Source organism: Zonotrichia leucophrys, chromosome 1A, assembly GCF_028769735.1.
Source record: "Zonotrichia leucophrys gambelii isolate GWCS_2022_RI chromosome 1A, RI_Zleu_2.0, whole genome shotgun sequence".
NCBI lineage: Eukaryota > Metazoa > Chordata > Aves > Passeriformes > Passerellidae > Zonotrichia > Zonotrichia leucophrys.
Window position 1 is genome coordinate 43,500,930 of NC_088170.1, and position 142,823 is coordinate 43,643,752.

General features: G+C 38.0%; 3 protein-coding genes and 1 long non-coding RNA gene across 8 annotated transcripts; 2 read left to right on the plus strand and 2 right to left on the minus strand.

The window, feature by feature from the left end:
* Window positions 1–2,542: 2,542 nt before the first annotated feature.
* On the minus strand, window positions 2,543–63,999 carry PPHLN1 (periphilin 1). 3 transcript variants are annotated; one of them, XM_064702580.1, is made up of 10 exons: window positions 63,899–63,999; window positions 59,223–59,270; window positions 58,047–58,138; window positions 54,376–54,555; window positions 53,886–53,941; window positions 38,092–38,342; window positions 34,564–34,643; window positions 31,454–31,576; window positions 28,824–28,964; window positions 2,543–3,121 (listed from the first exon to the last, which is right to left on the minus strand). In XM_064702580.1, coding segments are annotated over exons 2-10 (1,134 nt in total). In that variant the 5' UTR covers window positions 59,224–59,270; window positions 63,899–63,999; the 3' UTR covers window positions 2,543–2,911. The 3 variants fall into 3 exon arrangements, with proteins under 3 accessions (XP_064558650.1, XP_064558652.1, XP_064558651.1); XM_064702582.1 differs by having other exon boundaries at window positions 54,385–54,555; window positions 63,899–63,971; XM_064702581.1 differs by lacking the exon at window positions 2,543–3,121 and adding an exon at window positions 28,470–28,706 and having other exon boundaries at window positions 63,899–63,971.
* Window positions 64,000–64,048: 49 nt separating this feature from the next.
* ZCRB1 (zinc finger CCHC-type and RNA binding motif containing 1) lies at window positions 64,049–74,543 on the plus strand. Of its 3 annotated transcripts, XM_064702583.1 has the most exons (9): window positions 64,049–64,228; window positions 65,202–65,282; window positions 68,823–68,910; window positions 69,066–69,094; window positions 71,204–71,315; window positions 71,398–71,505; window positions 72,247–72,356; window positions 72,462–72,537; window positions 73,886–74,543. In XM_064702583.1, exons 3-9 carry the CDS (start codon window positions 68,827–68,829, stop codon window positions 74,015–74,017), a joined length of 651 nt encoding a protein of 216 aa, XP_064558653.1. In that variant the 5' UTR covers window positions 64,049–64,228; window positions 65,202–65,282; window positions 68,823–68,826; the 3' UTR covers window positions 74,018–74,543. The 3 variants fall into 3 exon arrangements, with proteins under 3 accessions (XP_064558653.1, XP_064558654.1, XP_064558656.1); XM_064702584.1 differs by lacking the exon at window positions 65,202–65,282 and having other exon boundaries at window positions 64,050–64,228; XM_064702586.1 differs by lacking the exons at window positions 64,049–64,228; window positions 65,202–65,282 and adding an exon at window positions 64,263–64,737.
* LOC135442614 (uncharacterized) lies at window positions 72,441–76,681 on the minus strand. The gene is made up of 4 exons (XR_010438691.1): window positions 76,462–76,681; window positions 75,940–76,128; window positions 75,111–75,170; window positions 72,441–72,863 (listed from the first exon to the last, which is right to left on the minus strand). It is a non-coding gene; the product is annotated as an uncharacterized LOC135442614 (long non-coding RNA).
* Window positions 76,682–106,192: 29,511 nt separating this feature from the next.
* YAF2 (YY1 associated factor 2) lies at window positions 106,193–130,166 on the plus strand. Its single transcript, XM_064702587.1, has 4 exons — window positions 106,193–106,507; window positions 106,644–106,769; window positions 125,853–126,005; window positions 128,510–130,166. The coding sequence occupies exons 1-4, from the start codon at window positions 106,482–106,484 to the stop codon at window positions 128,745–128,747; spliced, it is 543 nt and encodes a 180-aa protein (XP_064558657.1). The 5' UTR covers window positions 106,193–106,481; the 3' UTR covers window positions 128,748–130,166.
* Window positions 130,167–142,823: the final 12,657 nt, after the last annotated feature.

Below are 142,823 nucleotides of genomic sequence, written 5' to 3' on the forward strand. Positions count from 1 at the left end.
GTGATCAAGGTGCTGAAAGGAGGACCCTGGATGAGACTAAGGGGTGACCTCAGTGCATTCTACAGGTTCCTCAAGGTGGGCAGCAGAGGGGCAAGCAATGAATTCTCTCTGGTGCCCAGTGACAGGACTCAAGGAAATGGAATGAATCTGCATCAGGGGAAGTTCAGATTGGACATGAGAGGATGGTTAGTCACTGGAACAGGCTTCCTAGGAAAGTGGTACAGCCCCATGCCTCCCAGAGTTCAAGGAGCATCTGGACAATGCTCCTAGTGGTTCAGTGAGGAGCAGGGAGTTGGACTCAACCAACACTACAGGCCCCTTCCAACTTGAGATACTCTATGATTCTGTAAGTGTAAACTTCAGCCTTACTTTACAGAGAAGCACTTGAAAACTTGGATACTTTTATAACAATAAACATAATCAGGCTTCTAACAAAGGAAACACCTAACAAACTGTACAGTAGCAATGGCAACTTTTAATAAAAAATATATTACACACAATTTTATTATTTTTCCATTAGCATTTTTAACCCAAAGTAGAAACTCAGATGTAACATCCTGAAGGCTCTCAGTCCTGTAGTGAAGTAGTGAAGTGCTGTAGTTATGCTTCTGCATCAGAGAAGACTTTGATCTCAGTAAACCAGTTTGTTGCCAGAAGGAGTAGATCAGGTGTCACTACCATGTCACAACAGCTTGCCTCTCTTCTCCTCTCTCCCTCCCCAAATCAGCATCCTGTAGGATCCATGAGCTGATTCCCACTCAACTGTGCAGCCCACACAATCCCAGTTGCAGGTCATCTCCTTGCAGCAATGTGAACTCTTAGAAAACAAGAAAAGCCAACTGCAAAACCTCCCCTTACCAACATGAGAACTAACCAGGCATCTCAGGAATCTGATGCAATACATATTTAATACACCATAGCAAGATTTGCATGTGTAAGATACTGTGATACATACAGTACCTTGTACATGCCAAATCATTGCTACTTTGTGTTTCTGCACACCATTCTAATGAAATCTGGAAATGGTGAGTTTGGTTATTAGTCCTTTTACAGTGTTTCACATGCTCTAAATGCATCCTAAATATTTTTCACTGGGAACCTCTTGGCTTTCCTCAACCACTGTTCCCAAACTGCAAGTTGTTCTATCAGGTCAAGAGTGCTGCAGGACGCTAACCAGAATCCCCTAGGTTTGAAGTGACCGTGAAATTGAGGACTTAAGGATAAACTCTGTGTTCCACCCAACTGAAAGCAACCTGGTCTCTAAGGCTGCAATGTAAGATGTAACCAGAAGTATGTATTCTATCACCATCTGTTGAAACCAGGTGGAGCAGTGCTCTTTATCTCTTCCATGACCCATCCCTCATAACTCTGCGGGGGGATATCCTGTTAATGAGCCAGCTGTTAAAACCAGGTGGGGCAGTTTTCTTTATCTCTTCCAGGACCCATCCTCAGCCCAGGGAGATCTCTTCTGTTAATGGGTCATTGAGTCTCAGTGCCCGACTGAAAATTACACCACCCCAGCGATGGGATGCTCCGCCCAGGGGGAGGAGCCAAGCATTCCTACCTAGATAAAAATCCGAGATTTGGAATACCAGAGGAGCCTTTTTCCACTGGATTCCCAGAGGAAGACCAGGCCCATCTACACCACAACTGGAAAACTACACCCTTCTACAGGGCCATGGCTTTAACAGAACCACTCTTGTCACTCCAGGAGGACTGCAGCCACCATTTAATCAGACTGTTACCAACACACTGACCAACAGGGTGTAAGGTTGTATTCTGACTCTGTCGTTGTTTTGTATCTCTGCATTTTTATTTTAATTTTCCTAGTAAAGAACTGTTATTCCTATTCCCATATCTTTGCCTGAAAGTCCCTTAATTTCAAAATTATAATAATTCAGAGGAGAGGGGTTTACATTTTCCATTTCAAGAGAGGCTCCTGCCTTCTTAGCAGACACCTGTCTTTTCAAACCAAGACACCTGGGTTTACTGAAGAGATGGTCCTGCTCACTTTCCTTGTCCATCCTTGACACCCCAAATCCTGCTCCTTCTTAAAGCTGGAAATAAAGATTACACACAGCCTCCTTATTGTTAAAACTGATGGATGAAAAGGCTTGAGAAGTTGTAAGTGGGGAGAGCAACAGAGTAGGAAAAGTGACCTTTCCCTGCTCAGTGCCTGCCCATAGCTACATTCTGTACAGTGTAGTTAAAAACAGAGCAAACAGTAACAAAAAATGGAATCCATCCTACATAATACTGCTTACTAGTAGTGAGTCATGATATGGAAAACATCAAAATTTAAAAGGCATTTTGTAGAACCTGCAATTAGAACAAAAATACAGCACTTTTTACAACAAGTAGTTAATTATTCTGGCAGTCAGACGAGAGATAAATCCTAGTGTAATTTTACAGAATTCAGCTGATTTTTTAAATTAAACCAGGCTAAATAATTTAAATCATAATTGTGACCAATTTTGCGAGTTTTCCCTTCCTATAGCATGTATGATAACAAGACATATTTGTGCATAACTTGAGGAATGAGAGCAGCTTCATGTAATTTTAATAAAAAATACAATGCTTCAATTACACTTGTAAGCATCAAAACGTAAGTGTACAGACATCAGACTGATCATTTTTTCCAAGGTAACTGGAAAGGTTTCAAAAACAGTTCATTGCTTTACAGCATTTTTGAAAAGAACATCCTTTCAAAGGAATATATGTCAACAAGAACAGGTAGGATGAATACAATTGTGGAGACCACAGCGGACAAGGGAACAGCCACCTGGGCTACTGGAAAGGAGCACAGGCCTTGCGTTCAAACCTCAAACAAAAGTTCCTCTTTCCCCACAAAAAGCAGATTTATGGACTATGGCAGACACAATGAAGAGGATCTAAAAGCATATTTTTGTCCTTAGTATGAGCCCTCTTTGAAGGGCTCAGACACATCTTGGTTGGCAGCATCGTACTGAGCAATGAAATGTTTGAGTTCTTCAATGCATCGCTCACCTATCTCATGCAAATTCTGCCTCAGGGCAAACTGAATGGACTTCTCTAAAGATGGATCTTTATCAATTAGCATCTTCACTACCATGCCAAAGGTTTCACAGTCTTGTCTGTAGACCTAGAAACAACACATTTTAGAAAATTATTAAATGCAAAAGTCTTTACATTAGCACATTATTTACATCAACCCTTATTGAGTTAGATCCAAACGTAACAAAGGATATTGGATTTAACCTGAATTTTAGCTGTAAAACTTACTGACCATTTCCTCTCTTCTGACTTGTGCTAATAAAAATGTAACTAGCTCAGCACTATCTGGATACCAAAAATAACTTTTATAAGGTGAAATATCATAATAGAGAAATTAAGTACTCCTTGCAGCAATATTTAATAAATAACAGTAAAGCAAAGTACAAATGCTAAACCAGATTTCCTTTTAATTTCAATATATTTAAAATTAAACTGTGAAATGTCTAGCAATCTCAATCTCCATACAAAGCACCAATAATTTAGTTTGTAATCCTTCCTAATACTTCAGATATAAGTTGTGTTTAAATAATTTCACCAAATTTTGTTTATTGGATATCTGTTTCTTATAGAACTTCTTGACAAAGAAGACTTTAATTAGTTTGGATGCTTTTAATCACTAAGGATTAAAGAAGTCCTGGCAGTGGTTTACCTGAATCCATCTCCCACAAAGAATGGAGAGTTTGCAAGCTAGTCATGCACCACATTTGAGATGAACTAACTTTTCATTATCTCTGCAATTGTTTGCAGCAACAAACACAAGCATATGCATAATTAAAATATAATAAACGTATGCATAATAAACATATGCATAAATTGCATACTCTTATGCAATTTCCAAAGCAAATCAGCAACGTTTCAATTTTTTTTCCAAATTCCAGCTAAGTTTATTCATCTGAACACCCAGCAAAAAAGGAACTTTTCAAAGTCTTCCAACTGCCAGATGCAACTCATTTTCAAACCTCTTAGGCCAATTTCCATTTACAAAATACATTAGCTTTTTGACTGAAGATAAGTAAGTTTTCTATCTCCATACATCTTTTCTTGAGGAAAAAAAGCTTAAATGTTGATATTCTTCCAAGTATGATTATCTTTTGGTATTGTCTGCTTGTCTTAGAACTTGTTTTTCACAGAGATGTGCAACTCTTTCACACTCACCTGTATTGTGGACAGAAATGATCCAACTGTATGTAAGCAATTCCCCTTTACTAAAAACGAAATAAAAAACCATACAAAGCACACCCATCCCTCCCCCAGTGAAAACCCACCCTAAGAACCCATTAATAAGGACCAGTCTGAGGTCAGCTCAAGCATCTTCATGTCAGAAAAACAGCAAAAAGCCCCAACATTATGTACAAAACTAAACTATTATTAGAAACACAATGATTACCACAATACCTTTAATGAAGATAATTCTTAAATGCTTAATAGCATAGTCTAGGAAAACAATTTAGGAGCAGACCCACTTTTCAAACACTGGTTGGCAAATAAAAGAGAATCTTTTGGAAGGAACTAAACTTCAGCGGAGAGTAACAAGTCAAAAAGAAGAGTGTAGCCCAAATCAAACTTGAGACAAACATTTTTAAGTGTGGAAATGCACGTGGCATATTTCCAGAGAGGGGTTTGTTTCCTGCTTTATAGTTCTTTGGTAGTAAAACAACAGCACAAAACCCAGACTCTCAGAGCTTATGTTCCACAGCAAGTAAAACATGGTACTCTGTAAAAACTTCAAATGGAGGAAATCTGTGTTACTTTTTTCTCTCTTCCCAAAGGAAAAGTTCAGAAAGAGCTGCACAGGGAGGCACCCAAAGTGACAACTGAAGAAAATGCTCTACTTTTCATGGGTCTGCAAACTAAAGGCAAATAGTGCTACCTGCTACTTCACCCACACACCACACAGAACTAGCCCAGATGAAATTCTGTGACTCTTAGCATATAAATACTGGCTTGAGCTAAGCACATTTTTCTTCCAAATTTTCACAAAAGAAGACTTGGAAGAGAATCAAGAGAACCCTTATCATTGCTGAATCCAAAAAGTCACTTTGCTGTCACAACAATCTGGAAACTAAACACCTTCACCAAAGAAATGAACATTTTCAATATTTTGTGACAAAAGACTTTTAAAAAATAGAATTTACCTAAACTGGGGGAAGAGGGCGAAGGTGGAGCAGGAAGGCACTTTTAACAACAGAAAACAAAGGAAACAGCTCAGCTCCTCTAACAATAATTGAGCAATTTTCTCTCAACAAGCTTTCTGCCCCAGCTGCTAATTCTGATCCTGGTACAATCTGCCTCCATCACAATTGTGCTGATAAATCTATTTGTATAGCTGCAACGTAAATTGCATCACTGAGATGTTCCCTTTTAAAATTACTTCCCCCCCACCCCATTAATGTGATTCAGTGATTCAATTCTAAAACCAGATGCATCAGCACAACTGAAAGAACTGTGAGCCATGGTCTTAAAGTGAAAACTTCACAAAATAGTTTCCTTCTGAAGTCAAGGCACAGCTACCAACTTCCAGAGATTTGATACTTTGCTTTACAGAAGGAAATGGCAATTATCAACTACAAGAATATCAATACAGAATATGTTAATTAATTACAGCTTAACAGTACAATCAATTACTTGAAAAAAATTACTTTCAGTGCTTTGTCAAAGCACTGAAAGCTCTTGAAAGAAAAGGGAACAGTGGCATGACATTAATATCTATCTTTAGAGAGAATAAAAGGAGGCTATTTCTGACAAATGAGAATGTGATGCTTGAAGAAGAAAAAAAATTGCAGAAAGGATTCCAACCATGCAGAAAGAGCTCTCTGTTGGAGAAAAATACTGGAAGAACTTGTGACCCACAACATATGAAAATAACTCTATCTTTAAAATTCCAGCTGATATTGATTTTGAGCTCAGACCATAGAAAGCTCATCTGTAAACATCTGGAACTAAAACCTGAAAATGATTCCATGTGTGGAGAAAGAAGAAATAACATTTTTAAAATGAAAAACAAGAAAGGGAATGATACCAATGACATGATTACTCTGTCTGACATATAAATCGGATAATCCTGAAAACAGCTAGAGCCACAGGGCTCTCATTTACCGTGGCACTAGCACACATTCTGACCTAAGATACAGCACCAGCATAATGGAAAGAGCGTGTAAAACTTTACTAAGTGGATGAAGAAAAAGTAGAAACAGCTGTTCTACTTCCAAATATGTAAATACAATATTAAATACACACACTGTATATATCTATATATAAAGAGATATATGCGTGCTTGCTTCTCCTATGCACAGCAAGTATTTAAGCTGAATTCAAGTTCTTTGAAGTGTTTTCCAAAATCAGCACATCTGGCATCTGTGAGGTCACAGGATCACAAATATGCATACTTTTATATTATTCTCATGGAATTTTAGAATGTTACGTGATAAGGGCATAGAGGCTCTGGCTGAGATCAGCCCTTTGCTGTGACATTCTCTGTGTAAGCACCTGATGCAAATATAAAGTTGTGATGCACCTGCAATATGTTAGTGAACACACCTCATTCATTGAGAAAGTTAAACCAAAATTTACACTTAGAGCTGTTTAAATATAGCTAAAAGACATTTACTTCCAGACCTAGTTAGGAGCAATGGAGATGTCAGTTGCCCAGGTTGGAGGCCATCAAGCCCTACAACTCCCCAGGCAGAATGAAACTTTTGAGAACTCCCTCATCTACATCTATGCCAAGTTTTCACAGTGAGCTTCAAAGTGCCATCAACAGTGTCTTGGATTACAATGTATGACACTGACATGGAAAAATTATGGATAGCAAACACTCTCTTCTTCCAGCTCAGCTGAGGAATGAAACAGGAAGAAAGAGGGGCAGAAGCAGGCATATGGGGACTGCTCATGTCTTTGACTGCTATATCCCTCTTTCAATGATAATCTAAAAGTGGTCTTAGCTTAAACTGAAGGATAAATGGCTTTGCTGATGGGTGAAATTACACATGGCCAGGGACAACATGCCTACTACTCACTGACAGAGCCCATATAATTTTCTGACTAGGACAGCACTATGTTTTTCTTCAAAACTGATCCAGAGCCACACATACACTTTGTGCAAAAGAGCTGTTGGACAATATAAACAGTAATGACAACAATGCAAATTAGAACTTAGGATGTCCTCCTCTGCAAATAACTACAGGCTACAAGAATCATAAGAGCAATTTTGATCTCAAAATCTTGCATACCTGGCCAGCTTTATTTCAACAGCAAGATCAAACAATGGTATTCAAAGGGGATGAGGACAAGCCTTATTTCAACCCATGCACCCAGTTTCCTTAGCTTAGCTCTACAGTCTGTGCAAAGAAGTTTATTTAACTTCTCAAGGTTACTCAGAACAGCTAAAACCACAGTATCTATTCTAAACAGGCTTTTAGGAAAAGGGAAACAAGAGAGAAATTCTCTGATAATTGGAATGACTCTCTGGAAGACTGGTCCCACCAGGATACAAAAGTTAGCCTCTGCATCTTACATGTCCACAGCTTCTAGAAAGTAGAACTGAGTAGCAAATGCAAATTTCTCCTGATTTAGAAAGAACTCAAATGAATCTCCACTTCTCATTTCTGGGAGAACTGTTCTAAACTGTGCTTTATTTTATATGCAGGTATTAAAACACTTAGCTCTCCAAATACGGTTTTGAATTAATATGACACTATGGCACTGGTTTTGAGTGCTTTTGGATTCATGCACACAAGAAAACCTCTTCCACAGAATTCATCCAGAGACTTGCACATGCCAGGCTTGAGCAGCCATATGCAGGAGATGGGCAAACTCCAGTGCAGAAGGGGATATTTCTGCTCACAGAGACAAGCAGGACCAGCAAACATGATAAAGACCACATCCATTAGGTGGATATGATGATTTAGCAAGCAAAATTGATGCCCATGATTTAATCTGCAATTTCCAACATCTTGCTCTTTTTCCTCACAACCTTTCCTGGGGTTTTTTTTTTTGAGTATTTTTAGCATTCCATACATTTCAAGATAGATGTAACACTGTCGCCTCCACCAGAACTCCTTCAGAGCAGCACGACACAAGTCTAGACTCTGTGAGCAGCTCTGCACCATATGTACACAGCCCACCAGCAGTGCCTGTGAGTCAGTACTCATCTTCCAGATGCCTGCTCTAACTCCTCATCCAAAGGCCCAAGACCCCAAGGCTCTGTTACCACAGGGGAAGGAGGCTGTGGCTCAGAAACCACGTTAAATAGCCTGCAACCCTTAGATCCCAACTCACTTTGAGAAGACCCAACATGCCCAGCAATCACAATTTTGCATCTGTGATTCATGCAAGTACTCATTTCATGTATTATCTTCCAGAAGACAGAAGCTTTTCAGTTACTAAGGGCATATTTCCCACAACTATCAAATACTCCACGCAAGGAGGAAAGAAGCAACCTGCTCACTGGTAGTTGTTAGATTTCTCACTGAAAGGCAGAGCAACATGCAGAGCACAAGTACAGCACCAGTTTGAAAGCCATACCGTGCCCATTCCAGACACTCCATGAGCAAACTGCTGGAAATTTCCCTCACTTCAATGATGCCCCAGGGCCCCCCTACACCAGACAGAGATAACAGCTTTTGTTCCCTCACCTAAACTATGATAGCTGGTTTGGCATAGCCCTCTGGTGGTATAAACCAGGTTCTTATTTCCCCTCCTAAGCAGACCTAAAGTAAGTCTGACAAACCAGTCTTCTATTAACCCAGCCACACCTGTGCCAGGTTTTCCTAGCATGGGTGAGAACAGACTATTAGGTATAATTTTCCTTCTACTTCTAACTAAAAACAATACTGATTTTTTTTGTAATGTAGACCTAACTCTGATTGAAGATGCAGATTTGCATTTTAATTGTGCATGTAAGCTTAAGCAAATTGGGAAACTACTAAACATTGAATTGCCCCTATCACAGCTTTTTCTTTGTCAGTGGCATCTTTTAAAAGTAATTATCTCTTCCCAAATCCCTTCTTTTTCATTTATTTATGTGTTATCTTCAAATTTTTTTTCAACTATGTAAATTATATTTCATTAACTTACCCAAAATTTACTCTTCCAAACTACAATAAGTTAATCCACTACTTAAAGGGTACACAGACATTCTCATCACTGCAGTGGCAATGTAATTGTACTGTTATGTTTATGAGTACAAAATATAAGTTTATAGCTCCACAGTGCAAAGAATGCTCAGAAATGTCATTAAACCACTTGCAGACAATTTTCATGATCAAGACATTTAAAACTGATTTTCAACCATAATGAACTAATTTTTATGGTTACAAAAAACTAAATTAACATAGAACAAATTCAATGCTTGGTTATGATAGTATACATATATAGTTTACAGTGGCATACAATGTTTAACATATCAAGAAGTGTACTCTATTCCTTTCTTAAAAACACACTAACAATTTTGCCCTGTATCTATGAAATATTTTCTGCACCCATTAATCAATGTGTTTATAGACCAATTAGATACTCATTGAAATGCAAACTGAGGGAAACAAGTTATTTAATCTATTATGGAATAATGAACAATTTCATGTCAATTTGCTTCTTACTGAAGATATGCAAATTATTAAAGTTATTTGCACTTAAATGCAATTCTGCCTCCCTTTCCAATGAAACTTTCAAGTTCCCTTTTAGGCACTTCAATAGATTTAATCAACTTTCAGAAATAACCCGCAATTTTTGGCATCTAAATATCTGACTGAAAAGTCTCCTGCAAGTCCCTTGTGTGGAAGAGATGTTGATAGAGCCTTGACTTTAAAAGAGAAGGGGATTCAGATTTGAGCTCCCCTGTGCCCTCAAGGAGCAGTACTGGCAATACATGGGGGCAGCAGGTGAGCAGGGGAGGGTGCTGGGAGCCAGTTTCTGTTCAGAAGTTTACAGCGCTTCTCTTCTAGGTCACAGCATCACTCACCCCTTCCACTGAACTAATCTGATAGAGGACATGCAGTCTCAAATAGTGCCACAACACAAGGCTTTCTCTTCATTTAAAAGCAGAATTCTACTACGAAAAGTGCTCTGTAAAACTGAGGGTGGGTGTCTGTGTCAACAGTGACCAACTTTGCTGAGTTTACAAATATATTTTCAAAGCTGAAAATCTTCAAGAGTTGGCGTGGGTCCTGAGACACAATCCTGGTCTTGTACACACACTGGGCAGAATTATTGACCTGTGTGAATCCAGCTTTTGTATGACTGTTGAGGAGACCTAAAGAATAATGTAATTAAAAAGCAATAAAATGTGAAGTCCCTCAGCAAGCGCAGAGCCTGTTTACAGCTGTGGTTACCCAAGGACAGATCTGTAGAGCAAGGCTGTCATGATTCAGAACAATCATAGCAAAAGTTGGTGCTATTTAGAAAAGAGAGTCTTCATTTATGAAAGCTTACAAATTCCAAGTAGTTACTCATTGCTTTAAAAGTACTACACACAAGTTTTCAACAAGGAGTAAGAATTTATTTTAAATATATTGCTAGGAAATCCATGTGTTTTTTTAATACTATGGTGGAGGACTTGACACAAATGTTTAAATGAACAAGAACTGGTACACAACAGAAATGTACATGATTATACACTTCATTTAATGTTACATTTTGGCAAGAACAAGTGTATTATTACTTCTTCAAGAAATGTCTTGCTTAGTCAAGCAGAAGTAGCTCCCATGTGGGAGAGCAAGGACTATTATGTTACATGGTTTTACTGGAGATTATTCTTCACTAAACCAATCAGACCACATAATAACAGCATTTTAACACCAACTACAGGCCCTTGGAGACCAGTTTGTGTGTGGCCTCGATTTCATAGGCTTCTTTACAACAGATGTGTTGGATGAGGGTAGAGTTACTTCATATATTAACTTGTGTGTTCCTTAGGTAAAACAGCAGTACAAGTTTAAATTCTGCCTCTTCTTATAGAAAGTGTGTGCCTTGTGCAAGGAGATGATAAATATGAAATTTAAAAAAAACCCATTGCAATTACAATTGATCAGTTTCTAAATCTCACTGGAAGGACTGATGATCTCTTGAAGATGTGTCAATGCAGCTCATGTTTAAGAATACCCAGCTGTATGTTTAAGAATGTCATGGTACAAACAACTGTGCAGCCACGTTCAAAAGTTGTAAAAGGGTAATAACTATTTATATATCTAATAATTTCTCTTTGTTCTATAATACTACGCAAACACAGAAACTGTATTTTTGTAGGAGCATAAATGAAAACAAAATCCTAAAAACTCTCCTCTCCAACAGATGCTAGGAAACTTCCATTAGTTGAAATACACCAGTTTAGGATTAAACAGGAAATAATCAGCTTTATGCCAAAGGAAGGGCCTCACCCTACAACTTTTTATTTATAAAACAGTGAATTGATGGAAAGCCACTTCCTAAATCTGAGCCACAGTAAAGTTATTGCTCCATCCAAAACAGGAAGGGTGAAGTTTATCTGCAAAAGACTCTATGTTAATTGTCTTGTTAAAAATGCTTTAAATAATTTTCAGTAACGTCCACTGACCATAAAGGAAAGTGATATTCATTTAAGCTTCAGCAGAATGGGCTGTATATTAACAGCAATAATAAAATGACAAACCAATCTTTCTTGTCATAAAACCAGACAAATATTTTGTATGAAATGTACAGTATTTCAAAATCCACACAGATTGACTGTGTTGAAGTCAAGATGAAAAATTATGCATTTGATTCTACCCAAAACTGACTTGTGATGACTTAGTTTGTCCTCAAGAACAGTCATGCCGCTTTCAGTTTCAACAAATATCCTCAGCTACAAATATTCTCAGATTCAACAACATTCTGCATTAAGTGGGCTCATTTTTGTTAATGGGCAAGATAACATTTCACCCAGAGGTGTGGATTGCCTGTATTTTCTCCAATTGCACAATGAAAATAAGCAGTAATAAAAAACAAACAAACAAAAATAAAACCCAACAACAACTTCTTACCAATTAAGAGCAACTCTGAGCAGATTAGTAGCACAATTAACTGGCACAGCATTGCTAATACAAATTCAAAACTATTCAAAGCTGGTGGATCTGAGTTTAAGAACCAGTCCTTACAAGGAAAGATTTCCTCCCCATCACTATATAAAGAGCAACTTGAATTTTTTCTTTAATGGTTAAAAAAATACTAAAGCAAGTATGAAATTGCATGCCAAAGGGTGGCTTTTTTCATCACATATGCAGCATAAAGAAAATACTACACAAACCAAGTAAACTACTGTGTGTAATGGGCAGCTTCTCAGAAAAGAAAAGCAACAGCTGCAAGAAGAAAAACAATTACTTCGATTACCAACATTTTATGGCTTAGTTTATGTTAAACCTTACTGCTTCTGAAGGTTTTGAATTACTTCACACATTATATTAGCCTCACAAATCAGTTTTATTAGTGCCTCAATAATTAATCAAATTTTTTTCAAGTCCAAGTCACTGTCCTGCCTTTACCCTTGAAATAGTCACTCATCATTTAATTTAAGTACTCATTTCAAATCTAAAACAAAATAAACAAAATTATTTTTGAATACTTCTCTAACATTTTCTTAGCTTGTGGATAGATACATTTTTCCACATGCAGCTGTGTCAGCTGAAAATGCTATTGCCCCTTCCCAGCTGTCAGCATCCCTATGCCAGAGACCACCACCCCACTTGTTTGTGTGAGCCAGTAATATCCAGGACTACTCCTAAAATGAATTCTTAGGCAAAACCAGTCTGATTAGGTCACATGCTAGGACATCAGTTGGGCTGCAGGGAGGAATCACCTGTCCTGGGTGAGAAAGTGATGAGCAGCTATGGATGACATCTACAGAGGGCATTTATCCATAGCTTTACACTAGTGTGTCCACCTTGAGCTCATCTGGAAACACTCAAGGAACAGCCCCCTAACCCAGACAGACAAAGCATACAGGATCTGCATTTAAATGTTTGCCTATCTTAGTATGCAACTTCAGTCAAATACAAAATATATACAGAAACAGAACGTGAAGCTGGCACAATAGCTGGAGCAGGTCAGAGAACCTGTATGATGAAGCCTCATTTCTTATTGTAAATATGTTCATTACTTCTGTGTTTTAGCATTCAACACACAAACTCTCTCCTTCTAAATCTGTTCCCACAACTCAAGTTATTTTCATATCAATGTGGAAGCAGAAATCTGATCTAAAAACTGGTAAAAACAGAAAGCATGTCTCTCCCTAAAGAGAAAGCCACAAGGAGTAGAGATTGTTTTTTATGGTTAGTAAATCATATGTCTTAGGGCAGATATTACCAACTGTGGTTCCAAGGGAATGTGGTACAAGTTCTGCACTTACTGAGTGGATGTACCACTGACTGTATCCCATGGCACTTGGAATTAATTATTCAACAAATCTGGGTTACAGTCATAAGTAATACTGAAGAATCAGAGCAATTAGCTGGCTCAAAAGAGCTTGGATGGAAATCACTTGTCTTTTGGATTGGGAAAAACAAGCCCATTTTGTACTTAAAAACATCTTCTAAGAACACTGGCTCCCTATGGTCTCTTTTCAAGCTTTTCCTAATGAGACAGTTACGCAATGCTGCAGCATTTCAGCACAAGAACTGTTACCTATCAAACTTATTCAAGGAATGTCTTGTGCCCTATTCAATCCAGTGTCACTGAACATTTTCCAGAAGTTGTCTGATGGGGTGGGTGAATTGACAGAGGACAGACTGGGAGCAAACTTGGCAAGATATACGAACACACTTGTGACTTTTTGAAGTGCTTGCTTGTCTTCGGATTCTGGCATACACTGAAAAGCTTTGATTCTTTTTGAGTCTGGCTTCAATCTGTTCTTATAAAAAAAAAAGAAGAAACTGGGATCATCAAATACTGTTCTGTGCTGGGGTTTCTTTTTGAGAGCTTTAGCTTTTCCTCAGACAGCTTAGAGCAGCTTTCTGTGATGCCTGACACCTACAAATTTTGGTAGCAGCATGATGCAACAAATTCACCAAGTCAAAAAGTAACAGAGATGTTTCCAATACTCGGGAGGTAAAACTCAGAATCACAGAATCATTAAGGATGACCTTTAAGATTGAGCCTAGCTGTAAACATAACACTGCCAAGTGCACCACTAAAGTCTTGTTCACAAGTGCCACATCTACACATTTTTCAAATACCACTATGGATAGTGATTCCACCACTCTGCTGGGCACCCTGTTCCAATGTCTGACAACTGTTTTGGTGAATTCTTCCTAATATCAAACCCAAACCTCTCCTGGTGCATCCTGGGTCCATTCCTCTTGTCCTGTCACTTGCTACCTGTGAGAAGAGACTGATCCCCATTTGGCTACAATCTCCTTTCAGGCAGTTGTAGAGTGATAAATCCCCCTGAGCCTCCTTTTCTCCAGGACAAACGCTCCCAGCTCTCTCAGCTGCTCCTCATAAGAATTGACTTTCAGCCCCTTCACCAGCTGTGCTGCCCTTCTCTGGATATGCTCCATCTCCTCAATGTCCTTCTCATAGCGAGGGGCCCAGAACTGGACACAGGATTGGCCTCACCAGTGTCCAGTTCAGGAGGACAACACTGCCCTGCTCCTGCCAGACACACTAATGCTGACACAAGGATACAAGCAGTTGAGACTCAGTCTTCTTGGATTTACTTCATGAAATATCCTATTTACTCCAACTATAAACAGGGAGGCTGATTATGGTAACAGTATTTGTTTACTAGTAATAAAAGTAAAACATCATGTTTGATGTTTTACTTTGTGTACATTGATGTGTAAATTAGCACATCAATGAAAAAAATAGCTCAAACAAACTAGCAGCTGCCCTCAAACTCTGTCAGCTTCCTGCAGGTTACAGATTTGTTGAGAATCACCAGCAGCATTATCAATTATGGCCACTTCAGAGATACAGCAAATTCTGCCTTTGGCCAATACTCTAATGTGTAGAGCTTCACTTTTGTAAATCACACAGACAACTGAAGGTAGGGGGGACTTGTTTAATTAAACACTTAATCAAGTTTCAAGTTACAGCCACCATGTTATGATTTGAAGGGATCTCCTTCACAAACCTGTCAAAAACCTGCAAAGATACTTTTTGCCATTTTAACCTTACTTTTAGACAGACATAGGGTATAGTGTGAATAGTCTAAAATAACTCACTTTACAGTGACACCAAACAAAGTAATTTCAAGTCAAACAGCTAAAATTGTGGGAAAGAGTAAGGTAATAAGAAGGTAATACAAAAGAAGATCTAATCTAGATAATGAAATTGGAAACCACTGAACTACAAATAAAAATATTCACTGAATAAAATGTACTGTTACAACATAAACTTTTTATGCCTAATCTCTAAACAGAATATAGCTGCTGCTGATAAAGTCTACTGATGCCAGATTGATACAGTGTGTTTTGGATGAGAACAGCATGGAAAGAGAGCAGTGAAGTCCCTTTTGATAAGCAGAACTAAACAGTTTACAGCCTAAGATAAAGAAAGGTTACTGAAGGTCAAACACTTTAATGCAATAGCCAAAAAAAACAGTACCATACCATTTACCTTTTAACCTTACATCACACAAAATTACCACGTGTTCTCAAAAGATACAGAATACAGAGATTATTCATATCAACGTATCCTAAAAAATGAGGCATTGCTTCCTTCACATAGCCTTCCAGAACTTGCAAAACACAAACACCACCCCCAATAACACCAAAAACCCCCCACAAACAACTAAAAAAAACCCAACTAAACACAAACAAACAAATTAAAATGCCAAGATCAAAAAACCCTGAACAGCTCATGCTGACAAAGACTGAACTATACTGTCTGGCATCAGAATTAAATAAGGAAAAAAAATACTTAATTATTTAGAACAGAGCAAACCAAATTAAATAAAAAACAACAATGAAAATGAATTATACTCTCATTTAAATTAGAAAGTCCAGTGGGCTTGTTGTTCCCTCAAATCACACAAAGGTATAAACATTGCAAGCTTTCTATTTTTAAATCAGCTGGTACAGAATTTTGCTATTTCAAGGATAAGTGTACACAAATAATTATTTAATTTATTAATGTATTTAAGAGTACCATGGACTTTGTAAAATAATAACAGCAACTGTTCAAGGGGGAAAAAAAGTTGCCTTCTCTAGGGTAAGTCAACAGCTTACACTTCTGACCAAAAAAAACCACAACGAACACTTTGCATTTGTTGGCTGAGAAGCACCTAAACCTGATTTCAGAACTATTGCTTGGTTTTAACATAATCAATTTACTCTCTTTATATTATTTTAACTTAGTATTAATCTTTTTCACCCGTTTACCTCTTTTTTTTGTTCACCTTAGTTCATCAATGCTCAGCAAACTGCACTGTGGACAAAGCCAAATCACTTTTGCTGCTCTGAAGACCCTGCAGTTGGCCAATAAATACCTAAGAAAGGAAGCACTGCTATCTCTGACTACCTTCACTCATCCCACAATTTTATCTGAGTCCTCTCTATCCCCTTAGCAAGTATTTAGTCAAGCTCTAATATAACCCTACTACCCTAAAAAATCAAGAAATCATTGAAAACTATTTGAAGTCAATTGAATTATGTGAACATCTTTGTATCACCTCATGACAGCAATGCATTTACATTTCCTGCATTTCTACCAAACAGGAAAACATAAACAAAAGGTATGTTCTATAACTGCATGGAAACATTATCCAAAGAAAGGAAACACTGCCCACTGTATCTATTATGTACATATGCACACATGTTCTTTCAGAGCTTTAATGTAATATGGAATAGAGCAGCTTTAAGGAATACAGTAAAAACCACTTGCTTACTAATTACACATACCTGCTAATTGATACATAGTGAAATTAATTGCAAACATACCAATGGAAGTTTCTATCCTTACATGCATAAAACCTCACCTGACACCAGACACTGACTACTCATACTCAGCTAACACGCTAAATGTCCTTGCCTCTTTTAAAATCTTAGTTGATCCACAAGAGACAAAACCAAGCTCAGCACTCTATCCCCAACAGACCTCTGCATATCTCAATATAACTCCTCAGCAATATGCACATATGTTTTGTTAGGAATACTTAGAACAACCTTTACAGTAGATGAGAGACTTCTCTTTGGGATCACTGCTCTGGCTGCTTACTGTGACACGAGTAACACCTACACACATTAAAAAGCTTCAGAGCCAGCTCAATATAATGATACATGCTTTTCTGGGTAGCTGCTTAAAGTAAAAAGGAACACTCCTGAAGTACAGGGTTTTTTAGTAACTTATCTGGGTCATGAGACACCAGATAATTACTTGCTTATCTCTGTTTCTGATTTTAGCAAAAACATAATTGCAAGAAATCGCCTTCCATATCAACATAAGAAAAACTGTACAGTGAGCTACAGTGATGCCTAAGAGTAAATTTGACAAAAACTATAAAAATATTAAAAAAATTTGTCAGAGCATTTTTGAGTTATGGCTAGACCTGCAGTGGGGTAAGCAGATTAATAATTTAATAAAGAACTACTTTTTACATTAAGTTACATTACATTTACATCCTAGCTGATGACAAATACAGTAAACTGAACCAAACAGAATAACAGCAGTGAATGGCATGTTTACCAAATTTTTTAGTAAGCAATTCCAGGTACTTGATGCAGGAACGCTGCATTTCCTGCCTTACAATTGCAGCTTCCTGCAGACGCCTCGAGGGCATGCAGAGAGGAAGACACCAGGCTGGGAGCACCTGACTGCTCCCCACTTGTCTCTGGCACCAGAAATAGCAGCGGGTTCTCTTGCATGATGTAGCGTCTCCACCCTCCAGCCAGGGAGAAACTCCACTGCATTTGCCCATGGGCTTTAGAGCTCCTGTGGAATTAATTCCCATCTCCACCCATGTTCCCCATCTCATTCCTACCCCCACCCTCTTGGCTGCAGTTCCTGATCTTGGCAAAAATATCTCTTTTTTTCAACTGGGAGTCCAGTCCCACCCTTGTTCATTGCTTCCCACACTCAGTTACTAACCCTACCTCTCCTGTCACCATAAATCCTTTCATCTCTTCCAGATATCCTCCACCCTCCAATTCTGAGGTCACCTCATTCCTCAGCTAGAAATAGTCCCAAGAACTTAGGGGCCAGCTTGCTTCACAATAAATCAAAGTCTGGCTCCAACAGCCAGGTGAAAGGGGCTGTTCAGACGATGTTTAATGATGCACTAGTGCTTCCAAGTGAGTTAATTCTCAAAAATATGTAGAATCAATCCTGTCAATGTTAGAAGATGGTGATGTGTCTTAAAGGAAGATGACAGTTCTGGTCATGGCAGCTTTAAAAACGGAACAAAAACGTCTTCAAGTTTTATCTTCCCTATGATAAGAATAAACAGTTACTGTGCAAATACCATCAAAGACTACAGCTTTCTATAGATTTCTGCCTGATGATTAAATTACTGTGTCTAAAGCAGTACTTTCAGGATACTGAATGTTCAGAGACAGCAGTGGCTGAGCACACAGCACAGGGTGGCTACTCTCTTGTAGCAGCAGGCACGTTTAAGGAAGCACACTGTGCTTAAGAGAACTAGTTAACTAAGTGTCCACAAATTCTTTCTTTTTCTTGATCTGATTCATGATCAAGCCCCACAAAGACTACTGTGATAACAGTATAAAATATACAGGGAACAGTACAAAACAGAGATTAAATTCCTCAAACTATGGTTGCCCCCAAACTTTTTGTAACGTGCAGCTGAAGTCTGCAGTGCTACAGGTTGGTTTTGACTGCCGCACTTGCTTAAGGGGCTTCTTGATGCATAATGGGATGCAATCATAATATATCCTCCACTGGAACTCACACAGTTTCTGTTACAGCCTATTTTCATAATGCTTGTAACAAACAGCTAATCATCTTGGTTTATGCCTAAATTGAATTTAGTTGAAATCAGACAATAGAGTCGAAAGATACACAGCACAGATACTGAGATTGCATAAGATAGTTTCTCCAGGAAGCCAAGTGAAGAAGAAACATAATAAAATGGGCAAATTTCCAGCTGTAGATGATCACTGAAAAGCTTGTGTCAGCATATCCTAATCTATTTATGATTTTATGTTTAAAAATGCTTAAGTAGATTTTTTAAAATTAAATTTAGGTAGCATGTGACCAAAAAAGTTAATACATAACTTTTATTTACTATACAAAGGGGGTAAACTGCTTGTGAGGTGTGTAGCTGTGGTCAAGTAAGCACACAGTGCACAGGTAAGTAGAACATTTTATGCTGTAATGGGATCAAGTATTTAGGCTATCTGGAGTAAAGAGAAGGGGAAAGATTGCTAACAAACAAATTAAACCTTGAAGAAACATCAAACCCATGTATTACAGGTTATTAGTGTCATTCAGAGTGGTACTTGAAGTACAATAGTGCAGAAAATTAATGTATGAATGCTACTTCTCAAGAAGCATGAGACAGTAAAGGACCAGGAACAACACATGACCCACTCCATTTTGTCAGTATTCACTTTCTGTGTTTTTTTCAAGTGAGCCTGACTCTGTTAGCCTTTCCAAGTCAAAGTAGAAAGGTAAAACAGGCACACCATAAACCTGTCCTGTGGGGAATCCTGGCCCTTGCTTTTATGCCATATTTTGTGAAGCATGACACTGTGATACCCATACAAGTCTATGTCCAGACAACTACTGAAGACTCAAGTCACCATACCAATGCAAATAAGAGTCAAACAAAACAGGAAAGTGATCTTTTGTGGGTCAGCAATAAATGGTGATGTACATTAGTCATTTATACCCCAAGATAAAAATCTAATGTTTTCATAATCATAACTTAAAGAAGCAGCACATGCATAAGCAACTTAAGCAACTACAGATTTTTTCCCCACATAATTTAGGAAATTTAATTATAGAAAAGTTGCCAATTCTGATGCCTTTTAAAACTATAACATTATCCTGTATTTTAAACGTCAGAGAAAATGAATAGGCATAATTCACCCATCTTTAAAACATATTGAGTTTAACCTACTCAGTGGAACAACTGCCAAAAGAGAGAGGACATCAGGTTAGGTGAGACACTGAGGTACAGCGCATAAATTTAAGAACCAGGTGACAAACACAACTTGTCAGTAAAGTGTCTTTGGTCACAGATGATCCTATATTTATACATGAGTCGGTGTTGTATATAAATCAAATTACAAATGGGCCAAAGGATTAAACTACAAGCACCAGGAAAGCTGTCATCTATAAATCAAGTTTCTGTTGTATAAAGAACAGTCTGTAAAAGACACACAAAACCCCACAAAACTGTAGATTGACACTTCAGCAGATTTTCCCTACCTACAAGTTTTGTGTGTGACACTCTTCTGTTGCTGTCTACTTCAACCTCCTGAGGCCTGAAAGTACTTGTCAGTGTAGGAGGAACGGAAACCATCTTCCATGTCAAACATCAAGTCCTTCCTGTCACCAACCCTCCTGCCACTACCATTCATTTGCCACTTTCCATGGGTTTTTACATGTTTGTTCAGTTACCACTATCCCATCATCAGATATGGTTTTATGAAACTTTCCTTCACGACACCGTGCTCTGTGTGCCCTATATCTATCTTGTTTTAAGCACCACTTGGACTCCTGTATCCTAAGTCTTTCAGAAGATCAGTGCTCAGACTGTATCAGGAATACTGATAGAGCTAATACACAATCAGTGTTTGGGGGCAGAGATGCTAGACAGTAATTCTTTGAGCTTGGGCTATTTCTGGGGGAGTTTAAATTTCTGGATCTAATTACTAGGTATACAGGACCGATTCTGTTGTTATTCTGCTTCAATCCAGGAAGCAGCAGGTTTCCCTAGTTACAATGCTGAAAAGACAGTAGGTTGTAGAATAAAAAATTAATTCTCAGTGCATTGAGCCTACTCTGAGATAAAATTATCTTTAATCCTTAAAACAGTTCAAAAATAAAAAAACACCACTGTTAACCTACTTCTTAAATGCACAAATGCCCGTCTGTTAAAGCAAGAATAAGCTGGGAACAAATCTAGAGAGAAGGATCTATCCTCTGAATTAAATCCAAGGTATTAAAACCAACAACAAAAGCCCACCATCAAACAAAACCCCAAAACCCCCAAGAAACAAACCCAAACAAACAAACAAAAAGATCCAACCCACAAAAACAATAACCCTCACTCCCACAGGAACTATTGCCTTTATCAAGGCTCAGACGATTCATTTCTGGTTTTTATCCTTCATCATTCCCAGGAGATTTGCCAGTGTCAATTCTGCTTATCCTTCCAAGCATCTCAATTTTTGACAGTTCTTTCAGTAGGCAATTTCTCAAAATTAATTCCTAATTGTATATCAAGGCCCACACATTTTTAGTGAGTTTCTTCTCTTTCTAACACCTTTTCCAATCCTGTTGACACTCATCATCTCTTGAAACTAATCTTTCTTCTTTCCAGCCCACTCACTATTATGGTTTCCAAGTCTTTCATCCTGTTTTTGCTCTTCGGGTTTCTCACAACAGAACCAGAAATTTCAACTCAATCACTACCAACTTTTGATTGAAAAAATGCTATTTAATGAATAACTCCTCAGATTTTCACTTTATCTGACCAAGAAGTTGATCTTGTCTTTCAGATTTGAACAACTTTTTCCCACATTTCTTTTGGTTTCAACAAAGTCCAGCAATTTAATCAAGTACCTAATTACTGGCCCTCTCCCATTTAAGTCTTCCAGAGATCTGCCACCAAATTTTAACACCTGTAAACAATGCCCTTAAAGAATGTCTGTAAGCAAACAATCCTCTGAGATCTTGCAGTCTGCAGGCTGCTTGATCAGGTAAGGAAGTGCCTCTACACCAAAAACTCTGCATTTGTCAATGGGTTAAGTAGCCAGCACTTGGCAACTTCAAAATGATGTGATCAGCACAGGCCTAAAACTGCTTACATGAAAAAACATAAGGCAAACAAGATCTTCAATAAATGGTGGTGAAAGCTAAAGGTGAGTTACATTTAATTCAATCCCCTCTAAGAAATACCCCACTGTTACTGGATAAATGCATACATTTCTGGTATTAAATTCTCTTAAAAGTATTTCCCTATGAGCGCTGCCTATTAAATAGCACTCACTTTTTATCAGCTTTGCAATGAAAAAAGCTGCTGGCAAAAATCTGCAATGTGGTAATATAATTCCTTATTAAACCATACCTTCAGGTGCTGAGCAAAATGAGCTGCACTGCTTTTGCATATGCAGCAGTTTGTAATTATGAACACGGCAGTGCACACCAAATAACCCATTAATGTCCACAGAAAGGGAACAGAACACAGCTGAACAAATGGAAAGTGCAAGATTACAGCTTCTAAAGCATGATGGCCCAAACACAAGAAAAGGAAAGTAGCTAAAGCTTTTATGTCCTTTTACAAGTATCCTCCTTTAAATAAATGTATTCATAAGGAGAATAAAAGATACAATGAAGAAACTGACCAAAACCTTTTATATTCTCCTTCCTGTAGTTTAAAAAACATGAAAACACAAATTAGTAACAAATAGGTCATATTTGCAAAATTGAAAGACCCAGCACAAAAAAAACCCAACGATAAAATAGAAAACAAACAAAAAAAACCCCTCAGGCACGCATGAAATATAGAGATCAAATAAGCATTACAATGTGACTGACTTCATTATGTAATGGTAAAAAGGAAGTCTAGAATAAACACTGAAAGATAGAAAAATTAGCAGGTCAGAATTAATTTGAAATAAAAGGTGTCTAAGAATATGTAGAAAGAAATAAATCACTTTTATACATAAGGAGAGGGATACTGATACAAGAAAACTAATAAACCACAGAGGCAGATGATATAATTAAGTAAAAGAGTTATCATCATTTCTTCTGAGATGCTTAAGGCAAAATAACAAAACCTGACACACATGTTTTTCTGATTAGGAAAAAATAAATTAACACACTTAATTACAAGTTACATTAAAGTAAAATAAACATAAGCTCAGAGGAGGCATGCTATGTAGTACTGCACTACCAACCAAATTAGACTGATGATGATGAGTCCATCGCTAAGGCCTTGTCACTGTGTGTTAAGTACAGAGGTTTGAAGGACAACAGCAGAGCTCGGAAGAAGTGATCATCTACAGCTCCCCCATCTTTACCCTCCTCTGGCCTGCTCCAGTCAGAAACAAAGCATGTCTGACCTCATCCACAACCAGAAATAATCCTTTAATGTGTTTTTAGCTGCTGTTCCAGTTCCTTCAGCTTCACTCAACTCAAATACTTCTTAGCTTATATTTTAATTAGGGGATTTTTTCTAATCTAGATAATTTTGCCTGAAATGAGCAACAGCACAAGCAGATCAACAAGCTAATCAAAGGAAACAGTAACCAGTTTCCCTGGCTCAGCTGAAGTGAACTTCACAAAAGAAAAGATACCTCCAAGGCCAGCTCTGACATCCTCCTTCATCCCTTCCTGGATTCCCATTACTCCAATTTATTAATTTACTTATTTCACTAAAACTGCTAGAACTTAAGATACTTAATCTATCACAGCCAAGCTTTACAAAACTTTTCCAATGCATTTACCATGAGCCTATCCCTAGCCAAGATGCAGAAGCTACTTCATATTTACAACCTCTTTCATATTCATACTGTTAAAGAACAGTAAAATAGTTTTGCCTGAAGCAAAACAAAACTAGCAAAGGACACAGGAGGGGTTGGGGGCAGTGAGGAAGGCATACAGTAAACTCCCATACACTACACAAACTGTAGTTATTTTATTATGACAGAAATGCCTGTATAATTTTAGTCATGTTTTGCTGATATTAAAACCAAAAATTTTAACAAAGTCCTTTCAATGTAAAATATCACTTTGTGAGAGGTCAGTCTTCTCTCAGAGCAGCATCTCCAGAGAACAGAGGCCCATAACAAGTACACACAAAGACAACTCAGCTATTGCTCTATAGATATTACCAGAACAAGAGCTATGACAAAGAAGGGGAACAACAGAACAGCTCTTCTCAAACTCCACACACACTCTGTAACTGCTAAAACCTGCTTTTCTTACTTAATTGTAACTCTAGGTCAGAGATGTTAGTAATTTACCTAAAAAAGAAAAGGACTTAGACAGCAGATCTGGAAACAGAATTTGGACAGCTTGGACCTAGTTGACACCCCCATTCGTCTTTCTTTCTATGCACCATAGCTATGAAGTTTCAAACACAAGCTTTAGAAAGATCTCTGATTTTCAGCATCTTCCAGCAACGAAGCAGTCCCATTAGGGCAACAGCTCATTAATACTACTGAGGACTCTTAACAAGCAATATTAATTTAGAATGTCAACTAAAGAAGCAATTAAACTAAATGTTTAAACATTAAAAAATATTGTTCTGCTAAACACTTAAAAACCTTGATGAACTGAAAGCATAAAGTCAACCAGTGATCCCATTAAGAATAGAAAAGCATTCATGAATGTATTAATTCCTGTACTTAATTAATTCCTTAGATGCCAGAAATCTGTGGTACTAACCAAACTGAGAAATTCAGACGTTTGATTTTTTTGACAGAATCAAGGAGGGTACTTGGTAAAATTGTCATTTGGTAAAATTTGTCTTCAGGAAAGAATAGATTTTCAAAGGTAATACATGTGATACATGTCACTCGACTTGAATATGCAACATGTAAGAAAAGTGGACACATAATAACGGACTAATTAACACAGCGTTACAGACTTGATGTCTAGACAAGATAAGACATTTCAAGAATTGCTGTTACCTATGCTCATGAAGGAAGAACAAAGAGATAGCCTTTTGTGCAACACTGATGCTGAATAGCTCCAATTATGAATTTAACACCAGGGACACATTTGTCATCACTTCCGAAAAAAACCACCACACTTCAGCACATTACATGCTAAAAGCACAAGCTGATCCTTAACTATATAAAACCAGAAACTAAACAACTCCAAAATATTACCTTAATGCGTAATGCATGCCATTAAATGCAAAGATATTTTAAAAGTGCATGAAATGGTCACATTAGCAAACTATAGACGTTCACCGATCCTGACATGCAGATGCAAAATTCACTACAATGCTGTTTGCAAGTAACCAGACCAATCTTTTAAACATCTGTTTCATGGGGTTCTAGCTCACCATGCTCAGGCAAATGCTCAGACAACATTTAACACCTGATTTCAAAATTGTAAAAGCGAAGAAAAGAGGGAAAGCATGTTCAAAGAGCTAAGGAAACACCTAACTTCAAAAAAAAAAACCCAACCAAACAATCAAAAAACATCCCAACCCAGAAGGCTCATGATCTCAGTATTCTATTTAAAAATAAATTTAAAAAAAACCAACCAAAATTCTCCAAAGCTTTTAATTAAGGACGAAACATTAAAAAACACATCATGGGCTATATGAAAATATGAGATATACGTTAATGCTGCGCAATTTCCGCTCCATGCAGAAGAAAAAAGATTAAAAATAGTCTGCACCTGGATTGAAGGGAACCATTTCCCAAGTACCTGCCATGCAGAAGTGCCAGAAAAAACCCTATTCTCCCAATCCTGAAGTGTCAGAGCCAGGAGGTTCTGGGAAATCAACCCTTCCCTGAGAGCAGCAGAGCCCACTCCCAGCAGAGAGGTCCCAAAAGCAGGGGACCACACCAAGGAGCTGGGATTGTGCAGTTCAAGAACGCAGACAGAAAGCTGTCAGGAGAAGTAGTGAGCAGAAACTGTGTCCTTGGTGGGAAGAAACCATGTTCTGGAATGTGATGGCAGCTGAGTTCAAGACAAAGGGCTCAAGACACTGGAAGAGGCTGCCCAGGGAAACAGTGGAGCCTCCTTCATTGCAAATCTGCAGGGCTCACTTTGACAGAGCCCTGAATGCCCTGATGTAAGGCCCTGTTTTGAGGAGATGGGCTGGGGTAAGTCCTATGCAACCTAGGAGTTTCCATAAGAATGTCATTAGGCCTGCTGTTTCAAAGATGAGACAAAAAATGCCCAGGATCTGCAGTCCCAACTCCGAAATGCTTTCAAGCATCTGTGCATCTGAAATCATATCCCTCCTTTCCAAGTAATATTGGCACACTTCAAATGAAATATATTCTTCCAAGTTTTTCTAGTTTGGGAGTGACACAGATCATTCTTGGCTGTTTAAACAGTGTCTGGATTTTTCCAAGCCTTTATCCATGAGCAGAACTTCTGGTTTCCTCTCTTTGTGTCAGCTTCAGTTAATATTTGCAAAGCAATTGCAGACTCCTAGAAGATAGTCACTATATAGCAAACAGCAACCAGCCCTTGGTTTGACACATTTTGCCCTGTCATCATCAGCGCACAAAGAACTTCATTTTTCATCAAATGACATGATTTTACATGACTGTTTGCAGTAAGTCCCCCATCAAATAAATAATATACAACTATTTTCTTGATGAGCCAGGGTGATCACTTACAATCACACTTCATTTAAAATTCTGAAACTGGCAATTGTGTTATTGTAGCTGAGAGAAAAGGCAGCGGCAACTTTACAAAAGAGTGATATGAGTGATACACAAGATACTGCCATGGACTCATTTAAAACAGAACACCTGTATGAATATTTCATTCAATTGCTCAAGGGGTATTTTTGATTGCTTTTCTTAAGAGAAAAAACAGACTATATCACAAGCTGCCACCTCCCTCCTGCCCAGGGCATCAGACTGCCTGTTTCCCTGCTGCACAGCAGTGGATTTGCCCATTGCGACACCGTGCATGTTCTGTCAGCACAGTTTTACTGCCTCTGGGTTTTCCCAGAGGAAACAGAACCATCCTATGAAGTACATATTTGAAAAATTTTGTTCCTTTTCCGGGTTAGAGCTTTGGAGGCAAATGGATATGGAGAGGGCAAAGCAAAGAAGGCTTTATCAGGAGTCTGGAACAGCCAAGAAATACTTGGCAATCCAGTTGAGGATAAATATGAACCAAAAAGCAAACATCATTAGATCTGGTGCTCTGAAAGAAAAATTTAGGAGACAGAAGTGGAAGTAGTTCAATGGGTCAGACCTCACTTCCTCAGACATTAGCTGGACCCTCACCAATTCTTTAACATATACCCAGTGGCACATGCCCTGTCTGACTTCATTTCTTACTTATTTTAAATATCTTACTAGCTGTCCAGTGCATACTGAAAAACAACATCTTGAAAATCTTGCTTTGCAGAAGGATTACAGCTTCACCATTCTTGCAGCATAAGTCTTTGCAATCAGCATTTTATTTTAGTAATATTCCCACAAAATTGCATTCCAGAAATACTACATTAAACACTTGAATGAAATTTAACTGAAAAAAGTCCATTGAACCAAATATTTTTTCTGCTATTACGCTAGTCTTCAAGACAAACAATCAGAAATAAATTAAGAAAAAGCCTTCTTATAAATGTACAAGCTTACAGTTCACTTTACAGATTTAAATGTTAAGCTAAATTTACATTTAGATCCTGAGAACTCAAAGTAAACAGAATACTGGAATATACAAATTTCTACAGACTGATTCCACACATAGTATACAAATTTCTACAGATTCACAGTATTTTATTATGATGACTCATTACGATATTCGTGATTATGAAAATCATCAGCTCTATCCCAACAATTTTATAAAAATCCAGAAAATTTAACTGCAGATCCAAAGTTAATTTTAAGTATTTATGTGAAAAACATGTGGATCATTTTCCAGTCTTAATTTTTAATGATTAAGTAAATATCTTGTCTAATTCTTAACAAATTCACAGTCCTTGTTTATAAGAAAATAAGCATCTTGTTCAATTCAGTAAAATATTTCTAGCATCATTCTAGAATCTTATTTAAATTCTGCAGAAGCTGACAGCTTCAATATTCAAATCAACAGGAGAAACTGGTTGTGCAAAGTCCAAACCTAAGTTATTCCTCATGCTTTTCTGAACTAAGTTTCTAAAAGTTTCACTTTATAGAACATAATCTAGATTTCCCTAGAATTAAGTGCAAACTCTACCACACACAGTAGCATTAGATCATATGGAAAACAATATTTGGGTTTTATGACCAAATTTTCATCCGTTTTCACTATAACCTTGTCCTTAGGGCCTAGGGAAATTTAACCACACATTCACCAGCATGAGGCTAATTAATCACAACTGCCATTTTTTTAAAATCTTTTCCTAGCCTGTGGTTTTTTTTCAGTTTGTCATTTTTTAAAAGTCCTAAGTTTATACATCTGGTCCTGCCCTTTTAGGCCCTTTGTGACCCTGTGATCAGACACAGAGGGACAAACCAGCTGCATCATGACTCCCAAAGCTAGAGCACATTCTGGTAAAATTCCATCCCAGCCAGAACCCACACACATGGAAAGCTGTGCCCACCATGAACATGATTAGGCAAAGCCAATACTAAGAGAAGGAAAAAAAAAAAAACAAACCCCAAAAACAACAGAGCAGATAGCTGCTTTTCAAGTGTGAATAAAATGGAACAGTGTTGCAGCCCAGGAAATGGCCTCACAGGCAACTGAACAAAGGCCACGAGAATTAAGGGGCAGTCATTGTCTTAGCTCAGCTTGCAAAACAGCAGTTGTTGCATGTAAGTTGCAGAAAACTACCATTAATTTCCATGTGCAGATAAATGCCATGGTTCTTCAGAATTAAACTGTTGGTGATGATACCACACTGTCTTGAAAAATCAAATTATATTCATATTAGACTCCAAGGAGGAGGAAAAAATAAATCAAGGTAATTTTAGCAGAGCAAATCATTAGTGTATTAGTGACAAAATGCCAAGGAGACTCACCTGTTCAATCTCCTTTGTCTTAGTTGCAATTGCTTTTGAACGACCTAGAAGCTGGCTGTCCTCATATAATTCTGGGCTGTCTGTTAGATTTGCCTCTGTTTCCTCTGTTTGCTCAATGTATAATGGAGCTGAAGATCCAGCCTTAAGAAAAAAAAACAATAAATTCAGTTTTTAGAGAAAAATAAAAATCACAGTATGATGAAAAAACCCCAAAAGCCCAAACACAGTCATCAGATATATGAGTTTGGCTCATCAAGACTATTAGTGAAGTGTTATTGCTACAGTCTTAGCAGACACAGAAATACAGATTTTAAACACATAGAAAACATGACATGATAAAACCCCCTGTGACACAGCCTTAACTGTGTAGAGGCAATGATGTCAGATATCCTCTACCTGCCCATCCACTGAGAAGAAATTTGTGTATGTGGTATTTATAACACCAGAAAGCAAGAAAAAATCCACAAGGAAAATGTGACCAGTCTTCTGGGAAAGGATAAAAGTAGCAAAAGCATAGGTATCAAAAAAATTAAAATTTTGGAGAACTCTTGAAGCATTCAGGGCCACAGGTTATTATTATTGCAATAACTATAGTATAGCAAAAGAAAATATGTGATTTGAAGATTTCTCTCTCTAAAACAGAAATTAAGACAGTATTCCTACTCCAAAGAAAACACATGCCACCTCCAAGGAGTTTATTTAGAAAATATAGCGATTCTGTTTTACAGAATTATTTAAATCTGTGGATTTAAATTTATGGAACAAATTTCTATTTTTTTAAATATATTTGAAAATTGAAGATGATAACTAGTTTCTTTTATCCAAAAATAGAGGTAAAGAATCTTAAGACTTAGCTAACATGAAAGAGAAAAGCATTAGACAGAAAAAGGAAGTAAAAAGCTTAAGTAGTCCTGTAAACACATGGTCAAACCTTAGCAGCAACACAAACCATTAAGACTGAATCCCAAATCTTGCTATCCCAGTAAAGAACTAAATGCCTGAGAGTGAATGAAGGCCACTAAAAAGCTCAATGCAACACAAAGTTCAAGTATTAGGCTCTTGTAAGATAAACAGGAAAAAGTTCAGAATTCTTGCAATTCATTTGTGACCGCCTACTAATCAAGGTAAGAAATCCTTTCCTCTAACACTCAGAATGAGATGCCCGACCTCCTTCATTAGCATTTCTACAGCCCACTTTCTTAGTCAATAAATCATTTCAGACTGTACCACAAGCAACTGCAATTGCTTCACTTTGATTCCATATGTTTAATCTTTTTGCCACTGCAGTTCTCTCTGAGGTGTGGAGGATGCTTTAAACAACTCTTCTCCATGTGGCCAACTCTGTTCTTTCCTCCCTTCCATTACCTTCCCCTCAGCAAGAACCACAGTGATATTTCTCTCCTGAACCTCTCAGAAATGTTCATGCATCTGTTCTCCTTCATATGGTACTCATCTTTGGATCAGCTGTTGCTTTTTCTTGATTCTAACACTTCCTCCCCTTTTTTCTTTTTTTAATTGCTTTTTCCAGTTTATGTATCTAACTAGATCTTCCTGACCATTACTGAGGAGCTGCTTATGCATTCACCCATTACATCAATGGGCAGAACTTGAAAGTTCAGATAAATATGGATTGAGTTTATTTCTCTCATCTAGCCCTTATATTCTACAAGTGGAAATGAGATACTTCCCAAGATACATCCATTTTCTCTAAAATTATTTACAAACAAATAAAAAAAAAAATCAAGCCCATTAACTGGAAAGGTTAAGACATGACTTTGTGAAGCAGATACTGTTTTTCTTAAGAATGCCTCTAAAGTTGAAACAAAGTGAAAGTTAAAGAAAAAAATTATCACATAAGTTTAACAGAGTATTTACAATATTATTAACATAATATTTGCGTTGTTTTAAATAAAAAATACATTTTTCACTAACATATCAGAACCCAAAAAAGACATCCCATCCAAGAGCAGCATAACAAATGGCTGAGAAGGGCTATAATCCCACTTCAATATAGCCAGGAGTGGAGGACAAGAAGGGGTGAAAACAAAACGGAATAAACTGGTAAATAATTACCATTGATTAATAACGAAATAAGGATTCTGGGGGAAATAAAAAATATACCCACAGCAGTAACAAGGTAAGGTTTATTTTAAATATAATGGGAGACAGCTTCCTGAAAAAGAATACATGACGTGGTAAGCCGGCACAGCTTGAAATGGAACTCAACAAACCAGAGGTTCTCTCCTCAAGTCTTATGTCTTACATGTACACTCATGTTTTCACTCCAAGTCCTCTCCTCATTTTAAGGAGTTCAGTAGACATACAGACCTACACTACTACAAGAGCTCCTTGGAGAGCACTTAGGAGAGCTGAAACTGTATTGTGTCAGTTGTAGTTCAACATCATGGCAAATTATACTAACAAAATGTACTGTGGCTTTGTGTATTCTTTCAAAAGAAATAAATTGCAAGGTTTTAGTTTCCCTCTCACTCCCTTTCAACAAATATTTAATAGCATAGGCAGAAAAATTCAGGATTAAGTTACAAAATGTGCCTTTATGAAGAGTACAGAAAAACAAGAGCCTATTGTTGTAACACTTGGAAATAAGTGGATTAATAATCCTATCTTACATCATACTCTGTTATTTCAGGTAAATTGCTTTCCTCGGCCTTCTCTGCTGCCTTTTCAGCTGCCCACTTGCTTGCAGCTTCTGCAAGTTCCTTTTCTGATAGTCTGTTGCTCTTCTCCAAGGCCTGTACAAAAACATTATAGTCAAGCTTTAATATGAAATACACTTACACATGGCAAAAATCTTCAAAAATAAATAGTTATTCCAATCCCTAAAATATTTTAAAATAGGAAACAAGAAAGTTGAAATCATTTCATTTGCTGTCAAATTTCTTTAAAAAGAAAAGAAACAAGAGAGGAGGAAAAAAAGATAAATCAGTGAAAGTCAGTGGACTACTACAAAACCACTATATCTTCCAGATAAGGTTTATTAAATTCACAGGTTAGAGATAACAGAAAAATTTTCTGAGACCTGTTGGGTGCTTAATGAAATCAGATACAAGAGTGGAGTGAACTAGTAATTCAATGTGATTTTCAGGCATAAAAGGTTGCAAAAATTTTTAAATAAACTGTTAAATACTAGGTAGGGTATAAAACCTGAGCTAATTAAGGAGAAAAAATATTTTACACAAAGTTTAAGTGATCAGACCTGGTTCCATTAAAATCCACTATTTTCTATTTGTGGGAATGCTAATAATTTATAATAGAGTCAGTCACGGTTTTATGTTCTTTTAAATCTATCTTTTCAAATGGAAATTCTCACATTAATAACGTTTAAAAATTGATTTCTCTCCAAGAATACTATTTGGCTTTTACTATCAGAGCAGCAAACAGACAATGGCAAACATCAGTCTAGGAACAACGAGCTTTATAAATCTTGTTATCACTACGTGGCTATTTAGCTTAAATCAACTATATGTATAGAAGCACACAAAGAATCTGTATCACTCTAGCATTAAAAATTGCAACACTAAGATGGGTATCTGAAAAAGAGATACAAAAAATTCTACTACCTGAAAAAAACCATAACGATTTCTACCCCATGCCTGTTCCATCTTAGCAAACAGGTAGGCAAAAAAAAAAGCAACCAAAATCCCAAATGAAAGAAACCCCACCTCTTACCATTAGCTCATTCTAAGTTATATAAATGGCCAGTATCAAAACTCCTTTGTCTTCACATCTTTTGCTCTTACCTCAAACAAAATATTATCCAAATATCTCTGTATTGTAGTATGGCATAAATACACAACTCACAGAACCCTTGCAGGATTCTGTGTCATAAAGACACCACTTTTATTTGAATCCAGAAGAGAAGTGCAACACAATGTTCCAATAGGAAGCCCTGTTTTCTATAACTGCAAATTACTGAGTTACAGCTAGTGAAGTCAGAGGTGACAAAGTTGAATGTGCAGGGGTATGAAGAGGGCACTTGGAAGAAAGGAGTAACATAATAATAGAAAATCTCACATAATCTGCTATATTTCCACAAGTTATAAAAGAAATTAACTAATATCTATTGGAATACAGAAAAAAATCTGTTTCATTTAGTTTCACTAAATTTAATTCTGTAGGTTGAATGTTATAAATATGTATTAAATCCTGAGTGAATTTCACGGAATAAAGTAATGGTACTTGCACAGTTACACTTCAGCTGAAGAGACAGAACAGGAACATATTTCTCAGTTGAGAATAGCAGCAGCTATTTAGGCTGCAAACTTTCAAGAAACAACCAATCTAATAAATCTCAAAAAAACCCCTAAACTGCTCCCCCAGCCACCCCCAAAAAACCAGAAGTCTCTCTTTTTTTTGTATTTTTTATCTCATCAAGAACATAGAAAAGCAAAAGGCTGTCACTTTGCTCAGCAGCTGTTCCTGTCTCACACATCCACCTTCTGCTCTATGTTGTATACAGCCTCCAAGGCTTACAATCCATACAGCTAACAAATACAAAATATTTCATACCATAGTCAAACAGGTGGCTACGATAAGATAACATCAACAGGTATTGATTCACATGCATGAATAGGCAAAAAATAATTATAGATTAAAACAACCTTTTCAGATTTGCAAATAGATAGTACAGTGAAAAGAGGTATTGCTATGGGAACATATACCTTTGTAAGAATTTCAGAGCTAAATTATAACTTAGAGCACTGAGAATTATCTCCTTTAATCACTAATATATAGCATATAACTAATTTCCCAAGCCTTAATAAATTGTAGATGTTCATGTTTTGCCAAGACTACTTCTGTCACTACTTCTGAGTCAGTGAAGCACTTGGGTAACTTAACTGTTCAGTGCAATTCCAGCCAAAAGGCTGATTCCAAAAAGCTCCACTGACACAGGGCAGTTACATTATAAGCAGATTTGGGGGCTGAAGAGAAAGGTCAATGAACAGCCATGGAAGTATTTCCATTTCTGCAGCTGATGCATACCCAATTATGCTGCCTGGGAAATTACTTCCATCAAACAAAGTTTCATTTTGCATAGCCTGTATCAAGTGGATATCCACTGCCAGCACATACTTGCAAACTGATGGCAAAAAACCAATACGGCATAGGTCAGACCTGACTGAAGAAGAAAGCAGAACACTTACAGAGCTCAAGCTCACACTGCATATTAACTCAAGAGCAAGAGATTTTGCAATGCCTCCTTGCTCTCAAAGGTGTGTATTAAGTAAGGATTTGATACTAAGCTGCAGTATGCTGAGTCTAAAAACAAAATAAGTGAACTAATTATAAAGTATATCTTATGATCCAAATCAGTGTAACTTGTGCATAATCGCTTTTATCTTATTTTCCCTATTTACATCACTGAAAATACATCAGTTGCCTCTCCCCTCAAGGACAATGGCAATCAGCTGGCACAGCAGCTCTAAAAGAGATGTGTAAGAGATAAGCACTTAGAATGACACAGCACAACCAAAGCCTGGGGTTTTTTCCCACTGAATATATGGCAGGTGTGCCTGTGTCAAATGAGTGGTAACACTATCATACTCACAACAACCCAGAATTCTAAGAACAAGTCCTATTCCTATGGTAAGGAATAGGAAATAACATCATAAGGAATATGCACTTAAACAGGTGTATGCAGTATCTCCTTCCAACTGAGGAAAAAATCCAACAATGAACAATCTAAAACCAGTGTGAAGTACTCAAAAAGAAAATTCACCTTTGATGAAGGTACTGCTGTGGACCCTGAAGGTGATGCATCTCTTGATGTTTTCAGTGACTGAACTGTTCTCTCTTTACCTACAAGAAAGAAATTAATGACTGAGAAATTAAATATATATATATATATATATTCCAAATATGGTTACTGGCTTAGAAAAATTGCAGTGAAATTTTCTCACATCAGACATGAACTTTATCACCCTCAAAAACTACCTGAGAGGGGGCTGTAGCAAGATGGGAATTGAACTCCTCTCCCAGGCAACTACTGACAAGAGGACATGGGCTCAAGCTGTGCCAGGGAAGGCTCAGGCTGGACACCAGGGAGAATCTTTCCACTGCAAGAGTGGCTAAGCTTGGAACAGCTGTTCAGGCAGGTGGTGGAGACACTATCCCTGGAGGTGTTCAAGAAACAACAGAACATGGCATTTAGTGCCATGGTCTAGTTGATAGGGTGGTGTTAGGTCGAAGGTTGGACTCCATCTTTTCCAACCTTAATGATTCTATAGAATCTACATACTCCATCATCTGGTAAATACTAGTAACACTTTTTCTCTTCCCAAGGAGAGAAAAGATAGAGCTGTGTCATTTCACACATTAAAGAAAACCCACTGTCCTTTTTTCCATCATTAACTGAAAGGGTGTATCAGTATGATTCCACAAGATGATGTGATTTCACTTTCTAATATGCCTGCAATAATAGAAACAGTTGAAATATTAGACACCAGTTAATCACTCAAGGTAGCTGGGTAGTGCATGAACTAGTTTAACAGGCCACAGTATGCTGAAAAGACCTGCCATGGGAAACAGGAAACAGTTCTGTATTGTATCAACCACAGAGTAGATGCTCCTTGTGAGATCACTGTCTTTCTTATAGAAGTTAAAATTGGCAAAATATTAAATCAAATTCACAGTGCTAATCACAATCTGTGCAGAGTTTCACCACAGACCATTTACAGGCAGCCCACAGCAACAGAAATGGTAGCAGTGTAAACTACCAGTTTTCAAGCTGTGGTCCACAGATTACATCTAAGAGATCTGCAAAAGCATAAAAAAGCAAACATGCTGTCAGTAGGCCTAAATTAACCAGACTATTCACACTGACTTGGAAACAGCTGACTGATCACAAATAAGCCAAGGTAATATAAGCTTACTTTGGCTTCCATTAAATTTTTATAAATGCAATTAATAAAGAGATTAATTTAAAAAGCTATTGAAGAGTTATGAAAATTGGGATAGAAGATATTTTTGTAGAACTATAAATGTGATTGTTCATTATGGTTTTAAATATGGCTTTAATTTAATGAGTCAAAGCAACAAAGCACAGAATATCTCCTTAGTCACCACTAAGTTACACAAGTTTTGCTCCTGTGATACCTGCTTCTCAGGCCTATAGGTGAGCCACCTCCTGCTAAACTCACAGACTACTCTGATTCTGTCTCCCACGTGCCTCCTTTGTCAGACTTGATTCTTTAAAGATTATATCAGTTGAATGGATTTTATGTTTGCACCTGAACAGATGAAATTAACTGATACAAAAGGCAGAAAATTATTCAAAGTCAAGTAAAGTGAAAAAACACCATTTAATTAGAAGACAATAATAGGCCATTTTTTCAGAATGTGTGTGGCTATTTTGAGCCCCAAAGCCCTATCTATCTGTAAAACAAAATCCCATCCTCTCCATGCTCTCCCATCACAGATGAATGTCTGCCCTATCCATTAGCCTTTTCCCTCCCTTTACTAAGCTTCTTCATGTCCCCACGGTTTTCTTTGTTTAAATCCTGTATTTATCCTAATGTATGAAGGGCTGTGGAACATGGGATATTCCTTCTTCAGATGACATGATTTTAAATAGCAGTATAATATTTTAGAAAGATACCATATTGCAAATTCCACATGAAATAGAATATACTTTTACATGTTGTAAATCTATTTAAATGTACTAGTGACATATATGAGATGTCACACTTGATGTCCCTTTTAAATATTCAATACATGAGCTTACCTAAGGCAAATCACATTCAAAAATTATTCTAAAAGTATTATTTAAACAATTTATACCGTGCAAATAGATATTTTAATTCAGTCATCTAGAGGGCCATTGTAGTAGTTCTCCTTTCCAGGGAAAGGAAAAAAGAAATAGTCCAGTGTAAAACTCAGCTGGTCTCTTAAAACTTATGAAAAGGTGATTGGGAAAGGTATTTAACCATGCAAACAGGAGAAAAATGTCGAAAACTACAGACCTGGATGTAAGCTCCTCTCTTGATCGACACCTTTTCTGGTTTGTGAATGTATCTGCTTCTATATCACTACCTCCACTATTGTCTGAGCAATTCTAACCATACAGTATATACATATATGATCAAAGCTCAAAATTAAAAAAAAAAAAAGAAACATTCCAAAATTTTGAATGGTTTCCTCACAACACTGTTTTCCTGTCACTACTAATTATAAGCTGCACACCTACAAGACTTCTAGAAAAGTAGTTAACTATCTTATTCTTTTTCTTCCTCCCCTACACTTAGAGGAATTTATGTTCACTAAGTATTGCTACAAAATGTTGAAAGCACTGTAATGGCCAAATAGAAAGACCATCTCTACTCTGTGAGGAGTGAAATTATTCCTCAATATTTAAACAATGCTAACAAAACTACAAAGATTTTTTTGACAAGAAGCGCTACATAATGGTTCAGTGTCACTCTGGAAACACAATGTGTCTTCTCAGTGAGTGAAAAAGAAATCTAATTAATTTGTAAAAAGCTGCCAAAATGAACAGTAGGTTTGCACAGTTCACTCAAAGGCCTTTGCAGAATGGGAAAACAAATTGGATTAATTTACATAAGCTGTACAGAGTGGCTAAGATTGTAGTATACTAAAAAAAGCCCCCCCCCCAATAATTTAAATATGAAACCTCAAATATTTTCAAAACAGATGATTCATCAGACTTCTGGGAAACATTAAGAGCCAAGCTTTCAAAAAGTCAGAATAGACTCAACTGAGATGCTTCACATTTCTTCAAGGAGAGCAAGATCTGAAAGGTTTTGACATTGAAATGCAATAGCTAAAAAATAGTCAGTTTCAAAAGTCTAATAATTTAATAATTGGAGAGAATGAAGTAAGTAGAAGTATGTACTTTCACTTCTTTTTTTTAATCCCTGTTTTATTCTGGTTGCAGGAAGAAATGTCTTCACCTGCTGTAGATGAAGCAAAGTTTCTTGTCAGGAAATCCAATGAAGCACATGAAGAAATAACAAGAGCTGATGCTAAAAATAATATAAAATACTAGAAAAAGCTGTGCAGCTGAAACTCCTACAGCCAGTCTAGACCTGATACCAAAATAACACCTACAATCTCCCACATGAAATACATAAGGGAACAGAGAGTACAATGAAACAACCAGAGCAGACAGCACATAGTACAAAATGTCAGCCTTTCCCATTTTAAAAAGAGCATGTAAGGAAGAAAGGCTTATACAGTGAGTTGCAGTTTCACCTCACTAACAAGTTTCCCATCATTAATCCAGCATTACCTTGCTGAGAAGAGACATTTCTTTTATGTAAAGATGACATATTTCTGCTGTGCTGGTGGAAAGGATAGGCTTTGCTTCTTTCAGGAGAGTAGCTCCTGCTGCTGACACTGGAGCCGGATCTGCTGTGCGGAGAATCCCTTCGGCTCCCCGGCGATTCCCTGAAGAAAGGAGAGTCCCTCTTGTGAGGGGATCGATCTCTCCCATAATGAGAAGAATAGAAGCTTCTTCTTCTGAAGCCATCTCTGACGTCCCTGGGAAGACAACAGAAAATTACAAGTAACTTGCTTGCCTTTACAAAGTTTATGGAACAGTACAATGGCAATGGTTCATGCCTGCTAAATACAAATAGGTTAACTGTCAAACACATCCAAAATCCTCAGTGTTTTTATGAGTACTAGGCAATGGATGAAAAACAAGTAAAAAAAGAAAAAGGTAATTCTTTCATTGAGATGCTTCATTGCTAGAAGCTAATTCCTTTCTATTTCTTGACAATACAGCTAAAACATCAGAAAAAGACATTGAAGAAATGAGACTCACAATTTTGTTCGGATTCGGTACACTTACCCTGGAAACTAAGCCTTAATTTACAATAGATAAAAGTGCTTATGAAAATATTGTTTACATTATTTGGCATTTTTCATCTATGTTTTTCTCTTATTTTCAAGGGCCTATATTCCCCATTTGATTTCACACACCTTGCTACACAAAATATCGCTGACAGATTTCAGATATATCCAGCAGAGATAAAAAGAAATCTGCAGAATATCTATTCTCTCACCTATGAATCCATCCAAGGTGAACTCTCGAATGAAAATATGAGGACATATATCCCCTAAATATGTTTCTCACAACACACAATATTAATTTTGAACTTTAATGTAAAAAGTCACACACCCAACTGGTTCAAAACCATAATTTAATAAACACCAAAACTTTCAACTAAATTTAAAGATTGTTACTCCAGACCACAGCACAAATGTGTCAGTTATTTGTAAATTACATTAATGTACATGTATGTGTAAAGGCTAAAAAAACCCCTAGTATCATTTCAAACTTGTCCTAAAGAATCACAGAGCTAAAAGACATACAAGCCAACTGAATCTAGAATTGTCACTTTTGCCTTGGTCAGAAGATGCACTGGTAAGAGCAGCAAGTACTTCTCAGCTTCTCCATCAAAATCTCCAAGATTTCAGAGCATTTCTAGTAATTCAGAATCTATCTTATCTCCTATTTCACATCAGAGTCCAGGCTTGTAAACAGAGAAATGTCTCAAAGATCTGGTGGTCTCACTGAGCACAACATAGCTACAGCTAGTTTTGAGTTGGTGGAGAAGAAAAGATGTACAATTCCTACAGCAAGGCACAGGCCCATGTTTGTGACAGATGACAAAGGATTTCCATGTGCCAAAGGTGTCTTGGGCTATGGAAGCCTCAGAGGCAGCGCCACAAAACAAACCCCAGTGACACTGCTGTGCTTTACACAGTGCAGGTTTACTTTTTGCACGGAAAGCAAACTTCATTATATGTATGAACATTTTATGCAGCCACAGACATGAAGTGTAAATTCAGGCTTGAGGAACACTAGATTAACCCTGCACTGAGCTACCTTTTCTAGCTAAGTGGGGCATTATTTATTTATTTATTAAAGAACATATTGATCAAATATTTATCAGGAATGACCTAGGCACAGCCCACCTCTTCTTGCATTTCCTTCTTAATCGCTCACTTGAAATAATTATATCTATTTTTAAAGCACAAGCTTTCTGGCAGACCAGTACACCACTTATGTGTAAAACACACTTTTATGACCATGTTATTAAACCCTTGTATACAGAGCAGTTTATTATGGTAATGTTTACAGTGCCCCAGCTATTGCACATGTATAATAAATGCTCTAATATCCATGTAAGAATTTTCAAAAACTTAATTGAAACACACTTTTAAACAGGAAAATATTTGAAAGCCACATTCTACAATAATATTATGCACCCCAAAATAGAATCTCACTTTCAATTTTTGAATATTTATTTCACCACTGCATGTCAATTCTTAACTAGACCATATCTCATACAGAACATTCATGCCACTAACTATATTAAGTCTGTTTGGGACAGCATAGCAGCAGCATAGCATTTCTGATGTTTTCCATTAATATAACACACTGAACAGAACAAAGTAAGCATTGTTTTACAGTTATTTTTTTCCTTAAATACTTAAGCTAACATACACCTGCAATTTGGTAACGAAGGCCCCAATTCAGCAAAGCAGTTAAGCACATGCTTCAGATTCCAACACATACTCAAAGGGTTTATTGAGCAGGGACAATATTTAATAGAGATGCAAAATATACTTTAAAATAGATCTACTGCCCTTAACAACAAATACAGAATTAATCCCTTTTATATAGCATCCCTCAAGTCTTTGTATTTTGTGTTCATGATTCACACTTAATCCTAAAAGCACAGTTTTGTTCTCTCAGCAGTGTTGCAACAGGAAGCAACATCTTTGTTAACACAGATGAAACTTGACCATGAAGTTCTCACTAAAGCTGGCAGTCTGGAGGAGCTTCTGAAATGCTACAAGAACAGCCATATTGTGATATACCATTCCCCAAGGGCAGCTGGGGGAAGAGCTCCAGCCTGACAGCTACTTCAGTTCACCATCAGTTCCAGTTTTCTCAAGGACAAAACACAAGTACAGAACAGACAAAGGTATGACTTTCTGCACAGCAGAAAATCAAGGGAATACAACACTGAGGAGATTTTCAGTTGCCCACAGACCAGAAACTGAACAGTGGTATAGCTTAAGCTCTGTGAAACAAAGATTAACAAACCAGTGTGTCAGGTTTATCTCTTAAGAGTACTCAGAAGTAAAATTAAATCACTTCCTGAATGTGAAATGCCCAGGAATAGAGAGGTACTTGGGTACGTGAAGCACATCACATACAATAAAGGAAAAGGTTTTACTGTAAGAGCACTCTTAGAACATTCTCACTGAATTTGTGTTACTGGGCAACAGCCTACAATACTTCATGCTCACTATTCTCTGGGACTTCTATATCCCATTACATTCAACTTTTCAATTAGAACATTAATCTACATTGTGGTCCAGCTATAGTGACCATAACTCTCATTTTTGACACTGAGCTGAACACTGGCAACAAAACAGCATATTGTGTGGAACAGAAACAGGAGGGTCTTCCAGTAATTCACAGGTGAGTGCTGCCTATAACCTAGATTAAAAAGTCAGAGATGATTTTGTGATCCCTTCCATCCGAGAAAATTACTGCTATTGTCAAAGGGATTAAACACTCCATTTACAGGCTTGTGCTTAATTACTAACCTTGCCTAGAAATAACTCTCACACCTTTATATCTTTAACTTATAAATAAATTGAAGAAGCTATAAATAGCTTATGCAACACCAGACTTCAGTGCAAAGAGATAAAACAGTCAAGATCTGAACTGAATCCTTAACTGAAAATACTTTTTCTGCCTCATAACACAGATGCAAGGGGGAGGGAGAGAAAAAGTTAAACTAAAATTCCTTTTGCCTGCCTTTTCAGGACATTGCAAGAACTACCAACATGAATCAGATGATGCAGAAAATATTTAATAAAATATACAACTCCCCCAGCCTCTAAAAGAAGAGGCAAGAACACCTCCACTTATAGCATCTTCAAAGTAAACGTAGGCGGTGCAAGATTCCAGCCACCCCTCTCCCAGAACTAATTCCATTTCTTTCTAAAGTACACAGTACACGGTTGTGCAACAAACCAACAACTTACTCAGGCTCTGCTTTGAAGATGTGCTATAATCTCTTGTTATTGCCCAAAGATCCTTATGCAGATTCATCCTAAGCTAAAACAATACAGTGAATTACATCATCATAGATAGAAGGAATTGCACCTGGTTTCAATGGCTTTCATTTGAATATTTGAAATGACAATAAGATTCCTTATTGACAAGTGGTTTTCAACATTTCATGACTAAGCAGGTAACTAGAGCACTTGTGATATCTGCATTTTGCTTCAAATGAAATTAACATAATTAGGACCTGCCAGTGTAATCTTATGAACAGCTTTCTGCATGAAGGCAAAAGGAAACGGGCATTGTGAAACACTGTTTCAAGCAGAAAAGGATACCCAGAAATACCAAATGTACCAAAAAAAATGAAAATATATAGATGTTTCATGATTTTTATGCTGCATGCAATACTTCTGAAGTTATCATAAGCAAACAGCAAATCTTTGTCAACCTCAGTCAGTATGAAAGCTACGCAACTCCTCTCTCCCTGCCACCACCTCAGGATCTCATGACAGGTCAGAGGATAAAAAAATAAGACAATCTGAATATTATAGCAACATTAGAGAGAAGGGCTTCTTTGTCCTTTAGTTGAATAGTAAAGCTATGTACTTCAATGGCACTGGAAATCCTACTAGATTGCTCTTTCTTCTTAGTGCCCTCCTCCTTTTTACTGCCATTGATAATGTACTATTGGACCTGCTGCAACACCAGCCTACATAATAAAAGTATATTTAAGCTAAAACCTTCTATTATCTGACAGGGAGAAATGATGGTCAATCACAGATAAGGACAGAGAAGCAGAGAATCCAGAAAAACACAGATTTAAGTACCAAAGAAATATGAGCAAACAGCTTTAGGCAATTCAAGAATAAAAACAAAATGTGCTACTTAGACAAATTAAGATCAAATTAGACAAAATAACTGCATTCAAATGCATATGACCTTGGTTTTTCTTTTTTTTTTTTTTTTTTTTTTTACAAACAAGGGCTTAATAAGAACCCCCCCTATTTCCCTAAAATGGAAAACAAAACATAGATCTTGCATTCCAGAGGGAGTATTTGCTCAAAGTGATGGACCAAATTACAATTTGGAAACAGCTACAACATTTACAACTGCCCTGTGAGCAGCCTATCACCCCAGAAGAATAAAGAAATTCAGACAACTAGCTCAGGGACCTAGCTCATAAACCTCTCCCATTTTATGACTCTATGCAGTAGCAACTAAACTAATTCCTAAGCAAACTTAATTCAAAATGGAAACAACTGAAATCTTCTATCTCAATATAAGCTTAAAAACTGGAAAATTGCTAGGAAGTGTAATATGGTACTTTCCATACTTTTTTTTTCCTAATGCTCTAATAGATCAGAGAAACTGGTCAATGTTTTAGCTTCTAGACAAAGTTCTAATGGACAAAGATTTCTAAGTGGGTACTTGCACTTTTACTGTTGTCCTGCCTCAGGCAGAAACCAGCACACAGAAAAGAGTTTTAAAACATTTCCCTGAGGTACTAAAGCACACTGGTATCCCTCAGAAGTGTCTTTTCTTTGAGGGCTTTGAATCTATTTCACACTTAGTATGTGCAAGCAATTTAATGTAGACAAGCATTTGTCTTACATACACACTAAGCCCCAGAGAGAAATATTTTTGCACTTTATTTTAGGGACATAAGTGAATTTTATGTTCAGCAAGCTATTACTTTTTCCCCAAAAGCTATCTTTAAAATCCTTTCATAGAAGAGCCCAGAAACCATGAAATAGCTGCTGGAAGAGCACTTAAGCTTTTCATCAGTGTGCTGAGGAATGCCATTAGTTCACTGGCAAAAGAACACAACAAGTAGTTGTGTTCTTCAAGGACATGCTGATTGGATCAACTCTTGGGGTTGAGTTTCTAACACTATCAATAAAAAGCTGCAAAAGGAAGAGCAAGTTGTGGAACAGGTTTGTAAGCAGTAACACCTTATGTCAGTGATACTGATAGACAATACCCTTACTATATTTACTTTTTTCCTACTTTCAAATCCCTCTAATGTGATCTATAAATCAGAAAAATATTAAATTTTTCTCTAAATGGGAAAAATGCTTCACAGATTTCTTTGTTTTTATTCTTAAACAAAGCGAGATTTGAAGCAATTAGGTCAAATAGATTTCACTTGTTTATATGCCTCAACGTGTTGTTTGTAATAGTGGTATGGATTTCTGCACAACAAATTTCAGTAAAGTTAGCACACTACTGCCCCTGCTTCTGGATTTCTCAATATAAATGACATTATACATACATGAAGAAAAAACCCATTGCACATAATGGAATTTTTCTTCATGTGATCTCATTTCTTCCTGTCAGGTATAGAGTTTGTTCAAAATCAGAAAGTTAAGAGAGACATTTCCTCTTATAAATTATTCAGCCATGTGGCTTTATCTTTTTTATTTTCCAGTTTGCTTTTTCCCTTCACTTTCATTACAATTTACAGTCTCTATAATAAACATCAATATTTCTTGCCTCTTTTTGTAGGCCATTTCCTACATATTATAAATATCACTTGTTTGAACATCTTTAACATATAGGCAAGCTATGCTGCTTAGGTAAATTCTTTAATAAAAATCCTTTTGCAACTCTTGCATGCCTTCAGTTATTTCAGTGATTTAATATCAGTTAACTTTGGAGCTCTATGACAGCTCTACTGATTGAAACTGGTGCTGCTGCAATCCCAAACTCTGCAACCTTCCTTGGACCCCTATTTCCATTCTGTGCCTAAGCTGACATTGATATTTTCTCTCAGACAACAAACATACTTTTACTGTAGGAAAATCAGTCTCTTTATTGCATTTGTGACTTATCATTACTTACAATAAATAAAACAGGTTCCTTGACAGAATTCTAGAGCAGTTGAAGTTAGACTCAATAAGCCTCAAAGAAGTAATACTCCTTTTTTTATTCTAAAAATAAGAGACATAGATATCTAGCAACACTGTAATTAATGTAAATTCATTGATAAGTTTTAAAACAGAATGCTGTCTAACAGACACAAGTTTTAGTAAGTATTAATTAATAGTAGCTGAAAAAAGATTTTAAAGAAGGTAATTGCTTCACACTTCAGTCTCCTCTGTAATCTTTCACCTTACTTAGATAATCCTTGAACAAAATGTTCAAAAACTGCCTCTAACAAGATAAAAACTGTAGAATGCATACTGAGTTGAGTAACATGAATTAGTTTGCCCATCTACTCTACACTGATGAGATCCCACTTGGTACACTGCACTCAGTTCCAAAGTCCTGGAAAGACATGGATGGACAGCTGGACCAGGTACAAAGGACAGCAACAAAAATTATCAAGCGGGATGGAGCACATCTGTGAGGAAAGGTGTGAGAGTTGGTGGTGCTCAGCCTGGAGAAGAAAGGCTCCACCACAAAATGTTTATGATGAGCATGCTGAAGCACTGGAACAGGTTGCCCAGAGAGGAAATAACCCATCCCTGGAAAAACAGTCAGGGTCAGGCTGGATGGGGCTCTGAGCAACCTGACCTACTTGAAGATGTCCTGCTTCCTGCAGGGGGTTGGCTAGATGACCTTCGAAGGTACCTTCCAACCCAAAACATTCTATTATTCTGGAAGTCAATACATTGAAACATTTTGTTCATTTTACTTCCAAATTTCATAATCATGCTCTCAAGCATAATTTTCAAAAATAATTAGGCATGGTTTTCAAAAATAATTAGGCATACTAGGCTAGATAACTTATGACTTAATTTAAGACATGCAACTATTAAAAGTCAGACCTCAGAAGAAAAAGACATTCCCTCAACTGGCTGACCCAACCCTGCTATGTGTGATGACATCAATATTCAGTTTCACTTAGACAAAGGCATTTATTGTCAGCTCATAGACAAGTTCTACACAACTTCATTTACAAAGGAAAGAACCGATAAGGTTATGCAAATATATATCATGAACTAATGTCAAGACTAACACTGACAATAATTTGTTACCATGCAAAAATAGTATCATCTTTTACAAATAATACCAACATGATGAGATCATGGAATTGCTTTATTAATGAACTTTTCCTCAGATGTAGATCATAACACCCTAAACACAAGGAAATGACACATCAAAAATTTTCTCTTTGAAACAAAATGCTTAACAAAAGGATGCCTAAATTATCAAGAACATTAACCTTTTTCCTCTCCTGTATCCTAATATTCCCACCCTCTCTCAATGGGAATTGAATCTAAAATGTTTAGTATATTCAAAACATAACAAGTCCTTGGAATCTAACACATGATCAAGAATTTACCTTCCTAAGGGAAATTATGTCAAAGTCCTCTGTGACAATACACCTCAACATGAGAAAGCGACGACTACATTCATCAGTCCAATTCACTGGCTCTGAGATTATTTAGTTTGATGCCATCTTAACAGAAGCTGTCTGCACTCGAAGGGAGACTCCCTTCTCTTTCCCTTCCCCACTATCTCAGAAGCTAGCTGTTTTTCAGTGAAGTAGTTAGGAAACTTTTCCAGAATAATCAAGTGCTACCCATGGGAGTTTGCCTCATTATTTCCCAATGCAGCATGAAGCTGTTGGTTTTGATACCATCTATAGTGCTAGCTGTAAGACTGGACCAGGTGAGATGGCTTTTCAAAGATTTTCTTTAGGAAATATGTTAATCAAGACCTTACAGTGGAAAGGTACATAATCTTATCTTTAGGCACTTTATCCTATCATACATTGTAAACAGATGAGCTCCTTACAGTTTATTAGCATTATGTAAACAACATTTAATTAGAAGGAAATCATAATTTTCCCAAGGTGGGACTAAGTTTTAAACATGTAATCAATGTTAACACAAAATTGAACTGAGTTTGCACAGACTACTGAATTTTTCCTTAGAGGTGTATCATAACATGTCACCACCTCTAGTAAACAGGTGTCTCACACAATAGCCCCTGTTGAAAAAATATAATGACGACATCAATTTCACATGACAATTTAAAACCTTACAAAAACTACAGTGGGAAACAGTTGTACACACAAAAAGCCACAAACCCTTTAAGTGTAACACAGCTTTGGATCAAAAGCAAGTCAAATAAACATGACAGTAGTTGAGAATTGACATGATGAGAACTTCTGGAGTTTGTTTTTTTACCAAATTTGGTGTGTTTACTGTAATTTTGTCAAATACTTACAAGTCAATTTACTACCTGGCCATTCCTTATTCAACAACAAATTTTAAGAATATAAATATTATATTTCAATAATTTATAATGGTATTTTGCCAGCAAAAGCAACATTCACCTTCCAATTTAGCCACACAATTAGCTAAAACATATAAAAACATCCCAGTTGAAAACAAGAGCAATTTCTACCTCCTCCCCATATTTTTACATTATAGAATGGGGGACAAAAAAATTCTACAGTTGAAACCCTGCCTATTAATCTCTCCTTTCCCCCCATTCTCAAGTGACAAACATTTCAGAAGTGGAATGACAGCAGTCTTGCTTTGAATGAGGTTTCCAGAATAATTCTAGACATATGCACACAGGGCCCATATGAGCAGAGCAGATACTCAGTTTGACATAAAATTCCTAGTAAGAAAGCAGGCAGTGTTCACACAGCCTCCGAGTTCCAAGTTAAACAGAAGAAAGATTCATCACAACAATAAAACCAAACTTGTCCAAACTGAAACTTTTTAACTTTCAGTTGACCTGCACCAGTAAACATTTCTGAACTACTCTTGATTATACTCAGTCTTCAATAGAGGGCATTTTTTAAAATGCTATGTGGTATCTGCATGAGAAGATTTGAGTTCTTAAAACCCACTCAAAATAAAAACTTATAGACCTACAGAACCCAAAGTGCAAGCATACAATCAGATATATTTAACTCTGACTGAGTAATGACAGTCAAATTATGGAACGTAAATCTCAGTTTGCAAACAAATTGGTTGTCCCAAGCACAAAAGAGCTACAGCCAGCAGAGCAGAAAACAGCTCTTAAAGAAAATGTAGCAACTACTGAATCAGTAAGACTGCTGCATAAAACATGAACTGAATATGAAGTCATTAAATATTTAGTGTAAACCAGAATCAACTTTTAAGTTGTATATTACCTATTATCTTGTTCCAAATGGTTCTAATTTTCCCCCTCCACCCTCCAAAATATCATAAGCCAAGATAAACTAATTTAGCTAGCAGCATAACACAATAGGTTTTCTGAGCAAAAGATTTCAACAGACAAGTTCTTGCCTGGAGTTGCAGACAGGTATAACGAATCTACCACAATGATCTATTATAAGGAAACTGTAATTTTGTATATGAATAAACAAGCTACTCTACTCAGCCATGTGAATACCTGAGAGGTTCAATGTTCTGGCAGAGATTATATTTATTTATTAAAAGAAAAAGGCATGTGCTAATGAGTATGATTACAACTCTGCTTATCAATCTCTGTCAAAAGCAAGACCATTTTCTTTGGGTGACTGCCATATTTATGTCCCTCCACACATGTTTTTTAATAAAGAATGAGGTTCTTGTACGGCGTCCCTTAAGAGCTGTCAAATATTGCAACGAATCAGCAGACTTGTGTACATTTATAGCACCATCTCATAAATCCCTTTGGCTAAGTTTATCTTCTATAAGCAAGATACAGATCAGTTTACATTATAAGAAAGTTTAAATCCAAAGCTTAAATGCCTCCCCCAATATAATATACTGCTTTAAAATATTATACTATTTAAACATGTTCACTATTTCATTAATTAAAGAAAACACAGAGGGATGGGGAAAAAAACCCAAGAAATAACTGCCCCCTGTAACTCAAAGGTGACTGCATAGTGACAATATAATGATAACTGCTCAGCCTATGACACATCTGGACTCTCAAAATTAAATGCTGCTTTACTCAGAGAAGAGTCAGTGACCCTTAACTTCCATCTGGAGACTCTCTCATCAAAGGTCTTCATTTAAAATAACCATTCTTACCAAAGTAGAATTTTCTCCTCAATGTACGATCTTCAGACCACAACTCTGCAACCTCCTGTCACCATTGTGTGCACTGACAAGGGGTTAATCACTAAATGGAAGAGGAGTTCAAGCAGATATCAAAAAGCCAAGATTGCTGGGCTTCTACCCCCCACTTTGCAACCAATTTACTCCATGACCTGCAGTAAACCCATTCTCACTGTGAAGGTGCATGCATCTAGAAAACCCGAGATATATTATGCCTTATCCCCCTAAAGTGGTAATTGCAAGTTTAATGTTCAGAAAACCGTTTTTTTTTTTTTTCAAATAAAAGACAATAAGCCATTGATTTAGAACACTTCCAAAAAAAAATATAGAACTGACTGATGAATCTTAACTGTTCACAGACCACAAACTGCTTACAATTAAGTTTCTATATTTTGCTAGACAGTTTTCTCTCATTTGTAGCACCAAAATTACTTCAGTATTTCCATCTACTACAAAGTATTTCCTAAGCATTCCAGGAAATAAGCAGATCTGTTTTTGATGGACAAATGCACTAGAATTAAAAACTAGACTACTAAAATACTTCCTAATTTCACTTAGAAGATGGGAGAAAACTCTAACCTGAAATAAACAAAACAACACACATAGTAGCAACAAGTTTCCTCCATTAGCAAAGGAAAAATTATTCACATTTACAGCTGAAGAGGGGATATTAAAATGTCCTATGTAAGCCGCTCCTCAGGAGTCTATTTTTTACTTATTCCACAAATATGGCAACCCTTATTTTACAAAAATCTGGGCCTCAGATAATTCTAAGGATCAAATTTAATGCATGTGTAGCTGGGATTTACAAGTGCGTCATTTTGTAATTTCTCTTTGAAGATGAGTCTTACCCATCTTTACTTGCCAAGTTTCGTATATTTCACATCTTGTAAACTCAGTTTGGTTGGTAAAAAAAAAAAAAAAAAGAATGAAGTAATGCTCTGTGCACTCAAAAGGATTAAAATTTGGCATGACTAAAGTGAACAGGAGCTAACAATCTTCCATAGCATTTCACACTGAAAAGCATCTGACCTTATAAAAATGAACTTGTATGCAAAATCCATTGCCATGAGGCCCATAGGGAAGTACTGCAAAATAGAATCCTTCAACATATGACAGCACGGTTCCCTGCAACTTTTTAAAAAATCTGACATGCATGAGTGTTTTGCATAAATGAGCCCAATATATCACTGAAGACAAGCACTAACACAGCTCCAGAAATTATCAACATCAGTAGAAGATAAATGTACAAAGAAGTCACATCTTAATTGATCTCTACTGCTTTGAATTGCTAAGTCTCACAATTCTCACAGCATCAGCAACCAAAACATTAATGTGTACAAAAAGTTTCCTCCAAACTATGACATACAATTCTTTGTATGTGCCAACCACACTTGAATCAAAAGGCACTTGAAATCAAGCTAAAACAAAATTCACATCAGTCTCAGGAGTTCAGAATTCCTTAGGTGAGAACAGGAGAGAAAGAGCTGAGAACTCAGTTTGAAATCTATGCCCTGCACACCCTCTGAATTCCTTTACTTTTTACATATAAAATGTGTATCTTCACCATAAAAAAGTCATGGTCAGGATGACAGCTGTTCACTAAACATAGCATAAAACAGGGCTAACAACCCTCAGAAAGCATGTGGAAGGAACAGTAATGCTCCACTCAGCACTAGACACAATAATGTCTGCCATGTGAATGACAGCTGCTTGGAAACTGGAGCATAACCCTATAAGGAGGAAGGCAAGAAAAAAAAGACAGTATACCAAGTGCTAGAACCTCTGCAATCCTGTTGTCACTCATGGAGAACTGCTGCTGGTCATTAGACACATCACAGCTGAAGTCACAGCTCTACAAATGCTAAGTAAGCAAGCAGGTCCTACTTCTAAGAAAAAGACAAGAAGCTTACAAAAACCCCGACAAAATATCACTGAAAAAACAATAGGAAAAAAATAGAAAAAAATCCCTAACTGCTAGTTTCTTCAACAGCAAAGAGAATTACAGAATAACAGAACATAAGGAGTTGGAAGGGACCCACAAGGATCACTAAAGACCAACTCCTGGTCCTGTACAGGACATCCCCAAGAGCCACACTATGGCGCCTGAGAGCACTGTCCCAACACTTGCACTCTGTCAGGCTGGTGCTGTGACCACCTCCCTGGGGAGCCTGTTCCAGGGCACAAGCACCTTCTGGGTGAGAAACCTTCTCCTGATATCCAACACAAACCTACCCTGACTCAGCTTCAGGCCATTCCCTCAAGTGCTGTCCCTCATCACCACAAAGCAGAGATCAGTGCCTGCCCCTCCTCTCACGAGGAAGCTGTAACTGCAGTGAGGTCTCCCTTCAGTCTCCTCTTCCCCAGGCTGAACAGAACAAGTGACCACAGCTGCCCCACATAATGCTTCTCCTCAAAGCCCTTCATGATCTTTGTTACCCTCCTTAGGACACTTTCTAATAGACCAATATATTTCTCACATTGTGGTGCTCAAAACTGTACACAGGACTCACTTAAGGACATTTGATGTTGCAGATAAGCAGCATTTTATTTCAGGAGAATCCCAATTAATGTTTTTCAGCTCTCTAAATCAAGACTGGGGGAAGAAAAATACAAAGGGTAAGAGATGAGAAGGTACCTTTTGACAGGTATGTTTTCAAAAACCAAAACAGGAACATGTGAATGATGAATACTCAAAGGGAAATGCTATCATATTGACAACTACTTCTTCCAGCTGATTGCAATTTTGAAAAACGAAAGCTATTATTTCAGTCAATAAATAAGCTATTATTTTTAAGAATTTAAAGTCACAGTACTAACTATGAAAACCCATTAAATGCAAGACTTCTGACTGTGTAGCTTCTAACTATGCTTTAGCCGTGCTCCATGCAATTTTTTTTAAAAATCCTTCTGGTTAAAATCCTCCTATCTCCTCAAAAAAAGAAAGAATTATGTGTACTCCAAAGAACTTAACGAAAATAATTTTAAGCATATCCAAAGAGAAGGCATTTTTGCACAAAATAACTTTTTTAATACCATATTTTGTGGAACAAATGTCTTTGAAATAGAAAGTAATTAGCACTTTCACCACAGGAGACAACATACACCATGAAAAGTACTTTGATTTCCTCCTTGAGATCCACTACATTGCTCAATGGTGGGCAATATGCAAAGAATCATAATTAAGTTCATTACAAACATGGAACACTACAAACATTTTGCAGTCTGATCACAAGACTTTACTTTCAAGATTAGACTTTACTTTCAAGATTATTTGCTATATTTATATAATGAATCAGTAGGATTTCATTCAATTCCAAATATATTTGAACCATAGATCTTTGTGAAGTTCTTCCATAGCATTATTGCAGTTGTGTAACAGCTCTATAATCTGAAGTATATAACATATATTCAGATGGGACTATCATATTCCACACAACACACTTATAAAGCCTTCAACAAAATGAGCTGACATTTTAACCTCTTTTTTTAACCGTATTTTGAAAGGAAGAAATCAGGATGCATTTAAGACAAACTTTTTGACCACTGGGTGCCACTCTTGTTCTGTGTACAATAAATTGCCTGACACTAACTCAGTCTTCTCAGCCTTTCTGGTGTTTTTCCTCAGCTTTAAACAACCCTGATTCGTCTAACTTGAGTGGAAAAGATGGAAAAACTTTTACACAAATTTTTATTAAGCACTCCTGTTCAAAACCTTTTATTATTGCTTCTAGCCCCAAGAATGCAATTCTGAAAGAAGTCTATTGCACCAAGACCCTTGTGATATTTGAAGGATTTCCTTTATGGTGAGATTATAGAATAATCCATCCATGCTATGTCTAAATCATCCTATTCAATGGAATAGACATCTACTGCAACTGTGCGTCCCTGTATGGATATTGCTATTAACAGTATCATACTGAGTTTACAACACCACAAATCTAAGGCTTACCCTGTCTGAACTTTTTCTGACCTGCTTGCAGTCTTTTTTTTTTTAACTTGCTGCTGGTTTAACAGCAATTTTTCCAACTGGTCAGGTGTCTCCAGCTAATTTGCTTTACTTCTGTTTATCTTTGTATGGTATACCCATAGTTTTAAATATATGTTGTCACAAGGAGTTATTCTATGATATTATGACTTACACCATGATGCAATATCCACAAATACAAGCTGGTATAATAGACATCTCAAGAAGTGGAAATGCAGGATATGGCATATAAAAGCACAGCCATCAGATGACATTCTTAGATCAGACTGCTAATATTTCACCTATACTAACAATCAATTCTTCTTTTAGTATTTAAGGTGACTTTCATCCTTGTCAATAAATTTTTAGTGTAACACTATCCTGTGCACTTTATTTTGCTAATTCAAAACATATCAAACATCACTGCAGGCATATGTACATTACAGCTCTATGATTTACTACTAGTCCTTAGATTTCATAAATGGGAACCTGAGGTACAGACTAAGGAGGGTTCATAGAAATTAACATTACATATGATGGAAATATATATTCATCAGTTCAGCTGAGAAAACAGGGAGCTCAGAAGAAAGCTGTGGTGAACTTCATAATCCTATTATCTATCTTACCAACCTTTAAAATGGCACAGGCATCATTATACTGTAGCCCCAATGTACTGCAGCTGCAGAATCAAATAATAGAACAAAGAATTCTCTGAAATCATGTAAGAAGTGTGACTCATAAGAGATGCATTAAATTACTTACACTTACAGGTTACCATCCTAATGATGTTATCATGATGCCTCCTATCCTTATTAAACTATAGACTTTCCTGTCATACAATTTCTTCAATTTCTAATTGAAACAATAAAACTAAAACCCATTTTTCCACTATTGTCTTTTACTTCAACAGATGTCCTTTCCCTGTTATTTCACTGGTCTGCTCTACTAGCTGTTTTGGTGACCAAGTAAAATGCCCTAAATATTTGCAGCCTGTGGATGGCACTACTAGAATCAAAAAATACCTGTATTCAGGTCTTGTAGAGTGATCATCCCTTGACCATCTGTATCCTGATTCATCCTGCAAAACAAACAGGCAAAACAACTGCATGACATGTATCTCATATGTCAAGTACAATTAATCGCCAAATGGTACTTAATTATTGCAAAACCAAAGCATTTAATGAGTTAAAAAAAATATTACTCCTTGCAATACATATCTTCTCAATTTATTCACTGTATCCATTTACTTTTTATTTTTTCCTGCGTCAATATTGAAGAGAGCAACTTTGCAATGCTATAAAAAAACACAAACTACAGAAGTTTCCAAAGCATATATACATGCTCTGACTTCAAGAAGTCTTTCATCTGTGAACTATAAATTACCATCAACACCCTGAAATTACAGAATTTCAAACGGCTGGGTTGCAGGGGGCAACAATAATGACCTTTCCAGCATTTTAATTACCTACTACTCAAGGCTTAATGGGAAAATAAACATGAGAGAAGAATCACCTTACGTACACCTCGGTGTGGAGGGCCACTTCTCCGATCGTGGGCGAAACTGCGACCCGCGTTGTAGTCCCTGTACTCGGCGTGACCGTAATCGTCGTAGCGACTGTAACTCCCGTCCCCAGGTCTCTCCAGCAGGCCTGGCTTCTTGGGCACAATGTTTACTATTCTGTGGTAATCACCCTAAACCACAAACCAAACAAAATCATTTTGCTTTTAACAGCTGAAAATCCGTAACGCACAAACAAATGTAGAACTAAGTTATTTCTAAATATGGGACTTAAAAGAGGAAATTGCACAGGGAAACAGCAAACATTAAAAATCATGCCAGTCTGACAGTGGAATAACTGATTAAATCTAACTGGACACTACTCCTATTCAATCCTTAGGCATTACATATAGAGAGAAAATTTTAAACATGGCTTAATTGTCTTTTGAAAGTTTATAAGCAGTAGCATTAGCTACTTTCTGAGCATTGGTTAGCTACAGGTATGCCTCAAATTTCTCCATTATTTTTAGAATGCAGCAAAGAAAGTTGCACCTGTAATGTCTACAAAAAAATAACAGTCATTTGAAAATACTAATAATTTTCCTTATGTCCATAACATCCTCCATACTGCAGAGACTGTATTTAAGATAGACCTTGTTTCATAACCTAAATACAAAAACACACACTGAACACAATGCAGTAGGTCATCTGAAGATTCAAGTGATAGAATTTTAACACTCTTGGTTTCTCTTTTAGTGCAAATTTCAAGCAGCTTTTTGCTAGAACACAAATTTAATTTATTTCCTTCAAATAGCATGTCATATACCATTTGTCAACTAAAGAAATTCTTTGTTTATTAAGTACAAATTGCACAGCTGCAAACGATACAAATTCAATCTTACTAGAACTAATTCTTATATAAGTCAACTGCAAATAAAAAGCAAATGAAAACATGATTGCAAGATTTTGTATTTAAAATCTTCTTCCTTTAGCAAAAAGTTTTTTTAATGGGCCTTAAACAAAATCTACTAATGCAGACACTTGAATAAGCATGTGCAATTTGGATTTTGTAGGGGTGGGGAGGGGGAAGACACTCAAGCTATTTTAACAGTAAGAAGTCATAATCTAATAGTTTCTGATAGTTTTTGCAGAAATATACATTGTATTCACAAACTGCTAAATATTGTCATGCAAAAAAAAAAGTTAGTTCTGATTTCAGAGAGCACCCAACAAACACAACAAACAGACTAGAGGGCAGTTTAAAGCCAGCCATACAGGTGCAAAGTGGAGACTATATACACAGTCATAATGTTTGATCAACTCTTACCTCATCAAACATCCTCCACACGTAATTATTTTTTTTAGCTTGGTGTCTTACAAAGATCTGCTGTGCAGCTTAAATAAAACTGCTGCATGCTTTAAGCTCACCCAGAAGACCTCACTACACAACTATCCTGGCACATAGAAGAACAGCTACATGAAAACTCCATGAGTACCCTACTTGCACAATTAAGTCAAGTGCTTGCAATTTCCCGTTCTTTAACGGTAACTGTGTTTCCACTACAATCTATACTTGATACACAATTAGAACTCAGTTTAGATGAGGACACATCTCTCGATTTCTTCAAAAAAAAAAAAGATACTTCATTCTGTATCATTGGCACATCTTATTTCCAACATACTAACCTAGCAGCAAACACTAAGCATATTAACTGATTGAACAAATTAATTCCATTTCACTTGCCTAATCAAAATTAAGTCAGACTTCTACATGTGGACACAAATACAATAGCACAGGCTTACAAGGACAGAAAGTAGCTTCCAACTATTATGAATCTGCAGAGCTGTATGAGAAGGAACTCCATATCCATCTTTCAGTATGGCAGAGAGACACATATCTTGGTTAGCCCAGCTACTGGGGGTGTTGTTTTGGTACAGATGGGTAATATTCATTGTGATGAGTGTACTCTGCTACTGCCTTCAACCCCAGTTCCAAACATATGTAATATAAAGCTAGCATTGAACTACCTAGTAAACACTTGCATCAAAATGCAAATCTTTTAGACTATAAATCTTCATAATGCCTGACCACACATTGCTCCCTGGACAGCCTGAAAGACTACGGGAATTTAGAAATGTCAGTGATGCAATGGTTAAATTAAATTTGACATGCATTAGTCAAACAACTGAAAAAACATGTGTGAAAATACATTCTGCCTTTCCTCTTGTCCTATTCTTGATAAGTATTTTGGAGAAAGAGGTAGCTAAACACCCCGTGGAAATCAACGTGATTTCCAGCTGGCTGAAAATGAAAAATGTTACTGTTGCCTGTCACAGTAACAAAAATGTCACAGAACAGACAGCTACTAATATACTACCAAATAGAGAAGCCTATGTAATTAGTTACATAGAGTAACCAAAAGTCTCCAAATAGACAAGTTGAAAACAAAACAGAGGGAACCCAGAAGATGCACTAAATCAGCTATGGTATTATTTCAACATTTGCCATAAGTAAAAGGGAAGTCAGATAAGAGGAACTGGCACCTGAAATTTAATTTTGTCAAAAGCACATTACACAGGATGCAAACAGAAATATCAGAAAGTATTCTTAAAATTCTATTTACGGTGTAATACCTCCAAAGACAAAGCTACAACCTGTTTTATTTATTTATTGGAGACTTCAGACAAGGGAGGGAAAAAAAAGGCCCAACTCTGTGGAACAGAGAATTCCTAAAAGCATTCTGAACTTATTCTATAGCACAGGTTCTGCATTTGGTTTTACAAGCATACCATACATACATACATAACACACCACAAAAGACTCTGTATCTACAAAGCAGATTTCTGTTGCCATTCTTCTTGTAAAGTGCTTCCTCTACAGGACTCCAAAGCACAACTTCAGCAAAGGTGTACTTTCAACACTTGTTAAAAACGTCTTCCCCCACACTTAAAACATTATAAAGAAACTTTGTTGGTGACAAAAACAATCATGAAAGAAGTTCCTTTACCACATCAAGTTACTTAAAAGAAACATTGACATAAAAAAAAAGTTGTCATCTTATTGTGAAGCTCCCATACCTTCTTGGTGATTCCTCATGTGCAGCTCCTCACAGCACAACCAACAAACTCCAACTCCCCTCATAACACAATCAACCAACTCCAACTCTCTCTTCAACCAGCTAACCCTTTTGTAGCACTCATCTTCTTACTGGACACAGCTGTGGCCTGTTAAGGACAGGCCTGTTCCTAATCTTTGGTGATTGGTGCAGCTGCAACTCCTCAGGTGTGAGACACCTTCTGCACTATTCTCTTACATTCTATCCCTCCACAAAAAGACTATGGAAAAATATAACATTAGTATGGCCTCTTGTTCCCCAGAAGTTATTAAAAATCCTGTGCTTAATACCACGAAGAATTACACCAAAATACAAATATTCTAAAACAGTTCCAACAGATTTGAAAATTTTAAAAAAGAAACTAATACTTAATTCAGTAGGCAGCCTATTATTTCTGTGCAGATGCACGTGCCAGATTGATGACTTCAAGGAACAGGGGAAAAAATGAAATTGAGATATACTTGGAACTTACACAGGTACATAAATCCATCCCCTGTGGTACAGGTCATTGTATAAAGGTACAGTATAACGTTATAATGCTGCAGACACAATGCTGACTGCACACTTACATCACCATGAATCCTTGGAGGGAGACGTTCTCTTGGAACTCTTTCATAGTCGTATCGCCCTTCAGACCACATTTCATCTCTTCTATAGGCCACTTAAGACAATGAAAATACAATTAGTGAAAACCAGACCCATTATGAATAGACAAAAGGACAGTGAGCAGAAAAATAAAGGTTCCAGGATTTCTCCCAATACAATGTATTATGCACAAGTTCTGTACATACACTTTTTGTTATTAGCCCTTTAAAACATGGAAAGTATGTAATGTACTTGGAGCAAAAATAACTTGCAGTATAGGCAAGAACATGGAAATGGAAATTAGTCCAGTATAATCAGTAAAATTACAGGAACTAGAGATACTATAAACCACTCTATTGAAATATATGCATATTGCAAGTACTAGATGTACAGACAAATGCACACACATACCTTACAGCAATTTTAATAGTGTTCTGCTAAAAATACTGGAACTTTTAAAAAAGTAATTCAACATCTACTTATTAGATTAAATAATTTCTACTTTTTAATAAAATATAATAACTTGGAATTATTTCATCAACTCAATTGTCTGGAAAGAGATCAAAATGCAGCACATAATTTCTTAGCACAAAGCCCCACATTTTGATTACATGCATACAATACATTCTTCACATGAAGATACTTCCTGTTTTAAATTGAGAGCCAGCAGAACAAAAAAAATACCTCTTTTCAGAGGAAAGGGACTTTGGAAGCAGAGTTAGCCATTAAAGACAGGTGGAAATAAACCATCGTCCTAAGAGATTCTACTCACGTTGTGCTAAACAACACAGACTTGAGGAGTTCAAACCTTTCTGCTGATTATAAAGGTGACAAATTATCTACTGTACAACACTGAAAGTAGATATGCAACTGCTAGAATTATATGTTTCAAACCTTCCCTTCACAGTAGTAGCTCTAGCTGTTAAAAACAGTCAATACAGAAAAGTAACAGCAGGTCACGTTCGGAAGGAGAAATACATAATGTTACCTACTTGCACAAAATAAAAACACTTTACTGGAAATAGACTTTGAGGCTATATAAAATTATTGATTAGTACAGATGCTAAGAATCAACATAAAAGAATTAATAAACTGTAAAGAGAGGTAGCACTAATTCTGATACACACTTTTGCAAAATATAACAACACTCACATACTTACTTCTCTGTCAGTTTTAGCAACTCTGCTTCTGAAGATCCATTCACCTACCTACAAAAAAAAGAAACTGAGGTTAGCAAAAAAATACAAATATATTAATCATAAGTATATTTTTTTCTGTTAAGTAAACCAGGCAGGTGCAATCTAAGTGTTTTAACTGCCTGTACCCTGTGATCTGTCTTTGTAAAGAAAAATAAGATTCAGTTGCATGTGATGACAAGCTAATTAAAAGCTTGATCTTTTTTCTTTTGGTAAAAGAGAATGAATGAAGAAGTTCTTTCCTCAACTACAAGATGCATCTATGTTCAGAGATTGAACCCTAGCATTGGTTGAAACAAACCAGATTATCTTCTTAAAATTATAGTCCCATTTTATAACAGACTTGACCTGAAGTTTGTTCTACAACCAAGACACAGAACTAGTCTGATGTAGCTACAGGTCATAAATCAAAAGTTGACTAAACCAACCAGCTGATCCTAGTTTTGGTAAGGACAAAAGCGAGAGGATCCACTGTCCCCGCCCTCTCCAGTAAGCTCCACATAAGAGTTACTAATTCTGAAACCACTGCTCATACTGCTGCATTGGATGGTCAGCTGCGCCGTCAGAAGCATCTTCCTGGCATTTTCACAGTACCTGCCTCAACTTTTCTTTATCCTATACTTCACTGACCTTTTCTAGAGCCTTAAAAATGCACACCAGGGCTGTATGTGCACGAACACCTCTTAGGCCAACCCCATGCCCTCCTTCCCACATTACCAGGAGGATGCTCTATGTGCTCTTCGCTGTCCCCACCATCCTCTTGTCTTTGTGCCCAGAACAGTACTTGAACATTTCTGTGGTTTTATGTACAGGAGGGGCAGAATTAGCTATGGCAAGGCAAAATCATGATGCTGAAAAGGCATCACCTAAAACACTTCCCTGCTGGTCCCTCATGCCCAGGCCCTGCCTTTCCTTCTGTCTGTACTCACCACAGCTGGGAAGCACCTCAAGTGCCCACAGCACCCACTGCCCCTGCTCACCCACAGCCCACCCACCTCTCACACCAACAGAGATTTAGGTACTTGATGGCAACCCTCATTTTTTTAGACAAACAGCAAAATACCAGGAGCTGAATTCAGGTGAGGTTTCCAAGCAGGCTGCTTTTTTTTTTTTTCCATTTGGATAAATACAGACCTGTATTTATCCAAGATAAATGACCCTGTCCTTTTGCCTGCAGAAGTTATTGAAACTGTTAACATAATGCTCAAAAACCAACATATCTCAGAAAAATGCTACTGAAGCTGAGGGCAAACTTACATCTCATGCTGCTTTGTCAGTCAAACCACCTGCAACATCCCAGCACACATCACTGGCACCAACACTCACATACACAGCCCATTATTTTATCAGGAATCAAGCTGATAAAAACACTCCCTTTTTTTTATCACTGCCAGACCTCACCGAAATGAGCAAGAATTAAGACCAGTATTTCAACAAAAACACAAGCTGGAAAAAGGTAGAGCTACACTATCACAAAAGTCAACAGACTGACAAAAAATATACACTAGACAACAAGCAACTATGCAGGTGGAACAAAAAGAATCTCATCTGCATTTAGAGGTACGGAATGAAGAAAGTTAATCAGGCAGAATCAACCATCAAGTAGATTGGTTAAAATGATGCTAAGGTAAACAAGTAGAAGACCAATTTTATACAGAAGGCAAAACTGACAAATTTTAGCTGAGAACAACGAGATAAAATAAGGATCTATTTGGAAATACCAAAAGAAAAAAATGCTTGAAGGGAAGAAAATGCAATTCCCAGCATCTTGAGCATCTTTTATCTGTTTCTATAGAAAAAGAAAACAATCAATTTCTTAACTGATGTGACCTAACACAGCTTTAATAAAAACCACGGACAGTTTAAACTCTTAGCATCAATATCAGAAAATTCCATTAACAAGGACTCAAGAGCTCAAATCTCGAATTTATTATGCTGTATTGAGATTCATATCTGTTCTCTCAGTAGGCATGAAGTTGTTGTAAAACAAAGAATGAGAGAAACCTGGTTTTATTTCACGCCAAACACTATAACTCATCCTGATTAACTATCTTCTATTAGCATATACAACCAAAAAAAAAAAAACCAAACAGCTGATGCTTAATATTATGATATATAATTACTTGCCATATTAATTAAAACAATCTCTTCCTCTTTTTGATCAGAGGTGACTATTTTACCTAAAGCAGTATCTTCTCTCAAATAAACACATTCTGTAAGTGCAGAGGTCATTCTATGAACACGTCACAAGCTGCTCTACTGTAGCCAGCCACCAAAAATGGCTTTACTCCAATTAGCACTATGTTTTGCTCTATGCTAATATAGCTTTTTTCATCAGGCAGACTACACAGGTCTCTTCAGATTTTTTGCACCTTCCTGATGCATTTGCAAAAGCACTCCAGTACTTTGAAACATTGGTATACAATTCTTGTCAGCTTACACTTACTTGAGACATCAATTTTCATCAAGGCCACAAGTATCTGCTTCTCCAGGATTTTTAATTTTCTAGTGTGTGCTATCATCCTTCTGCAGAATCTACATTTTTGTTTTCAACACATACAGCCTCCTAATCCAGATGGCTACATCTTGCCATATGTGAACAAAGCAAATGCAGAGACAGGCAGCTGGAGTGCCTCCCATGCCACTGGGATATATCTGGTTTTATAATGTTACTTTGATAAACAGCAGAGACTGACAAATGTGAGCCAATTTTGTCTATCATCTCTACTTTGGAAAGCTCTCAAAAAAGCTCAAATGCTTTTGTACAAGATGTAAGAGAAATGTTAACTTATTAGCAATAGCACTATAAAACTTGGAATGATTCCTGCTGTGAGGATATTAAGACAGAAAATATTGTTGTGTCTCCCAACAATTAGACTCAAAGATAAGCCACTATCTCTTACCTAGACAAAAGGCAAGGCAGATAAAAATGGGTTTGGGGAGAAAGTTACTTTCCTATCTTCCCCTTGTACTTGGGACAGGTAAAACATGCTAAATAGACACAGTCCTACTAAAAAAGTTAAAAAGCACAAGTGTGAGAGCAGAAGGAAACACCAGGAAATAAAATAACATGAGAGAGGCACTGAGAAAAACCAGAGATTCAAAGACAATCTGTCTCTGCCTAGTAGCAAATATTAGGCTGTAAGAGTTTCAAAAGCATTTAGAAGTATGACTGCAACAAGTCCAGGGATATTCACCGAGATACCAAGAGGTTCTCTTCCAACCTTTCTCAACCCATTCACAATGATTTTTACTTAAAACAGCATGCATAAACTGAATATAATAACAACAGCAGCATTCCAATGAGGATTTGCAATCCCACCAGTTGCACTTCCTTACTACATCATTGTCACTGGGACAAGAGCAATGGAAGCAATGCATTGGGGGTTATATTAATAGAATGACTGATCTATCAGCACTTATGTTTGCCTGACCACCTGCAGTTACTGACCTGCCCATCATCAGTGCCAGTGCCACAAAAAGCACATTCTACCAGGCTCTGATGTAGCTGCTCCACCAGCAATGTCACTGCAAACAACTGCATGGATCACCACTGCTCCTGTGGCTTTCCATCCTGACAATAAAATATGGCAACTTTCCATATTGCTGCCATAACCAGTCAAAACTACAATGTTCTCAAAAATTACTCTTGAAAGTAACAACCAACCCATAGCACTTCACATAGGGCAAACCACTGCATCAAACTGTCCTCACTGGTTGTGCGGGTTCCCACATCTTTTTGTTACTTCAGCCTTTGCTCCCTTGAAGTCATAGATAAAGAATTTGTAGACTATCCTTGAAAACTCTCATGGAGGGGAAAGAGCCTACTTAAGGAGTATGAGTGAGAATAAAGAACCATGAAGAGTAGACTTCAGATGCTTAAATACTAGTACGGACTTAAAATATTAGTTTAACAACAGAATACCCTACTGTTAAACTAATCACACAGATTTATTCTGAAAGACTTATTCTAGTACTTATTAGGAAATCACCTGAGTTACACACTCATGTCTTACTTATCCCTCAATAAGGACATAGATCCTGCACCAACATACCCATCACACACATCAGTGAAAGCGTTTACAATGAGATTTATGTATCCTCCATACACTCTCTACGAGTGATTGTTTAAAATTACGCTCAGATGTATGTTCAAGGAGGACGAGCCTTCCCTTCAAAACAAATATACAAATTAAAGCAAGAATCAGAGTCCTCTGTCCCATATGGGTTTCAAAGAGGATTAAATGATGAGGCACACGGGCCACCTCGGGCGCGGACCCAGCAGCCGCTGCCCAGAGGGGCCCGTCCTGCCCAGCGCTGGTCCCGCCGCCGAGTCTGAGCGCACCCGCGGGCGCGGGGGCTCCGCAGCGCTGGGGCCGCCGCGGCGCGGGAGGGACGGACGCGCTCCGCGGGCCGTCCCTCGAGGCTCCGCTTCCCGTGGCGGGCGCTCCGCACCCCGAGCACGTGCTCGCAGAGGGAGCAGGAAGGCGGCCCCGGGGAGCCCCGCAAGAAGCCGAGCGCGTCGCACCGCAGCCGCGGGCCAGAGGAGCGGCTCCGGGCCCGCCGGTTTCGCGGAGGAAGGCGGAGGAAGGCGGCCGGCCCGGCTCCCAGCCGGGCTGCCGGCCCCGCCGCTCACCCACCTGCCGCTGCCCCGTTTCCCGCTCCCGCTGCGCGGCAGCCCCGCGGCAGCTCCGCACGTCGCCGACGCTTCCGGCGCTCCCGAGCCGTCGGCGGAAAGCCCCGCCCGCCGCCGCGGTGCCGCCGCCCATTGGCCGTGGCCCCGCCGGGAGCTGCGCGTCGCCGGAAACGCGACGGGCCGGGGCGGCGGCGGCGGCAGGCAGGGAGCCAGCCGTGTGTTCCGGGCTGTTCCGGGCCGTCCCGAGCCGTCCCGCCCCGCCGGGACCGCAGCTGCGCCTCGCCGGGCCGCTCGCACGATGGGCTCCCGCGCGGGCTGAGCCCCGCCGTGACGGGTACGCGGGGCCGGGGCACCGGGAGGCGCGAACGCTCGGTCACGGCTCGCTCGCTTCGGGCCTTTGCGGAACAGGAAGGGTGAAATAAGCGGCTGGTCGGGGACGCGCTGTGATGTTGTGGCCCAAGGTGTTAATACAGCGTGTGGAAGTTCCTGCAGCCTGTGGTTCTGTTGCTTTAATGTCGCTTTGCTCGCGCTGAACTCTGAACTAGATGATGTGTCTCCTGGTTTGAGGAGGAATGGGTGTCGCGAAGTGAGTTACCCAGATCTGCCCCGCCTGGGTGAACCTCTGGGTGACACCAGATGCGATTGAACCAAGCAGCTCTTCTCCCATCTTGGCTGTGCTGAGAATCCCCTTAAAAAGACGCTGCTGGAAAAGCTTTTGTGGGCTTTCCCTCTGGAGCGCGGGGAAAATGGTAGCATAGAAATTATGAACTTCTGAGGGCCCTGGGTCTCTCCAGGTGGAGGCAAATGAAGACAGCCCAGGCCTCCAGAGCACTCCTGACTTCTGTAGGTATTGCACATTTGTTGTCAAGTGAAGCAGTTACTGCTGTATCATCTTCATTCCCAGCAAAGTTTTAGTAAATGCTGATTAGTACTGGGGATGGAAATGGAGTCATATCATTATATCTGTCTGGAACAAAATTCTACTGATTTTGGCCAAGGTCGATGTGACACCTATATGTAATCTGGAAAAGGAACATATATGAATTCTAAGTGTTTGATAGATAGATAGTCTGGATTGATGGTCTGGTTGCCCAGTCTTACTGTCCCTAAGCTTTCTTAGTTAGATCAGTATGTAGAAGTGTTTTGATTCAAAGCACAGATTCTTTTTATGTTCCTCTTTGGCTTGAGCTGATTGTATTCTTTCTTTACTGATAGTGCTAATCTTATTTACCAACTCTTGATCCTATTTAATATTTGCTTGGTACTATTTAAGTGAGTATGAGATAAAACAGATTATTCTCTTACAGCTTGCTCCATGCCCCTTGTGCAGGGCAGAATTGCAGCAAGTGGTTGAGTGGTTGATACCCTTGTCAGGGACCAAGGAGAACGTGAGTTTGGTTTCATCCTTTACCAGACACTTGATTATTAGCCTGAGCCAAGCTCTTGCCACAACTAATGGTTTGTTGATTTGGGTCTAAACTCCATTGACACTATTAAATCAGGAAGAAAATACTGTACTTTGAGGATCAAGATAGAAACACTCTAATTGGCCTGAGCAGGAGTGTCTTGGGAAACTTGCTCACAAATCATTTGTACATACTTCACTTGATTAAGTTGTAGATCTAACATAGCTGCACTGCATTTAAAAACAAACATACAAGTTTGTGCTTTTAAGTTGAAATACCAAAGTTAAGTCATGGAAGTATAAGTAAATTTAGGCTCCACTTGATGATTCAGAGGCATCTGAGCTGTTTTAGTGGTGTCCTCATGTGTTCTGGGATAGAGTAGAAAAGCCAATTACTGAAATTAATCATTGTCTTTCTGTGATATCCCCAATACTAATGACAGATGCTGCATTGGATGTAAGCAAAATGTATTCATGTACCTGATCTATTTTTCAGGAGACTTAATCATTGCTGACAGATGGCTGTTGTCAAAAAATGGCTTCTTTTAGTTCAAGTTGTTAGAAAAGACAAAAAAGATTGAATTCCAGAAGTCATTGTAATGAGACATAACTCTATTGTCAAAGTTAGTATGTGAAAGTGATAAATGAAGAAGGCATTAATATTACAGAGAGGCCATTACATTAATGGGAATTGTGTGCAGTTCTGTGGAGGTATTGTAAAGGCTTTTAGCCAATGCTTTAAAGTTGAGTAATGAAGGTAATACCTTGAAGATCAAGAAAGCCCCGAAAAGCATCCAGGGTAAAATAGAAATATTTTGATTTGTTGAAAAGCTCTAGCAGGATATAGCCTTGAAACCAGGCTGTACCTGACTTTCAGTCGAGTCTCCTGCAGCAAGAAGAAAGCCGAGATGTTGTTTTTTGGTTCATTTGGAGATTTTTGTGAGGGAAGAGGATTTTTTTTTCTTGTCAGCTAAGCGGAGAGACTGATAATCATGGAGAAAGAATGTGATGAAAATCTTAAACTTATATTGGACATTTCTATGAAGTTAGAAAATTCCTGAAGTAGCAGGACTCTCAGCCCTGTAATGATGAGCCTCCAGATGACATGTCTTATCTGGTGACTTAGCTAAAGCTGGAACTGGCTTTTTTCACTCCTCTGACTAGAAAACATTATTATAATAACTGGTGATAACCATACAGTACTCCCTCTTGTATTAAAGTTGTGTCTGTATAGTGAGTCAGACATTAAAAATAAGCAGTGCTTGCACAACAATCCTAAACAGTACAAATTGAGAAGAATATTTGGGCAGTTGGAGCAGCAAAACTGTGAAACCCAAATTTGTCCAGGGGAGTAGAAACAAGGTTCAGCCTGAGCTGTCTGGCAGCCTGTGCTGTCAGGGTACAACTCTTTCAGCTTCTGGAAAAAGCAGTGTGCAGCAGGAAGTGGTGATTCTGTAGGCTGCTTTCATTAATAATTTCCTAACAACTGAGCTGTTAGGCCAGTAGTAATCTGTGCATGATGTCTCACCTTCTCTGTGGAGGTTTGCACTGTGGCATTGTGCAATATGCAGGCTGACTGCTCTCCAGCCATGCTGTTCTCCCCGGTGCCTGCCCATTAAAATGTGGGCTGCTTTGCTTGATGCTGCAAGGTGCTCCAGCTTCTCTTGCCTTTTAGGCAGAGTGAAATTGTTGTATTCAGATACTTGAGGTTCACCTCCAGTGTTTTCTGGTCCACTGCTGCAATATATTAGCACTGGCAATGTAGCACAGTGCAGTGTTGAGATTGCTCTTCCTGAATCCTTCTATCCACTGTACATCTGGATAGCTGCACTTCAGGCCATCCATTCACATGGCATGTTGCCAAGTCAGTCTGGTTAGGCTTGTCAAGGATACTAATGCCAAGCAGAAAGGAATTTGGGATAATGAACCCAGTCTGCCTAACAGCAGATGCAATGTGTGGCCTTTATTGCAAATTTATTCTGTTTTCATTTGCTTAACCTTTATGTTGCCATTTTCGCTCATGCCAGAAAACAGTCTCTGAACATGAAAAACCTCAAAATTGAATCACTTGGAAACTGCCACTGCAATGAATTGTGATACAGTAAGCATGTAAGGAAAGAGAAGCAAAGCACTTGGACAATCAGTGTCTACTGGGAATATCAGGCGTTCAGATAACTAAATCATGAAATGCCAGAAAGTATCAGCCGGATTAGAGTGTGATATGAGTTACTTTTGTTGGCACTTGGCCAAGCAATCTGTTCAGACTGGCTACCCAAGAAGTCCCCTAAGAAACTGTAATATGGCAGATGCTGATTTTAATACTTTAAAGTTTTTATCCCCATCAGCTTCTGTCTGCATTTTTAAAATAAGGTAGTCTTGCTGAAGAAGTGGCTTGATCCTCAGTTGGGAATTGGCTGGAGGTGCCAGGAAGCAGCAATAAGGCTGTAGGAAAATGGACAAGGAGGTAGAAATTGGACTGTGTAGGGAGTGGGTTTGCTGTACTATTTGGTGTGGGCTTTCATAAGGGGTATGTTTTGATCTTAAATTTTACTGACTTAGCTCTTGGTCTGAACTATGGCTACAGAATGGGTCAAAGAGAATGTTTTGCACAGACTTTACACCTCTAAAAATTTTGGGAAATGTCCAAATGTGAAGAAAACCATTGGCTTGTCATTTTCTAGTTAGTTTGATTACTCTTCACCTAGTATTAGATGATGTGTATGTGGTTATAATGGTAACCACATACCATTTTATTTTAATTGATTAATTGTTTCCAGACATATTCAGTTTCAAGAGCATAGAAAAGATTGGAAATTAATATGGAAAGATTGGAAATTTTCCTCCCTAGTCAGAAGGAGGAAGGGGAGTGCTTCTACAGAGATGCTTCTTTATGGTCAGCTCTGGACACTTGCAGTTCTAGAGGAGTGCAGAAACTTGAGCAATAGTTAAGAGAGGAGATGAAAGCTTGCCACTTTAGTATCATGCTACATTGACTTAAAAATGTATCTTAAAATTTATCTCCCTCCCCACAATAATTAGGACTCTGCTTTAGGGAAACTTTTTTTTTGCCCCCTTAACCAATTGTATTTTATTGTATGTTGAATGCAGCTGAGCTGATACTTGCATAAGAATCAGATCATGCTGGTACTAGTACAAAGGTCAGTAATTTGATATGTTGTCCCTAATGTTTAATAAATGGACATTGCTTGCTTCTTTTGGCCCCCAAACTTTCTAATTGCACAGATCAGCAGAGGATTATACTAAGTACACTAACTTGCCAGATTTTCTTGACAACAGATCAACTCACATAGAACAAAAATATGTTTGGATCCAGGAGATGAGGAAGGAATGTATGTCTTCTGTAGTCCATGAAGGCAAAGGAAATGAAAGCTGTGCTCTCCTGCAGCTTTATCATGGCTATCTGGGCTAGGTTTGAAATAAAATTCAAAGTCTTGAAACTATTTTTTTAATTTATTTCTTTGTTCAATACAGTTTAACTCTTCTCTCTTTTTCCTTTCATCAGAAAAATGAGTGGTGGGTTGGCACCAAGCAAAAGCACAGTGTATGTGTCCAATTTACCCTTTGCTTTGACTAACAATGATCTGTACAGGGTAAGTTTTAAGAGATGCATTGTTTAGATTAAACTTGTTGACAACAATTTTGACTGTAAAATCAATACTGATATATAAGTTTGTCATGATAAATTTATTATTAGTGAAATGCAATTGTCTGTTGTTAAATCTTTTTATTTTGTTTTATATTTCAGATATTTTCAAAGTATGGGAAAGTTGTCAAGTAAGTGACCTGATATGGCCTTCTATTTTTGTACCTCTCGTTTTAAATATTTTATGTCTTTCCTTCACTTGAAAGTCTTAAGCTTTTTGTAATTAAAGTATGAATGTGGAACTGTATTGAAGTTCTATTCATTTTTAATAAAGTATAAATTTAATTTAACAACTGAAAGTTCTTGCAGTTACATACATAATACAAGAATATTTGTGTTTGGGACAGGTTTTGCTAACCATTTTTGAAGAGCAAGTAGAATGTTGTTACATAGCATCAGTCTTTTCTCTGAAATAGTTGAAACAGTGTTCTTCTAGTATCATTCCCCTTTCCTTCACCACTGTGGGGCACAGTGGGTAAGTGTGAAAGTGAGAACTTCTTATGTGAACTAGATGTCACAGTTCCCACAATTGCAGCGTGCAGTTCTCTGTGATTCTAGAGGGGCTGATCATTGTTACTGCTTAGTGTTTTACCTAAAGCTACATGTAAGGCTGCATTAATGGCTTTCACTATGTGGGGTATTTGTGAACAATATATGTGAATATCTGCCTCTGTGTTCAAATGCTAGAAAGAAATGCCACAGGAAGGAACTGACTGGTTTGTTTCTTTTTTTTTAATTGGTCAGAATAAGGTGACTCAAGTCTTCAGTTTTTAAATAAACCAGCAAGTATCTTCTCTAATTTCTAGTCTGTTGCAGTAACCTGTGAGATACAGAGTTTCAAAGTTTATGAAGTCTCAGAAGTGTGTTTCAGGTTACAAATAGCAGGAAAAGCAAATATATTCTGACTATTATGACTTCAACTGAGTTTGTTCAGTAAGAAATCAGACTTTCTATGGCTCCGAGAAGTTCCCGAGTTTTTAAAGATTTGTCACACTTGATTCTTTCTTTTCTTGTGTTATTAACTGGTATGTTCAATATCCTGATTAGAAGTCTGACAGTCATACCAGGCTTCTGTTGGAATTCTCCAAAGAGTAGATTGGCATAAAAATTAATAGAATTGTCCTAAAGTCAGTTTGATTGACACTTGAACTTAATGCATGCAGTTGGACATGTCCAAGAGGCTTTGTTAGTAAAACAGTTAAGTTCAACCTTTTTGTGCATGTATTTGGGGAAATTTGAGATTTCTTTACTGCGTTTTTACCATGTGGGTCATCTGTTACTTAAACAGGTTTTATGTTAAGCCTTCTGTATTGAAGTGGGGTTCGGTTTTTTGGTTACTTCTTAGAATTTTGGCTTGCCCTGTGGCTGAACCTTGTTTTGCCTGTGGTGGACATAGGGAGGAGTGTATTCCCTACTTTTTTATGTGTACTTTGATTTTTATGTACATGCTCCCTGACATTCTGGTTCTCGCTGTTGTTGTTTTGTTAGGTTTTTTCAGGACTAAATACAACTGACACTAAGATTGAAAGAATTGAGGCTGTGTGGATTCCAGCCATACACACAACCAGGCCCTGTCTTCTAGATTTTTATCTTTAGGTTTTGTTTTACTGTTTCTAGATTTTCATGAACTTCTCAGTGTGCTATTGAAGCTGTTGATTTCAATGTTAAACTGAAGATTTAACTTTGCATGTCATGTGAAATAACACATGCATCTGTGATCTTTGGCTTTCAGTTGGAGATATTTGTAGAACAGTACTACATATAGGTAGTGTTTCCTGTTGTGAACCTGTTTAGCTGATTAGTCCTACACAAACATAGATTTCTCAGTTTGGAGGCAGTTCACACTGTGATTTTCATCAATAATAGCAATGGTTGAAAGATTACTCATTGAATTTTCCTTTCACCTCCAGTATATGTAGTTCCCTCCAGTTAGGTTGCTTGTAAATTTAAAGATTATGTTCTCTGTTCTTCAAGTCACCCAAGGGAATTAAGAGTGATACTAGTCCCAGAAAGACCCACATGCTTTTTAAAAATCATCTCCACTCTACCTCTAAATACATGGCCAGGTTAGCTGCTCCTTTGAATTTCTGTTTAATGAGGATTTTTATTGTTAAATATACTTGAACTCTTTTGCTGTGTAACAAAGGTAAGATGCCCCTAAGATTTAAAAGGAAAAAGAAATCTCTGAAATAATTTTCATGTGTTTCACTAAAATCAATAATGTGGTTATATGTTTCCAGAGTTACCATTATGAAAGATAAAGACACCAGAAAGAGCAAAGGAGTTGCCTTTATTTTGTTTTTGGATAAAGAATCTGCACAAAACTGTTCTCGGGCACTTAATAACAAACAGGTAAGTTGTGGAAAGTTTTTATGGCAGGAGGGTTGGGCTTTCAGTCCCAAAACATTTACCTTTTCTTTCCAATTTTCTGTAGTTGTTTGGAAGAGTAATAAAAGCAAGTATTGCCATTGATAATGGAAGAGCAGCAGAATTCATTCGCAGGCGTAACTACTTTGATAAATCTAAGTGTTACGAATGTGGGGTGAGTAAAACCAAAAATGTAGAGAAATGGACAAAGATTGTGGATTGACATAAGAATAACTTAATAATTGAAATAATACTAAATAGTAGTAGTAATAGTAGATGGTAATGAAAGAAACAAAGAGAAATAAAACCCAAGAAAAATAAGTGATGCACATGAAAACTATTGCAATGACTGCCTCCTACTCTTTGCTTCAAAGTATCTGCTTTTGTTATATCTTTGGAAGTTCATGATTTAGCTGGCAGTAAAATAAATACAGGAAACAACTGTTCTATATAAAGTGAGTTTTAAATTTTAATTAATTCCTGACTTTTTCTGAACATAGTAATGTAGGACAGTGATATTTGGATAGTATTTAATGTCCAATACAAGTGTTATATTCATAACACTTCTTACAGCAAAAATATCACCTCGCTCCTGTGTCATAAATTGTTAATTCTTATGTTTCTGTCTTGTTTTGAATCTAAACCACGTGTAGTGTATTCAGTTATTGTAACAGACAAAGAAATCTACTGTGCTTGTAGCTTGTTCTGAGTTTGCAGTTAAGCATGCATATCACCACTAATCTCTCCATTTCCATGGCAAGCCTAGAGAAGAGTTTGTCTTCTGTGTGCTAATTCAGCATTCCATTTATCTTACTAATTGCTCCCATGATTTCCCCCATGAACTTTGCTCATTACAGTTTTTAATGTATAGTTGTTTGTAATGGCTTCTGTTAAGTAATATTTCTTTTTCTCCAAGGAAGCAGGACACTTAAGTTATGCTTGTCCTAAAAATATGCTAGGAGAGCGGGAACCACCAAAAAAAAAAGAAAAGAAGAAGAGAAAGAAAATAGTGGAGCCAGAAGAAGTGTATGTATATTGAGTTACATGTTACTACTTCTTTTAGGAAGCTTTTTCATACTAAACACTTAAATTAAAGATCTATAAATTTTTCTCTCTCCCTGCACAATGAAGTGAGGAGGAAGAAGAGAGTGAAGAGGAAGGTGAAGACCCTGCTCTAGATAGCCTCAGCCAAGCCATAGCTTTTCAGGTACAAAATTGAAGCATGGCATATTTATTATATTTTTTTTAATTCAACTCCCTTCTTTAGCTGCTTTTCAGAAGCTCTGATATACATGCATTTGTCTGTCTGCTCTGTAGCACTTAGTGGTAGCAGTAGTTGATAACTGTAGTTGGCTTCTTTACATTGCAGGCATGTTCAGTGGAATTTTGTTTGGTTTTCTTGCTCTTTCACTATTGCTGCATTTGTGTGTTGCAGCCTTTTTTCCATTCAAGCTGCTTTGGTATTTTCTTGTGTCATCTCTGCTGTGATGCTCTGTTAGGTTTTTGCCCACAAATCCCTCCTTACTTTGTTGTCTGAGGAGATAAAAAACCAGTTATGTATAAGTGACCAGACACATCCTCTGTCCTCACTGGAATGTCCTTGAACATTTATTACTGGGACACTTCCTTTGCCCAATACAGACCATCACATTCTCTAACTGACCTCATCTCCCAAAACATACTGAATGCATATTTTTTTATGTAGCTAGCTTATCTAACATCTGTATTACTGTCTTTATTACTTCTTTATCTCTACACCCTTTTGCTTCATGAAACAGAACAAGCCTGACTTGATATTCAAATTTCTTGGGTCCCTGGGCAACATGGTTGCCTATGTGCCTGTCGTCCCCCCAAAAAAACCCTCAAGAATTAATAACTTTGTTCTGAACGTGACTGTAATGAGTGCAGGACTTTTACATGATGATGTCCAAAAAAGTGATGCACATATTCACAGTGTTCCTCTCTTTCCCCAAAAACTCCACAATTGGAAATAAAACCTATAAAGGCAGGAAACATTCTCATTTCTATTGATGCCTCACTATCACCATCCAAAGATTTTTAACTGGTAAAAATAGGAAGCTTCTATTTAAACTATTAGTTGGATAACCTTCAGTAATAATCCCCAAAGGCACTCATTATGTGAATGAATGACTGCAAAGGACAATAGATAGAAGACTTATTAACAGAACAAAGCTGATTCAATAACATCAGTTTAAAACATGAGGCATTTTTTGCTTTAGATCTCAGCTAAAGAGATCTGCTTAGATTTTTTGCTTTAGATCTCTCTATATTTTTGGAAGTTTGCCATAGGCAAAATTCCTCTTTTTGAGAATACATGATGGTCCAGGCGGCTGCTGTGGTGTAGAAGACAGCTTATATGTGAGAACTACGTTCAGAAATGTTCCCTAGTGCTTTGATCACACAGTTTATCTGGAAATAAACCCTTGTACTTCTTTAACTTATTTAAGAATTCAGTGTATATTAAGAATTAGCATTGTTATTTGTAGTGCATGTTAATTTTTCTTAATCCCAGCTAATACTTTTCTTCATTACAGCAAGCCAAAATTGAGGAAGAACAACAAAGATGGACACAGACTGCAGGGGAATCTTCCATTTCAGATGATTCAAAACGTCCACGGATTAAGAAAAGTGCTTATTTCAGTGATGAGGAAGAACTTAGTGACTGAAATAATACTGTTCTAAATGCATATATCAGATATATATAGTGTACATTTTGTAAAGTGCTACTAAGTGATCTGTAATACAGGTTTGTTTTGGTGTTGAAGACAGTGAAAATCATGGGGTTGTTTTATTCTGTCCCCTGATTCTCCCATCTTTTTATATCTGTGTCTCAAAACCTTTCATTTCAAGGCAACTTTTTAAGAAAATGATGTAATTATACACTTAAATCCAGAAAAGTATCTGTGAGAGTGCATCTTGCAGTTAGTGTCTAGACCCAAGTCCTAGCAGTGAAATGTTTCATGAGAGAATTTCTCAAGGCTTTTTTCCTAAGAGGAGTTCCTCTTAGGATGACTGTTAACACCACTGATGCTTTATGTGTTGGTCTGTTTGGAAGCAGTGCTTTAGTAGTACTTCAGTAGATTATGAAACTTGCATTAGTTCCTCTGCATAGGGTTGAATTTCAGCTTTAAGTATTGTCTTTTTACCATTCGTGCAGTACTATAATAAATTATTGTTACATCAACACCATTTCTCCTGACTGCAGTTTGAGTGCTAACAGTAAGTAGGGTTATCCACAGAGTTTTAAATACATTTGGATCTAACCTGGATCACATCTGAGCCTGTTAGCAAAATCCAAAAGGCATTGTTTCCTACATGCCTAAAAACAGCTTCCATGTGTACTTGGAACTGTCGTGGTCTCTTAGCAAAGTGTGTTGCCACGTATTTTGCACATAAAGCTTTTCAGACTTTCTGTGTCCTTAGATCTCTCTAGGGTTCTAGGCATGCTGTCCTGTAGCTGTGATGGTTCCCAAAACCACAGACACGTGGTGGTAATGGTACCCATTTTATACTGGTGTGTAGTCTAAACTCTTCACTTTTAGGAAGCACAATATAAAATACATTCACAATTTCACACTTTGAATAAGAGATGAGCTGTCCTCTTTCTATTTTCAATTCTTCCTGTTTGCTCATCAGGACTTGATTTTCTTCCAAATATAGAAAATGTAAATCCAAATATAACATTATGTATTCTTAATTAATACCAATTTATATTCAAAAATGTAACTGCGTGCAAAGCGAAGAAACATGCACACTCACCCTCTAAGCTAATATAAAGTAGTGACATTCAGAACATCCTTCTGGTGCCTTCTGTTGCTCCTTAAACACAAGAATTCAGAAACAAGAATGAAGTAATTCAAGTTCTTTCTGTGCAAGCTCAAGTCAGAATAGGAAGGAGTATTGGCCTCTAGATACAGAAAGATCTTGGACTCAGTAATCCAAGGAATGTTTTTAAGACTGACTGACTTTTTGCTAAAAGTACTATATATTAAATCTGAAGCTTCCTTCACTGAATTTCAGGAAGATCTCTTAATACTTAACAGCTGAGAGCTGAACTGCCAGGCATATTAATAAATAAAAATCACTCTACATCATGTATGTGTGCAATAATGAAGCTTGAGGAGTTCTAAACTCTACTAAACAAGCAAGTAATGCTGCCAGCATGCTTTTTGTCAAATGTTAGGTTAGGGCTCAATGGCAGTCCAAAAAAAAAACCCCGAAAAAAAGATTATGCCACTACATAAAATCAGAGTTGGTCTTCTTCTCAAATACCATATTCAATGCTGGTTTTAAAATAAGATAGAAAACTAGAATTTGACAGAACCAGTTTGACTTGGTCCATGACTTTGGTCTGGAAATATTTGATAGCTTGTAAGAATTAAGATTTCAGTGAAGTGATTAGACAGCAATCTTCCAACTTTTATTTCATTACACCTTGTAATGTAGTAGTGGAACTCACTGTCATGAGATTTTTTCAGGATCATGGGGTCAAAAGGATTTGACTTACATGTGGAGCATGATATTTTAAAATGGTAAAGTCTGCTCAGAAATATCCTCAAATAAAAAATAAAATTGACATTGTTCTGACCTAATACAGTACTTTTCCAGAGTTCCAGTAGCTGAGGCGCATTGATGCATCTTTCTAGTCTGCTGCTTCTGCCTCACTGCTTTCCCCATAGGGTTTGGTTTTGTCAGCATGAAACAGTAGCTCTGTCCAGGCTGTTCCAAATGTACCAGTGTTGTTCCTTCATGCTCTTTTGTTCCAAGCATAAAGTCACTTGAGGTAGGTGACATTGGAAAAGAAACATAAAAATGAACCTGCTTCTGTGCAGAACTGGGATTTAGAATTTTTTCATGTTAAATCATCTTCCTTTAACTGTTTTCTTAATTCTTAACTTCTGTTGATCAGTAATGTGTGTAGTTTTTGTATTAGAAGGCATCTAATGCCTAAAATACAGTCAAAAGGGAATTTCAGGAATAGGATTTTTGCACTTGTCTTCCTGAATAATTTTAAGTTTCAGTTCTTTGTTGGCAAGCTAACAAAGCATTTATACGTGAGAAATTCAGAACACTAGCATTAAATAACCATTAAATTAGATAGCATAAGTACCTGTTCTTGAATACAAAGTTGTTTTCTAGAGCACCCCCAATGCAGCTGCTTCATTGTGAGGAAAAAAAAAATAAGGCCAAAATTTGTCAATAAAGTCTCTTTATGACTCTCAGTGTAGAGGGATCTGCTCCTGTTGATGCCTATCCTCCCTTACTCTAATCAGCATGGCTTCAGACTTCCACCTGAATCCCATCAGGGCTGGGGAGCAAGGGAAAGGGTTAACCAGGCTCCTAATTTAGATCAGGCCAAGAGGGTGCAATTAGTGTGCAAAGCTCAAGCAAGCAGTTGTGCTTTTGTCAGTTTGGTATCATAAAGCAGGAACAGCTGTTGGTGGCTCTGGGCCAGACAGGTGAGATTGGGTAGCCTTGTTATCAAAAGAGAGAAGAATAGAAAATGCCTTGTAGAACAGTTTCCTGTTTTTGTTAGAAAAACCACAGAGTTTTCTTCTGAGAGGTTTGTGTTCAAGCTGTATGTTTGGGGCTATTCTTAATACTTTGAGGCACTACCTTAGGCTTGCAAACTGAATTCTGGTTTTAGAGTATAAATAATATGTCCCTGATTGTAGAGAAATTTATGCTAAGTGGGAGAGTTTTGGTTTTTTTTAAATAATGTCAAAATCTCATGTCTCTCTGTAAATATCTACTTACTAGATTTTGTCTTTTGTATTTTCAAAACAGCTTGAAAATTGTCCAAATATGTTCTGGGTCATAGGACCTCTCATCTATTGAAATGGCTAACACAGTAGTGTCTACAAAATCACTAGGAGATGCCTTTTATCTGTCCTTGGGGAGGAAGGGATATGGAAGTGGGATAAGGATGATTAGCTTAATTGATTATAAATGGTATTACTCATACTGTGCCTGTGCAGCACTTGTTAAAACCACTGCAGCCGTGAGATACAGGAGTAATTTTAGTCCATGTTTAGTAGGCTCCCACTATGTTTCTGGCACATTCAGGTTACTACTCTCAGTAGAGCAATAGAAAGGACTGTAAATATCAAGTACTAAATGTACCTAAATAGGTGATCCCTGGAAGAAATTGTAAACACTTTATCTTTGGCTTCTGGGTCATTGTGTTTTCTGGGATAGCCTTTCTTTAATCTGCAGAGATGACTGAATGTAGCATAGGAAGGTGAGCTGTGCAGGCTGTTTAAAATTTTAAAATATGGTTTACATCTAGCTTTTCTAAGCAATTTAATAAGTGCTACTATGAATGTTTCTATTTTATTTTGTATCTGCAGTGTCAATGTGATGATATATTCCATCACTCTTCTATAAAAATATTTCAATAATATTCTTCCAAATGTACTATCTTAAAATAACTGGCATTTGATAGCTGATTGCTTTTTAGTATAGATTACAAAACCATTTTTTAGGTGTCCTTAAAATGCTCATCCTCAGCAGCTTTGTTTATCTTACAGATCTTAAGAGGGTGAGGGTTGTTTCCTGTAGCTGTTGAAGGCAATTAAAAAAAATTACTACGCTGCTTCTTCTTTACAGAAAAAGGTGTAAAGTGGAGGATTTAATCACTTTTAATGTAGATGACCTTATTTCTTGTATCTGTGCTGGTATCTGTAAAACATATCCTAGAAGGAATAAGCTGAGGAAATAGTCCTTGTAAAGAAAGCAACATTTTTTAGGTTGAACAATTGTACAGGTTTGAGAAACAGCATTCCATCACTGTCAGGCTAACCCTGACCCTGCTGTGCATTCAAACAGAGGAAATGTGTGCTTATGCATGCATTTAATGGATGTGACAGGTAATGCAGCAAGTAAAGAGTTGCAGAAATTGTGGCAGTGGAATGTGATAAAAGTGTGTGAAACATTTAACCAACCCAGTTAGGGAATGTGGGTCACAGTGGCTTGAAGAAATACCACAGTTACTAATATGAGAAGTTTCCTGTCTGATGAATAGGGTGCTTCAGAGAATCAAAAGCAACTCTGAGGTTTTAGGTTCATGAAAGGCAATGGCTATGAACCTACATCAAGATGAGCGGATCCATTAAAATTCAGTTTTATCAATGTCCAGTTAAAGAGAATTAGAAGGCATCCAAATTTGGTTACTGCATCAAGCTCAGTGCAGTGCTGCAAAAATTGTCACTTGGTTGCAGAAGTAAAAATGCATTATTTTAACTACTTGTGTGGAGGCAGAGGATGTAGATGTGCTCTGTTCAAAGAACACATGTGGCTTTGGAAGAAGGAGGGTCCCAAAATAGAACCAAAAGGCATATTAAAGACTCTGTGGGTATACTGTGAAGTTCCAAGGCGCTAAATTGTATTTTTAGAGAGGGCTAGAACTGCTTGTACCATGTTTGCTTAATTGAAGAATTGGTGGTTTATATTTGAAAATTATCAACCTTTTGGTAGTACAAGTTTATACTGGTGTTCAAATGCTCAAGTAAGGAAGAGAAAATAAAGGAGGATACAGTTCTACAAAAGACCTCACTTGAGATGTATTTGATGTGTGAATTTGATTAGGTGGCAAAGAGCCATCTGCCCACGAAGCCTGGAGCCATGAGGGTGCATATAAAATGAAACGACTGAGCAGCATATGGCAGTTAGGAGAGATGAGAACATGCAGTACTTGGATGTGCTGCTTTTGAGTTCGTGAACCATGTATCTGGAATGAATGATTGTAGTCCTTGAAATTATGTTCTTTCCAAGAAAGTTTTTGAAAATTTGTCAGCTAGGTTTATTTTCATCTGCTGCAACATAACATTCTAAAGAGTTTTTTTTACTGTAGGAGGCTTTCACAGGAAAAGCTTAACTGAGGAAACTTGGTTAATTAAAATCTGGAACACAGTTCTGTTCCAGGGTGGATTCTCTGGAGTCCCAAGCCTGGGGCATCCCAGAGAATGCAGGGCCCCAGGGCCTTATTCATGTTCATATCTAATTTAGCTGAAGCTGCTGGAGAATGTCCAGAATTCTCTTCATTCACTGTAAAATTTAGGTCAAGCCCATGATTAAGTACTTGAGTTCAGGGTAAAGTAGCCCTTGAAAAACTTTCACCTTTTTTTTACTCTGGTGTTATTTGTGCCAGGATGGTGGATTTTGTACTGTATTGCACACCTTTGAAATGGCAAACTGGTTGACAAGAAGGTACTCAGCTCTCTTGATCTGACTGTGGTAGGAGCACTGCACAGAGATTACTTTGCACCTTTAATAAAGGGACAAGGCATAATTATTATAGCAGCATTGTCTGGATGCAATTTCACTGCTTCCAGGGGCTGGGAGCCAGTGGAGAAGGGAAGAAGGCAGGCAGGGCAAAGAATGAGTAAGCAAAATACCCATCCAGAATAAGTGTATATCAATGTTGCGCTAAACATTTTCAGGTTTCCTTCTACATATTCTCCTCTTCACTGTACTTTAGTTCAGAGTTTATGTGGATTTAATTTACAGGGTTTTCTGGAGTATGTACATGTAATATATCTAACTGCACAGACTTCATTTCAGTCACATAGAAGTATGACATGGATTATATTAACGCAAATGAGGTTCACTGCTTCTTCATGTTGTCTTCATGCCTTAACTGGCTTTTCTGGGGCACAATTGTACCTATCTGTTAGAAGAACTATTCTTTGTACACTTTCTACATAGGTAGATTCTGACATGAGAAACTTGAGTGTAAACAGCACAGTGGATTTGTGGATATTAAGAGAATCTGTTCTGGGAAGGAAAGGATAGAGAGCTTCAGATGTGAGACAAAAACAAATAAGAAAAATGGCAGATGAGACTGAGTATTTTGGTATCATAGAGTTCAGTATCAGAATAAGGGACAAAAGGGAGCAAAACAGGTTGATGAAAAAAAAACACACATAGGAGCACATATGCCTGTAGCATTAATTCCCCTCCATTTAAAGAAGGCTTTTATAGGTAGTGAGTGATTCTGCATATTGCAGTGAAGGTTTGTTTTTCCACATTCAACTCTGCACTCACTTACCTAGTTTTTCTCAGGTGCTAGACTTCACAGCAAGATGGTAAACATGGATGCAACTCAGCATTTTTTTGAAAAATAAGGTAACAAATGACTTCTCAGTCTATCCTTTGTTACCAGTTATTGCTCAAGAGGGCTTCAGCCAATAACTAACTTAAAAGATCTAATGATGTATCTGAAAGCTGGTGTCTCTTAAACTCCCTTCACTGATGTCCTGTCCCTCCTTCCCCCATGGGACTGTACTGTTCAGAACTTTCTCCAGTTTTTCAAGCTGTTGGGGTGGCAAAGTCCTCATGTCTGTCTTCACTTCACCAGTTATATGATTTATGTTGAGGGTTCTTTCCCTTCTTCATAACTTGCTATTGGTTCTTCTGCCAATAATGAACACTTCCTCCTTAGATTTCTGACTCTCAGATGTATAGATTTCCATTCTGTGCATTTTTTTGTGTGATATCCAGTGTGCAGACCAGCTTCAGGACATCTCATTTTAAATATATCTTACCTGCAAGATGCTTTTTTTAAAAAACAACCTTGCTTTCCAGCTATGCTCTTCATTTAGTTATTCTGTCCAATTACTTTTCTACTTGTATTGTCATTGACTAAATTTAGTGTTTAAATAATGGCCTAGGTTTCCAGCTGAAGGAGACTTTACTTGGTCATGTTTTTCCTTCAGTAAGCTGCTAGTAATGTGAGTTGTTCTGTTATCTTCTCTCTTACTTAGCTCATCTATTTTTAATTAATCAAAAAATATAAAATGTTTCAAAATGGAAACAACCCTAGCAAGCTCAAGTGAACAACTAATAAAAAAGTTCATCTTGTGTTTTGCTCTAAAATTACTTGTATTAATAATGAATAAGGAATTTAATTCCAAAATCTGTTGACTGGGAACTTTACTGACATATCAGTATCTCTCTGTTCCTGCAACGTATTTGGTATAATTCCTTCACATAATATGAAGGAGTTAAATTAAATTCACTAAGATTATTAAAATATACGTGGTCATTATTAAATGAATTGTAGCAAAGCCAGCAATGAATTGCACAGGTTAATGTTTGCTGCCATGTTTGTTGACAGATATATCATACTTGGGCTTCAACTGATTAGAGAGGCCTAGAAACTATGTTTCAAATGTCTAGACATATTCCTTTGGAGAATACTCAAGTATAAGTTTCATACATGCCTCCAGTCTAAGTGATAAATGCATTATTCATTCATAAGTAGTTTTAAAATGTGTATTTTGTGCCACAGTATTATGGTAGGCATTATTCTTTATGTTACTATCTTAAAAGGCTTATTAGATGTTCCACTGCTTTTTTTCTTTCTTTTTTCCCTCGTCCTTTTCAAGGGTTTCAGAGATCATTGCAGGAATCTGCTGATGTTTAGCAGAAGACATTTAGAATCATACCTTCAGTTCTAAAATAGAAAGTACTGTGATGAGGAATCTGTAATATTTGTACATGACTTCGAAGATACTGTCTTAAGCTTATGCATTCCATTTATTGTACTGCAATTCACATAGAAACAAAAACAAGCTCAATGGCCCTTTTAGTAAAAACAAGCTAACCAGCAGATGGTTATTCCATATTTGGATTTATATTTCTATAGATCTGTAGTAAGGCTGCTTCCCAAAAGGTTCATATTTCTTACTAGCACTTCTACTGCTGAATAGTGGTTTAGGGAAACTGCATTTCAACTTAAATTTCAGTTACAGGAGGGAACTGAGAGACTGGGAGGAGACACAGTAGATTGTTATCATTTACATGGCATTTACATAGTTTGTTAAGAAACAGGAAAGCAAAGAAGCCACCTGGCTGAGGAGAAATGCCAGATAACTGGATCATTCACTAATACTGGTTTCCCAGCCTACTTGTCTCATCCAGAGACAGTAACTCGTGTCACTTAGTAAAATTGTCATTGATACCATTGATTTTCAAATAGAGTCACAGGAAAAACTGAAGCAGTGAGAAATGAGAAGTTGGAGCTCATGGGAAGTGGTCAAGAGCAAAACACGCACTTCTTCAAAAAAGCAGTGATAAAGGCATTATTGCCAACTACTTCAAAGTCAAATAAAATTAGGAGTGAGCTAAGAGTCCAACTTAAGAAAACTTCAAAGATGGTTAAAAAAAGAGGGGTGGAACCTCGTCCAGCTTGCTAAGTGTAATTAGCACAAGAATACAGATGCAAAATCAAAAGATCAGCCAATCAATCAAGAAACAATGATGTGTGTTGTTTAAAGATTGAAGAATAAGGACTATGTTAATAAGGTAAAACCAGGGAGCAAATTGATCCATCCTGCAACAGGTCTTGAGTGCCCCAGCTGGAAAACTGAGGTGTTTCATCCTTGGCAGAAGGGGCCCTCACTGTCAAAGCCAACTGCAATGCTAGTGAAAACCCATGAGAGTGAAAGCTGCAGCTGGGGAAGAAAGGGGTAGGGAATGCTTCAGTTGGTTAGATGTTGTTAAAGAGGTTAGGCCTCCATAGAGAACCTAGGCAATTTTAGGAGCTGTCTGTGAGAATTTACATTTACACTCAGATTCTGGTTTTAGAAAGTGGGAGCTGAGGAATTTCAGACCTGTGGTTTAAAAAAGATCCAGGAACAAAATTAGCAAGCAAAGATGTGAGCTGTAAAACAAAGTTAATATAGGCTCAAATCAATCTAATGTCTTTCTGTAGGAGCTTGTCATTCTTACATGTAAAAGAGAGGTGGTAGATGTCATTTATCTTGACTTCTTCAAGATTTGTGCTATTGTGACATAGTAACAATATAAATGCCATTACTGCAACCCAAGTGAAGATTTGGGGGAAAAACTGCTTTTAGCACTTTGCAGACAATGTGATGTGATGTACTGAGTGGGGTTCTGCAGAGATCTGTCATGAATGAGATACTGTTTTATAGTCTCTTTAAAACCCTGGATGGTGGAATGGAAAATATGCTTGTGAAAACTTGAGAATTATGAGCATCATAGGACACCAGCTGTCTTGGCTTTTCATCTGATACTACTGAATATTGAATGGGCATAAGAATAGCTCTTCCTTTCTGATTGCTCCTGAGCTAATCTGTTACCTCCAATGACCTCTGCAAGTACCTTCTGCTCAACCCGTGCTTCTTCCATGCTGGCATAGGCTGCACCAGCTGAACTCATCTGTGCTCAAGGCTTAAGTATCATTGTCCTATGGGGACAATAGCAATATGATTGATATCTAGACAGAATATTTTTATAAAGGTTTTCCACATAAAAATGAGACTGAAACTCCTAAAATTAGTTTTACACACCTGACCATTTTTGCCTGTGCGATCTAAGTGTCCAGGAGATTCTGTATCTCTGTCCCAGAGAATGGCAGAACCGATGTTTGATTAATGAACACTGGAACATTTCAGAAAGTGAGCCTTTAAACCTGGGTGGGCTAAGTTGCTTTGGTTTGTGAAGGGGGGCTGGTTGGTTGGGGGGGAATGTTTTGTTTGTCAGGTTTTTTTATCTTCAAAGCTCCTGGCTAGGAAAACAAGACTCTCTTTTCCTTGGAGGCAAGTTATAAGTTCTTCAGAGGTCATAATTGTCCTCTGTCTTTCAAGGCTGTGTTAAAGCCTGGGGCCATAGTCTCTATTTCCCACAACCCCCACAAAGTTCCATTATGCCTGTAGCTGTGATGCTCCTCTAAGTATCAATAACCTGCCATCACTATAAACACCACATTTATAAAACACTTCAGTGTTCTTCCATTGAGGACAGCCCTCTCTTTGCCTGGGTTTATACTCCCTTACAGCAGGCCACTGGTGCTCTGGTGAAGTGTTTGGGGAAGACATCTGTTGCCCAAGTAGTAAATGCCAAAGCTGAAACCCATACTTTCAGGGCTTGTTTGTGTTTAGCCCCTTCAGTCTGTCAACATGAAGCTTATCAGCATGTGGGGGAAAGAAAAAATGAAAAAAAACAAAACACTTGAGCACAAATAAGTGCCAAAACTGGGGGGGAAAAGACTCTTTAAGCATGTTCTGACATTTAAAAACTTCTCTTTAGTTGGAAAGAGTGTTGTGTGGAATCATCATTTAAAGAGGAGGCAACTGCAAGCAATTTCCATTAGATACCAAGAGACAATAAACCTGGGTGAAGTGTTGGACATGTTCATTACATTTCTTATCTAATTGTGTGATGCTATCGAGCGCTGCTCGCTGGCAGCCCAGACACTCTCATTATGTACAGAACCATGGTGCTAAATAACAATGTGCTAAGATGAGAAGAGTCAATGCTTTAACTGTTTTGCAGCCCTCCACATGTGTCTGCAGGAAAATAAGATGAAAATTTCCAGGTCTTGCTTTGATAGACCACAGCTTATAATTATAGTCACGTTGCATGGGAACGTGGGCACACTGCTGGCTAGATTAGAGAAAGAGGCAGATAAGAGCGAAGTATCCCTGCTATAGTTTCTCCCTAAGTGTGCTAACTTGCGACTATTTTAGAAATTTGGATGAGAATGTGTTTATGCTTTTTCTCATTTCCTCATTTTTATAGCTCTGAAAGTACCGGTGGTTCTGCTTTGTTTTGCTTCTAGTAAATCCTTTCTTTGCTTGTGCTTTATTTATTTCCACAGGGATCCTTTTACTGCGCTGTGTCCCTTTTCTCCCTTTGCCTCCTTGCGAGCTCCGCGCCCCTTCAGCGCTGCCTCCACCTCCGTGCCTGGAGGCAGCGCCTGTCATTGTCACCTCTCCTTCCCTGACACGGGCGGTGACACACAGTTTCCTGCTTAGAAGCAGGCTGCTCACCGCCAGTTTTTATTTATTTAATAGCCCTCTTTGACAACAGTGCTCTATAGCTTATAGTTGAAGAGGCAGGGAGGAAACTCAAAGCGTGAGGGGCAGAGCCGTGGGTCGGCCGCGGGCTCCTGGCCATGGCGCTGGGGCCTGCAGGGCCGCGGGCAAAGCGCAGGGCCCGGCTCTGCAACGCCTTGCTCCCCACAGAATATTGCAGCTCCACACCTACACACCACACGGATGGGCTACACAGTCCCTCCATTTTGGTGAGGTGTTCCCAAAAGGGGTGAAGTGCTTGCTGATGGGACTTGTGGGATCACCCTAGCTGCCCATTTTTTCCAGTGTTCAATGATCACTTATACTTGAGTTCAGTGATACTAGAAATTAAGTAACTGTTTTGGAGTAGAAACTACGCATAGTGAGGCACCTTCGTGGCCAAGATGTTTTCTTGAGAATTAAATCGTTTTGTTATGTGTTTAATTTGACCCAGAACATAGTTTAGTTACCCAATAGATTTCCTTAGTTGGGTCTAGGCATGATTGTTAACTCAATGCACAGTTTACTCCTTACAGAGCTACTGAGCTCCTTAGAGAGGTACCAGTTCATTTTAATTTCACGGTAGAACACATTTTCTTTCCCAAATGTTGAACTCAGTTTGGAATCTGCCAGGCCTAGTGCACCTAACAATGCAAATAACAACAATTACCTACTCACAAAAAGACCTGCTAAAATGCCGCCTCCCAAGCAGTGTTGCTTCTATCCCTAACCTCCTCAGAGAGAGTGAGAAAGATTAAAACATACTGCAATTTCACCCAGGTGTCCCACTCCATACTGATATTACCCAGGACAACAAGAATAAAAGGGGGAAATGCTGAATATGCACTTCTGAGTGATGAATGCCCTGGAGCAACTGAAACACAAGGCAGGTCCCCCAGGAGAGGAGTAGGATTAATGATCTAGATTGTATTATAATGATCTCTGGTATGCTTTTCCTGTCATAAGGGGGAAAAGAAGCTATTTGCTACAAAAAAAACAATACTGTACAGCCTACCTCATGCTAAAAGGCAAGGGCATGAAGTATAAATAACTCAGTGAGAGAATAAGTACAGAAAGAGTCCTCCATAGTTTCACTCAGGAATGTGTTTGTGACAGTTTAAGAAAAAATGAAAAAAAAATCTCACCAAAACAAATTTGCATTGAATTTGAAGGAATTCTCACATGTATTTCATTTCACAAGTGCATAGACTGTGTCTCCAGCTGAGAAATGAAAAGCAAACTAAAGTACTCAAAAAGAGTAGGAAGTAACTTATGCTACATTATAAAAATATATTTTCTTTCAGTAGAAAAATTGTGGTCAACACATTCTTCTCCGGGAATGGTTCATGCTGCTCTTAGTCTTGTACAAATGTGGGTTGCCACCAATGACAGCAGCATTTCTGTCTTCATGTCCCCGCTCCCATGTTTGTCCCTGTTCTTTTCCCTGCCTCACATCAAGGGATTATGCAACTTGAGGGTGAATCAGCTTCCCTGATCCAACAGAAAATAAACAAGTTTTTAGTGGGGTAGTTAGCTTTGGGGTTGCCCAAGAGATCTGACCTGGAGATCAGTGGGGAGGGTGGGGAAGAAACTGGTGGGTGTGTGGGGGTGGCCCCTTTTTGCTTCCATCAGCTTTAGCTGGAGCAGCATTTTTGACTCCACTCTTAGGCAGCTTCAAAACTGGAAAAGCACACAGGGAGAGTTATTCTCTATCAATATGCTGCTCTCTATCAATATGCTGCTGGACCAGCAGTAAAGATTTGGGGGAGGAGGAGGTGACAATAAATGTGATGGAAGAGGCAGAATTCTGAAAGGTTTGAATGCGAAAGCATATGGGATATTTGGAGAATGGGAAACCTCCAGCTCAGCTCTTTTAGAAGAACAGAAGGAACCAGGCTCATGCATCTTCCATTATCTAGTGACTGATGAGAGTTTTTAGTGAAGAAATTAAAATCTCATTCAGGTTCAACCAAAAATACTGTTTTCTCAGTTGCTTCTGTTTGGATATTTGCTACTGATCACAATGTGGTGCATGATGTGCTATGAAAGGTAGAGGCAGCATAAAATGCCATGCTGAATAATTGATCACCACCCCTCCAGGCTATGTCTATGGATGAATGCATGTGCTGGTTAGGATGACTGTGTCCCTAGTTAATGCTCTTAATTGACAAACACCTGATCTGAATTAAAATAGTATTTTTAAAGACATCTTATTTATGTCAGAAGGCCTTTCTTATTTTACAGTGTTTCTCTTTTGCTTCTGTCTTTCTGATTAAATGCAGGCACCTTTTGGCCCTTTAATTGCAGGGATATTTAGGAATTATGTATTTTTTTAAAAAGAGTAGTGTAAATCTTGATCACACAAAATCAGTGGAAAACCTCCTGTTCACCTTCCTACTGTACTTCTTTATCCAGTATCTGTTGCTACCAAGTAGTGATAATTCCCTCATCTTCTTACCAGGAATTAAGGGACAGAAAATCCAATATATCAAGTCCCTGGATCTCATTCACAAAGGCAAAACAAAACAGTAGAGAGGCTAGACAAGAGTGTTGCTGAACTCCATATATAGCACAGATTTCCCACTTGTAAGTCTGTTCTAGAAATTTCTTGGCCTTTCACAAGAATTACAGTAGGATAAGACCTGAAAATAGTTGTGGGCCTTAAACAATTAAAAATTTTAATGCAGCTGATGTTATGCACATGGTGCCTTCTGAAATTTACTTCAGACTCTGGAAGAAGAGAAAAAAATCAAAGGAAAATTTTAAAAGCAAACAAAACAACAGCAACAAAAAACCTTGAAGGAGTTAAGAGAGTTGGAAAATGGGCAGAATTAATACCAAAAGATGCCACTGTATGTGAGCTCTCCCCTCAGCTTTTTGCATCATCTCAGCTTTCTCAGTGTTGCATCCTCTGGAGTGCAGAAGTGGCACTTAGTAGCCTTAGGCCATTCTCTTACCTGTTCACCTTTGGGACAATAATGGTTATTTGAAGGCAGCTGCCTAGATTTTCTCTCCATGAGACTGTTCATATAGTCATGTCCAAGCTTGGTTAGGTCTGTTTAATATTTGCTATGATATGGTGATGTACTCTTTTCTATATAAATTGTTTAACATGACCTTGAAAGTCTAGAGTTAACATGAATTATAGAAAGAGATAAAGTCAAATTTCATCATAAATAATTTTTTCCTGTCTTTTTCAAGACATTTTTACTTTTCTTTCAGGTAAGAACTTTCTCCAAAATATACATGTATGTTCATACATCATGCATTTACTGCATGTTACTCTCTGCATTACAGGAATATTAATAAGGATATAAGGGCCAAGGTGAAGCTTTTGAATGTTAGAATGTAGCAAGTTTAGGATCCCCTTGTTAATCTTTTTTCATCTGTAAGCTGCACTGAAGCAGATGGAGATCCCGTGGAGGAGCAATATGTGCTGATCCTGCATAATGCACTTTGCACAGGGGACTGAGTCAAGGTCATGTAGTCACCTGGCATCTCATGATTTTTGGGTGGCTGACTTTGCTATCCACATAACAGACTTTCTGAGTAGGTTTCTTGCTTCTTAAAAAAAAAACACAACAAAAAAACCCAAAAAACAACAACAAACATTTTAAAGAAGGTACAACCATATATATGTGTCCCACATTATGGACAGGTGGACTTTTCCAGATCCAGCTGTGCCGGGGTGAAGAGTTATTCTCCCTGCAGTTCATAGTCTCCCACTCCTTCCCCAGGAAATGTTTGGCTGAGCCTGCTGTCCACCTCCAAGGTTGGAATGAAATCGTTCCAGGTTAGATAGGGTGAGCAGGAGGCCTCATTCACCTGCTTCATTCAGGTTGAAATGGTTAGAGGAAAGTAAGGCTTGCCAGGAGGTTCATAACTCTCTCATCAGACCCTGAGAAATTCTTCCCATGAACTGATTCTTCCTGACAGAGGAGGATAAAATTGTGCCAGTGCTCTGTTTTCAGAGAGGCATTTCCAGAGTGCTCTTCTGCCAGCACCTTAGCAGCCCAAACAGAAGGACAGTGAACATTTTATTCTCTCCCTAAAGCTATATGAGATGCTCTTGTGACAGAGAAAAGGCCTTTACCTAGAAAATACAACAAACTTTATATAAATTGTGCATCTTCTCAAATAAAGAGAATGATTTTTGAGGGCAAGAAAGAACAAAAACTTAAACCAATCTGAATTCTCTGATTTGATCAAGAGATTGGACCAGAGACCTCTTGAGATCCTTCTAACCTGAATTATCCTGTGATTTTTAATTTTTTTAAGTAAAAAATAATTAGCTATAGCTGGTCACTAATGCTATCAATTGAATGCAAATAATTAGTGCTTTGGGGGGGCTTTGGGGAGGGTTCCCATTACACCTGAGACAATAGGATGCCTAGTTGTTCACAGAAGGATGGTTTCCACTCTGTCAGTCTCTCTGGTTCTTCTAACTGCTCACATGGTCCCAAAATTTTTGGGATCTGCTGGCTGAGCTGGTAGAAAACTACCTTGTGAGCTGACCTGGCTCATCCATGGATCAGACATTGAAAAAAATGGGAAAAGGTGGGGCCACGAAGCCAAAAAGAAAAACCTGCAAAAGCAGGGCCTTAGCTTCCAGCAATAGCAAGCTGTGAGTACAGTTTTATTCTTGTAAGTTCATGTGGATCCGCTGCCTGGGTCAGTTCTCCCATTATCATGTTTAATTATTTAATACAGCATCTGATCCTTTAGGACCCCGTGATGTCAGCTGGTCTCTGTGCCTCTGTCTTGCAGTGTACAGGCTGAGAGCTTAGGTTGTGAGTGCCAGGAATCAAGTCATGTCTCTGTGAAGTACTACTTATGTCTCTGCTATTAAATAAGTGATAAACTACAAAGAGCTTTTCACTTCCCAGTAAGTTGCCTGTTTGGAGACTTTTCTGTCTTTTGATCATAGGTCCGATTCATCCATTTTGTTGCTGGAACAATTTAGGTTTTTTGGCTGATTTTCAGTGCAACCTCCAATGTTATCTTTTTGCTGAGGTTACCTGTATTTATGTTGCTGACTTGTGTGCAATGAAGCCTAGAAAGAACAGGGCAGCTCTCTCCTCCCTGCCTCTGGTTGCAAGCTCCTGCTGTTTCCAATCAAGCAGCTGTGGGCTGAGCTAGACTAGCTCACAGGTCAGAGCAGAGAAAATGAACTCTGCAGCAAACCCTGCAGAGGGTTTACAGTCAGCCTGGCAAGGTGATCCAGCTCCCCATGCCCTGCCCTGTCCCTACGGCAGCCAATGCATGAGGGAGACAGGAACAGACCACTGGGCAGGGAAAGGGAATGTTCCCTTGGGCAGCAGCCTACAATTAGCTTGCAAAAAGGGCTTGTGAAAGGGCAAGATTAGTTACCCTCTGCTCTTCAGAAGCACTTGCATTAAAATTTTTCTTCGGGTGATTTTGCACATAAAAATATTCTATGAGAAATTTCCTGTGAAGCCGCAGAGCCGGTAAGACACTCTATCATATCTTCTTCATCCTACAAATGTAACAGGAAAAAATGATTATTTAAAAATGTTATTTCATTTGGCAGAGAAAAGCAAGCCAGAGAATATTTTATACTTCATCAGTTAAATATTTACAATAGTAGAGTGAAGTGGTGATTTTCTTTTTAGCTTTCGGCAACAAGTGCAATGATTAGCTACACATGAAGTCAGTGTGAATGAATAACAGTATTTTTAAGAAGCTGTCAGAGGCTTATCTCACAGCTGGTATCTATTAATAGAGTGAGTGATTTCTAACATAGATAGACTCCAAATGTAACACTATCCATTAAGGAAGACTGTGGAGTGCTATAATTATGTCAGAATACTTTGGCTATCAATAAACAAGTCACTCTTAATGTATGTATTCATATCCATTAACACAGGTTTCTAAACAGAGAAGCTGTAATTTTGGGGGGTTTTGATACAACTTAGTCTATACATCGTTTAACAGAATCAAAAAACCCCCCAATTTGTCTATTATTTCCACATCAGCCATTTTTGTGGAAACTGACCAGTTTCATGTGACCCTTTTTTCTAAAAAAGTTTTCATGTTAATATGTGCTTTCCCCATGACTCCTCAGGCTTCTCAGAAGTGGCACAGTTTTTCCAGACTCAGCAGCAATAAATTCCAAATTATCCTCTAGCTTGTTTTTGCACACCCACAGAAAACAACTTCCCTGCGGTTATTCCCAAAAGACTTGAGATTCCATCTGCTTGGTTTATTTCAGGTGGAAAAGGAAACCCAAAGAAGATAAAACTGACAAGTCTGCATCCATTTAAATCTCTTCAAAATCCAGAGTGAGTGCTTGGATTTAAGCATTCACTGAAGATTTACAGTGGCAGGGAGACAAGAACTCAGAGAACTCCAGGGTTGAGTTAGGAACACATGTAAACAGCCTCAAAGCAAGTTTAAAGACTGAACTTGTGCCCACTGTTTATTTCAGTGTAAACACATAATGCTATCTTGAAATACAGTCCATGAATCAATTCAGGCAGTAAATTTGGCCCTGTCAGCTACCAAAAGAAGGGTTCTCAGCTGGCTCACTGAGGGAATATAGCAGACTAAGGTCCAGTGATCAGCTCCTAGGTGAGTGTCAAACCAGGCTGCATGATTCTGAGAAGTTATGTGTTGCAAGGACAGCTACAAAAAAATCAAACAACCTAGTGTGTTACTACTTTTACAGCTGCTCTGATTCTTACACCTCCATTTAATTTTAAACACAAAGAATGACTCTAATCACAGCTGTCTGTATAAAATATTTCATGTGCAACAGGAAAAAAGATACACTTGCTACCTTCTGTATAATATTCTTTGTTTATTTTAAAAATGTATCTACTAAAGGAAAGTAGAAGCTGGTACTTTTTTTCCAAGAAAATAAAAACCCAAACTGATATACTTTGTACATAAAATATCTTGGATTATGGAAGACTCATGTAATCCCTAAATGTGTAGGAGGTCTGAAACTGAAGTTTCCAGTACTATATGAGGCTGAGATTACAAACACGTGAAGTAAGCAGTGTTGGCACAGTGCTGGGCTCTCCTTGATATGCCTTTTCCATTCCCACTGTCCCTGGAAGGAACATGAACCTATAACTCTAAACTTAAGGGAGACTTGGGGTTGAAACGGAGGTCCCAGCACCATGGGTGGCTGACCCATAAGAAAGATGTGGAGAAACCAATGTTAGTGCATTGCTGTGCTCCCCTTGCTATGCCTTTTACAGCCCCGGTGTCCATAGAGCCGTAAACACTGAGTGTCTCTGAACCCAGACCCTACCCCTTGACCCTAATGATGGGTTTTGCTATAGGCTGAGACCCCATGTTCCATGGATGACTGAGTTAAGAAATGTGTAGGAAGTGTCCATGTTGGTGCTGTCCTGTGCTCTCCTTGGCATGCCTTTTCAAGCCTCAGTGCCCCTGTTGTGGTAGGCTTTGTGGTTCTCTGAACCCTTATCCTACCTCTAATCATGGCTTTTGGTTGAGACTGAGGTCTCAGGTGCCATGGCCCAGACCAGAAAGATACGGAGAGAGCAATGTTGGTGCAGTTTGTGTTCTCCTTGCCTCACCTATTTCAGACCTGGAATCCCTGGGACTGTTTTCTTTGTGGTTCTCTGAACCCTAACCCTACCCTTTTACCCTAAAGGCAGCTTGGGGTTGAGGCCAGTGTACCAGGTGCTATGAGTGGCCCAGACTAGAAAATGTGGAAGGAGCAGTCTCAATGCAGTGTCTTAGTATCATGGTACCCCTTTTCAAGCTCCAGTGTCTGTGGTGATGTATGTCTGCTGGTTGCCTGAACCACAACCCTAAACCTAATTGTTGAGGTTTAATCTTGGAGTTTAGGATGAAGGTTCCAAGTTCCATGGTTGGCCCAAGTAAGAATGATTCCTTCAGGAAGAAGGAATGTTGCTGTAATGCTGTGTTCTCCTTGGCATGCCTTTTCCCGGCCCAATGTCCCTGGAGCTGTAGGCTCTGGGTCTTTCTGAACCTTCTTCATTGCTAATTAAAAATGAAACATACCACACAGTAAAAGTAAAGTTTCACCCAGACCATCTTATAGAACGCATTGTGTCTCTTGCTTTTAATTCTGTGGCTTTCCCACTGTCCAGGTACAGCTGTGACATGCTCATATGATCACTGATGTTCCTGCTGTTCATCTTTATATGGATAACATTAGCTTTACAATACTTCCCATCTTTGATAACACTGGAGACAGACATTTTAAGGTTGCTTCTGAACTCAGAGATTTTGTATAGCAACACCATTCATCAGCACATCTAAGACTCTGTGATTCAACTGGCCAGAAATAATTCTTCCAAGCTCTTTACTGAGGACTTCATACTGAAATGGCAGCATGCTGTTAGAGATCATCCTAACTATGCCTACTATGACAACCCTTTCTTACAACTTTTGAACATCAGAGAAAGCTTATATAATCTGTAAAATCATCACCACAGGTGAATTTTTTTTCTCCCAGTTCCAGACTTTCAATGTACTATAAGGAACATAGAGTACTGGTGTGATTCTAGTATGTGTCTTCATATAGAGATCTGAGAGAATGACTCAAAACTTCTTTGCTTTGTACATATCAAAGTTCAAGATCCTTTTGTAAGGATTGTGGGATGCATCACCAAGGATGTGTCATAGGCTGCATCACCTATGCTTCAAGTACAGCACTCTTTCTGACAATTTACTGACAAAATGTTTTAACTAATTTTTTACTTAATATAGAAAACAAAAAACCTAAACCAGTTACTTCAGAAATTTGTCATTTGCCAGTCTTTTATCCCACATGTCTGCTAGAATCATACAACCATTAAGGTTGGAAAAGACGTCCAAGATCATCAAGTCCAACCACCACCTAGCACCAAAACAAATTGACCACCAACCCATGTCGTCAAGAGCTGTATCCACATGGGTTTTTAAAAAAATTTTAGGATAGGGATCCTACCAGTTTCCTGAGCAGGCTGCTCCAGTGCTTGACAACAACTTCTATGAAGAAATTTCTCCAAATATCTATTCTAAACCTTCCCCGTTACAGGGGAGAAGAGGCTGAGCCCCTCCATATCACCACAGCCTCCTTTCAGCTAGGTGTAGAGAGCCATAAGGTTTCCCCTGAGCCTCCTTTTTTCCAGGATAAAACACCCCCAGCTCCCACAGCTGCTCCTCATTTGAGCTGAGTTCCAGATTCTTCACCAGCTCCATGGACATGCTCCAGCCCCTCAATGTCCTTGTTCTAGTGAGGGGCCCAGAACTGGACACAGCACTCAAGGTGTGACTTCACCAGTGCCAGGTACAAGGGGACAATCACTGCCCTACTCCTGCTGGCCACGCTATTCCTGATACAGGCCAGGTGCCATTGGCCTTCTTGGCCACCTGGGCACACACTGGCTCATGTTCAGCTGCTGTTGGCCAGCACTCCCAGGTCCTTTTCCTACGAGCATCTTTCTACCAACTCTTCCCTCAGCTTGCAGCGCTGCATGAGGTTGTTGTGACCCAAGTGCAGGACCAAGCACTTTGCCTTGTTGAGTCTTATCCAGCTGGCCTTGGTCTGTTGATCCAACCTGTCCTGATCCCTTGGCAGGGCCTTCTTACCCTCCAGTAGATCAACACTCCCACCAAGCTTTGTGTCATCTGCAAACCAACTGAGAATGCATGTGATCCCCATGTCCAGATCATCAACGAAGATATTAAACAGGACTGGCCAGTACTGAGGCCTAGGGAACGCCACTGGTGACTGGCCACCAGCTGGGTGTAACTCCACTCACCACCACTCCGGGCCCAGCCATCCAGCCAGTTCTTTTACCCAACCCCTGTCCACACCATGGGAAGCCAGTTTCTCCAGGAGAACGCAGTGGAAAATGGTGTCAAATGCTTTACTAAAAGTTTAGGTAGACAACATCTGCAGCCCAGGACCCGGCTGCATGTTTTTGTGGAGCTCTGTTTGGGTTGCCACATCCTTTCTGGTGCATTTTGTTCAATAATCTGAAAACATAGGAGCATTAAAACTTTCCTTAGTGTTAAATCTCCTGAAATGTCACATGTAGGCTTCATATGAAGGACATACATTGTTGGTATGGTATTAACAACTGCTCTGAAAGCTGCTGTAAGCAATAAGCAGGTGCAGATCTATACCTTAGTGTATATATGCATCTTTCTATAGATGTGACTATACACCTACACCTGGAGATAACAGTCAAGTGTCATGCTTCCTCACTCACTGATTTGCATGATCAGCTCAGCTGGGCAAAGGCAACTGGGGACACTGGCCTCATCTGTTAATAGCTCTTCCTGACAATACATGTGATTACCATCTGGTCCCCATTGCTACTCTTGTAAGCACATCTGTGCCTGCCTGCTGGTCAACTGATGATCTGTCTCTTTGACTGGTGTTAGTTCACCTAGTAATGCAAAGCAGCTGATCAGTAGACCTGGCTTAACTTCTCAAGGCCCTTTGCCTTGATATGTAGGAGCACAAAGCAGCCAGTTCCCAGTGATGAATCAAAACTTCAAGTGTTTTACAGCTGAGCCTAGATTCTGCACTTATATCTTCGGGTTTTGTGAGCTATACCTTTATTGTGTCTTACTGGGTTTCCTCACAGGCTTTCTGGTTAAATATTCGCATATAGAATTCTCAGATAAAAATCAGTGTTAAATTGGAGGCAATATTAAGAATGTGTATCACTAATTTAACTGAAAGTAATTCTGGAAAAGATACTAGCTGCAGCTACTGATGGCTACTTTTATCAGAATCAGACTCCAAATTTTCCCATATTTGGTCATATCTGCAACCAATGAACTGAATATCAGGTCCTCAATGAACACTACCAATTTACAAGTAAATGCATATTCTTGCACTGCAGTCTGTTAGATATTTTATTTTTTTTTGTGAGTTGATATCTCAAATGTAAAAATGCTTTGAATTGTAAACTGAATAGTCTGTTTTGTTTCTATGCTATCCTTTGATTGATGGATTACTAAATTGTTAAGATATACAAATCTACAAACCTCTTATATTGCATTTGTCTTTTTTATTGGTCTTAATAAAGCAGGCAGTTTGTTGGCAATTAGAAACTGTTTATTTTAACTAAGCCTATATTCAGTCATGCATATTAAGGTAATCCGATGATTGAAGACTTCTGTATGTCCATCCCTTGTCCCAGTCAAGCCAACTGAAAAATCCCAGTGCTTTGTCCATTACCAGCATGCTAAATTGAACTTCAGCCTATGTCATACTACTCTTTGAAGCTATATCACCCTTTGATTACTACAGTGTCGAAAATAAAAATTGTAAGGATGATACTTACTGTGGAACCTAACCAATTCCATAGCTTCAAAGATTATAGATTATGTAGATTTGGTTTGGAAGATTGGCTTATCAGTAATGTTAGCATTAATGAAAATAATACCCTTCTGCCTTATAATGGGCTTTCTTCCATTTCAAGTCTGCTGTTCTTCTTCCTCATACCAAAGAAAAAGTCTCCAACATCAAGAATTCCACATTCCAAAATCTATTTAAATAATTTATTATCAATGCTATTTTGAATGCTTGTTTTTGAAGCATTCCACATTTTCTCTGCCTTGAGTGTTACAGTGCTTTTTATTCTTTAAGACTAGTCCAAAGAGCTCACTCAATATACTTAAGTTCTCTTCTCTGTCAGAATGATATCTCATCCTGGCAAATATGCTGCTGATATTTCATTTAAATTTACACAGCAGAAACCATTATGATTTGAAAACCCTTCACTCAATTCTCATCACACAAACCCACATTTGTACCCCAGTGCCAATACACAACCTTCTCACAACACTGTTTGAAATTAAGGGAGAGTTAGCTTGAGGACATGCCATCAAAATGTAATCCATCTTAAAGCTACAACTTGAATAAAGCTCAGTTTGGCACACCAGAGAGATTATGATTCATGCTTTAATTTTATCTGTCAGGTGCTGTTGCGGTGCTATTCTGGCTTGTGTCCCAGGTGGACTCCTAAGAAGACAGAACAAACAGCTCTTAGAATACACACAATTTTTAGACTTTGAAGCTTCACAACTTCTCTTGTATTTGACCTCCAGAAGTTACCAAATGAAGACAAAATCAATCCATTTTTTCCTGACACTTTCTCATGGAACTGCTTCTTTCCTTTGTCTGCTATACAGTTAGTTATCTTCTAGTTACACAGAGACAGTCTTACCTGGCATTACCTACAGTATGAATTGCTCACATAAAGGTGTGATGGTTAACCCAAGCACAGTATCTACTGCATTCTACTGCACACACATGGCTGAAGAGTTTCAGATACACGTCTCTCTTCTTAACCATGCAATAGCTTTTTTACAACAAATAAATCCAATGATAGGATTTTTTTTCTTTCAAACAATTCCAGTACATCTAAAATGCCTGAACTTGTTTAAAATCTTCTTACATGTGCAGCTAACAAATATTCTGTTGTTAATAGATGAGCTAGTATCTCACATTACTAATTACTTTATCTACTTAAGTACTTTCTCAAGGATAAGGGAAGTGCCTTTACTATATATTCTACTGATATGATAAAAAGGACATTCAACTCCTCATTTTTAGCAATATTTATCAAGGCTTATATGAAAATGGTAGTTGCTATATAGATTTGGTGAGAATAAATTTGGACATTAGAGTTGTCTGGAATACTACAGAATTTGCAATTAATTAAAAATAGAAGATTCTACATAGTCTTTTCATTAATCCAATCTTCAGGAAAGAGCAGTTCTTCTCTGAAATATATAATTTAATGGATTATGTATGAAGACTTTATTCTGGAAGAGATACATTAAGGCAATGAATGCCCTTATTTATTTTGCCAGTGGTAATGAACAAACTGAGACAGAGATCTGGTTGGTATGTTTGAAAATATAAATCAGAAACTGTCACTCAAAGCTGACTTAAACTTGTGCTAACACTGCCTTGATCTCAGGGTTTCTTTGAAGATTTCTTTGTAGGGCTATAAGAGAGCATTCTGAGGGTTAGTCAAGTGTGTGCAACAGCTACAGAAGATGATAACTTTGATGCAGAATTAATCATCGAATATGAGGGTTTGTAAGGGACCCATCAGGATGATTGAGTCCAACTCCTGGCCCAGCACAGGAAACCCCAAGAATCACACTAGGTGTCTGAGAATGTTGCCCAAACACTTCTTGCACTCTGTCAGGCTGGTGCTGTGGCCACTTCCCTGGGGAGCCTGTTCCAGTGTCCAGCCACCCTCTGGGTGAGAAACCTTTCGTGGTATCCAACCTAAACCTCCCTGACTCAGCTTCCAGCCATTCCCTTGGGTTCTGTCACTGGTCATGAGAGCGAAGAGATCAGTGCCTGCCCCTCCTCTTCCTCTCACGAGGAAGCTGTAACTGCAGTGAGGTCTCCCCTCAGTTTCCTCTCCAGGCTGAACAGACCAAGTGCCCTCAGCCACTCCACAAAAGCCTTACCCTCAAGGCCCTTCGCCATCTTTGTTGCCCTCCTTTGGACACTCTCAGATAGCTTTTTCTCACATTGTGACATCCAAAACTGCCCCCAGAACTCAAGGTGAGGCCTCCCTAGTGCAGAACAGAGATAATCCCCTCCTTTTTCCTGACTGGTGGTGCTGCATCTCGGAACATTGTTGGCCCTCCTGGCTGCCAGGGTCCACTGTTGACTCATATTCAACTTGTAACAAAATTTGTCATTTTTGAAACTCCATTTTGTGTAATTATGTGACTTTGTTGTTTTTTTTTTTTAATCATAGCCAGAGGGCAGCAGTGTAGTTTGGGTGCAGAGCTTTTGCATAAATGATGTGCCTTTGCATCATTAGCCATGCAACCTCACAGTTATTTGCTGGCCTGACAGCCCTCATCAAACCCCGTGGAGTAGGGGTTTGTGAAGAAGTCATCTCATCTCAGTGTTCAACTTCCAGTGATGGTGACCTGTGATGATCATCTTGACAATTGCAGTATTTTTTTCCATGGCATTTTTAAATGTTTGAGTCATCTTAAAAATAGCAGCACTGCAAGGTTCAATAGTCTTTTATTTTGATAAGTTTTTCTTGAATTCTGAACAATTGGAGAATCTTCTATTTGAGCAGTTACCTAACAGGAGGGATCAATACTGATCCGTGTCAACTGACAGGTTCCTCTGGGAGATTTTTTCTTCTTCCAGCTCTGGATCACCTGTCAGTGCAGTAGGCTCACTATAAACAGTGCTCTAAACCTACAGGAAAAGCCTGAGGGCACACTCCACATTAATTAAAGAACTTAATTTTTCTTTCTTTCTCTCACTAATATACTCATTTTGAAATTAATATTTCAAAGTTATTTTGAAAAGGAAGCTCTGTAAAACACTTTTATGCAATATTGAGTCTACACAGTTCAGCCCTGCACATGGAAACAGTACAAGTCCAAGCAAAAGGATGAGAAGAGAGGCAAAGGGATAGGAAGAGGGTCAAAAGAGTGGTAAGATGCAGTGCATGGTTAATTAGGGATATTGGCATTGCAATAACCTTAGCACAGTGGCAAGAAAATTGTCTTCTCCTGAGGGAAGAGGCTTCCCCACCTGGCCTTGATTTTGAAGGCCACACAGACATCTTCTATTGGCTGGATCTGATCCCTGTTCTTTTTTTTTCCTTTTTTTAAAATTTTTTTATTCTGTATTTCATATAACAATTTAATTAAAAGTTGTAGGAAAAAACCAACAAAAAATGGAAATGTAACACTGGAGCTGAAGGCAGAAGATACCGATATAGATTATGTCACAAAGGGGATAAACTTTGGCAAACTGAGACCAAGCAAATAATTCCAAGCCAAAAAAGAAAAGTGAGATCTCTTATCAGCCCTCCTGCATGCTGCTCGTGATGACATTCATCATTATCTCCTTACCTAGAATAATATGGAAATTGGGAAAAAAGGGACTCATGAGGTTTCTCATGGAGATCTCTTACCTCAGAATATTTCATAATGAAAATGTAGTGAGCTGATATGGAATACCTTTCAAGAACAATTTGCAATTCTTTTGAATGATTAAGTACCTATGTCTCTTTGTTTGTATATGTGTATATATAATTATAAGCAGTGAAATATGCTTTTTACTACACACAGAAAAGGTATTCTTCTCAAGGACTAATCATCTTTGTGTGTATTATTTCTGACAGAAGGTTGTTTTATTCATTCATTACTTCTATTGCATCTGAAAAAATCAGTACATCTGGAATATTTTTTCTTCCTACTGATCCCACAATGCAGACACATTCACCCGTTTCCCATTATTAGTCAAAGATAATGCCTGTAAGTCAAATTCTGATCTCAGAGTAAATCTGTAAGAATTCATAAAAGAGATTTACAGTGAAAAAGATTGAACAGCACATTTGATCCAAAGGAAGTTTATGGCACTTGTGAATCCAGCTATTGCAGTAAGTGTTTGTCTATTATCTTGAAACAATGTTGGAGCACTGAACTAAGCATGGAACTGGCTTAGAGGCTCTAGTTCCAGTATTTCATTTTTTTCTCTGACAGCCTTTAAAAAATGCTATGTAGGACCAAGAAGCTATGTGACTTTCAGCCATATTCCCTAATCAGATTCAGAATGCTTTAAATATTGCTGTAAACTGTGAAATCTCCTTTGGGCTGCTGTTCTTCCTTTGGCACTAATTCTGTGGGAAGCCTGCCACCTGTGTGACACAAAAATAGGAAAGTCAACCTCCTGTCAAATTTTAACACTTTAAAACGACTTCTAAAAGGGAGAGCATCAGTGAAACTGAAAATAAAGCAAGAGAAGAGTGAGGCACGACAGAAAAGGAACCTGAAGGATGGAGCAGGCAGAATTAGTAATACAGAAGACCAGGTAGAAAGACAAATCTCAGACATAAAGACAAAGAGGAAAAGAAAACAGGAAGGAGAATGAAGGAATACATAAAGAGGAGGAGAAAAAACACAACCAGGAAGATGACAAATAGCAGAAAAGGAATGAGGGAGCAGATTAAGAGGGATCAAGGCACATGATGAAATCAAGGAGCAGACATGAACAGATAGCATTGAGAGTGGGATTTTTTTTCTCTCCTATAGCCCCAAGGGAGCTTGGCTTGCTAATTGAGCTATCTGTGTGTTCACCCCTGTAACCAGCTAGATCTTATGCTGATGTCAGCAAGAAGTGGCAGCAGAGATTTTTTCTGTTTAAAGGAGCCTCAGCAATACATACCTCCTCAGCAAACTGGCTTTGCCCAAATAAGTCCCCCCTTGGCAAGGGTGTACCCGACACTATCTCAGTTCACCTTGATGGGAGCAGATAGGGAAAGATTTGGCCCCAAATTTAAATAGTTGATAAGGGCAGTTTCACTCGAGTTTCTTTAACCCTGGAGATCCAAATTCACAGATGTTAATGAGCCTTGCCTCCCTCTGCTTCCTTTATAGATGGTTCAGAGCAAAATCTGGCTTTGCCACAGTGAATGATTTGACCTGGAGGAGCCATTCTTTTATCATTTGCTGGGTTGAAAACTTCCACTGGTTCCTCAAGTCCAGCCAAAGGGTGTGAACACCTTTCCAGTGTCTGAAGCAATCACCTGGCATATCTTCAATTTAGCATTCACGGGCAGTTTTTAGCAAACCCCTTCTGTATGAGGAGTGATAGAATTAAGAACAGCATTATTTATTAACAATCTGACCTATCCAAAATAAAGTTTCTTCAGTCTAAAATAATGCCATGTGTGCCACCAAATCCCAGCAAAAGGACCAGAAATATATAGTGAATGTTGAGAATGTTCTTTCATTCCTACCAATGATCCTTCACATCTTGGATTACCTCAGGGAGGGAGGGGCTAAATGGAAAAAGTAGGGAAACTTCTACTATAAGAGTTTTCTGTGATAAAGCAGAGGATTTAAAGAAACTATAAAGCTGAACAACTTTAAAACTAACTACAAAATCTGAAAGGATAAAGGCTGGGCCCAAACTAGGATGGTGAATGACAAGTAGGCAGTTACTGAAATAATTACTTGATAATTACCAAGCACCTGAAAGTAAGTGGTTTGATAATTTCATTCCAGTTCACAGAGGACAAATATAAAAAAGAAACCATTGTGATCAGGTTTTTATTGATCTTACACACGCAGCTACTGCTGCTGTGCTGTAACCTGCAAGAATTCTGTGTACAATCCTCTGTTTTATGAATTTGGAGCCAAATTTGCATGAGCATACAGTCAATTTATGACCCTAGAAAGACTCCTGGACTTAATTACCACCATGTCACTCAAGGTTCATGACAGCATATCCCTGCTGATATCAGGGCCACTCTGTGTGAAACCTGAAGGATATGCTGATCAATCAACTCTCATAAGTGCTACAATTCCCTAAAAAATATACAACATGTTTACCTCAGACTTGTACATGCAAGGAAGTGAAAACTCTTTTAAAACAGCTTTTAGGCTCTCTGATGTTATGAAGTATTCTAGGTGTCGTCCCTCTCTGTTCTGGCCTTTTCTGAAGCAGAATTTCACTCTCCTGCCTCCACACAATAGTTAGAGGAGCATGAGTACTCAGAGTGGGCTGCTCCTGAGGCTGAGCAAACATAGGCTGGAGGGGCAGTGCTCGCTGTCACCAATCTTATTGTCTTTATTATAGAGTCTGCAAGCAGCTTTCACTTTTCACTATCTCTGATTTTGAATTTTTCCCCACCCCAGTATTACATAGAAACCCAGCCATGATTCAGGTCTTATTATACCTAATATGTCAAAAAAACCCCTTGCCAGTCAAATTGCCATTAATTGATTTAATTGTATTAATTTTATTATACCAGTGCAGCCCAAAAAACCCAGATACACCGTGCTGGAATAACATGCATTTATTGTAGTACAATTTTATACTTATGTAAAATTCCTTTTCATAATAGGGATAAAAATGTGGTTTATCTACAACATATTGATAATCATCTTTATGGAGAGTTTTTTAAGCTCAAGCAGTGACAAAGTGATTACTTAATTGCTCAAGATGCTGATAATGCAGCAACTGGCATAGGTTTGGTGTGCACAGTGATGGTTCAAGTATTGACTAAATGGCAAGCCATTGTATGGATTTACACAGCACCAGCTTGTTCTTAATAACCTTGTATGTGAGCACCTTTTTTTGGGAATGACTGTAATTTTCTCTGCAGTAAGAATTTTCACACAATAGATGCTTAAAAATTGCTACCATGCTCTTTCACATCTTCTTTATTATGATTAAACTTTTACCAGAGAAGTCATGAATGCCAGAACATTTATACCATACATTGAAATGTGTAACTTCCACAAAGCTATCAGCATATATAATTTTCAATATCATAATCATACTATGAGCATTTCCTTTGTACAATGCTACAAAAAATGCCAATTTTAAGATAATAAGAGACCAAACACTAGCTAGAGAGTGATGCCTGATGTAAAAAGATACAATTATATTGCCCATCTCTTCTGTCTCAAATATGAGTTTACTTTAGCTCAGCTGAATTAAAACAGGGGGCAAATAATTGCTCTGGAACAACTGTACTAGACAAAGTCAAAATTCAAGAGTATTCAAAATGATGGTTCATTAATCCCTTTTCTTTCCCAGAAACATTTTTTAAAAGACTACTAATACTGATGCCATCAATTTGTCTTTCCAACCTTCTAGATCATGTGCCATACAAATATTTAGCAAAGACAGATGAGTTTTCTGGGTTCACACGAATACCACAAAATATCTGAGTACGTAATTCTTGCCTTTTTCAATTTATCAAAGTGCCCCTGGATCTCTTCAGTATCTGACTATTACACACACCTCTTACATGTGCTTTCCAGCATTGCTGCTAAATAAGGCCTGATGCTGCCCCTCTGTTTCAGTTGCAGAGATGACATGGGATGGCTTGATGCTTTCCGTGGTCTCCTCTGGTGTTCTTATTTGAGGACAGAACAGGGATGCAAGGAAAATAGTATTTCTTTCCTTTTCAGGATTACTGAAGAGTAAGATTTGCACTTGCACAGACCCATGGCCTCTCCGAGTTGCACCAGGACCCATACACCTGAACTTTTGAATGTACCTCCCAAATCCCATTTCAGCTCCCAAAACGAGGGTTAGTTAGAGCTTAGGGGAAAGAGGCCCAATGCTGCTGGGAAAACATGATAATTTTCAGGCATGGTCATTTGAGGGATGACCTTGAAGCAGAAGGTCTGGAATGTAACAGCCAGAAAGATTACTCTTCTTTTAGGGATAACACTTATGGCTGGCAATTGCATTTCCTCCTCCTGATTAGAAATGGTCCTCTCCAAGAATGGTTCCTGAGGGATTACAACATATCTCAGTTCTTTGTAACCATCAGTGGAAGTTCTGTTTCCCACAATCAGTAAGGAGAAAGTAGGCTGTAACAGAGGAAAGGTCAAGAGAAAGCAGTAGTTTCAAAAGAATTACTTTCCAAAAGTGGAGAAATAATGTTTGTTTATACAGTAGAAAGAGTGTGCACACTCTTTCTCATCTTCATATGACTGCAAAATCCAGAAAAGGGCACAAGGAGACAGGTTTCTCCACTGCTTCCCATCAAGACATTTCTACACAATGTCAGGTTCAAGCACAGGGGGGACACCTCATATAATTCTGTAATTTTAAACAGCCACTTCTGGACTACTGGTGCAAAGCACTCTTTATAGTCAATGGAAAGAAATAGTCTCCATAAGTGAGAGAATTGTCTTCCTGTCGTAGCATCAGATTAATCACCTTCAGCATGAGCTTGTTTCTCCTGCTGAGAGCTGGGTCTGGTCTCCTAGTCCACGTAGATGTCTAACATGTAGATGTGGCGTGCCTCACCCTCAGATGTGAAATCCATACATTTTATTTATAATTTACAGAAGACTGCATGGGAAGCATAAAGAGATAAGGAAGAAAGAAATTGCAATAGAGAAAGACAGGGAAAGGTGAGGAAAATACAGAAAGAGAACCATAAGGTGATGAAAATGGCAATAGTGGAAGCTGAATGTGAATGCAGAAGGAATTCAGGATAAAAGGCCAGACACAAGTACATCCCACACAGGTTTCCAATTGCTGACACACAGCATTCCTAGAGAGACAGAAAAAAACCGTGACTCTTGTAAAAGTGTTAGTTCTTTTGTATAAATGCTACATCCCAATTGAGGGGTCTTTAATTGCTTCCCTAATGTGTCAAGTACTTTACCTACATTTTCCCTCTCTATCCCAGTATTTCTAGCTGAAATTTGTCTTGACAACTTTGCCTTCAGAAAGTTTCTCTGTTGTCCACTTGCTTAATTTTTAAACGCGTCTATGTTTTCACACACTTCAGTAAAACTCCCCTTGGGCATATTTTGTTCTCGAAATATCATGATTTCTTGGCAATACATCAGTAATAGCTTTGGCCACTGAGATGCTGACCGGTATAATTTCATTGTCTGCTTGCATTCTGCTCTCTACCTGTGTCTAACTGCTGTCTTTGTTATGTTCTTAGGACATGTGCTCTTTGTTCTGTTTGCACAGCATCCTGCAAAATGGCATCCTCGTCTGTGAGTGGGCTCTGGTGCACCCTGATAATAGAGGGGATAAACACCCGTGTCCTGTCTGAGGTTGCTGTGATGCACGAGAACCACGCTGTACTTGCAAGCTTTTAAGTGCAAAAGTAGCACCGTGCACACAGGGACAAGGTAACACCAGGTTTTGTATTGGTACCCATCGCGTTCTCCCTTGGCCTCAGGCTAACGGGATGCTTTAGAGCAAGACTTCTAAGCAGAAGTTCGTATTCAGTTTATTTACGTTTGTTTCTTACTGTAAATCACGGCCTGGAGCAACTTCTGTGGGAAGAAGCACAAGACAATCTAGACGCTAACGCGAGCAACCTTGGGCGATAACAAGGGCGGCTTTAAGGGAAGCGCCTGCAGGCCGGCCGCAGCCGCTCACGCCGCCGTTCTGCCCGTGCCCAGCGCCGCCTCCCCGCCGGGGCCGCCCCCCGGCGCCGGTACCGCCCCCGCTCCGCCCGCCGCCCCCAGCAGCCCCCGCGTTGCCCCGGCCCCGCCGCCGCTCGCAGCGCCCGAGCCGCCGGCGGAGCGAAGGTGCCGCCGTGCGCGGCCCGCCGGGCGCCGCGGCCTGCGGGCGCCGCTGGTTGGCGGCGGGGGGACACGTGAGCGGGGAGGCGGCGGCAGCGGCGGCGGCAGCGACAGCGGGAGTTTCCCCGACAGCTGGAGGTTGCGGCGGCGGCTCCTCCTCCCCGGGTCCCCGCTAGAGCCCAGAGACCCCCCGCGCTCCTCCTTATTGACAAACGCACAAAGGGCCGCGCCGGGGCCGGGCCGGGACGCGTCTGGAGCCGGCATGGGAGACAAGAAGAGCCCGACCAGGTAGGGGCAGCGGCGGCGCTTTCTTGTTCCCCCGGGCCCTCCGGGGACGCGGGGCCGGCGGTGGCGGCGGGGGCGCCCCGGGGGCGGCGGGCGCGTCGCGGCCGGTGCTGCCCCTGGCGCGCGTGTGTCTCCGCAGGCCGAAGCGGCAGCCGAAACCCTCCTCGGACGAGGGGTACTGGGACTGCAGCGTCTGCACCTTCCGCAACAGCGCCGAGGCCTTCAAGTGCTTGATGTGCGACGTGAGGAAGGGCACCTCCACACGGTGGGTCGCCGGCGGAGGGGGAGCGGGGGCGGCGGGGGAGCGGCTGCGCGGCCGTGACAGGAATTGGGGCCGGGGAGCCGCGGTGCATCCCCGGGGTGTGAGGGAGGGCGGCGTGACAGGAATCGGGTCTCGTTTATCACGGGTGGGGGCGGGAACACGCAGCCTCCCCCGGCCGGGGCTCCTCGGTGAACCTGACCCAGCGCTGCGCCGACGTGTGTAGAAACAGAAATAATAAATACCAGGAAGGGCATAATTGCCTGCACAGCGTAACCCTGGACAGCTTGTGCCCTCTCAGGAAAAAGAACTGTGCCCTAGGGTGTGCCTGCTAAGACACTCACCCTTTAAATTCTTTTAAAATTTATTTAAAATTCTTTTTCTATGAATTTAAATTTGCCTCCTACATAACCCCTTTGTTTGATTATTATTGGCAGTATTAGTATTATTTTAATTCACTTTTCATCACAGAGCATCACCACTGAGGGCAATAGGGGGTGAATTATAACCCTTCAGTGTTTAGGGAGAAATTGTTAGCTGAATTGTGCTCTATGGAATTGTCTCCCTGTGTAATCATGACTTGCCAGGAGGACCTTTTCTCCATACACCAGTCACAAAGCTGGCGGTGGATTAACTGGTTCCTGTACCTGCCGGTGGCCTGAACATGTGTGCTTGGGGTATGGAGGCTTTTTACAAACGAACCTAGTTTGAACCTGAGTGCACTTGTAGGCATGCAGGCTAGTGGAAGAGAAGGTTGCTCAGGAATCCTTCTTACCATACTATGGGTTAATCCCATCAGCAAGAGAAGTTTAAATGGCAGTCAAGTTGCAATCCTATCAAAAGCCACAATTGCATTGTAGATATTGGTCAAAGCAGTGCTGAGTATGACTTGCAATAAATGTTACATGTTTGAAATTGTAAGTGCAGGGTTGGGTCAAATTACTTGACAAAAATGATTATTCTTTATTTCAGGAGCTAGTTTCCCTGACTTCTGAAAAACAGAATAAATATTGGAAGGACTTCTCATAACTTTAGTTGTGAACATTAGTTGAATGCTGTGGTTTGTTTTTTAACAAAGGAAATCAGTAAGGTAAATGTGACAGGAGGGAATTGCATCTGTCACATATATTATGGCTTCCAGTTATAACAATGGCATTATATTTATATCACAGAGAGATGTCTACAGATCAGTATTGTTCAGCAAAATAAAACTGATGAATTAATGCAATGACTTTAAAAACATAATGAAAGAAGCCTCTTTAACATCCAGTCAGTTTGATAAGAAAAGTCCATTTAAAATTATGTTTGATTGCTTTGGAAACTCAACTGGATAAAAGCATCGAAACTTAACAAACAAACAAAAAATGAAGCTCGTGAGAAACAAATATTTTCATTGTCTTCTAGTTTCCCTACTTGAATATTTCCTCTTTTAAATAATTTTGCAACAAAGTGTCTTTTTTCTTTCTTTGGTTTCCACTTTCTCCCTGATGGTGACCTGGTATGCAAGCTGTAGTTGATAGGTTGATTTTTTTTTTTCTCTACTTAAACTCTGTAACAATGTGTCCCTGAGTAGGTTCATGGGACTCTTTTTCCCCCTAAGGTTTAGATGAGTTGCATCTTCATATGACTGCAAAATCCAGGTTTTACACATGACATGAGGTAGATAAAAGTTGAAGTTTTAGGCCAGGCAGCTTTTGTCTGCAGTTCTGATATATGATTTGAGCCAGTAAGTAGACCTTTGTGTCCATGAAGAGAATCATTAGGGTGCCAAAGAAATACAAAAGGCCAGCTGGGTGTTTGTTTGTGGGTTTTTTTTTTTTCTCCTAAGGACCTGGAGTCCAAGTGACCAAATTATTACCTTGGTAAAGTATTTGTTGCCTATAGGACAAAATGGTTTTCATCAACATGGGGCAGGATAACAATGCTACCATGTTTCGATGGCACTGAGAATACATTATTTATTTATTTTAGTCTTCCATTTTGAAGCTTGATGTTAGATTAAGGTAGTGCATCAGCATGGTTGTTGCTGTGCAGTGGTTCTTACTTAAAAGTTTTAACTTTGTAAAATGCTACTTTTTTTTTTTTTTTAATTTAGAGCAATCTCTTTTCTTGTGTTGAAATGTGTAATACTTGATTCTGCATGTTAAACTTCACTTAGTGTGACCAGAATTGCAGGTGGAAAAACAGGCAATTAGATTGAAGCTAAGTGGGTTTGAAGACCACTGGAAATTACGTGCAAAGTTGATTAATTTTTTTTTTTTTAATACTTATTATGCACATTTACCGTTACAGAAATATTTTCAGGTATAGGTAGGGTTTGTAGGTGTTTTCACTGTTAAATAATTTCTTCTCTCTGAAAGAATTATCTTTAGTGCGAGAGGCTAGAAGTGGATTATGTTCTTTAGTAATTGATAGAATTGTTAGGACTAGTGCAAATGTTTAAAATTTCTTTATTATATTTTATTTCTAGACTGAATTTTCAAAGCAAATTAGATCATGGAGTTAAATTTACTTTTTGTCTATGGCAGTATTGCATTGAATGGTTAGACTGGGCTGTCCTTGGAGAGGGATGTCCCAGGGGAATTCCTGGATGCTGCAGGAGGTGGTGTGACTGTTCCCACCTGGTACTAAAGGAATGGTGCTGGTTAGATGTGCCCCAAGTCAGATGGAAACCTAAGATCCTGTCTGCCAGATGGATATCCCTCTGCCTTCTACTCTACAGCTCTTACCAGGCATTAGTTTGGTCATGCCACTGAGGATCTAAACTCTCCACGTACACATGGCTTTAGCATTTACTTTCTAACCTAAATGTTCTGGTTTGTTGCTTGGGTACTGAGAAATTACTGTGTTCCTCTTGATGGGAGAGGAGCTGAGGATAGTAATTTTCTACATGTGGCTTTTAAGACATTTTGAAATCTTTCGAGATGAAAGATGTTATATAAATGTAAGGAACATAGGACTGTAATAAGTACTCCTTTCTTGAACAAATCTCCTGCTGAAGTTCATTAGAAGCACAAGTAAGGAGTACTGAATAGAACCCTAATGTACTGTATTATAGAGGGAGCTAGTAGTGACTGCTATATTTAGATTGCCTAATAGTTTCCATTATAAAGAAACTGCATGACCTTTTTGAGAAGATTTGTTGTTTGCAAAAGCCATTGTAGTTTGGCAAGAGGAAAAGTCTTTAGGCTAAATAAGTGGTTTGATTTCCTTGCCCCATGAAATTAAGTTTTGCTCAGACTAAATCACTTGAAAAATCTTCATTCCCTCTCTGTCACTCATGCTGTACAGAAAAGTCTGTGCTAGAGCCCTAAAAAAGCCCAGACTGGAACTGTGTAAAAGCAACAGAGGCAATGATGGTATGCTGAGAACACAGAATTATATGGCTCCTGGGGAGGTTATAATGGGGTTGCTGAATTTGGGTTGGCTCTCACAGTTACTGCTTTGTCAAAAGACAGTTGCCTCCACTGGCAAGCTACCATTTCTTTTTCTGTTCTCATGGCACTGTCTGAATCAGGAGTGTACCAATACTGGTTGACCTTCAAGAACTGGGCTGGATCCTTGGACAGACCTTATTGCAGCAAGTATTTGCTCCCAGTTTGTCTGTCTTTCAATAGATGTTTGGATTTTGCTTTCCTTGCCCGCTAACACCATTAGTCACTGTAATTTAGATGTGTTGTAAAGCTGAAGATTAAGAGTTTGTGTTGCTGGGAAGAAATACACAAGAGGATTGCCATTCCCTCTGAAGGAGTGCATGTTTCCTACTCTCTGCTGCCTTCTAGGAGGCTGCATTACTGCCCTATTGTCACCTCTCTGCTTCAACTTCCTCAGAAGTGTTATTAAAGCTCTTGTTATTCAGTTAGCAATAGCATCCAGATTGAAAATTACCTGTCACTTTGCTTTCCTTCATGTGTTTTTTGTGCATGTGGTCTGATCTCTAGTTGCAGGATCCTATTCTTTTTTCCATGTTGTTACAAACCACTTCTCCTTTCAGTGTGAATGATGAGTATCCAGGGCAGTGTAGTGAGAGCTACAGGAGGAACTGCAAATACTGGCTTTTTAAACTTTGAAGTGCTTGTAATGATATTCTACTGTGTAAACAAAGCAGAAAAAGGATGCGGGGACATGCGATCAATTTCTCCTTTTCTGACTAGATAACGTTCTCTGATTCTTAAATTACAGAAAGGGGCCACAAGTGTGGCTTTAAGGATAAAGGATGTTTTTACTAATAGTGAAAACTCTCTTGGCTAGTAGTAGGGGAAGATTTGTTTATACAAACATATTTTATGATTGTTATGGTTTTATTTTCTAGAACCACTTTCATTACTTGCTTTGAATTAAAACAAACCAACTTAATCTTGTCAATGAATCCGAGTCTTAGCGCCTGCTGTTCAAGCTCCTTTTCTTTTGTTTGACTGGGAAAAAGGGAGTGTAAGGAGATGAGACAGGTACAAATGACTTCTGTGAAGTGTTGTGGGGTTTTCTTTTTTTTTTTTTTTAATTTGGGTTTAGGGTGGTTTTGTAAGCGATTCCTATTTGTTACACATGTTGAGTGAGCTCTTACATGTAATATCATTCATAAAATAGTCCCTGAAATTTGTAGGCAGAGTGAGAAAGTCTTGTTTAGTTAGGATGAATTTTTGTGGATTTGGGATCTATACCTCTTAATGTCCTTTACTGTTGAAGTAGAGATAATATATAACCAGCCAAATGGGGGCATGGCTTCTGCGTCCTATGATCTATTGATCATCATCACTGAATCATTGCTTTTCTCACAGCCTAAGGTATGAAAAGCCACATTTAAATCCCACCAGAAACCTAAGAGTGTGAGATAATAAGGAACCTGGGATAGAATCTTTCTATATTTCCTTGGTATTTGGTTGATGTTCCTTGACTGTGCCTGAGAGTTTGGCCCTCTGATGTATTTTATCATCATGTCTGATGAGCTCCTAAATATGAGATACAGGTCTGTGTTTGGAACTGCTGTGAGTTTGTTTTGTGCTTTGAGACTCATAAATAAAATGTTTAATTTTTTAACTTGGATATCAAGGTCATTTTTCTTCAGAAAACATGTGCAATGTGTTTAGTCATGTACCATCTGGATGTTTATAAGCACAAATCAGTTACATTTAATCAAATCTGGTATTTGTATTTCTGTTGAAGTGCAGTACGGCTGAGGACAGAGTTGGTACTTCCCTGGTATATCTGGTTTAACGTGTCTGTTTCACAACAGCTTGTTAAGGACTCTCCTGCCTTCCAGAAGCAGCCTCGGTGTGTGCACATGCGCCTGCGTGTCAGGGGAAGGTTGGGAAGGAGAAAAAGAGGAAGAGCTGCCTGTCATGCTGATTTCACAAATACATGACTGAATCAAGCTCAACAGACTCAAGAGCTGTTCATTGCTTGTGGTAGTTTAGAGAAGGAAATATTTGTAGGAATGAAGTGAGTGGAAAATTCATACAGAGCTTGGTAAAATATGGGTTGTATATTGCAAGTTTTATGGTTTAGTGTTAATATTAAATTATGAAGAGAAGCAAGAATATATAGTTCTCTTTTGCTCTGTCGATAGCCGTTGAGTAATCCAGTCATTCTGGACTTCCAGTTTTCTTTTTAAAGGGAGTTTTTAAAACTAACCTTTGAAATTGTTTAGGAATTTATTTTCCCTGAAAAATATAGTGAAACTTAAGAATTCTGCAGACATCATTTTCAATGTTGTTATAAAACAATGAATTAATTTTTATTGATTGGGTGGCTCTGTTAGATGCTCCTTGTAGGTGGAGCTTGTATGGGCAATAGAAAATGCAATGGGCAGCCAACCAAAAGAAAATCAAGTCTGTATTTTAGAAAGGAGTAGGGAGAGATTGTTGACATTTTTTTGAGATTAAATCTCATGTTAAATCTTTGTAGTTTTGAACCTGACAGATACTTTAATTTGTTGCTCTAAGAAGCTCATAAAAATTGTAATCTACTTGATTCACTACAGTCTGGTATCCTTTTGTATCTTGTTACTTAAGTAGGGCTTTTTTTTCATGTAGTTGTGGGGCCTGCTGTGCTTTGTGCAGTCTTTTTTGGAATTCATAATTTATAGTTTGAGTCACCTTCATGCAGGATTATCTTGTCAGATAGTTCTCACCACCTCTCAGCTTGATTGTTGTTCTATTCCTTATTCTTCTTCCAAATTATAATTAAAAATATTAAATAGTGTCACTGTAGAACCTCACTATAAATGCTACCCCATAGATACATCTAAATATATCTACAGCTGTTTGTTGGGAACTATTAAGCAAGCAGACTCAGATTTTGAACTACATTCTGCACAACTTTGTCCTCATCATAATTTAGCTTAAGTGGGAGAATATATTTTAAGATGTTTCAAGTCAAGACTGGCAATGTGTGTTTCTTTTCTCCTACTCACCAGGGCTACTAGTCCATTAAAGAAAGAAACTACACTGCCAAACCATTTGGCTTCATTCTTTAATGCTCCCAATTCTTAAATAGTTTTTTTCTAGTATCTTTCTGAAATTGAATTAGATTGAAATTTTATTTGCCCATCGTAGGATTTTTTCCCCTTTTTTTTCTTCTGTGGTACTTAATGACTTCTTTCACCTTTCCTATATTCTCTAAACATCTTTTTCTGAGGGTGAATTTCATTAGAGGCTGTTGACTGCCATGACTGCCATAAATAACATTCAGTTTCTTTTATTCTAGCTTGAACTCATACTCCCTTGTTTAATTTGGTTATATGGAATTAAACTGTTGTGTGGGTACTGAAGCAAAGAAGTCTTTATGCCATCTGGTATTTGCTTTCTTTCCATGATTAAGTACTTTCCTTTGGGGCATAAGTAGTGTGTGTTTTGATAAATGTCGCTTTGCTTGCTGGTTTTTGTTTTGGCTTTTTGGGTTTTTTTTGTTGGAAATGTCATCTTTGTTTTTAGTGCCACCAGTTTTATTTTATGCGTCTTTTATAGGGAAAATGGTCTGTCCTGGACTGAAAGCTACTAGGATTTGAATAAACACCTAAAATAAGATTAGGTATGTTAAAAGAGAAGATTAGCTGGCAAAACGAAAGCTCTTGTATCACTTGTAAAGTGAGGAGAATTTGCATTTTCTGCCCCTAACTTTTTATCTGATTTTTCCTTGATTGCTGTGACAGCCCACTCTGCCTGTTCCTGTTTAAAACTTGATAGAAATATCTGTACTTTTCATCTTGAAAGTCAGGTTAGAATGAACAGTATGCTTTGCAGAACATCCTCAGAGTATCAAATGATGTCTTTTCTTGGCTCATACCGTCAGCTACAAGATACTTTTGAAGTAGGCGAGTTAGAACAAAATACTAAGTGTTCAATTTTTATACTTTCACGCAGTGGCTTATCCTGGTTTAAGTAGGACAGAGATCCTGAGGATTGTCTGTTCTGTGAAGTGCATTCCACTGGTATGCAGTATGCTGATGTAGAGCAGGCTTGAACTTGGAGAGTTCAGCTGCAGAATGTTGTTGGGAGGCTTTTGGCTGGCAAACTTTCCATCAAAAGTCAGATTGAAGGCTAGAAGATACGACCTTGATGTCTACAACAAGTTTTTTCTTGTTTTCTTAGGAATTGAGGAGTGGGGAGGAAACAAGCAATTGAAAATTTTCCTATTCTGACTTATTGAAGATTTGGAACCTATCTTTAAACTATTCCAAAATGCTTGACTATACTTTCACTGTACCATATAGCTCATATGACAGTGCCTAGTAGAAAAAAATTGTGTGAATGAGTAGGGGTTTGAAAATTCACTATGGAAATAGAGTTCCCAACTCTAAAAGCTGAAAAAAGTTGGTTTGGCACATGCTGTGAAAGACAAGTTATTTGTTATAGCTATCACTGAAATCTGTGGTCATGCACTAGAAATTCTGTAATTGAATAAGAGGGATAAAAGAGAATGTGACAACTCATTCTGTGGCATCTTTTTAGATTAATATTAATCCTATTCATTAAGAACATTATGGAGACTTAATTTTTTTAGGGAAAGCGTGTAGCCTTTTCCTCTACTTAAGGTAGAGCAAATTTACATCTTCTAAATCTGCTTCAAAAAATCTTTGTGGAGCTGGCTCTGAGTGGAAGAAGTTTCTAGAAGTTTCTGCTGCCAGCTTCTGGGAAGATGACCCTTGCAGTGCAGAACAAATACAATAGGTCAGAAGCAAGCTCCTTCCAGTTGGATGACAAAACTAACTGTACCAAGGATTGGCCCTGTCCAGTGCAGCAATGGCTATGCTGCTGCATCAGTGTGAACCTCATATTTTGCATGTCTTTTTGCATAGGTGCAAGGTTTCACAGTTTCTGCAGAAAAGGGACAGAGGAGCAGCGTGAAGGATCCAGTCCTTTGTGGGATCAGCATTTGGAAGCGGTTACTTCCCCTTGTATCCCAAGGATCTGGGGGTTTAGGAGACTGTAACCACTCCTTATTCTGTAGGCTCCCAAATACTGCCTCCTCAGAGGATATTGTTAGAGGACATTGAGCTTCCTGACCCCTGCTCATATGTAGCTCATTGTCATCTAGGAAATGTAAATTAGTTGATACCAATATGTTTCTCAAGCAGGGTATTTTCAGTGTTGCTGCCACACTGAGCATTGGTGCACCACAGCTTGTGGCATATGGGGAAGAATGCTAACAACAATGTGCAAGAGGTTGGAGCCTTTTAACTGGTTGTTGGAGAAGTAACATTTGATGGCGGCTTTGAAAACTATCCATGAAGATGAACTTTGTCTTTCTAAAGGCCCTGATCAGATAGTTCTTAGAGCAGGCTGTTGTGCACTGTACCAGTTGCTTGAGGAGACTTGCTGGCCTCATCTGTAAAATGTCATCTGGAAAATAGGGCATTGCCTTTAAGGGAATGATTAAATAGGGACACTGCCTCAAGGGGTAGTTTTCTGCACATTTTTACAGTGACTGATAAAACCATATGGGTCATGTGAGTCTATTCTAATTGAATCAGCTTCTATTGAAAGATGGAATTGCTAGAAATGCACTGAATGGATGAATTCCAAGTAAATGATTCATACTGTAAAACAGCTAGGAATATGAAAGCACAAATCAGAACTGTCTGAAAGTTAGAATTCAAATATACATAGGATGTGTAGAAATTGCATTGCTACTTTGCTATATGCAGATGGATCTGTATCATGTTTTTTCCTACAGACCACTGGCTCCATTGTTTGCACTGTCATAATTATTCACTTGCATTATTTGCAGAGGCAGTGAAATGGCCTGTTAATACTAGCATATGACAGAAGTAATGGTAATGAGGAAAAATAATTTTGGATAGCAAAGTGTTGAAGATGCATTTAATCATGAACTGCTTCAATGCAGCAATAAAGACTAGTTTCTCTCAAGATGGCTTTGTGTGGCGATTAGTGAGGTCATATTCATGTGACACAGCAGGCTAAATGTCGTTTAATCTGATAGTTTTTATTCTATGAATAGCTTAATAGAGTACTGATGACTAAAGGAGAGTGAGCTGATCTGTGTCAGAACCCAAAGACTGCTGTTCCTGGTAGTGATTTAATTTAATTGTTAGCAACTTGTACTTGCATTACAAGAACTTGGCAGTAGGAGATATTTTTTACTTTTCGCAGGACTTAAACTGTTAAAAATCAGGAGTGGCATCACAACATGAGCTGCTTGCTTCTGTGTAGAACACAGGTTGCAAGATCCAACTGGCCAGAGCATTTGCAATACTACTTAGTGTACACATTGTCCCTGATGATTTCCTGTTTGCTTTAAATAATATCAATGAGCTGCTTAATAGTCAGTGATGTGAGCCTTTTTTATTAGGAGGCAAGTTGTGGCTTACTGGAACTTGATCTCAAAAGCCAGCAATAGTAATGGAACAAAGGTTTGTGCTGGATTTATAGTGAAGTTGAAAAAGCAGCTTCCATTGTTATGGAATAGTTTTGCAGAACCTGAAAGCTCTTGTACAAGATGCTGCAGAAAGAGATTGTAGACTAGATATGATAGTCAATAACAAGTTACATGTAATTTTAAAAAGCAAATTTTTGCTTTTGTGTCAATTTTTTTGCTTGTGTCAAATCTAGAAGAAAAATTTAAGTTAGTTGAAAAATTGCCTGATAGAAGAAAACAGAGTCTGAAATGCTGTAGCTGCTAGTCTGCAGATATATGGAAGGATATATTAAAAGCTGTTGTACATTTTGTGTGTACAAATGCTTAACAATTCTCTAATTATTTGGGAATTAGTGTTTTACATTTGACAAAAATAGTCCCTCTACTATTGAAGTTTAAAAAACATTGCATGCTTTTAAGTGTTTACTGTCAAACTAACACTGGAAAATTTCATTGTCCTGAAGCACAAAGAAGGATCAGTAAAAAAGGTAGGGAGTTGTTTGCTTGGTTTCTGTGCCAGACTGCATATACTTACACCTTAATGGTACAGATGTAAGCATAAACTGGAATGAATGGCCTGAAATGTAACAGTTAAACTTTTACCTTCTTACTTGGAAGTTTAATAAGACTCTGCCACTCTCTAAATGTCAAATTGGTTGTTGATCGCCAGCATTTTTACTTTAGGACAACCACTGAAGTGCCTGAATACATGTATGCATGTCTTGGTTGTAGTTATTTTTTTTCTGTATTATAAAGAATTCAGGTAATAATTTCTTGACTCCTAGGAAATTCTTTTGCATTTTAAGCCTTGCTAAGATTATGATGTAAAATTTAATTTGGTCCTGTTTGTTTTACTTAACACTGACAATACCATTTCAATGTCTATACAAATGTAGGCCTCAGCCTTCCAACTCTTTTTGTGAATTCCTAGTATTGAAAAGAAGAGCAGTCTCTCTGAAGTTAAGCTCTTCAGAGGCAGAGGTTAGCTCAAAGCAGGGAAGAGTCAGATAGCTGTGTATATGCTTAATTTTTAGGTGAATGTTTAGGTGAAGTTGCTTATGTTTTTGTCCTTGAAACCAGTTACATGGGAGGGAAAAGAGACTCTGGAAGAGACATAGATACAAAAATCACTAGTGTTAGTGTACCTGTTTTGCAGAAAGACTTTTTCACTCTGATAAAGAGTGAAGACATGCCTGAGGAATTGGAAATGTTAATTGCTTTCTTGACACAGTAACTTGTTTTCAGTATATAGGGGTGGGAGAAGGGAGGTAACCCTGAAAAAAACATGGCTAATGAGTGGGAGGAAAATTTATTGACTTCTTAGTAAGGTTTACTTCAGGGTAACATGTGACTTGGTGCAGAAACTGAATTTGAAGTATCTTTCTTTTGTTCTGGAGCCATCTAGACGTTCTGCCATCTAAATCTACGTCATTGATCCATCATGGCAAGTCACATTCCAAAGCTGCTGGTTGCAAATTGTTCTGTGATATGCTGAGTGAAAAACTGTCTAAGCTCTATTACAAATTTAGAGTTAGATCTTTGTGTAATTAATGTCTTTTTGAAAATGCACAGGAAGCTTCATACTCTAAAATTGCTGCAATATTCAAATATAGATGAGCCCTGTAAAAGTTACTGAAATAAATACTGTAAGAATTGCTCAAAACATTCATTGCTATGTGAAGGTATCCTAATATGTTACTGCAGTATTCATACCTTAGAAAATCTTCTACCTAAAACCACTTCTTCACATCCTTCAATTTGTTTAAAAAGCTGCTTACTGTACAATCATGCCTCTTTCTGTTTGTCTCCCTTTATATGTCTGCTTGCTTTCAAGATTAGGAACAACCTTTTACTTTTTAATTAATTGCTCTAGTTACTGTATTAAGAGATATTTGAGAATGTGGCCCTTAGAGAAATGAGGATGTGCTGGAGGAGTTTTTAGCAGAGACTAGCTAGAATATGATGAGGAAGTAGAAAGTATGTGAAGATAAGCTTTTCTTGACATTCCAGTAATGACTGGAAAAATGGAGATTAGAGTATTACTGTGGATATCAGATTTCTATTAGCCTCTTGAGACATTAATATTTAGGATAGATGTGAGTGGAAAATGATCTTCAAATAAATTATAAGATATTTAAAGTCTGTACATTTGTATCGCAAGATGACCCAGTGTAGTAATGAAAGAACAGAGTAGAATTTGAATGATCAACTTTGTTCTCAACAAGATTTTAATGCCCTTAACTGTATTCTGTTTATACTTTAAAAAGACATGTATGAAACAAACATCATAAAATCAGGATTTTTTTCAGGGTTTGGAATGTTTACAAGGCATTTCTGAAATCATTGCTAGATGAGGGAGTAGCAAAAGCTGGTGGAGGAAGAATACTATACTGGAATTCCATTTAAAAAAAATATTAGCTGAATCAGCTCAGTTGGAAACAAAGAAGGAGATAGATAAATCTGAAGAGGAAGGTGGGATTCAGGAGCACTTCAGTGGTTAGGAGCTGACTGACTTTCTCTGGAGCCCAGTGAGTAGTTCTAGGCATTTTTTCCTACAAGCTGGTTGACCTTGTTCTTTTATGCTTTGCACAAAGGTACTGAATTGGGAATGCCTAATTGATTTTAGAGTTTCTATTACATTAGAACTATGACAAGTGTTCTAGGTTTAGTCCAAAATGCATCAGCATACCCTGTCTACAATGCAGTTTTTGGAATGATCTCCAAGACTTTTCCCAAGGAGGCACCATAGAAAAAGTCATATGTGGAAACTCTAAAGTCAAAAGCATTTCTTTTTTGTACTGATTCTATTCCTTAGCAGTCAGCTTCATGGGTTTGACCAAAGATGGCATATATAAATAATTATTTACTACTTGTGAGACCTCTTGACTGTAGCAATTTTGCTAATTCCTGTAAAATCCTGGAGAGTAAAATTCAGGGTGCTAATTGACTAGAACTCCAGGTTTCCAAAGAATGAGTCCTGTCATGCCATGCTGGTGGGAGAGAAGGACACTGATGTTCAGAAACATGCTGAATTCACTGCCTAAGCCCTGTGCAGTGAGGGCCTAAAAGCAGCAAGAAGTTGAGGAGAAGATGTGGGAACTTGCATTTGCTTGGAAACATTTATTCTGTCCTCCTGAATCTCCTGAAAGGGAAGTAAACTTTAAATACAAAGATTTTTCATTTTTGAGGAAATGAATCTATGACCAAGGGTAAGATGAAATCAGTCAGGTTTCTGTTCCAGATATTTCTAACTTCTCTTTCTTGAGGAATAAATCTGCTATCTTGAACAAAAAGTCCATGTCTCCTTGCAGGGAAGATAAATGTAGATAAATGGTACTGCTTAAGGATTAGGAGTGTGTTTGAATAAAACCTCTTTAGGTCTCTGAAGCCAGATTTGGTTTGGTGGTAGGGTTTTTTTTCAAAGAAGTGGAGAAAAGGATGACATTCATTTGCAAAGTTGGAATTTTGAAATGTGTGTGATACCACACAGAGATTCTACATTTATAAATGTGGAAACCTATGAAGAAATATCACAGGCTTTGTTTTTCTTTGGAACTTTTCTTTTTCTGGGAGGGAAAAAGGGTAGGAGATAAGATACTGCTGATCAGTCTTCAACTGTTCTGATGAATAGACAATTCCAGGTATATAGTAGCTACCCCTTGTGTTTGATAGTATCATCATGATCATAGAGGTCTTTTCCAACCTAAACAATTCTTTGACTCCATGATGTTACCTCTCTCATTGAGTCCTGCTGTCATCCAGAAGGTAACTGATCAGTATTTGCAAGAGAAATTTGAGTCCATGAATCCAGAATAGATCCATACCGTCTTGGACAACTAGGACATAACATCCTTCTGTAGGAATAGAGTTTCATGGACAATTTCTTCCTGATTTTTAAGATGGGACAAGTTTAATAGGAAACCAGGAAGTAAGAGGAATTAAAATTGTATCAGATTTTTGATAGCTAAGTAAAACTGGGCTAGGTTATTCTCTAGTTATTGGAGGAAAAGTTTGGCAAGTAATTTGACTAGAGCTCAGTAGCAGACTTAAATATCAGGTCTCATGTGCTGTTTTAAGTTTTTAGATAAATTGTGTGTGTCTCTAGCTTTAGAAAACAGATAATTTGCCACTTGAGACAGGATAAGCTTCTGGCAAGAGCTATTGGCCTGAATTGAAGCCAGAGGGTGGTTGGACTTGAGGAAAGGGAAGGAAAGGATCACATTAAAATGGAAACTCTTCCATTTTAAGCAGAATTGAAGGATCCAGGCTTTCTGTTGAAGAACATCTTTCACCTTTATTGGATGCTGAGGTTACAGCATTTTCTTGATCTAGACTCATTGTGTTTCAATTGGAAAATTGTAATTTTAATATTTCTGCAGTAGTAAAATATACAAAACGGGAGATAGAGCTTCAGGAAAGAGCGTGCCTTTGAGTAAGTTGCCTGCACTTCAGGATGTCTGAAGCCTCTAAACTGCATCTAAACTGCACATTATAGATGACAATACACTTCCCTCAACAGGTTGGAAAAAGCGCTGGGACTTAATGATAGCATCTAGATTTCTGTATAGAAAAGTATGTGTTATGTGCACCACTTCAAAGTCCAGGGAGGCTCCCCCTAAACCAAAGCGAATGTGTTGGCTGCTCTGTTGGACTGTTGGTGTCTTTGTGCTCTCTGCAGCCTCTCTTGCTTGGCAGGACTCTGTGCTGCTTGGCAGTCTTATTTGGCTGGCTCTGGCCAGTCAGGATTTGTGGCACCAAATGGACACTTCAACTCCCAACTTTACATGCAGGGTTACCTCATGCTAACACAGAACTCTCTTGAGATGTAGGTAGATTTGGGGATGGTTCGTGGAAAAATTATCACAGTTGGCACCATCATGCTCCTTGTTTCCCGACTGTGGCAGATGAGCCCTAATGCTGATTGACAGATAAGTAGTTCAGGTCTGTCAGAATTGGAGCTTAGACTCTGAGTAGTGCAGAGGACATTAGGTGCTTTGTGGACTTGTAATCGCTGCAGAAGCAGAATTGTGCAAATGTAGTTGTGCTCTATATAAATTAAATTCAGCTGAACACCAAGATACTTCAGCATTAAGCCAGTTTGGTTGTGTATGTACCTGTTTGATGCACAACTCTGGCAAATGAGAGTTTATTGTACTTCTGGTGTCTGTGTTGGTCATCAGTATTGTATAGATATTTTTTGTTTACTTTGGTTCTCAAAATGGATCTGCTTTTCTGTGATGAGACCAAGTTATTCACCATATCAAATTAGTCAAAATACTGTTAACACAGGCTATCGGTGAATAGTCGGTGAGGGAAGTCAAGGAAGCATTTACTGCTGTGAGATGTCCAAATTTTTTTATGTGCATGAAGGTATTGTGTTGAGCTCTGAGTAATGGAAATTACTCCGGGCAACAGTTCCAGATATCATGTGGTCTTCTTGAGAATTTTTAATCTCTAGGCATGTAAATTTCTGTGCTACAAAGATTTTTTTTTTAAAGAATGTCAGCAATGAAAACCAGTTCATCCTTTGCAGTATTAAATATTTTAGAGTGTTAGTACTGAATGAGTTTCTGCATGCAAATGCTAAAGCAAAGACAAGTTTCTGCAGCCTCTATAAATATGCTTTCTCAACCAGCAGCTAGATCAAACCTGGTAAGATAAAATGTTACATCCTGCAAGAAGACTAGAGTTAAAATGATGACATCCTTGTTTTTGAGCATTTATGGGAATTTAAGGGAAGACAAAAACTTTATCCTCGTATGTTTGTCTTAATGACTGTTGGCTGTTAAAGGACCAAAAATGTTAGTTTTCCTAATTTTTTAAAGGAGACTATGAAGAGCCTGTCAAGTAGGACCTTGATAAAAAAACAGCATTGGAATTAGATAATTAAAAAAGTGTAATGGATGAGATTGAGATAGAAGTGTAGGTAGAAGTATGGCTGATGTCAGCTTAGAAGCAAGATAACACTGTCTAAAAAGGAAAACTAGGTAGAGAAGGGGAGTGCAATATTCAGAGATGTGATGTTTAGAGATCTCTTGGAGCTCAGTAAATCAGTTTCTTGATGTGGCTACAGTGCTTAAACCATGAAGTTCACCTCTGGAAAGAATTGCTTGTGCTTATCTTCTGTAATAGTGGATGCCTTTCTTAATGTTCTCCTTTGAATGACTGAAGTGGAATTACTAGGCAAAAATGCAAAGCTTTTAGGGGCTGGCTAAATAATAGGTATTGTTTTTATGAATATTTCTCCTTGTAGTTCTGGATTGTTCAGTTGTGGTGGTCCAATAGTTGTCCAGTGATAGAAGCAAAAATGCTTGTAATCTTAATGCAGAAGATTATAGAGCTTCTTTCTAAACACCAGTTAGCTCAGGTGCTCTTGAATATTCTTAAAGAGCAAATTACCATAAATATAAACAAAAGGCCATGCTAACATCAGATCTACTTAATCTGTAGCAGCATATTGCAAGGAGTCTTTAACTGGCTTCAAAAATGACTAATTTAAAATGTTGTATTTTGGCAAATCATCAAAATCAATTTGCTGTTACAGGGATAGTTTCTCTTACTTTTATCTTCTCTAAAATAGCCTTTTCTCTATGAATTTATTCATGCCTGAGTGACATGATTCAGCTACCACTAAGCAGGAACAATTCTAACAGGTTCAAACTTATGAATGTGATAGAGTTATCTCCTGACACCTGCATGGCTTGTGAAGTGCTTGGTTACAGTTCATTAGCCCCTTTTGAGGACCTGGGGAAAAATTGAGCACTTGAAAGGCATTCCTAGTGTTGAGAGATGAATTACTTTTTTTCTCAATGTTTTTAATATAGCAACCTTGAATGCCTCATTTAATAAATCAGAACTTGAGAAAGCAGATAATAAAATTTAGAACAGAGATGTAACTGATAGCTGTAGAAAAAATTGACAACAAAGATACGGCTCTTTAATGGAAAGAGTCTCCTGTCACAGCAAAGCCACATATAACTTCTTGATTAATTTTTAGTGCATCTTCCAAAATATGATTTCTCTGTATTTTTTTTTTGTCTTTACTGACTTCTTCTCCTTGTTGCAAAGATTTTTTTTCAGTCCCACTCATTTTATGGTATTAGGAAAAAAGTTCTAAGACCAGGACTAAGCTTAATTTCCCATCTGTACTCTAACAGAAATTATCTAGTTTGCCCTCAGGAACTGAAATGGTTATAAATTCAGATCTTACTTGCTAAGATTGTTTTTTCCTCTCTCTACCCCTTTTTAACAAGTTTCCATAATCATGGTGTTGCCCACGCTCCTGGGAAACAATTCCTTGTGTGTCGAGTTCACTAGGGTCTTAGTTCCTAAGTAACATGTCTGATCATTCTCTCAGGTCACTGTGTGGTAATGATGGGATTGTCACTTGACTGTCATTACAAACTGTATCCCTCTCTCCTGGAGCAATCTTCAATTCAAGACAGATCATCAATTTTCTGTGTATATCACAACTGTCTTCCACCTGAAATTATAAGCTTGTGCTTCAGTTACACCTTGGTGGTTTTGCTCTGTTATGAAATACTGTGAAAAAAGTTTGAAAAAATTTTGAGGCAAGTTTTCTTAAAAATGTCTTATGTACTCTGTTAAGCTGCACATTTGTAGTCTATTGAGCCCATTTGAGTTTTCACTGTGGGCTCACTACAGTGTGGGCTTTGCAAGGTTCTAGTGCTATAAGCTGGGGAGTTTTCACTAAAGGGATTTGTTCCTGTTCTTCCTCCCTCCATGAGTCAATGTAGGCTCAGTTCATGAGTGAGTAAGGGGTAGTCTAGTTTTTATCCCAAAGTTCTGTTGTGTTGACAATTTATTAATAGTTATTCTTTAATTTATTTTAATTCATTAAGAACTTACTGTGAAGACTCATGAAATCTCAGCTGATTAATATTAACACTCTTTCCTACACTTTGAGTTCTTGTAATTTGGCTTTCAGTCTGTAACTTGAACTATTGCAATCATTACTGAAAATATAACTTGTTAATGGGAGCTGCCTTGATTTCCTGCACTTGTTATTTTTCTCATCTCTTCGCCCAAGCAAGAAGTGCCAGTAGTGTGATCCTGTGAGCTGGGATAACTAAGTATGTGTGTGAGCTGATGGCTTCTGTTGCTTTGATAACGGTTTTGTATTTTCAGAGTATCACAGTGCATATAATTTGTGCTTTTTCTATTTTTAAAAGACCTAACATCACAATCCAACTAACAAAACCCAAGAGCTTGGCAGGGTAAGCATTCTTTTGGAGAAGAAATTTACATCTTCGAAGTGTTAATAACAGAAACTTTTTATATATTGTGACTTGAAATTTCTTAATTCCGTAACTGCAGAACAAGTAAATACACTTGCAATGTAATGAGTAAAATGTGTAATTTCAAACTAGGATCACTGAATTCCAATACAAAACAGAATAAAAAATTAATCCACTTCAAAATAAATTTTGGAAAATGTAAAACTAATAAACTGTTGAAATTCTTTTGCCTGCTGTTGCTCTTTTCACACTGGTTTTTAGTTTGGATCAAAACTTAGAAATGAAACCTGCACTGTGTATACTGATGGAATGTGGTCTTATGTTTCTGTTGCCAGCTTCCAAAGTATATGTGTTCTGACAGCTATAGCCTACATATTAATTAGCAGTGTATTTTTTTCCAACAACATGATAAAAATTATGCACAACAGGATTTATTATTGCCTCCAATAAATTTGTTTGAGCTGAAAACACTTGAATTTTATTCTATAAGGCCAACAATGGCTTTAGCTCTGATACCTCAAAGGTCACCTTTTTCCTTTTTGTAGTAAGGATTGTCTGCTTCTGTATTGGAGTAGACTCAAACCAGTCCATTCCAGCATTTGAAGGGGCTGGGAGTGGGTGGTAATGTCATTTCTGGAAGAATTGTCTTTTGGAGCTCACTCTGAGCTCTCTGTCTGGATATGACAGCTGCAAGAAGAGGGCTCATGGCAAATATTGTCTCTAAATGCTGTAAAATAAGAAAAAAGAATCTCACTTGTTGATAATGCAAGTAAGTGAAACAAAAGGCTATACTGGCTTTAAATTTTATATGCTGTCTTAATGAAGTATTAGCAGCAAGATATGTTTAAACAATATTTCTTCTTACAGTGATGGTTAATGTTAATTACTGAAGTGTAGACAGTTTGAGACTTGAAAAGTCTAAGCATTATGCATGTCTATATATATGTGCACACAGGAAACCTCGGCCTGTCTCTCAGCTGGTTGCACAACAGGTTCCTCAGCAATTTGTGCCCCCTACACAATCAAAGAAAGAGAAAAAAGACAAAGTAGAAAAGGAAAAAAGTGAAAAGGAAACAACAAGCAAAAAGAACAGCCATAAGAAAACCAGGTAAAAAATTTAGAAACTTTTGCAGTATTCATAAAATGTCATTTACAAACAAAAATAAGAAAGTGTTCTTTGATTTTATTGGTTTCTAAGTGCTGTGGCAAACAGCTAGGTTATATATTGGTGTGAAGTTTTTTGGTTTAGCCTGTCTATAAAATACAAAGAAGGCCTGCAGTGTGTACTTGTGGCCAGAAGATGGAGATCAGCTGAACAGAGAAAGAAAGGAAGACTTTTTAAGGGTTATTTAGTGTATTGTTTTAAGAGTTTATAGAAGTATTTTGCATACCATACAAAACTGTTGATAGGCAAATTGATGATATTAATATCTGGAAAAAAGAGAGGATGGGAGTGATTAGTTTTCATGCAAAATAGTAGTGGGAGGAGAGAGAACCAGTACCAGACTGCAGATGAGTAGGGAAAATAACTTAGTTATTGATAGCCTTGTAGAACCCTACAGCTTTGAAGGGCTGAACTAGGGCATAAATTAATGTGACAGGATAAGGTATGTCAATTACCTAGTGATAGAACTCTCTGTGCCACATCTGGGATGCTGAAGGACTCTTACAAGTGAAAACATGAAATATTGCAGTACAGACAAGCAGTTGTAAAAGCCTTGATCTTGCTGTAAGGGAGGAGGGTGCAAACTGCTAAACAAAAGCAGCAAGTTTAACCCCTAATTCATCATAATCTAAGCATAAAGTTATTGTGGCAAGAATGCTGTGTCAAAAAAGCTGAAAAGTGTATAAGACATGTAGTCTAAGCAAATCTGGGAGGAGCTATTGATTTGTTTTGGAAGCACTCCAAAATAGCCCAGCCAAGAAATATCGTTTGGGATTAGTTATGCAGGGAAGTAGCAGATGCTTCTGTTGTGCCTGAAATAGGATCATTAGGATCAGAACAAGGGAGAGACTGAGAGTCAGTAGAGAGCAGTCATTAGGAAAGTCAAATCTACAAGCTTACTTCATGCAGCTGAAGTACTTCAGTTATGAAGCATTTGATGTTAGCATAGTGAGCTTTAGTTAAGCCAATTATAAATTGAAATATTGAGTAAATTGCAATAATGCAGTAAAAATGCAAAAAGTGAGACAGAAAGATGAAGGAAATTTGAAAAAGACCTAAAATAAAATCTGGGGCCGAAATACCAGTATGATCTTGCATTAAGAATTGATTTTTTTTTTAATTCTTCAAACAGCTAATTTTTTTCCAAAAATTGTTTCACTAGGTACAATAGTAAGTTAAGAATGCCTGATTAGTTTAGGCAGATTTCTTCAGTATTTAAAAAAAAAAGGATATCCTTTTCTTTTTGCCTTAAAATGTATATATTGTTGCTGGAAACAACTACAAAAATCTTCATGCACACTCAGTAGAATTAATAATCTCCAGGTAAACAACACTTGCACAAGTTGATAATTCTGAACTTTTCACTCTCTTCCCATGATGCACATCAGCAGATTTTCAATTTTTTCTGAGTTACTTCAGTCATGCTGCTTCAGCCTCAGGGGAGCATGATGTCAAAGCCCATCTCAGTTGTAGTGGAGAAAAGACATGAGTTGTTTCAGCTGAAGTGAATGGGAACAAATTCTACTTCAAACAAAGTTGATGATAGGGTAGAGGTTAGAGCTGTGCTGTTATCACACCTGCAAACATGTGGTGTCATTATTTTATTGCAGCTTGGGCCAGTGGTAGTTGTGGAGTCAGTTAAATGCACAGATGGTGCTGTTCATAGCTGCTTGTGTGAATTCAGCTGTCTGGTATCAGTTTTTCATGGTGATCATGGGAAAGGACTAAATTGAAAGTATTTTGTGCATGTCACCAGCAAAAATATGATGTCAAAACAGAAGTCAAATTAGTCTTTAGTTCTTTTTGTTGTGAAAAATTAAACAGTTGAAAGATTGAATAAAGATACTTAGTCTGTCAACACTATGTATGTATCATTCATCTCTGCATAATTTAAAACAGACGATACCAGGAATAACAGTTATACTATGAGCACAAAGTCCAGTTCAAATAGTATACTGGTGGTCCTAGTGAGGTTTTGAAATGAGGTAACACCTGCTGCAAGTTAACACTGCCTGTGCTGTTGAATTCAAAAGACAGACACCAACATCTTCATTACTGAACATAATTTTCTACTTAGAATTGTTGCTTCAGGCTGCTGCAGGGATGGAGGTTTCCCTGGATCAAATTTATAACTTTGCACAATAAAGAAAGAATTGGGTTTTAAAAGTAAAAACCTTCCCATATTGCTGCATAGTGACATTATTAAAAATGTCAACTTCTAAGTAATTTTACGAGATGGTAATGTGTTATATTCAACTATTTCAATGTAAAAATACTAGGAAACACTCCACTGTTAATACTTCTGGTACTTTGTTTTCCTACATATTACACGTTGCAAAAAGAAGTCTTATATACACATTTGTTCTCCTGAGCTCCTAAAAAGTAACAGGGAGACAAGATAATAAGATGGTGTGTGTGCTTTTATTATGATTATTTTCTTTATTTAGGCCAAGGTTGAAAAATGTGGATCGAAGTAGCGCTCAGCATTTGGAAGTTACCGTTGGAGATCTGACAGTCATTATTACAGACTTTAAGGAGAAAACCAAGTCACCACCTGCTTCCAGTGCTGCTTCTGCAGATCAACACAGTCAGAGTGGTTCTAGCTCTGACAACACAGAGAGGGGAATGTCCAGGTCATCTTCACCCAGAGGAGAAGCGTCGTCACTGAACGGGGAATCTCATTAAAGTTTATTTCCTCCAGTTTCATTAGTCTCTTCAAAACATGCAAATACGTAAGTGCTGTCACCACATTTTCATGACAGATTAGTCATGCATAATTGATATGTTGACTAGAACATAATGCAGTTTAAAAAAAGAAAGAAAAAAAGTGCAGTGATAGTAACAGCATGAAGCTGAGTCAGGGGAGGTTTAGGTTGGATACCACAAAAGGTTTCTCACCCAGAGGGTGTTTGGGCACTGGAACAGGCTCCCCAGGGAAATGGTCACAGCACCAGCCTGACAGAGCTCGAGAAGAGTTTGGACAACGCTTTCAGGCACAGGGTGTGACTCTTGGGGCTGTCTTGTGCAGGGCCAGAATTTGGACTCGATGATCCTTTTTGGTCCCTTCCAACTCAGCTTATTTTGTGATTATATAGTAATTTAAATGCTATCACAAATGCTTATGAAGCATCTTCAGACCAACTTTTTAATCTACATGTGTAAGGGTGCCATGAAAATGTGGTTTGAATGTTCATTATGCAGTGTTACAGTATGTCCATTTTCACTTTTAGTTTAGTGAATTCTAACACAACTCTTGGAATCTCTACTATTGGCATGTACTGAATTTAAATTTTTATAACATAGTTCAAGCTGCCTAAATATGTATTATTTGAGAATTGTGAAACATAGTTATATGTATGCAAGTCAAAGATCAACTTAATCAATTATTGCTGCAACAGAATTTTCATAATAATTATCTTCTTAAAAACACCTGCTGGTACTTGGTGTGGTTAAATAGGAAAAATGTTATTAAAGAAAACATTTGTATGGATTTTTGCCAATGTTTGACACATTTTACTAGATTACTGTTACTGAATTATGTTGATGGTTTTACCAATATTTTTTGACACTTAAAACACTTATTGTAATGTTTACAAGCAAAATAGAAAACACATTCTAAGTATTGATTCGTTAATCTTGCAATTCAGGTAAAGTACTGCATTGTCGCTGTACACTGGTATTTTGTGTTGTGTAACAAATACTGAACCTCAGATGGTGATGCATTTGGCAAAAACTATTTGGAAATATGAAAGTTTGGAAAAGCTTTAAAAAGAACAGATCTGCAGTTCTCATTTCTGCTTAGTGCTGTTTCCTTGCCCCAGATTTTTCTAGTGTCACATAGTCACTTATCATTTCAGTACAGGAATATCAGATGTTGCACAAGAATAAGGAAATAATAATTCTATTATTTTTTTTGTTCCTGAATCAATCTCTTTAGTATTGAATTGGCCTGTTAGAATATATTATGCCATAAATCATTGGAAAAAGACTTATGGCATAAGCTGTCAACATTCACGCACTTAGCAATATACTGAAAAAGAGCAAAACTAAATACAATACCACCTGGTATTATGTAAAATTACCAATAAAATATTTTTGTGAATACAGATTTTGCATTTTTGTTTACAACCAATAAGTGTTTTGATACATACATACATACAATTCATGTATAGATTTTAAATTATATAATCTGGTTCAGTACAAAAGTTCATTTAGCTCCTTTTAGTGAGGTAGGGCACTTACACTCCCGTGAGCCTTTTCTTTTTCATTCAAAGTAAAAATTTTTAAGCCTATGTGAAAGTTGGATGGACCTTCTTGGTAGTGAATCCAGCCCCAAATTATTACCTACATATGATATGTCTTCTTAACGGCTTAAAATAATGGATTTTTGTAGCCCCTGAAAATTGTGATGTTTGGTGGTTTCTTGTAGTAATGTATTTTTCTGTTTTTAATGCAGTACTTCTACAGGCACAATGGTACTGTTCTATTTTGTAAGATGCTAGTTGTGAAATACAGTTAGTTGCATAAAATGAGAGTCTGATGTGATATCTGAGAACATACATACCTCATTCCTTGGTGTTGCTGTTTAAACTTTTTAGACATCAAATGTTAATTATAGGCTGTTTCAGATGGTTAACTACTGACCTGTTTATTATGTATTCTGCTTTATCTTACTAAAAATAGGATGTCTGTTCATTGCTGTTACCTGGCCAAATTTAGTATCTGTAAAATATGCTTTTTAAGGTTCTTAAATGTTTTTGGGGCCAGGCTAGTGTTCAGAATAGCATACACTAGTTTTTAAAAGAAAAAAGACATGCTTTGCAACTTTATTTTTTTATATTTTATTTTTAGATGGGACTATTTGCAGAATATACTGATGTAATGGATTACAAAAGAGCTGAAACTGTTTAATCAGTTTAAGGATAGTAAATCTCATTGCAAGAAGTTTTATGAAATGTGTTTCTAATTTGAAATGTAATGAATTCTAACACATTTCAGAATTCCTTGCAAAGAAATAGTAATCTATTACCAGTATTTCACTAAATGGGAAATGTATTTTTATTTAAGTTTATGTGAATAAACCACCCAGCACTGCCAACAAAAGGATTCTATCTTCAGAATTAAGTAGCTGTTTGGTTTGAAGGGAAGGATGGAGTGGATTTTACTATGATTCAACTGTCTCTAGAGAATAATCTCAACAATGTGTTACAAGTGTGGTTATCAAAAATAATGCAGAAAGTCTCAGTGTTCATTATGGAACAAGACCATTTCTACAACAGGTGCTGCAGAAGTCAGCTGGGTTCTTAAAAGCTGTGGTGGTTTTAACTGAACAATTAGGTTGCCAGAGTTTTATCGCAATGATGCTCGTTTTAGCATGAAGCAAAGTTGAGTTTTTGCCTGTTGGTGATTAAAAGAATATGACAATACTGACAGCAGAGTAGACAAATTCTAAGCAAAATACTGCATTTGAGTCTGTTCATAATATAATTTAAATGAATTTCACTTTCATAATTTCTAAATAATTTTGACTTGTAGTAATCCTAAATCCTTTTTTCTAACTGTAAATATATTTAAAAGCATCTTTACTCCATTTATAAAAAGTGAAAATTTAATGTTGTAATGTGTTCTGATTAGGTATTTTTCTCTGTGATTGCTCTCTGCATAAGAACTGTTATTTGTTAAATCTATATATGCATCAGTCTTCAACAGCCATACATCCTGGGATGTTCATGAAATGGTGGCCCCACAAGAACAAGTGTGATAGTGTTCCATGTAAATGAGTTCCTTTATGTGCTGATTGTCTGGTTTCAGAAAGGAAAAGGGGGGAGAAATGGGGGAAAATAAGTATAAATAGTTCATTGATAAAGTGTACAGTAATTCAGTCTCTTATCTTCCTAATTTTGCTATTAATTTTCGGTGGTATAAGAAAAAGAACAAATATACAGTTGACTGATCTCTTTTTTTCATGAAATTTAAATCTACGTATTGGAGATAAAAATTCTTCTATTCAGTAGCGGGTTGAATTATACCATATAAAATATTGATTCCAACAAAGGAGGTAGTAATAAATAAATTACATTTCAAAATTTAATATTCTTACTATTAAGAGTCAATAATTAAGAATATGACTGAAGTTTTAACCTATTATGTGTTTATCTAGATATTTATGTTTTGGCGCATAGATTGTAAAATCTCAAAAATAGTTTGATTTTATAATTTGTGCACTTTACTTTTTTTAATATTATGAATAACACATTTTAAGTAGTCATGTGAGACAGTACTTTCTATAATTTGTTCAATTGGTTCACTGTAGTGTTTAGGCAGGTCTTCTAAACTTCAGATGTTGCATCTTAAATTCTTTACTTTTTTCCTCTCCTGTCTCAGAAGCCTGACAGTTTCCTATGTTTTGCTGATTGATTTTACTTTGTTAACAGGATTGATTTGCTACGAAGCTGTCTACTGTGTACTTTTTATCCAGGGTTCTTTAACTGTATCTGTTTGGGGGTTTTTTTTCTGTAACATGCCTTTATTTGGCTCTTCTCCCTCCTAGGGAGTGTGGGTATAATTCATTCAAAATCAGAAACTGTAGGGAAATAGAAAGGCGTTTACATTTAATTTCTCCAAAGGCAACAGCAGGTGCTATACTTATAGTTAATTTAGCCTGTGCTTACTCAGGAATAAGATAGAAAAGATAAAAAGTTAATGCTGGTTTTGGCTAGTGGACCAGTCAGTCAAATATGTCATTTTGAAAATGCATACTTTTATCTCAGTGTTAAGATTTGGGTGTACTGGAAACACAGCTTGAGCTTCCAGAGGTTTTCTTAACTTGAAATTATGCCCCAGCTTATGTCAGAGTTGTCTCAGTTTTAAAGGTTATACCTTCAAACTAACAAAGACTGTACAAAAACTGTACAAACTGTAAAATCAGTCAAACTGTAGAAGCTCAGATGGTTTTCTTTTGTGTTGTTAAAGTTTTAAAACAAGGAGAAACTGTTAAAAGAGACTTAGGAGACTTATCTAAGACCACAATCATATTGAGCTTAGCTTGACATCTAAAGAACCTGTGTTTTAATAAGAATTAATTGGATTTAACCACTAATTAAACTTGAAAAATTACTTCACAAGTTAATTACAAATCAGTGCTCTGTAGAATGTCTAGAATGGAGTGAATGGTACAACAGCAATGGAAAACTGCATGCTTGCTGGAAAATACTATTATCCACCAGCAAGTCATGTTTACATGACTTTCCTAAGACATTATGCCAAAAGATTGTGGTACGTCTGTGAACAAAGCTTAAACTGATTACTATTAAGAATGATTACAAGAGATTGCTGTCCCATGTGAGATTTTGTAAAAGACAAAATTGCAACCTTATCTAATCGCTCTTTGCCCCATATACTTAAAAAGAAAATTACCACCAAAAATATTGTTCAATAACAATAGTCTAAAAAGTAGTTCTAAAATTTTAATTATTTTCTAGAAAGTATGGCATGTCTTGGCAGATGGAGGACTATTTGAGCAGGACTATGTTTTCAGGATCTAGGCCACCTGGAAAAGTGTAGTCTTTGGTTACACTGTTTCCTGTAGTGGTTTGACCCCAGCTGGTAAGTAAGTACCTCACAGCCCTGTGTGCATTTTCCCTCTGTGCACTGAGAAAGAGAATTCGAAGACTAAATCAGGAAACTCATGGGTTGGGATAAGGACCCAATTTAACAGGTAAAGCAAAAGCTGCACATGTAAGCAAAGCAAAACATTCACCACTTCCCATGGGCAGGCAGGTGTTCAGCCAACCCCAGGAAAGCAGAGCTCCATCACAGGTAATGGTGACTGGAGCAGACAAACACCATCCCTCCAAACATTCTCCTCTCCCTTCTCCTTCCCTTGGTTCTATGTGCTGAGCACAGCCCCACCTGGTCTGGGACATCCCTGTGTCAGCTGGGTTGAGGTGTCCCCTCACAATTCCTTGTGCACCCCCTGTCTCCTCACTGGTGTGACAGTAGAAGCAGAAAAGGCCTTGACTCTGTGTAACCTCTGCTCAACAACAGCTGAACTACCTCTGTGTTATCAACAGTGTTTCCAGCACAAATCTAAAACACAGCCCTATACCAGCTACTGTGAACGAAATTAACTACCCTAGCCAAAACCAGCACATCTGTGAATAAATCCTGATCTTGTCAAAGCAAAGTGAACATGCTTCCTCAGGCTTTTAATACATGTAGCTGTAGACCAATGGAGCTCTAATTTACAGTGGAGTTGCTGAGAAGATAGCTGAGGAAAGGAGACTATTAATATATTTTTTTGATAACTTGCTAACCACATGCATGTAATTTTCCTCTTTTGTATGAAGAAGCAAAAGGATGCAGAAAAAGGAAGGAAATGTGACCAAGGCTAATAAAATGTGGCTCATTACCTCTTCCCAAGATCATTAGCTTCTACAAACTGCAAATTTTGTTTGGTTCAAAGACAGTCCCAGGTATTTGTCACTAAAGAAGGATGGAGTTGTTCAATCACTTTGCATCTGTTAAGACAAATGAGGGTTAAGGCCAGTTCTACTTTCTGAATACCCACTTGTGAACACAGAGATCTAATTTGCCATTTATATGCATCTAATATATAGCTGTCATCCATGAATAATCTATTTCAAGCTGATTCTTCTTTGCATAGGATAAATAAAAATACTTCAATGTCAGGCCCAGTTCCTGATGGCACAGATCTCTGAGCAGGAAAGTCTGGCATCTGACTGGTCATCTTTCTGTAACAGCCTTCAGCTATGAATTAATCTAGGCAAGGGAAATCTCTTCAGGTTACATGCATTATGTATCATTACTCCCACCTCTGAAGGAAACACATTCTGATTCCTGATACCTTCTCTTTTTGTTTCTCTTAAGCACATTTATAGTGTAAGTGGATGCAGTGAGTTTGAAATAATTTATTATGCCTACTTTTTTAAGTGGAGAATTTGACTGCTGTTCCCAATTCTTGAACTATATTTTGGTTTCTTTAAGATCAGCATAGTCATACAGAATAATGGTATGTGGGAGCTTAGAGGTCAGTATCAATTTTGTCACTGTTGCCTTTGTTTCTGTATAATTGACCACCTGAAGAGAGTCTTGCTGAGCAAACTTAGTTACACTGATTCTGTAGCATTCAAGCACTCTGTCTGAGGTACCTGGCATTCTATGATGCCAATTATCTGCATTTCTGCAAATGGTATTAATCTATGCTGGGAGGCTTCCAAATGTGGCAAAATAAGCAAAATTCTTTCCAGCTGATGGAGGCAAATGTTGTCAAGTAAAATGCTTTTAGTCCCCACTGGAGAAGGAGATCTGAGGAGCATGCACAGATACTGAGTGCTTTCTCTGCTTTCCTACAGAAATTCCAAGTAGGAAGCTTCTGTTTCTAAAATGTCAACACCTTCAAAACCCTCAGTCCAACAAAAAAAAACCCACGAAAACAGAGTAATAAGGAGGGGGGAAAGAAGAACAAAGAAAATGTATTTTCAGAATAATCCCTAGAAGAGCCATATAATGGCTTGTCTTTTTTGTGTGTTTAGTGTTCCTTTCTCTGTGTAGTGTATTGGAAGTAGGCAACACACACTTCTTAGAGGTGTGTCTTGCTTTATAGTTCTTGATGGCTTTTGGTTGAATGACATTTGGCCTGAAGATGTAGGGTTTTGTGAATTAAGTAGTAAATACCATGAATATTTCACTCTTGCACACAAGTTATTTGTTGAAAGGGTGGAAGCTTAGATGAAAGAGTTAGGAACAAAATTAATTTTTCTCATACAATTAGCTACTACACAATTTTAAAGGGTCTAATTCCTGGACTGCTAAGAAGAGGATAGCTTTATGTTGCAAGGGTGATATGAACCTAGACTAGAATGGATGTGGCTTCTGAAGAGTTTTGTGGCCAGTAATTCATATGGCTGTTTTCAGTGATTATTCCACACCTTAACCTGTTAATCTTGAAGTATTGTTAGAGCATCCTCACCAACAAATCAAAACTACCAACAGTACTGTCAGATGCTCTTAAAATTTACTAAGTGCCTTACACAGAGCATCACTGAGGCAATGATTCAATTGCAAGAAGTTTGATAAAAGATTTACTCCTCTGGTTGAAGTCACAGGTTGTTGGTTGTGACCAAGGTTATGTTCCTGGTTATACACGTTAGAATCTTACATTTTATTGCTGACATGAGTACCTAATGAAAAACAGTCCAGAAATTTTTAGGCTTTCAATTTGTAAAACACCCATTGTTTGGAGGAGATTTTTTTCTTCTAGCCAGTTGTGATGGTCTACTGGAATATCACAGAAGTGAATAAAACTTGTGAGTATTTCTGGATGCTTTCACAGTTCTCAGCTTCTCAGTCAAGGACAGTATTACCTTTCTTGGGAAGGGGGGTACCTAAGTTGGTTTTGTTCATAGGCATTGTGTTTATCCAACTAGTTTTTTAAGGATTTTATTATTAGAAAAAGGGCTTGTTATTTTGAAAACAAAAATCTTACCTGCCAGGTGTCTTCCCCAAAATGAGTAAGTGCCTTTTCTGTTCTGACTCTTAGAAGTATTTACTTTGACAAGATTGAATCTGAATGTCCTGGATGAACCAACTATTAAGTACCAAGTGTTACCAATGGCTTGAAATCCTTTCACTGAAACAACAAGAGACAGATTGTAAGCCACTTAAATTGTTTTGAGAACTGATGTTATCAGAAGTTTTATAATGCTATGAGTAGTATACTTCTAAGAACAATGTAACTTTTCAGGAACTTGATATTGATAGGAAATAAATATTTATTAGAAGGAGTATATTAAATAAATATTTATTTACCAATTTGAGTAAGAGAAAATGTTACACCATGGGGGCAACAGTCTTGCTGTTAGCAGTCCTGACTACTTAATGGAAAGTAAAACTGAGGCCCTGGACTCGAACTATAAAAAAAAGGGTAGTATTTGGTGAGAGATTGGGACTGTGAATCTTGTGTCCACATTCTAATAAAGTAATTTTTCCTACCTAAGTTTTTACCAATTCTCAAGCAGAAAAGAAAGCATGAGCAGATATCAGTAAGAGGCCCTCTGGTTTAATTGGTGCTGCTTCCTATCTCTAGTGGAATTTTTTTTTAATTTTTTTTAAACTTTGCTCAGGACTGGTACAGCTGAAAGTATATTTTCCCTTCATTCTTAAGCCTAGACTTTGAATGGAGTTTCTCTGAGACACTTTTGTAGTGAAATCGTATTCCCTACAAACATTGAAGACAAAAATAAACGTCTCTGTGAATGAAAGATCTTGTGTGGTTGTAATTTTTTAATATACACAAATTTAATTTGAAAAATTGAAAGGTACTCTAAGAAAAACATAGTATATTGATATACTTAAAAGGTCTCTGTAACACTCAGAAAGTACAGTTTGCATCATGAGATGCTACAAATTTTCTGTCTGATAAACTATATTCAATTCTATCATAGCACTCCTTTAAAGATGACCATACATTAACCCATTGGGATACTGCCTCCAACTGACCTCTTCCTGACCCCAGTTCAAAGACTATTTTAAACAATTTAAAATTCTGAAAGCTCAGCAGGAAGGCTGAGGGGAAGTGTCTGGAAAGAAACAGAAGGAATCACAGTGCAAAGACTTTTTTTTTTTACTATGATAAATGGTACACAATTAATGATAATGGAATTGTTTAAAAATTTACATCCCTATAGCTATTTCACACTGATGACATATTGTTGGTTTCAGAGGAGCATAAATAGATGTTTTTGATGCCTAGAATAGTGACACACATTAAAATGCCTTTCCCAGGAATAAATTAATACTTCTTGCCTGTGAACAATTTGGCAAGGAAATATTTTTGATGAAAGCTAATGTAAGTGGACTACAATCTTGACTGGTATTGGTGATGCTTAGGGTGTGTTATGATAAAATGGTAAATAAAATTATTAAGATGTTCAGAACCCCTCTCTGAATGTATTATTTGTACTGTCTAGGAGAAAGTGCAAGAAGTACAAGTGGGGAATTTGGGGATAAACAGCAGACTTTGGGAATTTGATCTCAAAATGCCAAGAAGCCTCTGCTGATTTAGCAGACATGATTCATTACCGCTTTTGGTTATGATGGAAGTTGAGATATTCCTGGGCGTACTGCTTCTGAAGCAAGAAACTGAAAACATCAATGCTTGCAAATTAAAGTAACCAATGAGGTAAGAAACTTGAGGAGGCTTTGTCTAAGGCTTCATCTCATTGTATATAAAAACTGTGCTTGCTGCTGAAGCAGCTTGTAAAACAGTGGTCTGTGTGGGTTCTCTCAATTTGTCTTCAATTCTACAGCTCCCATGTTCAGTTCTCTGAATTGTTGCTTTGCAGCATGAGGCAAAGGTCCTACAAGGCATTCTTGAAAGAAGCTGATTCTCTTGTAAAGACCATTGGAGTTTCCCATTTGTGTAGCAGGTAACTGAAGTGCTGGCCAGGAGTATAGGAGCTCATCCCTGCTCCAAGGAGGCAGCATGTGAGGCTGGTCGCTCCTTGGGTGCAGAATGCTTTAAATGCCATCCTGTCATTATTGGGCAGAGATCCCCAAGTGCAGGCAGCAAGTGTTGGGAAACTGTTGACGTAACTACCAAATTTGGGACTAGCAGAATACTGACTAAATTGGCATCACATACCAGAATAGGGCTATTGTCACTAATTAAAGGGGTCCAATTTAGTCTTACTTACTCATCTATTTTGCAAGAACAGGAGGGATTCAAAAGAGGGGAGAGCAAGTTGTTAAGGCCTTCTATCACCCTTTTATTCATTTCTTTCAGCTATTGACTGGTCGGCAAGACTGCTACACAATTATGGGTCTGAAGATCAAAACAAATTTCTTAAATTCCACACAAATGTTTTGGCAGCCATGGGAGATCACAGCATTCCCCCTGCAGATATGGGCCTGCTGCCTGGAGATAGTTTAGGACATTGTCCAATTTTATTTTACCCTTGCTTGTCTTGAAATAAAAAAAAAGAGTAAAAACTAAATTTGTAAAGCTACAGATTAAAGATGGGCAAAGGAAGGCTGAATTATGTGTACATACAATTTTGGGTGTTTCAGGCTCGAAGTTCAGCACTACACAATATCCCAGCTCCTTGCTGGCTCAGCAGCAGAAGGGTCTGAGAGCAATCCAATGGACACCACAGATAAGGCAGTGTGATGGCTGCACACTCCAGGGCAGCACAGGGCAGGCTGGCTGCTCACAGCAGGGACTTGTGTGCGCTTTGGGCATCGCTGAGACTGCCTCCAAGTGTGAGGCTGGGTACCTTAGGCACTCGTCTGTGATTTGGCTGTTCTATTCAGTGTTAAAAGAAGCAGCCAGTAAAATGGGCAAATATTAGTGTCTTATCTCTTCCTGATAATTGAAGTACTAAGTGCTTTAAACAACTACCACTTTTGACTGCTTTTGAAGCAGTCATGGTTTTGAATTTGTATTTATGAAAATTGAGCAACCCTTAGAGTAAAGGATTAAAGAGACAAACAGTAGGATTTTATTTCTCTGTCTCTGACATTGTCTCTGCATTGGTTTACATTTAAAATTCTACTTGAAGGGGGAGTAAAACCAGGGTACAGATGAACAAAGTATAAAGGTAAATAAATTGGTAAAGTCAGTCAACACTTTACCTGGTTTGACTGACTGACCACTTTCCAAAACACCTCCTTCCTGAATGACCATCTGTTGTCTTTTCCATTCGAAAGAGGAGCTACTGGCTCCAGTTTATCATCTGGCTTGCAGTGCTAAATGGCTCTCAGAGACCTTACAACTCTCCTATACCTCTGTTTCCACTTACAAGCACAGCTGACAGTTGTCATGTAATTTTGTTTTTCACTTTAGCTGTTTGCTAGGTGTAGTTTCGCTTTCCAAGACATGTAGCCTTTTTTATTGGAAATAAAATAATAAAATGCATACAATTTTTACATCAAATATGAAATAAACCCCCTAAAATAAAGGGATGTTTTTTTGTTTATGGTCTGAATATTTCCTGGCCTAATGCATGCATTTTAAAGATCTTAAAAAAACTGAATAGGATAACATACTTAGTACAAGTAGTATAAATTCACTGTGTGGAATCAGCACTCTTACTGCTAAATGGAAAAGGTAGAAAATACTTTAGATAACTACTTTCAGATTATTTCACGTATTTCATCTTAAAAATTGAACTTTCAAGGCATAATGTGAAGTTACTGTTGTGCAGGGTTACGGCTAGTAAATATTTCTTCTATTAGAGATAAAAAAATATATTAAAAAAATTTAAAAACCCTGATCTGAGTTTCAGGACTCAAAACACCTGATGCTGTAGCAAACAACAGCAGGACACAATAAGGACTTTTAAACTTAAATATAGTTATGTATAAATAAACAAACAAGCAAACACCAGCCCTTCATGCCTTATTTCTATATTTATTGCATATGGTACATATTTGCATAAGTAAGTATGTTTGCTTTGACTCTTTGCAAAAGTATTTTAAACACAAATCTTAGAATCACAGAATGGTTTGGGTTGGAAGGAACATTAAAGGTCACCTAGTTCCAACCCCCCTGCCATGGGCAGGGACACCCTCTAGACCAGGTTGCTCAAAGCCCCATCCAACTTGGCTTTGAAAACTTCTAGGGATGGGGCATCCACAGCTGCTCTGGGGAACTTGTTCTGGTGTTCCACATCTTCAATGCAAATTTTTTCTTATAACTAAAATAAACCTACCTTCTTTCAGATTAAGGCCATTTCCCCTTGTCTTACCAATTACATGTCCTTGTAAGAAGTCCCTCTCCAGCTCTCTTTTTGGCCCCTTTAGGTACTGGGGGGCTGCACTCAGGTCTCCCCAGAGCCTTCTCTTCTCCCAGCTGAACAAGCCCAGCTCTCTTCACAGGAGAAATCCTCCAGCCCTCAGTCATCTTCACGGCTCTCCTCTGGACTCTCTCAGCAGGTCCATGTCCTTATGTTGGGGACCCCAGAGCTGGGCACAGTACTACGGGTGGGCTCTAATGAGAGTGGAGCAGAGGGGCAGAGTCTCCCCCCTTGCTCTGCTGGCCACGCTGCTTTCATGCAGCTCAGGACCCCTTTGGCTTTCGGGGCGGTGAGCACACATTGCTGGCTCATGTTGAGCTTCTCTGGTGTAGAGACAAGGATATTGTGTGGGATGTTTCAAATGTTTTGCACAAGTGCAGGTATATGGCATCTCTGCACTTCCCTCATCCATCAACATTCCAAGCCCACTGCAGAAGGCCACCAGATTTGTCAGGCACAATTTGCCCTTAGTAAAGCCATATTGGCTGTCACCTATCTCCCCTTTATTATACCCATGCCAGGTATGGTCTTTGGAAAGTTTTAGATGACGCAAAGAAACAAAAGTCCAACATTGAGAATCCCTTCTGGACTGATGTTCAGGAGCTCCAAATGTAGAAATCTTTTCAGAAATAAAAGGACTTGACACAAAAACATTGAAAAAAAGCTAAAAAGAAAATTATCTTTGTGATCCTATTCATTCTGCTTTTTTAGTGTAGTAAACTATTAAATGCTGTGCAAGTCTACATATATAGATGCTTATTGATTTAGAGCATGAAATTTGAACTTTCTTAAGAGGAATGCTACAAATATTTTGACTAATGTTTAATAACTTACAATTGTTCACAAAGGATCTATTAAATAAATTTTGAAGTGTACTATTGATAAAGAAATAATTGATTCAAATTAGAAGAAATTAGGAAATTTGCAAAGTATCACACCACTTCCTAAACAGTTTACAAGGCAGCTACTAAATTTTGTGCACTATTGTCCTCGATGTTTTTCCTATTTTGTCCTTGGGTGCTATTGTGATTATCAACAATAATTGCAAAATACTTTAAGCTCCTGCTTTAAACAGGTTGAACACACTACAATGCTAAACAATGAGAGCTAAATAGGAAAGTAATGGGGGAAGGTAATAATATTTTGGTTGTCAATGAAAATTGATGTTGAGAATTTTTGTTAATATTTTTATACATTAGGAAATTTGAAGGGGCAGTTGCACCAAATGAAGTCTTTTTCTTAAAAGTTAGTAGGCAGGGAAAAAAGTGATTTCTGGCAGCAAGAGAACAGGGTCATTGCCCCAAGAAGTCTGATGATACCATATGTGCAACACATGGCAGCAAAGCAGTTTATTCCTACTTACCCAACCTTGCAATCTATCATAGCCAAGTGCTGACACTGCAGCTTGTATGAAAGGGCACGTGAACATCAAAGGAAGTGTCTTTGCCTTTGAAAAACCCTTAACTGCTCTGCATACAGGGCAGTGTTGACACAAATCTATCAGCACAAAATCTTATTGCTTTACCAACTCAATTAATGGTTTAATTTTGTGAAAGAAAAAAAACAGGGGGAATGATACAAATGCATCTGATTAGGACTGATTTTTTCTTTTTTAATTTAAGTTGATCTGGTTTATCTCTTTATCTAATGAGTTGTTAGAATGTTGGTTTCCTTTTCTGGCTCCCAGTGACTGCTCTGACCCTTATGAACCCACTTGCTGAAATATCAGGTGCTGATTCTTTAAAAAATTGTCACCTGTAGTCTATTAAGATAGGTTTTTTTCTGGATTTGAGCTGTTTTCTGGAGGTAGTAAATAGAATTGAGTACTAAAGATACAAAAGATACATAGTTAAATAACTAAAGTCTAGTCAAGAAAAGGATTAAAGATTTAGAATCAATAAAAGCAGATAATCTTGCATCTGATTGTAACTCTTCATGTTTTAAG

Bases quoted from the DNA above. Each gene is read 5' to 3' on its own strand.
- PPHLN1 (XM_064702580.1), bottom strand. The intron at 53,942-54,375 runs GTGATTCTTCTC...TTTGTTTTGCAG, and splicing joins CACACCGAGGTGTACGTAAG to GATGAATCAGGATACAGATG. The intron at 3,122-28,823 runs GTGAGTCTCCTT...TGTTGTTTCTAG, and splicing joins AGACAAAGGAGATTGAACAG to GTCTACAGACAAGACTGTGA.
- ZCRB1 (XM_064702583.1), top strand. From the start codon at position 68,827: ATGAGTGGTGGGTTGGCACCAAGCAAAAGCACAGTGTATGTGTCCAAT. The intron at 72,357-72,461 runs GTATGTATATTG...TGCACAATGAAG, and splicing joins ATAGTGGAGCCAGAAGAAGT to TGAGGAGGAAGAAGAGAGTG. The intron at 72,538-73,885 runs GTACAAAATTGA...TCTTCATTACAG, and splicing joins GCCAAGCCATAGCTTTTCAG to CAAGCCAAAATTGAGGAAGA.
- YAF2 (XM_064702587.1), top strand. From the start codon at position 106,482: ATGGGAGACAAGAAGAGCCCGACCAG. The intron at 106,770-125,852 runs GTGGGTCGCCGG...ATGTGCACACAG, and splicing joins AGGAAGGGCACCTCCACACG to GAAACCTCGGCCTGTCTCTC. The intron at 126,006-128,509 runs GTAAAAAATTTA...TTCTTTATTTAG, and splicing joins AACAGCCATAAGAAAACCAG to GCCAAGGTTGAAAAATGTGG.